Here is a 144,179-nt window from a genome sequence, read left to right on the forward strand (position 1 = left end):
CTCCATGGAGCCGCTGCAGAGCACAGGGAGGATTCCGGGGAGGAGGAACGGATCGCCTCCCCCCCGTCGAGGATTCTGGGGAGAGGGACAGAACGCCTCCCCCCCCCATGAACAGAATCCGCGGAAAGGTGAGTGACTTTCGTACATCCCTGAATTTTAGAGAAGCTCTTGGGAGCCGCATTCCAGTGGGGGGGGGGTCAAAAGCAAAAAGCCCCCCCCCAAATACAAAGAATACCAGCATATTTTAGCTTTCAATTTGTTGTATATGTAGAGGGAATGACTGTAAGACTCCACAGGCCTCAAACACAACTGTCCTTTATTTATTACACACAGAACCGGAGAACTTAGCAGAAGCTCGCACCCACAGCTGCTACTCCCAACTCTACAGGCGCTGCCAAGGTTCAAAGCAATAACTAACCCACAGTACCCACCCCCCACCCCACAATACATAACAAAAGTCTTACTGCCAGTAACTCAGTTGTAGGAGAGGCGTTTCAACCTTTTTAGAATGGGGGAGAAGAATTGCATAAAAGCCAGGAAATCATCAACCAACCCATGGTTGGGGGAAAGCAGGTGGGGCCAGGGAAGGATGTGTGGCCATCTGAGGAACCCCAGAGGGCTAGACTGGGGCTGCGGGAAGGCTGGACTTAGCCTGTGGGCCTCAGAGTAAGGTCTGGATTTGTCCCTGGACCTCATCGGGATAGACTGCTGCCTTGCACCAAGCAATCCAGTGCGTGGTCAATCACCAAAACATGGTGGGGGTGGCACAGCTGTCTTCCCCTCCCCTGCTGTTTCCCCACTGCCTGCCTAGGGCTTGCTTACCATGGCTGTGGGAAAGGGACCCTTATATATCTAGCAGTCCCTAGAAAATGCACAGGGCATGGTGATGTTATTTCCTGCACAGTATCCGTGAGGGGGTAGATTCTGAAAGGCAAAGACAGCTGTCTGGGGGTTGCCAACTGGTTGCTCCTGCAGTTGCCTTTGCCCTGTGGTATGTGAATGAAAGAGAGAAGATGAGAAGGAGCACTGTCGCTTCTGGCTCTAGTTTCATGTTAGGAGATCTGGGCACAGGTGTTAGCATCCTGGCTACTGCTTGTGGAGATAGCGTGACCTCCCTCGTGGTCTGCATGGAATGCATTGGTCCCCTCAGCCATACCTGTTGGAGAGCAGCCTGTTGAGAGTAAAGGAAGGGGGGAGAAGACAGAGAAGAAAAACCCTAATGATCAGTAGCTAGAGCACATATTCCTGGTACCATGAGGTAGGGCCTTCTGATGTCATGAGGCTCTTAGAGACAAAAATCAGTTGCTGGACAGAGTTCAGGGATATGGCCAAGAATAAAGGCGCAGAACCAAAGATGTAAAAGCCCAGGAAAAGGGCCAAGGAGATAAAAAAAAAACCTCAGTTTGTTTTGTTTTTTTTCATTGTGGGACTGGGTTTCTGTCAAACATGTCCACTGGAAAATTTCAAAATTTGAGGAAAGACTGAGAACAAAAACTCTCTTATCCAATATTTTCCTAGGTGATGGCTCTGAGATTTAAATTTGTTGCTCTGAGGTTCTGAAAATGGACCCCTAAACCTGAGTTTCAGGGCTGAAATCTTTCACACTCTTGATAAGGCTATCAATGGCTACTAGTTATGACGGTGATATGCCATGTCCAGTATCAGAGCTGGTATGCCTATGTACAACAGTTGCAGTAGAACACAAGTGGGAAGGTTCTATTGCACTCATGTCTTTCTTTTTGGGCAACTGGTTGGCCACTGTGTGAACAGAATGCTGGACTCGATGGACCCTTGGTCTGATCCAGCATGGCTCTTCTTATGTTCCTATGGTCTTAAAGCCATTATTTGCAGATGAGATCTTTGTTGTGGAACTGGCAGTGTCCAATTACTTTGAGCACAATTATTTCTCCCTCCTCTGCCTTTCACTTTCACACACAGTTCAACTTACTCTGTAATGGCAGTTGCTGTTGGTCCAAAGGACAAGAGCCATATACTAGGATCTTCATATGGCCAAGTACCACTAGATATGCACACCAGCCATGCCAGTATCTAAATTGATTTGCCCTCTCCAACATTCCTTCCTCAGTGGTCTCTGCGTCTTCTTTCTTTCCAGGAGCAACCACCAAAGCCCCTTCTCTCTTCATTCTTTTCCACCCCGGGTGCGACTACATCTTCCTTCCAGCATGCACCAGCAAAATGGTTGCTTCTTCCTGCTCCTAGCTCTGCTGCAACTGCAGTCACCACCACCTCTTTTGTTCTCTCCCATTTCTGCAGTCTCAGCATAAGACCAAGAGAGGGAAGTTGCAAGAATCTACTGAGCCTGTGGTCATACATGTATGCCAGGGGCTTTATTTCCATGTTATTTCTCATTTTCTTAAATTACTATGGAGCCTCAATTGATCAGAGATTGCCACCCCTTCTTCTTAACATTTACATCTTCCCAGAAAACAATGGCTACTGCTTGCATCACAATCCTCTCTGGTTCAATAGCTGCTCGCTGCCCAGCCCCCTTAACTTTCACTGGGCAACTCTATCTCACCCAGACTACTTAAAAGTGGAAACAGACTATCTCTCTTTTTTGTATGTTGCCTCCCTCCAGGGAACCCAAATTGCTTTCAGAAGATGAGAAATCAATAATTTCCATTTTGCCCGAAGAAGATCTGACTGCTTAAGTGAATTGGGCAAGTTATTCCAGCTAGACAAAGACCAAAACAAAGATAAAGCCTCCATCGTTCATCTGTCCAAAATCCTAGTTAGAACTTATAGCATGTGTACAATATAGAAAATGTTATGGTGGGTGGGACACTGTTTTTGGCTCAGCATGACATCCTCCTTTGTAGATTTTCAGTCTCTTTTGAAACCGCAAGAAAGATGCATTTCAGTCATATGATTAAATATTTCTTCCCTCCATTTATGTCCCTCCAGTAGAGTCGGCTGAGATTTCCAAACTTTGTTACTGTCCTCCTGAAAAGAGAGAGAGAGAGAGAGAGAGAGAATAAATAAATAAGCATTGACTGTGACCTCACACTGACTTTTGCTTCCCTTTCAGAAAGGGAAAACATTGTACAGACCCCTTTTGGAAATCTTTCTGTTTCTCTGGGGTTGTCACCTCAAGCCTGAGGGGTTAGCTAAAGAATTTGAGTGCACTGTCTATATCCATTTGTGCATACTGCATTGTTGTTGGAATAGCTCTGCTTGGTTTTACCCAATATCTATAAATGTAGTGCTGTCCACCAATAGAATGGGCAGATGGCCCTGCATGTAATTTTTCTCCCATTCCCCCGCCCCCCATTCACATTTCAGATTTCATCAAAGGCCTATAGACATAGACACATCGCTAGCGGTACTTCAGGAGATGACAACCACTGTTGATTGATTTTTGTTACCTCATAATGAGATTTGTAAGGCATGTATGCCTGGATATTTTCCCAAACTAAATATAACCACACATTCCTTCCTGCATTGATTGGCTACTGTCCATGTGGCAATAATGGGTTTTGTACCAAAGAATACTTAAGCCATCTCCAGCCCTCCGTTCCACAATGAGCATTAAGATCAATGGCAACACTCTAAGATTTAGAGTCTTAAGTACAACGCCATGTGCCAAATCAAGTCCACAGGGGTGTGAAGAAAGGCATTCTTGGTGGCTGTCCCTCAAGTTTGGAATTCTCTTCTGCTAGAAAATCACCAAAGCCTGATCCTCTATGTCTTGCAAGAGCAATCTAAGATGTTTTTCTTCAGACTGGCTCTTGGGTGGCAGGTTTAGGAAGGGATAGTACAAAATAATTAACATACCATTACCTGCTTCAACCCCTTGGGATGGGGCAGCTTATGCTTTGTGGTTTTAATTTTGTGGTTTTAATTTTTGTGAACTGCCCAGAGAACTTTGGCTATTGGGCGGTATAGAAGTAAAATGAAATAAATAAAGAGTCCAATAGGGAAAGATTTATTGATAACAACTGTACATTTACAAAATCTTCTTGGAAAAAAATATTTATTGCCTCCTCCTCATTCTAAATTGGTCAACAGTTAATTAAATATGCATGTGGGAATGTGACTTACAGGACAGTCAGTCTTTCCTTGGAACAGTGGAAATGGATTTTGAACAATAGATACAGAAACATAATACTCATTTGAGCGGCAACCATGGTATAGTTCAGAATTATTTTTAATACCATATAAATTGCAATAGATATATAACAACGTTTTAATTCAGTTAAACTATTGATTAAAAAGTATTAGTGGTTTTAGCTCTATGTGATTACTCTCATGCTTGTGGTGTTGTATACATTGATATGAATATTAGGAATGAGTATTGGATTTGGATAAAGCCCGAAGCCCAGGCAGAATCAGGCCACTTTGGTCCAGTTCTGTTGCTTCCCAAGGTGAAGTGGGCTTCCCTCCAAAGCCAACAGAACCAAAGCTGCTCCAGAATGAGGCTTTGCCATGTTTTGGAGATGTGCAGACTTCTGATTTCTGATACTTTGATTTTGTTTCTTTGTTGTTGTTGTTCAGTCGTTCAGTCGTGTCCGACTCTTCGTGACCCCATGGACCATAGCACGCCAGGCCTTCCTGTCCTGCGCTCTCTCCCGGAGCGTGCTCAAGTTCATATTCATTGCATCCGTGATGCTATCTAGCCATCTCATCCTCTGCCGTCCCCTTCTCCTTTTGCCTTCAGTCTTCCCAGCATCAGGGTCTTTTCCAGGGAGTTTTCTCTTCGCAATGATCTGGGGGAACAGGGAAAGTGTGTGTATGAGTGACTAACAGGTCCACCTTCTAATCATAGGGCATGTTTCACCATGGACTCTAATCACTGTCCTTTGGGGGAGGGATTGAGTTCTATTGAGCGTTTCATAAAAATTCTTGCTGTCTTCCATTTCTCAGTACATTGTAGCAGCAGAAAGTGTTGTGATAGTTTTTTTTCTTACTTAGTCCTTCTGTCAGACTGTTCCCAGCAAAATATTTTTGAGACACCCTACTTTGATTTCTCAGTCGTTCTGTGTTGTGCGTTCTCTCTCTCTCTCTCCCTCTCTCTTTCTGTCTTTGTGTAGAATTAAGTAGTGAATCTATTTTCTCCTCCCCCAGTTAGAAAAAGAAATTATATAATTTGAATTTATTCCTTCAGTTTTTCATGTGTGTGTGTGTTTTATTAATCATCGTATTATAATTGTATCATTCCCCTATTTTAAAAAGCCTTTAACTGGTTTTCAAGCATCTTAAATCCGTAGCGCCTGCACCTGTTCTTTTGAAACTTTTCAGATTTCTTACCTGAGGACACCTCTATGATGTGTGGCATTTTCATACAAATTGCCCCCAAAACTAAAGGGGCAGGAAAGGGACCCTTCTCTCAAATTTGAGAGCTCCTCTTCCATATCAACCTGTGCACATATCCTTCTGAAACTTTGCAGGTTTCTTACTTAGGGGAACCTCTAGGCAGTCTGTCATTTTTGGAACAAGGGTTCACAAGGAACATAGGGGGATAAGGAGGTCTCTTTTGGATACCCTCAAAATGTCAAAGATGCTTCTGCACATGTACACACATCCTGCAGCTATTGTTCAGAAGTTTGGCAGGCTTGATTCCTTTAGAACGAGCAACTATATCAGCAATTATAATTCAGTTCTGCCAAGGAATAGCAACATTTTGATAGTTTGCTTAAAAAATTAAAATAAAAAGGCATGTAGCACAAAACAACAACCTACACAATGTGTAATCCCTTCCTAAGGGCCTACTATGCCTGCAGCTATCATTCAGTTCTGACAAAGAGAAAAAAGTTATAGTCATTTAAAAAATTTCCCATGATAGCCAACGGGAAGCATGAACCCTGGGATTTCTGACCCTCAACTCAGGTTCGGTACTGAGTCAAAGTGGATAGATTCCAAATCAGTCCAAGCTGAATTGTGCCATTTTCTGAAACACTGAATCAGGGTCTGAGTTGAACCTGGGGATTGGTGCACACCTCTAATGAATATGATTGTTTATGCTGCTTTTTATTTGTTGATTTTAGTGTTTCGTGTGTATGTACATACATATATATATATATATATATATATATATATACACATACATACATACACATATATATGTATATGTATATCTGTACTAGCATGGCTGTCTGGGGAATGCTGGAAGTTGTAGGACTTTTTTTTCTGTCTAAACATGCATAGGATTACAACCTTACTTATTTTGTAGTTTTAGTAGAAGCATGTCTTTTATCCTTTAAAAAAGAAAAATCGTAGTGAGGTTGCAAATCATATACTTAGTTCCCTGATTGAACTCAATGGGAATTCATGAAGATGGTTCAGTAATGTCTATGGAATGTATTTGGGTTGCTGTGGGACAGAGATATGTCCCTAATGACCTGATAAGGTCCATGCCTTTACATTCAACACACATGGTTTAGAGTTCTCTTTTGAAAAGTAAAGTGGGTAATATATCACATGCCATTTCATTGCAGACAACTTTTAAATTGAGAATTATACCATATCCTGTATACTAGTGGGGGGGGGGCAGGGTGGCGGGGGGGGGGGAATGGAATTCAGCTTCAATAGAAAACAGGTATGTATGTTATTTCCCTTGAGATATTGAAATTATCTCCCTACCAAAATAATGGCTCCATTTTATGTTATAAAACATTACGTTACCATATTCCAAATTCAGTAAGTTCTCTAGCACTAGGATAAAAATTGGAAAGGGGCAACTTCTCTCCCTCTCTCTCTCTCTCTCTCATATATCAGAACAAAAAGGTTACATGTTTATTCATTTTGGATGCTTTGGGACTTAAAACAGAGTTTGGCCAAAATATTTTGGCAGGCTGACTGTACATATTGTTTAACATTTTACTATTTTGGAAAATGAAAGCTTCTAAGGAACTTGGGCTTCTCAAACTGGCTACAGTATTCGTATAGTAACTTTATAGGAATGTTTTTACAATGGATTGTAGATACTTTACATATGTAATGATGTGAGCAATGTGTCCCAATATTACAAGAGAAGACTCTTGAATAAAGGAAGGGCGGTGGCTCAGGTAAGCTGTTTTACTAAGTAAGTGGATGGGGGCAAGTTGCTGGTACCCCTGGATGGTTAGGTTTGACCATAGAACTGAATGTGTGTGGAGGAGCTAGGGAAAAGATGGCTGGGCTTGTTGTACTTGTTGCTTTTTATTTTGGAACTTGAATCCAAAGTTTTAAAGACTACTACATGTAAAAGGGTAGTAGTTTTTTTGTGTAGCTCAAAAAAAGGTTCTGCATCCGGCATCTGGATTCCATGTGTATTGCTTCATACTTCATCAGGTCCATGAAAACCAAACATATGCTCAGCATAGTCAGCTCAGAAAGGACCAATCACCTGTTTTAGCACAGGGAGTGGGTGGAAAGTAGATCTCCGGATGTTTTGAATTTCAGTTGCTGGCATTTCTGGCCATTGGTTATGCTAGCAGAGACTTCTGGGAGTTGAAGTCCAAACCATCTGGAGAACTACCTGCTGTCCACCTCTGTTTTAGAAGGACCGAGTCCAGTTGCAGCTTCCCTTAAGCAGGTGATTCATCTGAACACCACCATCCATGTTTTCCTTGATCATAACCAGAGATCCTTGCACTTGGCTTGTTGCTGTGCACAAGTATTTTTTTTAATTGTAAAAATCAGGTCAAGAGTTAACCTGTTGTCAAAGTTTGTTTTCAAATAATAAAACCTGGTTTGCTAAATCCACATTTAAAAATAAAAACAGAGCTCAAGAGTAGTTTGCCCATTTAATGGGTTCTTCTGGATCAGCCTCCCCCAACCAGGTGCTCTCCAGATGTTTTGGATCACAACTCCCATCTGCCCCAAACAACATAGCCTATGGTCAGGAATGATGGGAATAACAGTCCCAAACATCAGGAGGGCACCAGGTTGGGGAAGGCTATTCTACATCTTATGTGAACTGGAAGTATTTTATTCCTAACCAACACATATTTTTTTCCCCTTGTGGCAACAGCAGAATATTATCTTCCTTTTACCAGCTAGCATATTTGAAAAGGTTTTGTATCCATGCCAAGAAAGGGTAGGGAGGCTTGACAGATCAAGAGTTTCTAGTGTGGAGTGTTTATTAAGTTCCTTTCAAACCAATCCCTGAAGGAATCTTTCCCCAGTCCCCCTGCTTTGTATAACAAAGTGAAACTCGCGCAGTAGGAGGTTGTCACTAAAATTATGAAAGCATTTCCTCTGGCATGCTATTTATTAGTACAGACAGATGCCACTCATTCAGTCTGTTTGGTAGCTACACTACTGAAGTGGGAACAGAGTTAGGCAGAGAATTAAACGGCCTGTCATTCATCATAGCTATCATTTTACTAGCGTATGGAGAAAACAACTGGCAACAGGGAACGCTCAGTCACAGTGCATCTAATAGAAAACAATGGGTTTATGTATGACAAGAGAGGGAGTCTCCTGCAGGGTAGCAATTTACCATGCACCAGTTAGAAGTGACATGGTGATCAAACAACTTTCTGTCCTGCTGACACTTCTTCTGGCGTGGCTTGTGGTAAGCAAGAAAGTTGTAACAGCACCCTGATTGGAAAGGGTCTTTTCTCCTTGTGTATCTGAGTATGACTGGATCGTCCACAGGCTAGGTGAGGGGATATGCATCCCTTCATCTGCATAGCTTTAACTCAGCTCTGCCAAGGCTGGCGGTTAGCAAAAGCTTGTGAAAATCCTTGGCTAAAAAAATAAAATGAAAATCCTTTCATGTCCACTCAGCTAAGTGAAAACAGTCATGCCTAGACCATGTAATTAGATAAATTCTCCTTGCATCAGCACTCCCTGTTTTGCCACTCTTAGAAAAGTGGCCAATTGTTGTGTAAACACGGAGAGGCTTTTATCTCTTGCCTTGAAAAATGGAGGCTTCGTGTTCACACCATCTGTGGCAGGGGTGCAGAACCTCAGGCTGGGGTCCCTATCTGGCCCCCTTGGGGTTCCCCAGGTGGCCACTCCCTTCTCCTGCCCCCCATCTTTCCCCGGCTAGTGCTCCTGTGGTGGTTTCCTGGCTTTTGTGCAGGTTCCCCGCTCCACCCACCACTTGGGAATGCTTCTCCTAATGTTTACTTACTGGCAGTAAGGGCTTTAAGCTAAAACATGCTGGTATTGTAGGTTTGGGGGCCTTCATACCCACCACTGGAATGCACCCCCACCCCAAGAGCTTCTCCAAACTGGACTTTGCCCCTTGGGATGAAAGATTCATGACCAATAATCTATGGCCTATGAGCACCATCTGGCACTGAGGGGCTAGTGCTTTAACGCAAGAGTGGAAGCACAGGGGGGAATGGTCTCCTTTGCAGCCATTGGCTTTGCAGATCTTCTGTCAGTGAAGGGATAAGCAGTCCATTGCCATGGGAGACCTTGTAAATTAGGCACTAGGCATTCCTCTTTAGGGAGGGAATTCCAAAGCTGGGCCACTACCAAAGGGAAAGCCCTCACCTTATAATTAGGGCTGTGCACAGCTTTGGCCCAAAGCCTGAACTCCAAGATGAAGCGGAACACTTCGTGCTGCCTCTGAAGCAAGGCAGAGGGGGCACAGAATGGCACAGAGCAGGTCAGGTCACTCTGAAGCTCTTTGACGTGCTTTGGCATGATACGGAAGCCCAGCCACTCCACTCCAGCCCAGCCCCCAGCTCCTTACCTGGGCCCTTGGGATGCATGCAAATGGCATGGGATCTATTTCTGAAAATACAGGGAGTTGCCATTTTAAAAATGGCAACTCCCTGGAACAAGAAGATGGCTGCTGGCATGCATCTTGAGGGCTCAGGAGTTGGTGGCAGTGGCAGCGGCAGCAAGAACAACTCCCCTCTGGGCTGTTGGTGTGTGTCCTGAGAGGGCCCAGGTAAGGAGCTGGGGGCTCACGCAGTGCATTGTGAGGTCAAAGTGGGTCACCCCCCCCGAATCAGCCCGAAGTGAATTGGCATCCACCTTGGAAGCCCCAAAGTGGCCTCTGAGGGGGATCGGGGGGGGGGGAGTCCCTGCACAGCCATGCTTATAATCATATAACACAGATGCAGAAAGCACTTGGAGTAGGGTCTTAGAGGAAGTTATTCAGTCATGGGAAGACTGGCATGGGAAGAGACACTCTTTAATGCTGTAAACACTTTGGGACCCAAATACTTTTTAAAAAATCCTTCACGCAGGAGTGGAACTACTGTATTACCTGCAGGAACTAATGCAGCAGGATACCATCGTATCAAATGCTGCTGAGAGGTCAAAGAGAACCAGTAAGGTTGCAGGCCCCTGCTTTCCTTTTGACAAAAATCATCCGTTAGGATGATGAAGGCTGTTTCAGTGCCACAACCAGGTCAGAGCCCAGATGGAAATGGATACAGATAATTAATTTCAACCCAAAGTGTCTGGAATTGGTTTGCCACCACCCCCTTGAGTACTTTGTCCCAAGGGCAGTAGTTGTTGAAATCAAAAGTTGTTGAAATCTTCTGAGTCCACAAAAGGTTTCTTAAGGAGTGCTGCTTACACAACCATTTCCTTCAGAGTTGCTGGTGCCATCTCCTCTTGCAAAGAGGCATTAATCACCTCTTGGACCCACCCAAACAATCTCCCCAGCTAGATGTGAGTAGCCAAGACTGGTCAGGACTGAGAAGAACACAGACGGTCAGCCAGACTCTTCCAAGCCCCTTGTCTACATCCTCAGGCCATGTCAACTGAATCATACGATACAACCAGATTAGATGATGCTCTGGATGCCTCCATAGGAACTACTTTAACAATGGCATCAAGGTCAAAGCGGACATCTACTATTTTATTCTCCAAGTGCCTTGCAAACTTGTCACAGCAGGCCTCTGAGGGTTCTAATAATCCCTTTTGGGGTTTAGATGTAATAACCCTTTTACCATCCAGAAAAACTCTGCTGGATGTAACGGTGGCAGAGAAGTAACCATATTTTGCCACCATCACTGCCACAAATTAGGCTCAATAAGGAGCTCTCACTATTGTTCACTGTGAGACCTGAAGCATCTCTAGACCAAAATCCCACATTTAAAATGGGGCTTTCTGCTTCTGTTTGAAATGCAGGATCACGACTGACCCCCTTTACACACATTCCTTTCCCCCACTTTTCCTCCCCCTTTTCCCCCTTATCTGAGTCTTCTATATGTTTCATTTTACAGCCACTAGATGGCGCTGTGGTCTAGTGCCTCTTATTGTGGGTTTTCCTCTTTTCACAGGGGAAGTCAAATGGAACTCAAGTGCTGTTATTTGATAGCTCATTATCTCCAATCTTTTTACAAATGGAATAAAGGTCATTTAGTGTGGGAGATGCCCTGGAGGTTGACGATGTCATCTAAAGGATCCGCAAACCTCTGTGAGTAACCAATCTCAACAGCAGGATAAAAGCTCCATGTGAAGAAGACCTTTAACTAGCTTTCTAGCAATTTCCCAGACTGTTTTGTTGCACCTCCCTCCATGGTAAATTGGGGAGCCAGCTGTGTTATATGGTGCAGGAGAGGATGGTAGGGAGAAATCATGTCGACAGCTGATTCCATCTCAGTATACCAGAGTGAGACAAGGGTCTCAACAAGGATGCCAGCCATGTCAGCTAGAACAGTGCTGGCTCCAAGTTTTTGAGGGCCTTTGGGCAATGGTCCCCTCAGTGAGTCTATTTCTGATTGCCATTGTCAACAGCTGCTATTGCTCCTCATCCTCTTTCCCATAATTGCTATTGCTTACTTGCTTGACAGACGGAGAAATAGGGTGCAGGTAAACAGTGGCATCTACTGTTCCTTTTTCTCACCACCACTGTTATCTGAGCCAGAGTGCGAGGCAGGTGAATAAACAGGTTACAATGTGAAGAGGAGGAGCATTTACAGGGGGCTCTTGTCAATGGGCCCCTGCTGGGGTGTGGGACCCAAGCAGATGCCAGCCATACCTACCTTTGACACTGGCCCTGAACTGGAAACTTGCCAAAAGCATTCAGGAATTCATCAGATTCCATCAGTCTCTAGGTATGGACCAACTTAATGTATCCCCCACCTCTGCAGAGGGGATTGGCAGCTGCCAATCTAAATTCACCAGGAGGTGGTCTGACCATGACAATGGGATCACAGAGAGGCTCCCCAACCACATTTCAAAACCTTCACCCTGACCAGTTGAGCATACCAGGTCCAGCATATGAAGACCAAGTGATGTATTGAGACAGCACCATAGCTGTCATGGTAGCCATAGTCTTTTTGAAAGCTCCTTCATGGAAAAGCATCCTTACATGTAGTCAGTTAACTACAGCAAAGCCTTCTCTGCAATATACTACAGGTTGGATCCAGGATCTGCTTTCCTTGAGAAGAAAGGCTCCACTTGCAGAAGGTGCCACTGCCCAATTTTTGGAGATATCTCCTCCACACCACAGCTCACCCCATTCAACAAGGTCTCCTGACTCTCTGTGTAGCATTTTCAGCAGGCTGGAGGGGCTGCTGCAGGAAGGAGGGGCAGGGAAGTTCACTTCTGCCAGTGCAGTTGATCCAAGGTAAATCTGGATCCAACGTTAATTTAATACATGCAGGAAGACCTTTTGGGGGTTTTGTTACACATGAAGGAGGACTCACAAGCACAGTTCCCTGCCTGCGGTCAGAATTCCTCCACCTCACTCTACCAGCCTCATCCTGCATATAGTATTGAAGAACTCTCTCAACTGTGTTTTGGAACCCTGTGATGCACAGTCACCGGCTGCAGAGAGTTGTTGATACTTTTCCTTTATGTTTGTGAGAGGGCTATAAAGTAAGCTTGTCTTAATGACCTTTTCAAAGATTTTCCCTTTGTATGCCCACACTCAATAGTCACATATTCTTCCCCCATTTACGCCCTGCTCCCATTCCCCTCTTTCTAACCCACTGTCTTCATTGTGTGTTTCTAGATTGTAACCCCTTGGTCCTGTGTTCTCATTCTTTGTATGAACATATGCATGATGAAGCAAAGGTTGGACAGCAATCTGTTGGGAATGCTTTAGCTCTTGATGTCCTGCTGGCACAATCTCTCTGAGGTGGGAATCATCACATGTGCTACCTTGCCAATGCTGCCCCTTCCTCCCCTCCCTCCCCTCCTTTCACTCTCCCTCTCCCCACTCACTGCATGTTTCCCTCTTTCCCCCATCCACTTCATCAGTCTCCTCTCTGCCTGCCCTCCGCATCTCTCTCTCCCCCTCCACATCTTTCTTCTTCTTCCCCCCACTCTGTCTCCCCCCTTGTCTGCTCACTCTCTTGCCTGGTATGTCTCCCTTCTCCCCCTACTCTCTACCCTCCTGTCTACCCACCACCTCTGCCCATTCTGCAAGGCAGCCAAGCTCTCTGAAGAGCTGTGTCTCAGTTGGAAAAGTGGCTCTTCAGACAAGTGGCCATGCCCAAATGCCTGGCTCTGAAGTGTCCTTCCTTAGAGCCAGGCACTGTGGGAGAAGGGGTGGCGCTGGAGATCACCTGTATGCAGCAGTGGCAGCCGCAGGGAAGGAGCGTGCTGGCAGCAGCACACAATTCACCACTCCTCCCACTCTGCTGCCTGAGCCCAATCCCCTGCTTGACGCAGGGCCAGACCTCCCATGAGGTGGGGTGAAGCAGGGGATTGGGCTAGATGGCCCAGAACATGGATGCACAGGAAGTAGATCGCCAGAAGTTTTGTACTTCAACTCCCAGCATTCCGGACTAATGGCCATGCTGCCGGGGCTTCTGAGAGTTCCAAACATCTGGAGATCTATCTTCTGCTCACCCTGGTCCCCTTCAACTCTGCGATTCTAAGACTGATCTACAATCAGAAACTCGTTGAAGACAAAACGTTTCACGAAAAATATTAGGAGTGAGGGACATAGGCTATAATGAATGCTGCAGTCTAGGCATCTGCTTCATTGCTCTCTGTGCATGCAGAGAATAAATAAAAAGAATAAATCAAAGTTTTTTTAAAAAGAGTAGACTCTGAGGCAAGCAGGGAAAATGAAGATGACACACAATAAAGATGCTATTTACATCACCCTGAGCACAAATTCCATCACGAGCTTTGCAGACTCTGTTTTGGCTGCAGTGTTTTGGGAGAATTCATTTGTTTGCGTTGTCTCTGTGTGTAATGGTAGTCTAAGGTTACATGTTTATTAAAAGCAAAGCTATAGAGCTTAGCCAAAATATGATCATCTCAGATAAAAGCTGATTCATTTTGGCCCAAGGGCAGAATCACTGAAATAAATCCCACTAAGCGCTAAAAATCAGGGAGAATCAAAGCTACAAATCTGGCAGGCAAGAGCATTAATCTAGAAGCTCTATATATGTTGTACTATAGTGAGGATTTTAATGTGCTCATTCCTTGGGAGAAAGACACACACTCACACACATATGCTTCACATTACAGTTGCAGAGAAGACTTAAGCTAATTTCAACCACACTGTAGGCACAGAAAACCAATAAATGGTTTCTGGGCCTCTCTCAAAATAACTGATGAGAGTATATCATTATCAGCAGCTATTCTTGAACTGCTAGTTTAAAACTGTAAATATAACAAAAGAAATAAGCATAAAAGCACATTTTCAAAAGCATTTTGGTCATGTTTAGTAATGGAGGAACTGACCCAAACATAATTCATAATATGCTTGTTGGGTTACAAAACTACCTTTATAAATCTGGACAAAAGTTCTCTGTTACAACTCTGTTCTGTGTTTGTACGCTTTTTGAATTTTTGTGCATGTGCATCACCAAAGTGCATCATGGGAGTGTGGCATGTGTAACATGGTGCTCTTCTCCTCCCTGAGTAGAAAATGTTCAGAGTTAACTGTGGACATTTGGATGAAAATCTGAGTCTGCCTAGAGGAGTTATCTGGCACAGACACCAAGGTTGATCAGACATCTGAACTCTAAAACTGCTCTAAGCATCAATATACTTCTAAGACATGGACAACCTGCAGCCATAGGCCTCAGCCTAAATTTCATGCTACTCTTGGTCTAATTTCAGGAGCCCTCTGAAAATGATCAGCTCTGACCTCTGGTAAGAATAATCTGTCCCTCTCTCAACAGTCTCCTGGGTAAGCAGGAAGGAAGAAAGGGAGAGAGAGATAGGAACAGAGAAGTGTGTGTGTGTGTGTGTGTGTGTGTGTGTTTCTCCCTCTCTCAAAATACTAGAACCCGGGGTCAGCCTATGAAGCTGATTAGTGGGACATTCAGGACATATAAAAGGAAGTACCTCTTCACATAGCACATAGTTAAACTATGGGATTTGCTACCACAGGATGTCATGATGGCCACCAATGTGGATGGCTTTAAAAGGGGGTTGGACAAATTCCTGGAGAAGGCTACCAATGGCTATTGATCCTGATGGCTGTGTGCTACCTCCAGTACCAGAGGCAGTGAGCCTATGTACACCAGTTGTTGGGGAACATGGGTGGGAGAGTGCTGTTGTGTTCATGCCCTGCTTGTGGGTTCTTGGTTGACAGCTGGTTGGCCACTGTGTGAAGAGAATGCTGGACTAGATGGACCCTTGGTCTGATCCAGCATGGCTCTTATGTTTGTTCGTGTGTGTGTGTGTGTGTGTGTGTGTGTGTATGTGTATAACAGAGAGAAAGGGGGTGGTAGAGGAAGGATGTCCCATCCACTTTTGGCTCTGGCCTTTCCCACTGTTGGCTTTGGCCTCACCCACCGCCAGCATGTGATCCCTGACACATTATTTCTGAGAGAATGAGACCCTTGACAGAAAACAGGTTCCCCACTCCTGATTTAAGATATGGGCTACAGTCAGGCAACATATCTCCTTCCAGATCAAGCTTAGGATCCTTGCATTCTTCTTTGAGGCACTTTCCAGCTACCCTGTTCAGAGTGCCTGCCAAATATATTTATTAGATGTATGTTTAATATCCCACCCCTCAATTTGAAAACAACCACTTCCACATTAACAATTAAAACAAATTATACATCAGCAGTGCTAAATAGATCTAAAAAACTTGAATAAATAATAATATTGTTGTCTGGTGCCTAAAAGACCTTAGAGTTAGTGCCAGGCAAGTTTCTCTGGGGAAAGCATTCCAAAAGTGGGTCACCACCACCACTGAGAAGGCCTTTGTATGGCCACCACCTACCTCTCCTCCTCAATCTCAGCATTTGGGCAGGTTGTTGCAGGAGTAGTGACCCTATAGCAGCCTTCCACAACCTGGTGTCCTCCCTGGCTTGAATTGATGGGAGCTGCAGACCAACACATTTGGAAGGCACCAGGTTGGGAAAGGCTGCCCTATAGATTAGGCCAATCTGGATGTTCCTACTTGAGCAAAACATCTGAAGAACACTGAGGGCAGCAAAAGGAGTTTAGATAAAACTAGCAACATACTTCAGAGAAGTTCCATATATTCCCCACCCTACCTCTCTCTTCATTGAAGACTGGTGGTATCAAATTGGCTTATGAAACATTTTGGTTCACTCATCTTTCTTCAGTTGCTACAGCTGCAAACCAATTTTTAGTCTTCATGGGCTTTTGAGCCTGAGAGGGTTTCCAGGTGCAACAGTACAGGGGCTTCAGACAGTCCCTGATGCTTTTTCATGGGCATCCTGTTGATCAAGCCCATTACAGACATTCTTGGTAATTGGGTCAATGATATCTATATATGGTCATTATTCAGGGCAAAACAGAAATGCAGCTCATAATTCCTTCTGTCATTTTTGTCTTTGAAAAAGAGCTCTCTCAACAAGGCCTTTAAAAAGAAATTAAAAAAACAGCTTTTGTCACACAGAGAAAAATAACATTGGAATTTTAATGGAGAGAGACAGTTGAAAATAATGATCCTTTGATTCTACAGATTATGCATAACTAAAGCAAACTATCTTTTAAGTAGCGAACCACATACCCATTAGGACACTTCATTACATTTTTTCATATGATGACAGTTTGTATCATTTAGTTTGGGAAATAGTTTCAACTAGAACCCTCCTCATTCACATATAGTTCATGGAAACAACCTCCTTTGGACCTGGAAACATCTTTGCTTTGTACTTTAAAGAATCTTAATGAAATACCCCATATATATCATATCATAACTATTAAACATTTCACTAATGCACTCTGTTTCCCTTCAAAATAGCCTGTTGTACAACAGTATGACAAGAACCAATGTGGTGCATTGGTTAGATTGTTAGACTAGAATTGGCAAATGGAAAATCATTTGAGGTAGATGTTGCCAAAACATTTGTTTGATGCTGTCATTAAGGGCATACCTTTAAAAACTTTGGGGGGACAAGATCCAATACAGCTGTTTTGTATTGTTTCACAGTACATAGTTCACATTCCAAGAACAACTGAGGTTTTTACACAATGTACACTGGGTGGAAAAAACCTTTCTAAAAATGAAGGGTTCATAGCTGAAATGCAAAGTGGAGACATGAAACTGTTTATTTTGGGTTTACTTAAACCAGGTTTAGGATCTAAATCAATGGCAATTATACAAGGACTAACAACCGCAGAAGCTTGACAAGAACTGTTAGTGCAGACTGCAATCTCTGAGGATGGGAGACACCATGGCTCACATGTTATTTCTATGTCTTTTAAATGAAATGAGTCATGGCAACACTCAAGCTCTTGGCATTCATTTTACAATAGACTGGTTGGCAGAGCTATTGAGTTAAAAAACAACCTCTAGCAGGCATCATAAATGTTAGTCCCATTGTAAACCTTTGGTTTACAAGGAAATCATGGGCTGTGTCTTTGCATATATAAAATAAAATCATGGTTAATGCTAAGGAGGGGTGGGGGAAGAGCACAAGTTCTTGAGACTTGCCCTTTGTTTCAAACCATGGTTTCCAGGGAATCAGCATTTTGAGGGATGTTTGCACCAGGCCGCAGAAGTTGTAGTTCTGAGGGATGACAGTCACCTGTAGGCACCATCAACATGGTGAACTCAGTGTGACCACACTTTTTCTTTCTCTCTGGATCCAAGGCTGAGGATAAATGCTGGATGTACCATGCAATGCAATAGATATCTGTTATCCCTTGTAACTAAGATTTGAAATGACTGCTGCCACCATTTTTTTCTGTCTTTAATCAAGAATAATGGTGCCATCAGATTGGGATGTTGGTACAGATGACCACGGCCCCAATTAGAGCAGAATGAGCTGGAGGCCAAATTCAGCAAGGCCGGCTTATCATTTTTTGAAGTCAATGACAGAACGCTTCACCTGCAAAAAATCTACCTAGACACTAAGATCAACATCTGGGACCTTCCTCTGAGTGCCTCCTCTGAGGGAGCCTCAGAAGATGGCAACAAGAGAGAGCCTTCACATTAGTGGCCCCTGAGGCCCACTTGGTGCCAACACTGTCATCTTTCTAGTGCCAGGTTAAGACTTCCCTCTACTCCCAGGCATATGGCATATGTGGGGGCACTTATGTCAGCTGCCTTGAACAGGTCTAGCACTGAAATTGTTTTTAGATGTTTAATTTTTTAAAAAGTTTTATGCGTTAAAATTTTTTGTTGTTCAGTCGTTAAGTCGTGTCCGACTCTTTGTGACCCCATGGACCATAGCACGCCAGGCCTTCCTGTCCTCCGCTCTCTTCCGGAGCGTGCTCAAGTTCATATTCATTGCATCGGTGATGCTATCTAGCCATCTCATCCTCTGCTGTCCCCTTCTCCTTTTGCCTTCAATCTTTCCCAGCATCAGGGTCCTATCTAGTGACTTTTCTCTTCGCATTAGGTGGCCAAAATATTGGAGCTTCAGCTTCAGTATCTGTCCTTCCAATAAAATGTTTTAGCCTGCTTTTATTATAATGTTGTATCATGTAATGCTGTTTAATGTTGTATAATGTTGTGGTTTGTATTTTTTGTGAACTGTTGTGAACCGCCCAGGCATCTTTGACTATTAGGTGGTATAGAAATGAAATATATCAATATAATAAAAAATAATATAATATAATATAATATAATATAATGAAGTAATACACTGCCATCTGAGGGGGGTAGGGCATAAGTCCCTGATGCTGTTTAGGCACATACTGAAGACTTTATTTGCTTTGGTGTTTGATAATGCCTGTCATTCTGATTTTTAGCAGATGGCCATTGGTCGCTTTAGTTATTTTTGTTAATTAATTAATTACATTTACATCCCGCCTTTTTTCCTCCTTAAGGAACCCAAGGCAGCGTACATAATTCTCCTCCTCCTCCATTTTATCCTCACAACAACAACCCTGTGAGGTGGGTTGGGCTGAGAGTTTGTGACTGGCCCAAAGTCACCCAGTGAGCTTACATGGCCAAGTGGGGACTAGAACCTGGATCTCCCGACTCCCAGTCAGAACGCTTTAGCCACCACACCACACTGGCTCTCAGATATCTTATCAAAAATATATTTTTTGTATATTTATGATGGGTTGGATCCAGAACAATGGTGCCATCAGATCGGGATGGTGGTGCAGCTGACCATGGCCCCAATTAGAGCAGAATGAGCTGGAGGCCAAGTTCAGCAAGGCCGGCTTATCACTTTTTGAAGTCAATGATGGAACGCTTCACCTGCAAAGAATCCACCTGGACACTATGATCAACATCTGGGACCTTCCTCTGAGTGCCTTCTCCGAGGGAGCCTCAGAAGATGGCAACAAGAGAGAGCCTTCACAGTGGTGGCCCCCTGACTGTGGAATCACTGAGGCCTGCTTGGTGCCAACGCTGTCATCTTTTCAGTGCCAGGTTAAGACTGCCATATAAGTCATATGACATATGTGGGGGCACTTATTTCTTCTTTCCTCAAGAAGAAGAGCTCTACTCGTGGAAGGTCCTTCTGCCTGATTTGGGGGGATGCCTCCTCCCCTGCACAGCACAGCTCACCCCCTTCAGCAGGGTCTCCTGACTCTCCGTGTAGCATTTTCAGGGGACTGGAGGAGCTGCCGTGGAAACCAGCTGGTAGGGAAGTCCACCTCCATCAGTGCAATTGATCCAGCATAAATCTGGATCCATGGTGTATTTGTATATTTTAAAATTATGGGTTTTATTGTTATACACCAACTGAATATGCTTTTACATGAAAGGTGATATAATTCTTTTTATTTTTGTTAGCAAAACAATATAATTACAATTTGAACCAAGGCAATAAATAAAGTTCAAAGATCAAATCTCACAATAGATAATTAAATAATAGAAAAATACACATGGTAAAATTCTATGATACTTATTATTTGAAAAGTTTATTCAGAAAGATACATTTTTCTATAACTTTTTGAGGATCTTCCTGACTCCTTAAGAAATATGTCAGCTTAACTGACAGAGCTGTTTCCCAGATTTTCCTTACTCAATCAGATAGCTGTGGGGTTCAAGAGGACTTCCAATAACAGGGAATGCAAATGTTTGCTATAGTGAATAGAGTTGCTATTAACTGAATATCCTCCAGTTCAATGTGTTCTTTTAAATATCTCTGGAAGTGACCAATCCTATACCCACTGGCTAGAGGCCCATAGGATTTTTTGGTTCCTGGGAACCGAGGTTGGAGTCAGGGTTCCAACTTTGGTTCCCAGAAACTGCACTCCCCACCCACTCTGCTGCCCCCTCAAAGCTGGCATGGTTCTCTCCACACCAGCTACGTCTCCACACTCAGAAATGTAGTGCAGAGACAGCAAAAAGGGGGAGGTCCTGGGGGCAGGGAGGAGACCACGGAAGCCGTGTTACACAGCTTCCTGGGTGCTGCGCAGCCTCCTTCTCTCCTTCTCCCTGAAGCCGTGGCTAGACAGGCAAAATCGCCCATCTAGCCAAGAATGAAAGGTGGCTGATGCATGGATCGCCTCTGTGCTCTGGCTGCCCTGTGCTGGATACTCAGCAGCCTCTGGCTTTGGAAGCTGGCTGCTGACTATCTCAATAGGACTGCGCCCTAAAATTATTTTGGGATCTGGTATGTAGATACCAGAGGACAGGAAGGCCTGGCGTGCTATGGTCCATGGGGTCACGAAGAGTCGGACACGACTTAACGACTGAACAACAACAATGTAGATACCAGATATGTAGATAGTCAGCATTTGAAGTTTGGCATCTCCAACTTTCTTCTAACAAGATTAGGATATGTTATTTTTAAATTTATATGGTATATAGTCCCATTGTTAAATTGTTCTTTAAAAAATCTCTGTTAATTCTGCACTAATTAAACTGCTCAAAATGTTACTAAATACCCAACTCCCCGTCCTGTATTTTTTGGTTCAAATCTCTATTCCACTTTATTTCAAATGAGATTGATGATGATGATAAACAGTTCTAATAATAAACTAAATTTTACTTACAGGGTTACAGGTTGGATAAGTTATAATCCAAGTTTTAAATTTTGCTTTTTCTCAAATATATGTTTACTTATTTATACATTATATCCTATTATGACAAATTTGAAAATACTGGAAAATAGGAAGCTTACAATTGTCCATTTGAGCAATCAGTTATTCATCCTGTCTCCATGTTGATATATCTCCTATATTTTGTTCTAAATGTGTTGTTCGTTCATTAATATAATGAACTTGTTCTATAGAAATTAAGAAAATTACAAAAAATTAATGCAAAACTGGCAAAGAAAAGCATGTGTAAGAGGTAAATTCTGAGGTTCTTCTAGCGCATTTGCTATTTGCTGAAGTTCTTGTATAGTCTTCTTATGACCTATTTATTTTTCACAAGTATATTAAGTTTAAAAGGAACTACCCAGGTATAATGTAATTATATAATAATGGATTTTTTTCAATCAAGAATTTAAAATATCTCCTTTTGTTTAACACCATTTCCTCATGTCCATCTGTTATTTTTGTCTTGGTCCATACATTTCTAAGTATTGTTTCTTTAACCCTTAAAGAAGTCACATAAATGTCTCTTAGGGCGCAATCCTATGGATTGCATAGGATAGGCGGCTGCCTCCAAACTCAGAGGTGATCACCTATCCAATGCAGGGCAGGAGAAGCACAGAGGGGATCGTTCCCTCTGCGCTTCTTCTGCCTGGCATTTGTGGCTAGACAGCCTATTTTGGCTGTCTAGCCACGGGAAGGCAGAGCGGGGGAGGAGGCTGCCGGACAACACATAGGAGGTGGCCCAGTGGCATTTCTGCCCGCCCCGCCCCGGAACACCCCATTTTTGCCGCTCCATGCTCCTCTTTGGAGTGCGGGGCTGTTCCGTGCTGCCTCCAAGGCAGTGTGGAAGTGGGAGGCAGTCGGTTCTCCGGGAACCAACTTCAGAGCGCGGGCTCTGAGGTCGGTTCCCGGAAAATCAGATATCCTATGGCCATCTAGCCACTGACTAGCGGCCATAGGATTGCTCTCCCCCCCCCCCGATTTATTCTATGGACCATTCTTGCCCCTATTTGAAATCCAGTTCTCTATCCCCACATCTGAAGGACATTCTAGTTCTAAATATGCCTGTAAACTAGTAGAAAGGGTTTCAACTAGATCTCTAGATTCTGTGTTCTGTCGGATCCATCTTAATTTCAAATTATGTTTCCATGCTTCATACTGTACCTCCTAAAATTTTAAACCAAATCAGTCTATGTCTACTTTACATTGTTGCTCTTTAGTTACTAACTCCCACAATTCTTTTGATATCATCTCTGCACCTTCATCTAGTTGTTACTGATGTTTCTTTGTAAGGTCATTTTGTTGTTGTTTTAATCATTAATTTTTCATCCCTAAGAGGTTATTTTAGTCGATTTCATTTAATTTATTATCCAACAATTTATCTCTCTCTAATCAGTACTTCTCATATTATTTGGTATCTATCTATCTATCTATCTATCTATCTATCTATCTATCTATCTATCTATTTATTTATTTAAAAATATTTTATAAGACAATTAAGCCCAGTCTAAAATTATGAGGTGCAGTACTGATCAAGAATAACTTTGTGTGTCAGAATGTGGGGAACATTTTTAGCAACATCAGAGGATTAAAGGAGGGATTTTCCTTGGTTTGGGGGATTGTTCTTACATATATTATTAGATCTTCCATATCTATTCACAAAGGTAGGTGACTGCTAAATTCATATTGTGCTCTAAAAAAACTAACCTGAACACTTAATATACAGAAAGCTTAGGTAAACATGTGGTTAAAGGAAACACACAAGAGCCAATCACATCATGGTTACTTAATTTCAACGTCATGGTTACTTAATCTCTCTGTATGTATGCTTGCTTTTCTTTTACTAAATAGCAGCTGATGGGGGGGTGGGCGTGGGGAGAATCCAGGTCAGGACGGTGGGATATAGGGGCTTAAAAACCCTTTTCCCCAGCATTCCCCTCTACTCTCATTTGTACAGGGAAGAAACCTCCCATTGGCACAGTCTCAAAGACAAAACAAAAAGCCAACATTTGCCCAGCTTCCTTGCTCATCATCTTGCCATGTCTTTCACTGGCACCATTTTCACGCTAGATTCAGAGGTGGGCCTGTGGTGGAATGCTGAGATGTCCCCCTCAGTTCTCCAGGCTGATGAAGCTGAAATGCACAAGCACACACAGGCTTAAAAGTGGTCTGAGAATCACCTTTGACATTTTAGGCTGAAACTGACAAAAGGATCTAGCCTTCTCCTTCAATGGTTAAAAGCAACATGGCAAGATGACAATAGCACTCCACATATGGATAGTAAGGAGCCACTTTCAGGATCTTTTTGAATCCAGGCTGATGACAAAAGAATGGATGTGTCATCATGATACCTTTTTTTCCCTTCACTTTCATCTGCTTTTAACCTGGCGATAGAAATAGATGTGCCTCAGTTATGAAAAAATAATGGATGTTTGCTTTGTCTTCAATCAAGGCAGTTGTCAGCACAAAAGACCAGTTTAGTGTAAAAAGCTTGGTAGAAGTGGGGTGATTTTACTGTCTAGGTTCACGCATGTATGTACAAAGCTCATACATCACTCAAGTTCTCATCACTTAAATGACTTGTTGCTGAAAGTGTGAACAGATGGTTCCAACAATCACTGCATTTGAGTTGACATTATGGATGCAATACAGATATTCTGTCTGTGATGGCTCATTCACACATGAAATCCATAATGTGATACAACACTGACCAAGGATGCATGCGTGAACAGGTCCTCATTCGTTATTACATCCAAAGACTGTAGTACACAATTCATAGAATAAAACAAAAATAATGGCATTTATCAGCTTAAGGTAACTTTTAACATTTCATGTTTCAGTTTTACAGTCTAGGCTACCCCTAGAGAGTTAGGTCAGACAACCTTACCACAGAGATAATGGAATAGAAGACAACAAATGGTCCCTGTCTTTTAGGATGCAAATTAACAGTGTAATCCTATACACATCTAATAAGTAGTAAGAGGCATTGAGTTCAACGGGGTTTACTCCTGAGTAATTGGGTATAGCATGGCAGCCTAAATTACATTGAAGGGCTCTCAGAGACAGGTGAGGACACAATGGGAATAGCAACACAAGATCCATAAACGTAAACTATAGAGATGCGGGTAACAGTGTGTTTTGTATAGATTATAAACGTGTGTGTGTGTGTGTGTGTGTGTGAGGGAGGGAGGGAGGGAGACAAGTGTGGGAAGAGACCATTTTGCCTGGGAAAAGACTTGATTCCCATGTTCCAATGCAGCATTTTACATACAGTCAGGGCCAGAAATATTTGAAAAAGGATAACTGTTTTGGCAGTTGGCCTCTGTACACCACCACATTAAAGTTGAAAGGAAACACACCCAGATGGGAACGAAGTCAGGACTTTCAGCTGTAATTCAAGGGGTTTGACAAAAGTGGGGCTCTAACCATTCAGAAAGGACAGCCAATGGCATACCCCCCCTCCATCATTGGTGGCTCAGAAGTAATGGAACGAATGGCTGACAAGCAGCTGCATAGCCAGGTGTGGCCTGTTTCCTGGGTACCCCATGGCCAATCAAGCAGATAAAAGGCCTGGAGGTGGTTCTGAGTGTTACATTTGCATTTGGTAGCTGTTCACTGGAACTCCCAACATGAGGTCCAAAGAGGTGTCCATGCGAGTGAAGGAGGCCATCATTGGGCTGAGGAAACAAAATAAACCCATCAGAGACAGCAAAAACAGTGGGAGTGGCCAATACAACAGTTTGGAACATCCTGAAAAAGAAGCAATTAACTGGCCAGCTCAGCAACAGCAAAAGGCCTGGAAGACACGGAAGACAACTAAAGTGGATGACCACAGAATTTTGCTCATGGTGAAGAGGAACCCTTTCACAACATCTAGCTAGGTCAAGAACGCTCTTGAGGAGGTAGGCATGTCATTGTCAACATCTACAGTCAAGAGATGGCTTTATTAATGTAAATACAGAGGCTTCACAACAAGGTGAAAACCACTGGTAACACTCAAGAACAGAAAGGCCAGATTAGCCTTTGCCAGCAAACACCTAAAAATGCCTGCCCAGTTCTGGAATAAGATTCTTTGGACTGATGAAACCAAGATTAACTTGTACCAGAATGATGGGAAGAGAAAAGTATGGAGAAGGAAAGGAACAGCTCATGAGCCAAAGTATACCACAGCATCTGTCAAACATGGTGGAGGCAGTGTTATGGTATGGGCATGTATGGCTGCCAATGGAACCGGGTCACTGGTGTTTATTGATGACCTGACTGCTGATAAAAGCAGCAGAATTCATTCTGAAGTGTATAGGGCTATACTTTCTGCCCAGATTTAGCCAAATGCTGCCAAACTGATAGGACACCACTTCATCTTGCAGATGGATAATGACCCAAAACATACAGCAAAAGCTACCCAAGAGTTTCTCAAGGCAAATAAGTGGGATGTTCTTCAATGGCCAAGTCAGTCACCTGATTTCAACCCAATAGAGCATGCTTTTCACTACTGAAGACAAGACTGAAGGCAGAAAGACCCACAAACAAGCAGCAGCTGAAGGCAGCTGCAGTGAAGGCCTGGCAAAGCATCTCAAGGGAGGAAACTCAGCATTTGGTCATGTCCATGGGTTCCAGATTTCAGGCAGTCATTGACTGCAAAGGATTTTCATCCAGGTATTAAAGGCGATCCTTAAGTTTGAAATGATGATGGTTTGTTCCATTACTTATGAGCCACCAGTGATGGGTGTGTATGTATGCCACTGGCTGTACTTTCTAAATGGTTAGTGCCCCACTTTTGTCAAACCCCTTGAATTACAGCTGAAAGTCCTGACTTCGCTCCCATCTGGGTGTGTTTCCTTTCAACTTCAATGTGGTGGTTTACAGAGGCCAACTGCCAAAACAGTTATCCTTGTTCCAATATTTCTGGGCCCGACTGTACATAAATTTAGTATGAGTCACTCACAAAAGCATCCCTTTATCTGCTCATCCATCTTTTGTCGTGTTCCCTTAGCTGCTCACCTAAGGCTCAAAGTTCAGCTAGTCAGGTTTCAGCATAGCATCAGAGCTGCACTCAGAAAGATATTTAGGTTCAGTACCACTTCTAGCCCACTCTCTTCCTATCCTTCACTTCTGATTTGGTACTGTGTCTCAGTAAGGCACTAGGAAGACTACCTGTGCCACAAAACCTAAGTTCATCTTAGGCCGTGGTGGCAGACAGCAGTATTTGTCACCTTGTGGGTATCATTCTGATGTTCCCTCCATTATTTTCTTAGGTCAGCAGTCACAAAGAGTAATTGCGGTTCTTTTGTAAAGAGCTGAAAAGGGTTGTCCTCCCTCCCTGCTGCAGGCCTGGAGAGGAAGCTTATTTTACACAATCAGAAATGAATATAAGAAAATACTTTGTAGTTCACCATCGCTGCTACAGAAATTGATAGTGCATGTGTTAATAACAGGTACTTAAGGCGGGGCTGCCAGAGGCTGCTCGGGAAGGAGCCTGGGAAAGGAGGACCAGCCAATAGCTGCACCGGGTGATCCCGAGCCTGCTTCTGCCCCCGCCCACAGGTACTTAAGGCGGGGCTGCCAGAGGCTGCTCGGGAAGGAGCCTGGGAAAGGAGGACCAGACAGCAGCTGCACCGGGTGATCCTGAGCCTGCTTCTGCCCCCGCCCACAGGTACTTAAGGCGGGGCTGCCAGAGGCAGCGCCTCGGCGTCGCGCCAAGTGCGACGCTAAGTGCGACGCTAAGTGCGCACTTAGCGTCGCACTTGGAGTCGCGTAGGACCTGAAGACCTACCCACCTGCTTCTCCAGAGACACCAGCAGCCACAATACCAGCAGCAAATAGCGGCAGCAGAGGACAGCAGCTTTAAAGACAAGGGGAAAGGGGCAAATGTGGACTGTATCTGATCCTTCTTAGGTGCTGTTCTCTTTTATCTTTTATATTCTTTTAAACTGTTGTGCATTTTATATCTTAACATTTTAATATGTGCCTGGGAGGACTACTGGGCAACTCAGGGAGTAAGAGAGGTGCCACCATAACTGTGGTCACGGGCAATGGGAGGTATGGCATTGGGGGATTAACAGGCCAGATGAGGAGAAGAGGGGCTAGACACCTTACAGCTGTCCCCTCTTCTGGTTCTTTCCCCAACCTGATGGTTCCTGGCAGCCTTACCTGTCTGCCCTTGGGTCTGGTGCTGCTGCTGCTGAATGCCAGGTCGGCCCAAAATAAAATCTCCCTCATCCATGACTTGATTGTGGATGAGGGGGCTGACCTGGCATGTATTACTGAGACCTGGGTGGGAGAACTGGGAGGGGTCACTCTCTCCCAGCTGTGCCGTCCTGGGTACTCGGTGCAGCACCAACACCGACTTGAGGGTCAGGGAGGGGGGGTTGCCGTGGTCTATAGGAATTCAATCTCCCTCTCCAGGCTTCCTGCTCATTCGAGTGCAGATCTTGAGTGTTTGTACCTTGTGTTGGGTACCCGGGACAGATTGGGGATTCTGTTGGTGTACCGCCCACCCCGCTGCCCATCAGACTCCCTGCCTGAGCTGACGGAGGTGGTCTCGGACTTGGTGTTGAGGACCCTAGGATGATGGTCCTGGGGGATCTCAACTTCCATGCCGAGGCCACTGTATCCAGGGCAGCTCAGGACTTCATGGCCGCCATGACAACCATGGGGCTGTCCCAACATGTCATCGGCCCAACGCATACAAAAGGACACACGCTTGATCTGGTTTTCTCAACTGGGCAGGAGGATGGTGATCTGAAAGTGGAGGAATTAACATCTGTCCCTTTGTCACGGTCAGATCACTTCCTGCTGAGGTTTAGACTCCTGGCAGCCTTTCCCCTCTGCAAGGGTGGGGGACCTATTAAAATGGTCCGCCCCCAGAGATTAATGGATTCCGATGGATTCCAGAGGGCTCTTGGGGATTTTCCTGCTGGTATGGCTGGTGCTGCTGTCGAAGCCCAGGTCGCTCTGTGGAATGCAGAGATGACTCAGGCGGTTGACATGATCGCGCCCAAGCGCCCTCTCCCTCTGAGCAGAGCCCGGCCAGCTCCTTGGTATACACCTGAGCTGAGGGCAATGAAGCAAGAGGGGAGACGGCTAGAACGCAGGTGGAGGAAAACTCGTGCTGAGTCTGACCGAACACAGGTAAGAGTCCACTATCGAGCCTATTCTGTGGTGGTGAGGGTGGCAAAGAGACAGTTCTTTTCCACCAGCATTGCATCTTCTCAGTGTCATCCAGCGGAGCTTTTCCGAGTGGTTCGCGGCCTGTTACATTCTGGGCCAGGGAGAGAAATGGTGGAATCCTCGGTAGCACGCTGTGATAAGTTTGCACAGCACTTTGAGGATAAAGTCGCTCAGATTCGTCATGAATTGGACACCACCATTAATGCAGTTCCATTGGTAGAGGCGTTCAGAGCACCATCTGGTCCAGTTTTATTGGATGAGTTTCAGTTACTGAGGCCTGAGGATGCGGACAAGGTGCTTGGCCAAGTCCGATCGACCACTTGTGTGCTTGACCCTTGCCCTTCAAGGCTTATTAAATCAAACAAGGAGGGGTTGTCCGGCTGGGTCCAGGAGGTTGTAAATTCCTCCTTGAGAGAGAGAGTGGTGCCTGCTGCTTTAAAAAAGGCAGTAATTAGACCACTCCTGAAATAGCCTAACCTGGACCCAGAGGATGTTAACAATTATAGGCCAGTGGCCAACATCCCCTTCCTGTGGCACCCTGGCTCTGGAATGAGCTCCCTAGTGAGGTTCGCCTGGCACCTACATTTTATTCCTTTTGGCACCAGGTGAAGACCTTTTTATTTTCCCAGGCATTTTAGCTTTCTAGAATTTTAGCTTTGCTGTTTTAAATCTGCATTTTAAACTCTTGCACTGCTGCTAGGTTTTATTGTGGTTGTATTGTTATATTGTGGTTTTAATGTTCTATATATTTTAAATTGTTTTATTGTGTGTTGTTTGGATTTAATTTTTGTGAACTGCCCAGAGAGCTTTGGCTATTTGGCGGTATAGAAATAAATAAATAAATAAATAAATATAAAATAAAATAACCATTATCATGAGAACTAATAAATCCAGATGACAGGTTATTTCTAAGACCCTTGCAAGGTCCTAGTATCTTTGTGTGAAATGCAAGCAGCAAGCACCTAGTCCCAAAATTTGAATTAAACCTATGTTTGGGATCCTTCCAACATGGTTCTTAGTAATCAAATAAGCACAGCTGAAGCTGCACTTCTATTTAGGGGACTCTAGGTACCAAATTTGCTTTAGCATGCAACTGACTCTATCTGCAAAGCATCTTGCCTGCTATGTGGTTCTTTGTGGGGATTTTTTTTTTTTTACTTCACAAAAGCAGGTCCTAGGAAATTATTGAAATAAACTCTTATGTTTATTTTTAAAAGCACCTCCCAAATTTTGGAACTTTGCATTTCTCATTATGAACAGAGATGCTGCTCATTCTTAACACCGTTTCATCCTTTTTCTTCTGTGCCCTCATAGTAACATAATTTGATTGGCTGTGGCAACTCATCTGATCTTGTTTAGGAGCATCCATGATATCAGTAAAACTGCATGAGGTGCCACAACCAATCATATTAAAATGCAGCCTAGTTAAATGAGGCAGAGAGCGAAGAAGGCAAAAAGTGCCAAGTAGCAGTAGAAAGGGAGACAAATAATTGAAATGCAAACATGGAAGTCTCTTCACAAAGCAAGTATCATACCTATTAGCAGTTGGGCAAGGGAACTGGATTTAAGCTCATTGTTGTTGTTCAGTCGTTCAGTCGTGTCCGACTCTTCGTGACCCCATGGACCATAGCACGCCAGGCCTTCCTGTCCTGCGCTGTCTCCCGGAGCGTGCTCAAGTTCATATTCATTGCATCCGTGATTCTATCTAGCCATCTCATCCTCTGCCGTCCCCTTCTCCTTTTGCCTTCAGTCTTTCCCAGCATCAGGGTCTTTTCCAGGGAGTTTTCTCTTCGCATTAGGTGGCCAAAATATTGGAGCTTCAGCTTCAGTATCTGTCCTTCCAATGAGCACTCAGGGTTGATTTCCTTTAGGATGGACTGATTTGACCTCCTTGCAGTCCAGGGGACTCGTAAGAGTCTTCTCCAGCACCACAGTTCGAAAGCATCAATTCTTCGGCGCTCAGCCTTCCTTATAGTCCAGCTCTCACAGCCATACATTACTACTGGGAAAACCATAGCTTTGATTAGACGGACCTTTGTCGGCAAGGTGATGTCTCTGCTTCTTACTATGCTGTCTAGGTTTGCCATAGCTTTCCTCCCAAGGAGCAAGCGTCTTTTAATTTCATGGCTACAGTCACCGTCTGCGGTGATCTTGGAGCCCAAGAAAGTAAAATCTGTCACTGCTTCCATTTCTTCCCCTTCTATATGCCAGGAAGTGATAGGGCCAGATGACATGATCTTAGTTTTTTTAATGTTGAGTTTCAAACCAGCTTTTGCACTCTCCTCTTTCACCCTCAACAAGAGGCTCTTGAGATCCTCTTCACTTTCTGCTATTAGGGTGGTATCGTCTGCATATCGGAGGTTGTTGATAATTCTCCCGGCAATCTTAATTCCGACCTGTGATTCATCCAACCCGGCATTTCTCATGATGTACTCTGCATATAAGTTAAATAAGCAGGGTGACAATATGCAGCCTTGTCGTACTCCTTTCCCAATTTTGAACCAATCGGTTGTTCCATGTCTGGTTCTTACTGTTGCTTCTTGACCCTCGTACAGGTTTCTCAGGAGACGGGTAAGGTGGTCTGGTATTCCCATCACTTTCAGAATTTGCCACAGTTTGTTGTGATCCACACAATCAAAGGCTTTAGCGTAGTCAATGAAGCAGAAATAGACGTTTTTCTGGAATTCTCTTGCTTTCTCCATGATGCAGCGAATGTTGGCGATTTGATCTCTCGTTCCTCTGCCTCTTCGAAACCCAGCTTGTACTTCCGGTAGTTCTCGGTTCGCATACTGCTGAAGCCTAGCTTGTAGGATTTTGAGCATCACCTTGCTGGCATGTGAAATGAGCGCAATTGTGCGGTAGTTTGAACACTCTTTGGCGTTGCCCTTCTTTGGAATTGGAATGTAAACTGACCTTTTCCAGTCTTGTGGCCACTGTTGAGTGTTCCAGATTTGTTGGCATATTGAATGCAGCACTTTAACAGCATCATCTTTTAGGATTTTAAATAGCTCAGCTGGAATACTGTCATCTCCGCTAGCTTTGTTGTTACTAATGCTTCCTAAGGCCCACTTGACTTCACTCTCTAGGATGTCCGGCTCAAGTTCAGTGACCGCACTATCATGGCTATCAGGGACATTCAGATCTTTCCTGTATAGTTCTTCTGTGTATTCTTGCCACCTCTTCTTAATCTCATCTGCTTCTGTTAGGTCCTTGCCTTCTTTGTCCTTTATCATGCCCGTCTTTGCACAAAACGTTCCCTTGAGATCTCCAATTTTCTTGAAGAGATCTCTAGTCTTCCCCATTCTGTTGTTTTCCTCGATTTCTTTGCATTGTTCATTTAAGAAGGCCTTCTTGTCTCTCCTTGCTATTCTCTGGAACTCTGCATTCAGTTGGGTATATCTTCCCCTTTCTCCCTTGCTTTTCGCTTCCCTTCTTTTGTGAGCTACTTGTAAAGCCTCATCAGACAGCCACTTGGCTTTCTTGCATTTCTTTTTCTTTGGGACGGATTTCGTTGCTGCCTCCTGAACAATGTTACGGACCTCCGTCCATAGTTCCTCAGGCACTCTGTCTATCAGGTCTAATCCCTGAAATCTATTCCTCACCTCCACTGTATATTCAGAAGGGATATGACTGAGGTCATACCTGAACGGTTTAGTGGTTTTCCCGACGTTCTTCAATTTAAGCCGAAATTTTGCAAGAAGCAGCTCATGATCTGAGCCACAGTCAGCTCCAGGTCTTGTTTTTACTGACTGTATGGAGCTTTCTCCATCTTTAGGCTCATTACTACTTGCCAAAACAGCTAATTACTACTTTTGCTTTTGTTTTGAAAGATGACCTTGTATGTGCACAGCTAGATCATAGCCAAATATGGGGTTTAGTTCTAACAGTATCTGGAACATAGCAAGCAACTATTATTTCAGTTCCAGAATTATTTAACAACTCTAACTAGCCTACCATCCAATAGGAAATAAGGGCATTGTTGCAAAATGGTTTCAGATGGCTGTTATGTTGAAGACTGTCCTTTTAAGGCAATTTCAGCCTGAAGGCCAAATTCCATTTCAGTAAATCTCTCTGGGGCTGCATTCCAGTAGGGTCTGGGGCTGAAGGCAAAAGGGGCAGGGTCAAAAACACCAAATATACCAACGTTTTTTAGCTTAAAGCTCTGACTGCCAGTAACTAAGCCTTGGGAGAGGCATTTTGACCTTTTAGAATGGGGAAAAAACTGCACAAAGGCCAAACCCCAAATGATCAGTGGTTGGGAGAAAGGGGGTGTTTATCTGGGAACCCTGGAGGGCCAGACTGGGACCCCAAGGGGGCCAGATTTAGCCCACAGGCTTGAGGTTCTGCATGCCTGCTTTAAGGGGCAATGCAAATGGAAAACTATTAGGAATAGCTCCTTTGCATACTAGGGTTCCCCCAAATAGTTATAGTATACCATGAATCAAAAGTAAAATAAAGTGTCAGAGGTTAAGGGCCTATGCAAAATTTAGGTTTTTCAGAGCTGATTCCTCAAAACTCCAGACAGGTCTGCTTCTTTTGCTTAATAGCCTCTTGTATTAATGTGAAATAACTCCAGTGTCAACACTTCTAAATACTTCATTGAGGACATGAGCGAATAGAATTGAAGGGTGAAACAGTGCTACAGGCATTCTTTCTGAGATACCAGAAAAAAGGGCTGGGTCTAATGCCTAAGAAGAGAAGAGGTGCCCCTGCTCTTGTATATACTGAGGGGGAAAGCAAGTTATTTTCTAAAGAATGTCCCTAGGTAGGCCAATTTAAAATTCACCCACCACCTTTTGACAGCCAGTTTTTGTTTTGCTTTGTGTGTGTTTTTTAAACTGCAGATTGAACTAAATGCATTGTGATCGGGCCTTTAGGGCAAGGAACCAAAGCAATGAAAGTAGAACTAGATGAAAGGGCAGAAAGCCAGAGGGAAAATAAACTACCTACACACTTCTGAAACAAATTTCGCTGCTATTCCTAAAAGTGCCTAGAAGAGGAGAGGCAGACTGAGGTTTATCTTTTTATAGATAAAACTCTGTTCTATTCTTGCTGTCTGACACTTCAATTTGCATCGTGAAATTAGCAGGTTTCCCCAGGTTACTGTGGTAAAAGCCCATTTCCCTTTACCTGGAATACTTTGGGCAATCAAGATGTGTTCTGAATCTGAATGGACTCTCCCCACTGAGATAACCTAAGAATCATGATGAGCAAGCAGACCAAAAAGTACAGGCAAAGAAATGAAATTGTGAATCCCGCCACTTTAAGCTGAAAACACTATTCACTGCTCTTGGAATGATATGACTAGAGGAAATTACACATGGTTCTAGTCATAAGAGATCTCTTAGCTTTGAGCATGGCCAAGAAGGTGGCACTGAGCCATTAAGGAAAAAGGGGCACACAAACAGTTAACACACAACACAGTTTATCTTGTCATAGAAAAAAACGAAGGAGGGAACTGCTAACAGATTGATATGTGCTTACTAGTCATTGATCACAGAAATGTGCATGTGGGTACATTGAACAAAAATGTACACGCACACAGCACATTCCAGAGCTCAGAGCTTTTTGGCAGTTAACAGCTGCTTATCAGCTCCTTTTTATTTGCACCAATACAGCTAATGGAAAACTCAAGAGCTGGGGGAGCCCATTTACATTTTTTATTCCTACATGAAACATTTAATATCAAACCTGTCCAGCACACATGGTCCTTGGATTGATTTTTTGACACAGGAAAGCAACTGCCTTTTATAAATACTGCATTGCTGCTCACATTTGCAGATGATTGCTTGCAAAACCAACTCATGGAACTGCAATACTCAGCTGAATGCATGATATATTAGCATATCCCTTGATAAATGGAAAACTGCAACAGATCAATGCGTAATTGTATACAAAAGTATGTTACAGGTTGCGAATTCCAATAAGCCTGGGTTGCTGAAATGAGTGTGCAGTGATATTTTATGCATGGCCGAAGAATGGAAACTAAATGCCAAGTTTAGCTTCCATTCAACTTGATAGTAGTAAACGAAAATGCAGCATTAAGAGACAAAATGATCTGGCAACTAAGGAATTTTTGTTCCTGGGATTTTAAGTCCAAGGAATGCAGAACTAGCAGCGGCTAAATTCTGTGGGATAAAGATGAATATTATAGGTTCAATCCAATATTGGTCCTACTTAAGAGTAGACCCACTGAAATGAAACAGACTTAAGTTAGTCATGATTACCTTAAGTCTCATTTATTTCAATGAGTCTACTTTAAGTAGGTCTAACACTGGATTTAACTCAGCGAGAGCGCTCTTTTTATCAGCAGCCCCAAACACTGATTCACACAAATAAGTAGGAAGCGAAGGAGTACTGCATCTGATTTTTCTTCATTTTTCTTATACACTAATGGGAAGTCAAAGCTTGGGTCACTATATTGCACAACAGGATGCTTCTGTTCTAGAGGCCTCATGTGAAGTGTTCCAAAACAGCAGGAATAAGGGTGTCTGTCCCATTATGTATTACATACTCAAAATACTCAGCAGAAATTAGTGTTCATAACAGTAGTTTCAGAAAAAAGCAGTATGTTGGGCTCAGACGTTAGTTCTAGAGTACAAAATAGCATTTGCACTGTCATTACACTGAGGACCATTTCTTCATAACTCAAGAAGATTGAAACAATAGTCTCAGCCCAAAGATACCCATGCACAGCAAGTTATACAAGCACCTTGTCAGCCATCTTTAGTGTGTGGTTCCAACCTACAAACCAGAATTCCACATCACTGTGCTATGTACTGATGATTCAAGAACCTAGTACTCATCATCCTCGGGTGCAGTTTTCAGTTCAGAATGAGACCACAGCACAAAAACTGTTTCTGTGCATGAAATCCATCTTGCTGAAACAAAAGTAAGCTTTTACCAATATTCGAATATTAGAAATTATAATTAGGCTTAGAAAAAATCTGCATTCAAGAACTGTCACTTTATACTTCCCGCCTCCCAAAACATGGTGGTCTTAAACAAGTAAAAAGTAAGGCACATTTCATAGAGTCATAGAATAGTAGGGTTGGAAGGGGCCTATACAACCATCGAGTCCAAGTTATATTATGCTTTCTAGTCCTATTTGGTACTCTGGTAGCTTTATCAGTAGGGAGATATTGGCACCAAAAGCATTTGGGTGGATTTTGAAACAATTACTGGAAAGCAACGCATACTCCATTGGCAATTTTGCTACAGATGAGGTGATCTGAAGGAATACGCAACAGATGGCAGGCGGGCGGCAGGATTTAGCATTTAGCAATGTTGAATCTTGTGAAGGAAAGCGGTATGTCCACACTCCCAAGTTCTGAAGTAGAGTGCATTTCAGGAAACAAAAGTTATGTGATATAGTACCATGTATCTGTATTTTCCTTTAATAATAATAAGTCAGGTACGGTGTGCTGTGAAATAAATTACGTTATCATCTCTATTCAGGTGATATTTTATTACCATATATTATGCTTTACAAGTTTTACTGAAGCTCATTAAATGCACTATAAAATTATACCCTAACACACAAGAAATTAATTGCATGAAATAAAACACAAATGACAAAAAGGGGGATGGGGGACAGGAAGAGACAGAAAAGCTAAGACAATCTACAAAAATGGGTAGTAATACTGATTAAAACTATGCAGTAATTTGCTTGGATTTGGGATGGTGTGGGGTAAGTGGAGGGTGAGGGGTATAATAAAGTCAGAAATCCATCACTTTTGAGGAGAACAGTTTGGTGTAGATCAACAGTGCACCACCAAATACACAGGTTTGTTGTATATAGGCACAGCTAATGTAGAAAACAAACTGATATTATGCATAACAGAATTAACTAGCTTACAATAAGGCAGTACACCAGTTGCAAAGCATCCTTGGCACTTAGTGATGGGACAATATTTGGTTTAGCAGAAGTGATATGATACACAAGTCTTTATTTGTTGTGGGGTTGTGTTTTTCTTCTTTTCTTTGTCTAAAAAAAGTTACACTATCCCTTTGAACCTTTACGTTCAATCAGTACAGCTATTGATTGTCAACATCACTCTTATAAAAATAATAATCAGATACTGGTTTAAAACAGAATACTACAGGAACAGTTTGGAAACAAGATCACATGAAAGATTCAGAATCGAGTTATTACAAACCAAATACATTTAGTGATGGCCAATATAAAGTCCCCAATACTTTAAAGGACATTATGGCTCAAACAATTACACTTCTTTACAACTATTATTGAAACATACTATGTAATCAAAAGGTATTTCCTTTGTAATGCTTTTTAAAAGCACTGCTAGAACCGAAATTCAAAATTCTAGAAACTGCTCACCATCTTTTCCAGAGGACAAAATTACACAATTTGGGGAAGAAATTCTTTATTATACTTCAAATTTTTATTTTAAAAACTTAGCTTTCAATAGCCATTTCCCACTACTTATAGAACCATGCCCACCAAACATTCCTTGTTGTTTTTAAGTTATTAAAAAAAACTTGACTGAAACTGCACTTTCATCAAAAATCTGAACACCATCCTGGAGGGAGTTGGTTTATTTATTTTCTTTTTTAAAAAAGAGTCTATACTGATATTTACATTATATGTATGTATGTATGTACGTAATACACATTTGAATAATATGTTATAACACTTTAAAATTAAATTGCTTAAAATATTTTACGAAGACATTAAATGGTGCTTATTACATATTTATACAGCATATAATGGGAATTCAGTTGTTTGAACATGTACATATCCCCTCCCTCCCCCATTTAAACTACTATGATACACCAAACATCGGTGTCTACAGTTCTAAAAATCTTAAGATAAAAATCCAGTACAATGTTTTCCATTTTTAAAAACAAAGTTTAAAATATCCTTTTTATTACAAGGATAATTTACCTGTATTTGAACTAAAATAAATTTTCAGTTTCATCTCTTGAACAAAGACATTTAAAGTGAACTTACATACATAGAAAGATAGCTTTTTCCTTCAGAGTGCAATCATCAGGGATATTCAATATCAGCAGATCCTCTCCCTACTGAAACAGTTGAAAAACAGCAGCCAATCAAATTTGACCCTCAGCAGAGAAATTTTTAAAAAGTAAACTTTAGTATTATCTACTACTGAGACAATGCTTTCTACTAGCTTTTAAAATTAACCTCTCTCCGGAACCATTTTAAATGGAAGTATTTGCATAGAGCAGCCTTGTACTTTTCAAAAAGACCATTCAACAAGTGTTGTAACACAAGATAAGGCACATGTTTTTTTCTTCAGTACTTGAAACTCAGAATTAATCACGAGACGACAAATGTATCCTGCAATATGCCTGTTTTTACCCTGCTCTGTCTGAAATATGCAGAAAATCAACAGAACACAAAGCCAAAAATCTTAGTCTTCAACAAAGTAAAAACTCAGGACATGCAGAACCATCTGAAATATTAAAGAAAAACTGTATTACATTTAATAGAGAAGGAATATACAAGTTATAGGTCTCTAGCTTTTAAAAACAAATCAAAGCAACTATTGAATAGTCACAGAGTAGGGATATCTAGTTTTTATAGTGAATGTTTCTTTTTCATACCAGCTCCTTTCAGAATTAAGGTAGTTATGTTGTGAGGCACTTAAGGCTAACTGTAAAGGAGAAATGCAGAGGATTTGCTTGTACAAAACCTAGAATTGCATATCAAATCCTTGTATCAAACCTTCTACTAAAGTGCCACAACCTTAAATGTAAAGCAAAAGGACAAATTGAAAAATACTAAATAAAGCAACTGAAGGAGAGATGCAAGTATGCAATAAAACTGAGTGCTTCACTTGCTCCTATGCTTAGAACACTGGCTTAAAGAAAGCCTAAAATAATCTAAGAAAAACTTTCTTATGCCATTCCAAAAAATATTGTCAAAGTGCCCATTTTATTTTCTAAACAATAAAACCATTTGCCTTATCTTATGTTCTACAATGTGATGCAGTAATAATTGCAACAGTGCAAATTTTCACTGACTGAAAATTACACATGCACACTTTTAGGCCATGATAACAGCTCCAACTTCCACCTATACATATCAGGTTTTGGAGGAAAAATCCTATATGCATGCATATTAGGTGCAACCACATCTGGTTTTCAATCTCCATTTAATAATACCAGTCCTGATCCAATTCTCCACAGGACATTAGTGTTGAATTACATAAAACCACTGGATGCCAAATCAGAGAAAGATCTGGATTCTGTTGGATGATGAAGGGGCTGAAGATGTGTTCCAGGTTGGGTGTTGACAACATCTAATTGTGGTGGATATGCATCATTCAGGTTTCCTCCATTAAAATTATTCTGGAACTGGAAACAAAATGTAAATGCTTATTAAACAGGAACTGCTTCCTTCTTAACACTAAACCAAATCCATGTATAAAGTAAACAATTGATTTTACATGCAGCAAAGTTCATTTCACTACTTAAGCAGAAAGTTAGTTGCAATTAGGACCCACTGAAGTCAATGTGAAGTTAATCACTAATCACAGTCCCACTGATTTCATTGTGAACTAAATGAAAATAACTTAGTCCACACCAATTACCGGTTATTCCAGGGGAACATATAACAGAATCTAGAAAAATAGAGTGAGAAGTATGCATGAAAGAGCAATAGAGTTAGGCATTAGATTGATGGGCTAGAACCAAAGCAGCCCATGCCAATTCACTTGGTGTCTGCCAGTTTTGCCTTTTACCAACAGCTCTTTCCATCTCCTGGAAAACCATTCTAGAGGGATTTCACAGCATCAGACCTCAAAGGTTTTCCAGTCCAAACCCCTGTTGATATATATATAGCGCCACAGAATCCATGATGTGTGCCTACCCGGCCTCTGCTTAAAAGCCTCTAACCACCTTCATTTTGGGGGAAGCTCAGAGAACTGCCACTTAAGAGGGGAGGCTGAAAAACTCCAGCCACACGGAGATCATGAATGGGCATTCTGAACCTAGCCCTAATATATAAATCTCTCCCTAGTGACGCTATTCAGAAAACTCCACAGCCTATGCGGTATGTATGCTTCAAGAGACAGAATCTCTAACTACCAAGGACAGACTTTTTCTGGTATTATAGGCTTAGGCCTATAATACCAGATTATAGTATCCACAGTGCTGCTTGGGCTCACACAAGGGTCTTGCTTGGAATTCTGACTTATTCTTCTTTGAATCGCTAGGCCTCCATGGCATTTCACAAAGTTCAGTTGAAACACCATTCACTTTCAAAAGCAATTTGCCATGTGTTTGCTGTTTGAGAAAAAGTTTTTAAAAATAAATGTCTCTTGGGTTCACAGAACTACTTGTAAGACTGAAATTCAATGAACCTTGCATTGTATTGGCCGATATTTGCAAATACAGTTTTGGAATGGAAGACAGAATACCCTCCTTATCATACTGAAATCATCCAGCTATATACATTGTATATTTGTCAAGTTATATTTGAACTTTATCTGTCTTCAAGGGTTTTATAAGCAGTTGTCTTTTATTTTTATTTTTTAATCTAACCCTAATGTAAAAATCCAGGATGTTTATTTTTCTGTAGAAATGATAAATGGCCTATAACACCTTATGACAAAAATAAATAATCTGGCTCTTACATAAACTTTTAAAATTTGTTCTACACTGAAAGCGTCATACCATCTTTCACAGATTTATATAGTTCTTCTATGGATGCATATTTTGTTAACTTTATGAAAGCAACCTGTACTTCGTCTGACTTTAGGGAAATCACTCATCCAGAAGCGATACTACATCACATAGACAAAGTCAAATAAGAGTTCTGGAAGGGTTTCATTAGTCTTGACAGTATGCATTTCAGCAATTCTCAAATATGTTTTCTAGAGCAAAATGTATCCTGTCATACTGTAATATAATATAATCAAAATTAATACCTTTGAGGAAAATACTAATATTTTACATATATTCTTTACAATCTGATAAGTGAAACATGCTGTTGCTGTTCAGTCGTTCAGTCGTGTCCGACTCTTCGTGACCCCATGGACCATAGCACGCCAGGCCTTCCTGTCCTGCGCTCTCTCCCGGAGCGTAAGTGTAAGTGAAACATACACAAACATATATGCAGCCTGAAATTTTTTTTACTTTGGCAGTGGATGATACCCTTCTCATTTGTGGGAAACTATGTCCCAAAACATCTACTCTTCAAACAGCTTACAACCAGCAATGCTGTTATCTGGCTTTCACACTTAACCCATTCTTCCTCCTGCACCCCATCCCCATTTAGCTGAAATACCTGCATCATTCTTGACCTCTGTAAGAGCCATACCTAGAGATGTGAAGGCCTGGAAAACCCCCAGAAAAATTTGAAAAAAAACACCCCAGTTTCCCCCCCTTTTTCCAAGGATCATTTTTGTCTGTCCCCCTGCAAAAAATCAGCAAAACTGAACAGCTTTAGATTACGAAATATTTTTTTTAGAATTTAAGATAGTAATAATAATAATAATTTGTTTTGTTACAAAGTGCTATATATTGTTACCAAGCCTTTACTCCCCACCAAATCATTTCTAAAAACTATGTAATAAGAACACTTTTACAGAAAGTCTTACTAGAGATCTAAAATATCTGGAAATAATGAAGCCATGGGGGAAAATATTTATAAATCCTCTATGTGAGATTCTCAGCTTAGTTATTTCTTCCATTTCTTATTAAAGTTCATTCAATATATCCTTTACTTAAAGACATTTTGGGATGCTCCAAGTCATGCTCAGTTTCCCAACATGTGAATAGAGTCACCATATCATAATATGGAAGAAAATGTACATTCTTGACAGTTTGGGTTTTGTTCTTCAGAGCCCCGTGTTTCTAAATTTGTCTTCTTCTGCCTCCAGTTCTTCTTGCTTCCTCTGACTTCTAGGATGATTCAGATGTTTCAGGGACTACTTGCTGAATGGTCAGACATAAACTAGGAACCTAAAATATATTATGTATAACCTAAAACATATTATGTATACTTGGTTATATTATACATAATATATTATGTATAAGTTGGATTAATCATAAAATTTATCATGTTTGGTATATTAAATTTTAAAAGTATAGTTTATTTAAAAGTATAGTTTATATTTTTAAATTTTAAAAGTATAGTTCATAGCTCTCCCTGCCAGTGCTTGAGCACCAGCTATCTCAATAGCAGGGAGGAAGCAACACCTGGGACTACGGGAGGATGTATCCTGACACTGGCAGGATGACGGGCAGGAAGACTGCCTTTTCTCCTCCTTCTCCCCTGCATCCCAAACCTCCCTGTCCGACCTGGGTGGGAGGGAAAGTGGAATCAGGGAAGCACCTGCCTTGTGCTTCCCCCACAAAAACTTGTATTTAGGACTTGGAAAGGTGGTGCCAATGAGGAAAAGCACCTTCCTTTGGCCTTTCCCAAGCCTTGCTACCATCCCCCCTCCAGGCTGAGCTTGGAGAGGCAGCAGTGAGAGAAAGCAGGAACTGCACCTCATGCCTTCCTTCTCCCCCCACCCCACCCAACAAGCCTTGCTAAACCCCCCAGGCTGGGGCTTGGAGAGGCTGCAAGGGAAATGGGAACCAGGGCTTGGAGAAGTGGTGGTGAGGGAAAGTGGGAACTGTGCCTCATGCTTTCTTTCACCCTCCCCACCAACTTCACTACACACCCAGGGCTTGGAGAGGCTTTATGCCTTCTTTTATCCCCCAAAACCTCTATATACCCTTGGGGCTTGGAGAGGTGCTGCATAGCCTGGGTGGCTACACTGCAGCTGCCTGCTGCTCTCCCTCTCTTGTGTACACACACAAGCACAAGACAATCTGAGCAAGATGGAAGTCCCAAATAAACCACCTTTTTAAACAAACGTCACCAGGGACTAACCTGCTCCTGTTGTAATCTGTGCAGGAACTGTTCTGTTGCACATGCTTTGCAATATTTAAAATATCATTCTGTAGTGGTGGTAGCCATTGATTGGCCAGATGGCAGCCAATCAGAGAGCCCCAATTAATACATTAATCAGTTTCAAACACCTTGAGGACTCTTTTCTCCAACCCCTGCCCCAGCCTCTCCAGCTCCGTGAAAGGAAAAACAAAACAAAACACAAACTGAGGAAAACGCAACTCCACGGAGGAGGTAGTAAGTCACCGTCACTTATCTGTGGCACCTAGCCCAAGAGATCCGGGTCACCACAGGAACCATCCAGGCCCCGGGCCCTAGTAGGCTTTCTCTCCCAATGCCACTGGTCAGAGCCCTTAAAAGCTCATAGTGTACTGCAACTGGAAGGGAGTTAGGGCTGGGGCATGCAAGCCTCAAATTCATCCCCCCTTTCCAAGATACAATAAGCTGTTTTTCCCCACTTAACTAACACCTTCAATATTCCATGGCTCATACAGGCCACTGACCACGTTCACCATTTTTTAAGTGGGCTGCTTTTTGGATTAACTTTTTTAAAAATAACAACTATACTTTGTGTACCTGAGGATTCACCTGAGTATGCAGAAACCACTCATTTCATTCAAGAGTGTTCCTGAAAAACTGATAGAGGTACAAGATCCCCAAAGTCCTTTATTAGAAGGAATACGTGGGATCCTGCAACAAAATGTTGTAGTGTGGGATAGTTCTATTCAGGTTTTCAGCTACTCCATTCCATTCCTAATGATGAATTTGCTCTTTAAAATGTCTTCTCAAATTATCATTTATGGATTTTGGCTTTGAATCTTCGGCAAAAATACAGCTAAATAGTCTCAAAGTATTTTCCATTTGATCCCAAATAGTAGCAGACACTCACTGGTATTTAGTACACCTTGGCTTTTGCTCTAATTCCACCTCACTGGCTCAGGAAAACATCTTTTAAAGATGTAGCAATTATCACTTTTTCAAATTTTGAATCTAAAATCCAAATTTTATAATATTGATTTTCTAATCAATATTTTCTAGTATCAAGCTCTACCATATGCAACATCAGCAAAAATGATGTTCCTGAAACTATTACGCCTTCTGATTTCAGGAGTGCTTCAGCAACAAAACTATACTGAAAGATCACATAATAGAACGTACGTTTTTAATGTAATCCAGGCTTAGTTATATTTATTTATTATTGCATTTATAGGCCATCTTTTTTCCTCTTGCAAGGAACAGAAATGGCTTATATAGTCTTCCTCCTCTCTATTTTATCCTCACAACAACCCTGTGAGGTAAGTTAGGCTGAAAGTCTGTGACTGGCCCAGAGTCACCCAGTGAGCTTCATGGCTGAGTGGGGACTAGAACATGAATTTTCTGAGCTCCAGTCTAAAACTCTAACCACTGTACCTCACTGGCTCTCTATATAACATGATGAACGGCTGCAACCTCCTTATAGCCTAGCATTTTGGAGAGCAAACTGCTTTTTTCCCGTTTTGACAACTGGTGTCAGTAATAGAGAAAATTTATAATAACCAAACCAAGGTCTTTGGAAAATAGAGCACATCTTCCACTATCTATCCTGGCTATACATGTAAAATTTCCTTTTGCACTGCACCTTATCAGGTCAAGAATGAAATTTTATATTTGACTTCACAACAAGTCTAACTTTTAAAAATCTTTCTACTGTTTATATAACTGAATTTCCACCAGCTCTTGCCTGAATCGTTCATTTCACTCGTTTCATTGGACTCCTACTCTAAAGGCTTTTTCCAAGTTCATTTCAGGCCAAAAAGGGAAAGTCTCCAAGGCCTGAGAAGATCTCTGCTTAAAATGAACATCAGTAAATATACTTTAGTGTCCTCAAAACAGTTATAAATGTCCATATCCTAACAAATACATAGAACAAACTCTATTAAATATGTTCTGCAATGCAATTTTAGGCGAGATATGAATCATCTCAAGAATTTTACTAAAAGGATGTATAATACTAGATGCAGGCATCAGAGGCAGATGAACAATGACAAACACCTTCAAGTATTTACAAGTAGTGCAGCATTTTAATATATTCTTAGACTTAAAGAATTGACTTGGATAGCCCAGAGGGCCTTTCCAACCCTATTATCTAAAGAATCCGTAGCACACACTAGAGCCAAGAAGAGTGCAGCCAACTGATGTACAATTATACTCTCTAAAGTATGCCAAAGCATTTCCATTGTATTCTAAGTCATTAACCTTTTCAGCAAGATATATAAATCCTACAACCATACAGTAAGTTTTAATAAAGGCTTGCATGATCTATTGCAGTGTTTGAAATACAGGCCTCCTAAGTGGAAAGACAATGCAATACTAGAATTCTGTTCAATATCAAAATATAGAAAACACACACCTGAAGCAATTACCATAAAGATACAATACATCGCCTAAGTATAGGTTACAAGCATAGTTACCAAATGTATGTAACCCCGAGAGAATAAGAAACAATTCTCTACATATTTAGAACACAGCATTTTAGGAAAAGGAAAACTAAACTTCTCTCAATTGGCTTCTAGATAAAACGTATGTGACATCTACTCAGTTTATGCTGGTATATTTAGGCTACAATCTTATACCCACTTACCTGGTATTAAGCCCCACTGAACACACTGTATTGTAATATTAAGGTTACGTTTTATATTAACAGTGCTATACTAGAAATGTATTTTGTGCAAACCTGGCCATTGTTACGATGGCTATATTCAGTGATAGGGCTGGGTCGCATGTGGAGATGACTGGCAGCTCAGATTTGGAATCACAGCTCAGATATGGAATGGGAAAAGCAAGAACAGAGGGAGGCACCCTCCCTAGTGAGCCCAGATACGCTGAGATTTTCTTCCCAAGAACGCACAGATGGCCCAGGCTGAACTGCTCCCCCATTCCTCCACCATGAGAACTAGAGCTTGGGAGGAGGAGAGCAAGGGGTGTGACTTGAGGTTCGTCGCAGAGAGAAGCGGGAAAAGTTAGGGACAGGGCTCAGACACTCCGCCAGGTTGGCCACCTGTGGAAGCCAATGTAGGAAGGAGCCCTCATAAGGGAGGGGCATCCCTGTGAAGCTAGTCTGGCCGTGAAGGTCATGCCCAGACTGCTGGCAACCTCTCTAACTTCCACTTCATATCCTCTATTGATATTCGTAGATGTGTGGATTAGCTGGTTCTATGCAGTCTGAGAGTTTCCTAGAATCTGCATTTGTAAAGAAGCTAGTCATTTACTAATAAAGTAGTGTTGGCCTGAAGTCTTGTTTCTTGGAGTGTCTTGACTGCAAAGGGAGAGGTTGAAGGAACGTGACAGGATCAGAGGTAATCAGAGGACTGCCCTGTTTTCTGCCTTCCCTATGCTGTGTGTACAGACTGAGCTCTCCCACATCTCTATCCAGCCCTCTCTATCCAGCCCTCTCTCTTGCCTAGATACATGTTACTCATGTTCCAGGTAAATGGAAGAGGAAAATATTTTGAGCCCATGAGAATCTCCATTAACTGGACAGTGCTTATAATGTTTACTACATCCATTATACATGCACATCCACCATAGCTTTTAAAGAGATGTTCCTTTTCAGAGCTCAATACTTTTTGTTTCCTAGGGTAAAGGAACAGCAAGGAGAGTATGCTCAACAGAGAGGTCTTAGTGGAGAGTCATGGAATTCTGACAAGGAGTTGTATGCAGTGATGGATACTGTGTTTGAGAAACTGATCTAGATGGCATAGCTACAGGATATGAAATGATATCAACTATAAAAAGTAAACTAGCAGGATGATTGTGACAAGTCCAAGAATATGACACGGAACACTAAGATAATTTGGATGCAAGGGACTGGGCAGAGAACAACAAACTGAGCAAAGAACCTATGAGATTTGTAGATCAACTCAAGCAGATCAGTACATTATATACTACATTCTATGAAAAATATCTCCTCCCACACTCAATTTTTCCTAGCTTACTCCAACCTTCCAAAATATCCAACAATACTTCAGAGATTCTAGGAGTCTGGCAAGTGTCTAAAGGAAGGGAAGTATCTATACTTATTATGAAGTCTGTTTGGATTACTAAACCAACCTGGAATGAAGGTTTTTGTTAAGAACTATTCTTCTATGATACCACTGAGGATAACTATCAACTTATGGAACAGAGTGCAGATGAAAAAAAGTTGTGGGTTCTTTACAGGATCTCAGAATACAGGCTACCTGATGTGAAAAACTGCATTCATGTTAACACAGCAATGCATAGTTAAGTCGGGTTTCAAGCTGGCTGACTTAGAGCTACTGAAATTGAGAAATATCATAGCTTAAAGGCAACCTCAGTTGCATTTCAAACAATGACAAAAAACTGTCAAACATTACCAAAATGGACTACAGTTCTAACCATGCAAAACTGCACTAAAAGTTAAACATGCAGTTTTAAAGACAGTGAGCTGCTAATATTTCAGTATTCTGCTTTTTCTCATGCATCTACAGCATATAATAAACCTTCTTCAAAACCATATAAAATATGGTTCATTTCTTTTGTGTGCTGAATAGAAATTTTATTGGAATTATGGAGACTAAAATGGTCTAAAGGTCATAAGATCCAAGCCCAGTCTTCAGGCAAGATTAACTCTTACAAATAAACCAATATGGCAGAGTGCCATAAGCAGAGAGCAGCTGCCATATGGGAAACTGATAACTGGACGAAGGTTGTCCTTCTGCACACAAATGTATTCTTGAACACATTGTTCGGCATGACTTTGAAACTAATTTGACAGCATTAAGGAAGTTGATAATGCGAATACTTAAATGATCTATTGTACATAGCATTTCAACTTCTCACTTGCCAATGCATTCTTCACTACTTTTAAAATTAATATTAAGCAATATAAAGCAATTTATCAAAATTAAGTTTGTTCTTAAGAAGCGTAAGAATATCAGAACCACACTGGACCAGACCACAGGCATATCAGATAAACAGGCCCTATCTCGTCCGGCATTTTGTTCATACTGTGGACAACCAGCTACCTGTAGGAGGCCCACAAGTAGAACATGAGTGCGAAAGCACCCACCTGCTCATTTTCCCCAGCAACTGGTATACAGAGGTACACCCCCTCTGTTAATGGTGGCAATATATAGCTATTATGACTAGTAGCCACTGATACCCTTATCCTGCATAAGCAAATAATTCAATACTTGTATTTCTTATCATGCCATAAATTTATTTTCTGTTCATAGTTAAATGTTAGGTCACAATCTGTATAAAAAAAATCACTGTATACCAATTGATAATGTCTATACAAGCCTGTTCCTAGCACCTACAACTTCCATCAGTCTTGGAACTTGAGAAGTGTCTCTCAGAATGTTGAATTTCAGTTTCCCCAAAACAAAAAATAATGTCAGTCGTACCAAGTATAACTAAGGGATGCCATAGCCTCGAAGACGGATTCCAAGGAGGTCAAAACTAAATAATAAAATAAAATCCTCAAGTACTATGGAATTGCTCAGCCACCAGAACCATCAGCTGCCTAAGTGGGGAGGTATAGAGATATCACACATAGATGTAGGAGAACCCTGTATCTAACAAGGATATAAACAAAGACCATGACATCAGAGGAAGAGAATTCCATGAGAAAGAATGAACTTCATGTTCCCCATTTAACTACATTTTTTCAGAACGGTCCACCAAATAACCCCAGAAGTAGAGGAACTTACAATTGTATAAGGGGAAGTAAAATCTCCAAGTACAGATTAGCCTGAACCAGTTACATGGACGGTTTATCTGTACAACACAGATTAAGATTTTAAATGGTTAGCTAGAGACCCTTGGAGCATTGACACAACAGCCTTGTTCACATGTTACTTGGCGCATGCTGTCCAATCGCTTCTGCTTGGCTCCTCCTGCCAGAGAAGTGGCTAAACTAATAAAAAACTAACCAGGAAGCAAAAGCTTAGGATGACATCCAAACTGGGACTCCTGGCTTATTACTCCCAAACAAGCCAGAAATTGGAAACCAAGAACAAATCCTGACTTGTTAGGGGATTAGAAAACCAGGAATCCTGGTTTGGATATCATGCTAAGATTTTGCTTCCTGGTGAGTCTCTGGTTAGTTTATTAGAGACTCACCACAAACCAAGGGTGAGCAATTAGGCAGCATGTGCTAGCACATTGCTTGTGAACAATAAACTAGAATTCTGGTTTATTGTTACAGGAAAACACAGCCAGTGGGTATTCCCAAGTCAAAACGGTCAAAATATTATTTCAAGTTTAAGTTCCATACCTTGTTTAGCAATGCTTGTTGTCCCGATACCACAGGATTATATTGTACTGGCTCCGTACAGTTTGGTTGAGTTTCAGATACACACTGGTACATTGATACAGCACCGGCATAACACGTCTGAGGTGTTACTATAACTTGCTGAGAGTTTATTCCACAAGTCTGACTTTCGGGAACCTGCTGCAAACAACTGAGAAGATCCTCCAAGCCAGAAGAACCCGAATAGGCTGATTGTTCAAAACTTCCTACTGGAAAGTCTATCTGTGTAAAATCTGAAAGCTGTGACACTATGCTGGTGGGCTGCGTGTAAGGAATGAACTCCGGCCTACATGCATATGTTGCTGTATTGGCTTCAGATTTGTAAGGGAACTCCTGAGTTATTTCTTGCATGCCGGAAAAGACGTACGGCTGCGTCTGTTGCTGTGCAGGGTTAAGGGGTATGCTGCTGACAGAGTTCCAGTTTGTGAACATCCCATTGACCTGCATGTGCCTCATCTTCTGACACAGCTGTTGGTGATGCTGATGCTGTTCAACCACTGTTTGTTTCTGCTGTTGGTCAAGTTGCTGCTGCTCCAAGTGCTGCTGCATTGAACAGGTAGAATTCTGAACCACGGGTTGCTGCTGCTGGCAACCCGAATACAAGAGATCAGTCTTATTTAAGGATTCCTGGACATAGGTCAAGATTTCATCAGTTATGTCAATGTCTCTAATGTCATCCACACCAGAAAGTTCGTTTTTAAAAAACTCTTCATCCTGCTGAAAACATTTTATGTCTTCAAAGTCAACACCTAGAGTTTTCATGATGTTGTACAGTTCACTGTTTTTGTTATCCTGAAAAAGCCCCACACTGTCTTCAGGAAGCATCAGGTTACTTTCCTGGGGACACTCTGTCTGCTCTTGTTTGAGGATGCTGTTATTCCCCACTGGTAAAATATTATCCTGCCAATCATTGGCCATTACATTGCCCAATTCATCCCTGTTGTCCGCAAAAAGGTTCCTTTCAAAGGAGATTTTATCTGAAGCAGGTGGGCAGAGATACACAGATTCGTCCTGCTGTAACATTGCACCCAAAAGCGAACTGGGATCAACGGATTCTTTGCGCAGTGTAGCCTTAGAAGCAGCTCCTTTTCCAATGCCACTTTTAACCTTTGCCTGAGAAGAATCCATTAAGCCAGGCAGAAGAAATGCCACTTCATATAAGACAGCCTCACCCGTAGCAAACATGAAGGGCAGCTTCATGTTTCGCTTCCGTAAGTGCTCTGCCCCTTCTTCATCTCTGAATTGAAAAATACGAAAAGCATAAAGTTAACTGTAGTAACTGCAGTGCAGAAAAACAGCCATGTTTGATTTTAATGCTGTAATGGACTACTGCAAGTACCTGAACAAACATGGAAAGCAGTAATGGGGAAAACCAGCTAGGGCTTTCAAAGTAACAGATTTAGCTGTATCTAGATTGTGTGGGACGGGGCATCATAGTGCAATACAACAAAGCACTACAACTGTGCAGATATAAGAAGCAAACACTAGTTAAATAGTAGGTTGGAAGGATAAAGCATATGTAGTTCACATATTAGCCTCGATCCAAATAAACTGTATGACAGTTTACATATGCCCAAGAGAAGTCTGAATTTGCTTTTTCTTTTAATGGCAGCCCCTCTTCCTCTAATGCCACATGGTGAAGCTCTTTTGAAATCACGACCAAGTTCATAACCAGTGTGCTTTATGGCAAGGAAGGTTTGCCATACAAAAGGGGGGGAAATGGACAGGGCACATTCACCACTTGGGAGTACCAAAAATAGCTCTTTGGATTCTGACCAGAGTTAACTTAAGATCTAAATACATAATTTTATATTCCAACTATAAGCTACTAGGGGATCGATCTATCTATCTATCTATCTATCTATCTATCTATCTATCTATCTGTCTCCTGTATTTTTGTGACTGATGTTCAGAAACCTGTTTTCACCTCACTTTAGAGATAGTAAATATGCAGCATAATCCTATGCACGTTTACTCAGAAATATGTTCCACTGTGTTCAACAGGCTTATCCCAGGTGAGTGCGCATAATATTGCAATTATAACTGGCGTTCAAATCATGCAACATGAAAATGAAAAGATCCCAGCCATGCATTAAAACTTTTAATTAATATACATGAATGTATAACCAGATACAAAATAAATTTGGATAACTGCGAGCATGCATTTTAATGCAGGTAAAGAAGATATTCTGTAAACAATTGGCTATATGAAATCAAATGGACTAAGATATTTAGAATTATGCTGAATCAGGACAAGGAACTATTTAAGAATAACCCTCAACCATTTATTTAAAAAAAGTACAAGAAGATATGGAAACATGGAAAATTTGAAGCAATCATTTTTTGGAAGGATTAACACAATTCAGGGTGTAATCCAATGGTCCCTAGGAGATCACTGCAGGGGCCATAAGATACTGAGACCTCCCCCCTGAGAGAAAGAGAGCAAGAGCGAGAGAAAGAGAGAGAGATCTACATGTGGAGAGGGAGGCCCGCCGTGGAAGTCTTTCCTGGATTGGTGGTAGAAGGTTCTGCCACTGTGGCTGCCCTGATAATGGTAAGAGCCAAAAGGGGGCATTCTGGGGTCATGTCAGGGAAAGACTGGAGAGACTTTAAATCTGCCCTTGTTCCCAGATAAGGGAACAGCCCTCAAGTTGCTGTAATTTGCCCCCCATCCCCAGCCGCAACTCCACTGGAATCAATGGGGGAGAAAAGACAACGACAGACCAGTGAGGGGGAAAGCAAAACTCAAGAAACCCCCCACCCCACTTTTTGCACTGGCCAGTGGAAGCCCAGCAATCTGCCACAGATTCTCCCCTTGTCCATATGAGTGTTTTGCCAATACTGAATTCAGCCCATTTTCCTTGGAGGAAAGGCAGGGTAAAGATTAAATACATACTAAATAAATTTCAAAAATACATTTCAGAAAAAATAAATTTCAGAAAAATAAAAAATAAATTTCAGAAAAAAAAAACCCTGTAAATGAATGGCAGGAAAGTATATTTGCATTCATTTGGAAGAGGAAAAAAACTTTTAAAAGATTGCAGCCATGATGAGATGCATATGCAAAATTTACACGTCTGCAAGTTGCATGCTTGATGTGATGAATCTTCTACGATGTGATTAGTAGTCAAGAGTAAGGACTACTAAAGCATGAGTACTTTCAGTAATGGAAACATGTTACAGAATATTTATATTTATTGTATTTACTTTAGTTTAGGCCAGGATCCAAGAAATGTGAAGATAGTTCTACGCACCCTGAGGGGCTTCAAATGTTTTGGTTCAGCAGCAACTTTCCATACTACATGGCAAACAGCTTTTCGAATCGAGCAGTGCTGAAGGCATTTATATTTCCAAGACTAAAGTAAACAATTCCACTGGGCTAGCACAAGCTTCATATATGCACCTAAGAAGGTCTTTGCCTCTTTCATTGGGATGGGAGATGGGAAGAGGGAGTACACAGGAGTTTTCACCTCACGATAAATTTGCTAGTAAGTGTTGTTTGCTATATATTCATTTCTTTTCCAGTAAGATAATGCTACTGGGATGATCTATGGCTATATCACTATTTTCCTGGCTAATCGTACTTGGAACGTTTGAATCTGCAAGACTTATCTTGCTGGCTACTTACGTAATAGGTCTCTGTGTAGCAATGATATAATCTGGTCTTCCATTTTTGTAAACCAGGCGTGCATTTGCTTGAACCCAGGCCCATCGATTTTCCTTGGTGAGAAGTCTAAACACAGTCATACCACTCTCTCCAGTCTTTATCACTAAAATAAAATGGGGGCAGTGGTGGAAGAAGAGACAGAACAGGCTTCATTTTTCCCAATTAAGTTTGGCATTCATATTTACTTAGAACATCTTATCAATTGTATTTGCTATATTACATAGGGTCTAATCCACAAACAGTGAGGTTGAAATTATTGGCCTTCAAAACTTACGCCCTGCTAATTTCCAGAATCACAGGCATTGTTGTGTTATATTAGCAGCAACACAATATTTCTTAAGAAAAGAGACACAAGAGTTTTGGAACCCAACAGGCCAATAACTTTGACCCCCCCCCCCCCAATATAGTTTAGTTACAATCACCTTTTTCAGTATTTATTTTTGGGGGCAGTATTTAAAAGGGATAAGAATACAGAATATTTACTTCTGTGTTTTGAAATAGACAGCTATTTCCAATAACACAGGACACTGCAAGTTGCAAAAACAACACTTTTACTAAGCAAAGGCAAGGCACAGAATATCTCTGATAAAACGTTGTATAGCTCAAGGAAAACACCCTTCCAGCAGAAGGTATACAGAGCAACAAAGGTTCTGATAAAAAACGAACCAAATACATCTAGGTCAGAAAACATTCTAAATTTAGACCCCCCAAAAATCTCTTAAAAGTAGCCAGTCTGCCTGAGAAAACTGCTGACCTAGCAGCAAGGGAGACAGAGAAGAGGAAGTGCAAAGAGCAGGATGTGACAGGAACACAGAGACTCAAGCTAAAGGAATCCTCATGGGAATACTAAAATATAGCTTATTCCAACATAAGCTCACATGTTTAATTGAAGGATATCTAGAGGAAAGCTCTTATTAGACAAAAAAGGGCAGATTAATTTAGGATACATTTCAGAATTTATTTTGGCACACATTTTTCTGCGTAGTAGCTCAGCACAAGACTGCTCTTACTTCGGACATGATTGTCAGCACAATAAAGCATATCAGCTGCGTGGATAAACTGGTATCCTGTTCCTCTCATGCAGAGTTCTGCTTCGGTGTAACCCAGTACAATTCGTCCTCTGCAAGATATATTTGTTATGCCACCATTCCACAACTTAAGTCAGCAAAACAAAGGAAAACAATAAAATCCAATAATCATATCCTAAAACAGGAAAATTTACAAGAAAAACTAGGCAAGCAGAAAACAGTTAAAACTATCCAGTAAATCACTACAGCCAAATAAATGCTCTTCAAAAAAAAAATTAATTTCCAGAAAGATTATGGAAACTGAACTGATACACTACATTATAATATTTAACTCATAACTTCAGAGCATTTAGAAGGCACAGTACCATATGCTAACTACACTGATACAATAGTAAGAAAGCACCTCTATCCAAATACATCTGGATGTATCTGGATAGGGCATACACTATTGTATGATAACAACCCTGATACAAGAATAAGAAAGCATCTCTATCCAAATACATCTGGCTTCCTAAAAATGGGACCTAGGGTTTTTATCAACCATCAGTTCTTTGAAGTGTGCACATGTATCAGGAAAGATGAAGGTAGATCATGAATTAAGCTATGATTATTCACAGGGGTAATTAACTGGACTTCAATAGGAAGTCCAGTGCTACAGAGACATATTTTTCCAAGATATACTATGCAATTTCAGCTTTTACACACACACACACACACACACACACACACACAGAGGCAACCATCATCTGTGAATCCTGCGCTTACTTTGCATCACATCCTGTAGGTGTGAAGTCCAACTTGTGCTTAGTTCTGAAGATAAAGTTTTTGGTACGTATTTCAAGAATGGATGGGGGCTGAAGTGGAGTAGCCACTGCAAACAAACCCAGCTGAGGAGATATAGCAGCTCCATCCTTCCCTTTCTTGTTCTGTCCGTGGAGAAACTTTAATCTCCCTTGAAAATTCATGGCCTTCAGAGGAAGAAAACTAGTTTTAACCACATTCTGCATTTTAAACATACACAATCATTTTATTGTTAGTTTACAAGTAGTTAATTTCCTCAGGTATCAAATATGCAAATTATGCATTTAAATTATGGTTGTTTTGTATGCAAGAGAAAGTTAAGTACAAAGCAACAATGTTGAAAGGATGATAACCCCAACACCGGAGCAGGCTCTTGTGTGGCAGGCAAACTGTCTGAAGGAGAGGCTGGCGTTCCTGCCATACCTTTCTGCTCCTCAACAGCTTCCAACACACATCTCCAGAGCACAGCTTTCAGGCAGTCAGAACAATTTTGCCTCACCTGCTTCGAAAAGGCTTGGCAGTGAGGACAAACCTCAACAACATGGCCTTCTCCAAGGCAGAAAAGACAATGAGAATGCCCGTTGGATGGCAGTAACTTGGCTCCACAACAGACACGCTTTCTAAATTGAGTCTTAAGGGCCATATACCCCTAAGGGTGATCGCGAAAAACAAATAAAATAAAAACAACGTGAAGAGTAAAGACAGACAAAACTCTGATAGAAAAAAGATAGAAAGAATAAAACCTCCAGTGAAGAAACACTTTCAGACCGAACTGGACTCAAGAGAATCCCCTCACGAAGCTACCACAGTGGTGGTCGAAAGAGAACCAAGGGAATAATCAGGTACTCCTTAGGGACATGCACACTGGAATGGTGGGAGAAGGGTTCCCACCCAAACTCCTCAGCTATAGAAGTTTTCCGAATCGAGGCTCCGCACAGCCACAGAGCCCATATGTGTGATGCACAGAGACCACGAAGAAGAACCATGGTTTACCGGGATGAGAATGAACTATAGACTCACATGCTCCCTACCCCTTTTTTCCTCCATGCCCTTGCATGGTATGAAAATTTCAGTTTTGTGTTCACTGTTTGGAAAAAACTGCAGTTTCCTGTTTCATAATATGAATACACGAAACTATGGTTTGTTTAAACCAATTATATAAAAACCAAGCTCAAACCATGTTTTCAGATGGTAGTTTATTATAAGGCAAACATGGTTTGAACAGACTACATCTTCCTGTAGTTTATTCCAAATAGCAAAAGGAAGCTTTAAAAACTTCCTCCCTTCACGTGTAAAGGAAGAGGCAGGTATGGGGGGGGGTGGCAGGGGGAGTGTATAAGCCCAAGGCTCACCACAGACCACTCTGATAATGGGTCAGGTTAACTTTTTTTTGTTAGGTCTGAACTGGACCTTGATGTAACTCTGCACTCACCAAGAACCCAGATGAATTATCTAGGAGGCAGCGTAATCTACAGATGAAGTTTCGTTCCATAAATGAAGAATTCTCTGGAGGTAGCTGTTCTGGATTATAATATGTAGCTGACTGTGAAAAGCCATTATCTCCTGTAGAAAAAGTTAAGACCTCTTTTAGGAGAAACATCTACTCTTACTACAACAATTTCTTTCATAACTAAGTCCTCAAATCTGTTTTCACTCTTGTTTAGGATAAGAAAATGTAATTAAGCCATACAGTGTAAATATTGTTTATACAGAAAACGTTTAGATGTGAAACAAGTTCCAAGACATCATTTTATTGTTTAATCTGAAGAGGCACAAGTGATTATGTTGTGAGCAGTAATAAACATTAAATTTTTCTATTAAAACCATGCTTCTGTGTCAAAATGGATTTCATAAGAAATTCTACATACGTAGAATTCCACAGTTCTCTTCATCTTTCAATGCTATTCATACTGAAATATAATTTCCTAAACGTAGGGATAAGCCAAAATTGGAATCCATTTACAAAACAGTTTGCGCCCTTCAAAAAACCCTCCTCTATTTCAGCAGTCTTCTGGAGGGCAATTGAATGTAGCAAAACAGTTCACCTGCTTTGCAGTACAATCTTTTCACTCTGCCAATCACTTCCTTTTAAGTGGCTGCTTCAGCCAGTGCCTGGAAGTGCAATGCCCAGCAAGATCCTTCTTCCACTCTTGACAAGTATTTTACGAAGATAAGCAGCAGTATTCCCAATTTCTTTGTAAAAGGCATTTTTCCTAGGAAAGCATTATTCCTTCATAGTCAACTTTCTGCTTCCCAAAAATGTCACTACAAAAAATGAACCCCATGAAAATTTGCTTTAGCCAACAAGCAAGTCAACAAAGAGCCAGGATTTGAATATATTCTAATGCTGACTTAACAAACACACACGGGAAGATCTTCTTGTGGGAAACAAATGCGGCAACACTTTTCACATATTATTTTATTCATGCTCCCCTCCCAGTACTCTCTAAGAAACTACAGCTTGAAAGCTGCGATATTAAACAAGATTAAATCCATTTAAAATTTGTAGCACAGGTGTACCCATATGTCCCAGCCTAGCAAAGCTTCTTTGTGGATCAGCAATTCAGATTAGGTCCATCACATAGGAAAGGGATCTATGTGGGGAAAACATCCTGCACACGGGCTATGTGTATAGTGCTCCTTGCCACATCATGGTGACATTGTGTCAGGAGCACCGCTGCTGCCTTCGGAAATCCTCAAGTTGCCAGAATCAACACGCAGACAAAAGTGCTCTTTTCCAAGGCTTTATTTCCATTCAACCTAATGACGCTTACAGATGCTAATTGCCTGGGACTAAGTGGAAAACTCAAAGCAGCAGCCTACCAGGGATTCTAAGCGTCAGGAAGATCAGTTGGTCTCCGTTTGGAGAAAGCGTGGCAACTCTCTGAACTTAAGGAGTAGGAGGGGAAACTCCCCCCTTTTCCGTGGGGCATTGGGGCGCAACTGTTGTCGTTGTGCCAAACGGGCTGAGTGCCTCCTCTCAGCGCCCACAACCTCTCGCTTGTCTCTATACCTGCGCCTCACATCTAGAAGCTCAAGATGTCCCTCCCTCTCCATGCCAGGGTCACTGTCGCTCCCAGGAATGTGAGCAGGAGGAGGCTCTCCTTCCAGCTGCACCTCTGAAAAACAAGCAGGTTCCTCTCCCACAGATTATGTCTCTTCCTCAGAATCAGAGCTGCTTTGGGACTCTATGGGCTCAGATCCAACACTGACACATTGCACAGTCAGATTATCAGCACTGTTAGACCTAAGCACATTGGAAGGTAGAAGCAAAAACGATAGTGTGCCCCCCCGATACCTGTAATGTATGAAGTGTTTAAACATTTAGTGATAGGCATGTCTTATCAACAGAGATATGCCATAACTTGCTACTAGTAGATTCTCACCTTGTATTATCTGTCCAGAATCTGCCGACTGTATAGGATTTAGAGCCCAGTGAAGCTGACGCTGGAATTCTGGTCTGTCCTCCGTATGAATTAATTCAAACACACTCTGGTGTATAATGTCAGACTACATCCAAGAAATAATGATAGCAAATAAAATTCCTGGTAATATTTGATTGCTACAATGGATACTACAATTCATCTCAATATAATTAAGATAGCTCAGTAGAATTTATGAACTTATTTGCAATTACTGAGGAAGCAAAGTTAATCTTACTAAAAGTTTCAGATTATTTTTATGGCAAGTTACAATTTATAACAATTTATAAATTTGAGAGCCAGTGTAGTGTAGTGGTGAGAGTGACGGACTGGGAGCCGGGAGATCCGGGTTCTAGTCCCCACTTGGCCATGGAAGCTCACTGGGTGACTTTGGGCCAGTCACAGACTCTCAGCCCAACCTACCTCACAGGGTTGTTGTTGTGAGGATACAACGGTGAGGAGGAGGATAATGTAAGCCGCCTTGAGTTCCTTGCGAGAGGGAGAAAGGCGGGGTATAAATGCAATAAATAAAATAAATAAATAAATTATACTTAAGATTGTTGTTCCAACTGGGAGTGAAAGCAAGGACAGAATATCTCGCAATACCCCCCTCCCAAAAGATGTCACATGTATCTAGAACAGATCTGAAACTGATTTGTATATTTCAAGCCTAACTAGAAAATGCCCCCACTGATCCAATGCCAGCTCTTTCACCCACTGAATAGAAATGTGTGTTTTGCATTCATACTGCTCAATTTAGAATAAAAATAATAAAATATGTCATCTTTTTTTGCAAAACAAGGGGACCAGACTACCATTCAAAATCACATTGACAGTAGGAATTTCGATAATTTTAAAACCACCTTTGTTTTACCTTTTCACAATGAGAACTCTAACTTTTCAGGTTTCTGATATTTATTTTAAGAATCCCTAATTCCTTAACAGAACTTCAGTTTATTTATTTTCAACATTTTTATCCACTCCTTCTATAAAAAGAAAGGAAACTTTTCTTTGCTAGAAAACTATAAAATGGCAGCAAACAATTTAATAGCAAGTTAATACATTATTATAAAATCCATACAATTTAGTTATAACAGTAAAATCAAAGTCAGTTATAAAAACAGCAGCATTCAGAAAACTTGATTTCAAAAAGCAACCCGGAAAAGCTAATTGAAAGAGGCATATCTTAGCTGCTCATCAGAACGGCAAGCAGCAATGGGGCCAGGCAGACTTCCTTTGGCAGGGTGTTCCTCTTGGTGCCATCATCGACAAGGACTTGTCCCTCATGCTTATTTGCACTGATGGGAGAACACTGTACTGGGCCTCAATAGATGATTTCAAGAACCAATCAGGCTGATTCAAATGGGCGGGGTCAATCCTTAAGATACACTGGTCCCAGGGAGGTGGTGATTTCCAGGATTCCACCACAACAGCCATGACAGTTAAACTTCCTTTCATTACATGAAACAGAATAAAGACTTTCAAATTTTTCACTTTTTTTTGAAAGAGGAAAAAGTGCTTACCTGCTGGAAACCCAAATAATCCTGGATAGTAGAAGACACATAAAATATGAGAGCATCTGAGGTGACCACCAGTACAAAGCCATTTAATGCCTGAAGAAAGAACAGCAACAGGTTTAACTTAAAAAACAAATTTCTGCTGCATATTTTAGGGAGTATTTCAGGATGTATTATGTAAAGCAAGTACAGAGAAAAGATACTTATTTGAAATATTAACTACTGGGTCTTAAACAGCGCCTTGGAAAATTAATATAGTGAGCATATTCAAGAACAATGCTGCACTGCACCGTTTGTTATGCCAATGGTATCAAACAACTCAGTTATACAAACTGAATCCTAATGCATCACAGAATATAAGTACTAATAGTTCTTAGTATTATATTAATATTAAGGTTAGGATCCATACAAAACCCTTACACATGCTAAGGTGCTTTCACAATGTGCAGATGGGTTAATTTCCTTCCCATGTGCAGCCTGTTGCACCATACTGAATGGCACTCTGCGAAGTCTTCTGGATCTCATAAGCAGCTTTTTGAGGGGGTCTGAGGGGCTGCAGTAGAAAAGGGGATCTGAAAAATCTTGATGTACATGTAGGACATGCAATCCTTTGCATCCTGGCCTGAGACCTAGTCTACATATGCAGCAGAACAAAGTGATAGGAGCCCAGAAGTGGTAGAATAAATTGTACCACTTCAGTGTGCTGGTGTGGGATCTCACGTAAAAACAAAACAAGAAACAATTAATTGCAAACTGAAAAATAGCACAGCAGGGAGGTTAGGCTAGAATCTTTATTCCTTCTATGCTATTTAAAAAAAATTGGGGGAGAATTCAAAAGTGGCATCCCCCACCATGGATTTGGTACAATCCCTTCCATCATCTCAAAAATTCTACCACTTCCTTCTTCTGTATGTGTAGTCCAAGGACGTAATGGTGGTGGAAAGTATAGCTTCTTCATCATCACCACAGAGCAGACTTAATAATGAGCCCTAACTTATATACAATTGAATTTGTATTGAGTCTTTCTTTCACCACTTGTCCTTTAGTTGTCTCCCAACCTGTTTCATTGTCCTCAGCTCCCTAGTAAACCAAAAAGACCAAGAGGCTCTACAGCCTGGGAAGGAACTCTTAGAAGCAGGCTTAAACTTCGCTATGTAGTAGACTGACCATGATAAGGGAGTTAATGAGAAGTCCCTCACATTTTACTGCCTAGTCAAGAACATCAGATCTAGATATCTGCCACATGGATTGGGCTGACGACATTTTGAAACAGACCTACGCCTGACAAGGTGGCCCATGAAGTCTGAGCAGCTCCTGACAATGCTGCATCTGCATGGATCTTGAGGTCCTGCAAGATATTATTCTGGTGGTCATTAGCACCAAAATCAAGACAACCCTGTCAGCACAGAGAAGGAGACTGTTGGGGAATTGGGTGGACAGTAGACCAACAGATGTTCCACCTTGTCCCTAGTGCCCATCAACAGGGACAAACACTCAAAACTAGCACTTGACTTGATAGGAAGTCTGGAGAGGGTCCTGGAGACCACAGCAACACCTCTTCCCTGTCCTTCAAGTCCATGTTGGTATTCAATTAGATACCCTGGAAAAGCTGGGAGACCACCTTCTTCATTCTCTAAGTCTTGGGGTCACAAATGAGGTCAGCCTCATCTATGATCAAATCATGAATTATTAATGTCTTGTTAACTGACCAGCAGCACGTTAAGACCTGAGGGTAGACTGGCATGACTACTCCAAATACTGCTGTTGAAGTAGGCACTGGAAGGTGGAACAGGTTTTAAATGCCAGATCTGCTTCTCTTCAACTGGCATGTTCTGACCCCTCCACCTTATCTCCATCTGCTTACAACCACTGGTATGGTGGATACTCCCCCTCCCCCTCAGATTGCTCTGTCTCTCTTCTGCCAGGTTATTTAATCTTTGTGTTCAACATAAAGAAAGAGGTTTCCTCCCTCTGTCAGGGAAATGCAGCAATCTAGTCCTTCCCTTGATTTCCATGTTAGACACTGAGGAATGGGACAGGTTGGCACATGAAGGACTGGTCTTTCCTCCCCTCTTCCGCCAGGCAGAAGGTATATTTGCTGGCCAACTTCTTTCCATAATGGCCAATTTGGCATCCTATTTAAATTCTCTCAGAGTAGTAACTTGTGGGCTTATTTAAAAGGATGAGCTAACAAACAACAGAACAATGACCTTCTGGCTCAGCCCATGGTACAGAAAAAAAACAAAACAAAACCCCAAGCACCAATCATAAGGAAAAGAAGACAGGAAACATCCAGGTCCATGAGAAAAAAAGTGTATTTAGGACCAATGCACTTTGACATAAATCCCAGATGTGAAATTTCTGCTCATACTGCCACATTTAATTTGCTCTTTTCCCTATAAATACAATCAGCATAATAATGACAAGTACCTGTAGTAAAAGTTCTCCTTCTAGCAACGGAATGCCCTCTTTAGGCTTTGTAGTTCTACTGCTGTCCTGGATGCCATTTCTGTTAGGCTTTGCAGAACACGATGATTTTAGTGCAACTACAGAAACAAATGAAATAAAGCTTTAATACTTATTTTAATAAATAGTTGTTCAGTTGCTTAAAACACACACCATATTGTTTAAGTACTCAGGTAATAGTATTACTGCACAGTTTGATTAAAAAAACCTCAAAAAGCATTATTTCTACAACTACGTATTCTGGAAGTACTTCCCTAAATATAAGCAAGTCTTCCAAAATAAATTGAGTAGCAGTATCTGAGAATCATCCAATGCTGTAACATTGTTAAGATGGCAGCTGTTTCACATAATACTGGTATGTTTATGTCAGTGTTCCTATTTTTTGTTGCTACCAATTCTTATGTACCATTTACTCATCAATCTTTGTATGTAAAATACAAAACTGTATTTTCCAACTTTCCTCTAGTACTGTCCAGGTGCGATGGACTACAACTCCCACCATCCCCAGGAAGCATCTGGACAGCACCAGGTTGGGGAAGACTGGCATATAATATATACATTTTTTAAAAAAAATGAAAGAGCCCTGCCAGTATTTGAAAAAGCAAGCATACATTTTTGCATAATTTATTTCACATTTATTAGGAAAAAATTAAATGAAATGTTATCCATTTAAAATCGCATAACTTTGAGGATACTGCAAAACTAGTTTCATACAATTAAACATTTACATTCATTTCCTTATTTGAAGCTATTAACTATAGGAAGACTGAAGCCAATTAAGACACTGATTAAGTACATTGATCATAACCCCAAGGGCTTGTGCTTACATGGAAGAATGTGACCAGGGGTTGGTGGGTGGAGGAGAGAAGGCAGGTTGTAGGAAACCAAAGTGCCCATGTATTTTGAGGACAGCATGCTAAGCAGTACGTGAGTCTGCTGCTAGAGGAATGTGAAAAAAAAGTCCTTCTGGGTGCCTGGAACTAGTAATGTGGTGCTCCCAACTGTGCCCTTGTAAAGCTACCAGTTTCAATAATAACAGCTATTTCTGTATTCTCATTGACTCCCAACTTTGGCAAGGCAGAAATTATAATAACGTTAAAAACACAATGTCAGGATTGAGTTGGCCCAACTAAAGAACACTGTTGTATGTAGGTTCAGTTCCCCAGCTTTTGTTAGTTGGCAGTGTCTTCTGGGGCAGTGTGCTCTCCTGTCCTCAGCCTAGGATGTGCACATTGTGCTAGAATGGCCACTGGGAGCAACATACTGTTGAAACATTGAGTGCAGGCTTGCAAAATAACCTATCTGATTCTTCCCAGCCGCCTTCCATGTACGTAAGGTGGTTGGAAAACAAGAGGTCATGAAGTAGGAAAGAAAGGAAGAGATATCCACTTCCTTGTGCAGATCTTGCTCAAACTGTGCATTTAGTGAAGTTCCAAAGTGGAACAAAGAATGAAACTCCACTTAACATAGAATCTGAGCCTCAGGCTCAGCCAGAGACTGAAATGCCATCTCTGGGAAGGCCATTCCCCTGCCTTGGCTTCCCATACTGCAGTCCTAGAAAGAGAGTCAAAGGTTAGAATGAAGTATATGCCCTTCTGTGAACAATATGAGGGCACTACAGTGATGTATGGTGAAGGTGGTCACCCCCAAATTTTAACAAAGTAAATATCAAAAACAGACATTTCACCAGTGACATGCTGGAAACACTGAGGTTTGAATGAACTCTTGAACTCTTCCTCCCCATCATTTTTTAGGAGAAACCCCAAGTCAACTAGTAAATGGAGAAATCATATTCATGTATCTTAGAAAAACGGTAAGAAATTTTACTTAAATGTCATTCCAAGCTCTTCTCCATAAACTTATAGTCCCTAATACTACCACATTCCTCAATGCCAATACATCATGTTCCAGAGCTGCAAATGAAAGATTTATTTAACTTCTGAACACACAGAAAGCATCAGAATTACAAAATGGAAATAAAAGTACAGTCACAAGACATTGCAGGATCCTACAGTGCTCACACAAGTTTTATGCACACTGATGGCTACAATGAAATCAAACTGTCTACTCAAACATATGCACATTCTCCTTAGACAATTTATCAGTGAAGGATATGGGCAGTTTTGTAATCAGAGCTCTGCTCATGAAACAGGATATTCCTAGTTTCTCCTTCCCACTGCAACCCCATGAGCCCACAAAACAGACAATGCTCCAATGGGATGGGGTTTGGCACAAGGGGCAGTAGCTGGATAGCAAAGATCAGCAGAAATTGCAATCCTCTCATGCAAAGGTTTCTCTGGATCCCACCCTATGGCTCTACATAGAAAAATTATATATTAGTCTTTGAATACAGACATATTGTTCTATAAAATTAAAATATATACAGTTCCCAAGCTAATAGTTCACATTGCCACCTATGATTTGGGAAAGGCCGAAAATTTTCTGCACGTATCCCATTTCTTTACAAATAAAAATAAAACGCAAGAGCATTAAAGCCAATCAAGTACAGCATTCTGTTCACACAGTGGATCAACCAGCTGTCGACCAGGAACCCACACGCAGCACCCTCCCACCCATGCTCCCCAGCAACTAGTTCACCACCTCTGGTACTGGAGGCAGCACATAGCCATCAGGACTAGTAGTCACTGATAGCCTTTTCCTCAAGGAATTTGTCCAGCCCCCTTTTAAAGCCATCCAAATTGGTGGCCACCACTACATCCTGTGGTAGCGAATTCTATAGTTTAACTATGTGTTGTGTGAAGTAGTACTTCTTTTCATCTGTCCTGAATCTCCCACCAATCAGCTTCTTAGGATGACCCCGGGTTCTAGTATTTTGAGATAGGCAGAAAAATGTCTCCCTATCCACAATCTCCACACCATGCATAATTTTGTAGATGTCTATCATGTCCCCCCTTACTCTCCTTTTTTCCAAGCTAAACAATCTCAGCTGTTTTAACCTTCTCTCATAGGCGAGACGCTCCTGCCCCTTGATCATTTTAGTTGCCCTTTTCTGCACTTTTCCCAGCTCTACAATTTCTTTTGTATTTTTTTTAGGTGTGGTGGCCAGAACTGTACATGGTATTCCAAGTGTGGCCGCACCATAGATTTGTATAGGGGCAGTATGATATTGGCAGTTTTATTCTCAGATCCTTTTCTAATTATGCCTATCACGGAGTTTGCCTTTTTTACATCTTTATTGAGCTGTCCACCACAACTGTGAGAAAGAAATATAATCGGAACAGAATGATGACCCAAGATCTCTCTCCTAGTCGGTCACCACTAGCTCAGATCCCATCAGGCTATACTTGAAGTTGGGATTTTTTGTCCCAGTGTGAATCACTCTACCCTTGCTTACGTTGAACCACATTTGCCATTTCGATTCCCATTCTCCCAGTTTGGAGAGATCCTTTTGGAGCTCTTCACAATCCCTTTTTGTTTTAACCACCCTAAATAATTTGGTGTCATCCGCAAACTCGGCCACTTCACTGCTCACTCCTAATTCCAGATCATTTATGAACAGGTTGAAAAGCATTGGTCCAAATACAGATCCCTGTGAGACCCCACTATTTACTTCCCTCCTCTGCCTTTAGATGATGGTTTATTTTTAATCTACTGGTTTGCTTGTTTTTACCACCCTACTCATGGCACCACATCTAGATGGTAGTATTTTAAAAGCAGTGCTTTTCTAACAATAAAAGACAAACAAGTGTACACAAAATCTTTACGTTAGGGAAGGTAAACACTTGTTTGTCTTTTGTTAGTAAATCACACATTTTATTATCACTGCTTCTAAAATACCACTAACCTAGATGTACTTCCATGAGTAGGATGGTAAAAAACCAGTCAACTGAAAATAAATAACAGACTCACAGTAAGGCTAAAACAAAAGAATCAAGGTAGGACCAAACAAAAAGAAATAGATCTGTGAAATGCTAATCAGCTCTCTGCTTTAGTATGAGCAATATTGTGAATGTACACTACTGAAATAGGCACACAACAATAATAAAATAAGTATGCACTATGTGCTTATAAGTGAATGGTATATATTAAGCAGACTAAGAACTGAAAATCTATTATTCTACTTGAGAAAGAAATAGAATCAGAACAGAATGATCACCTCATATTTTCTTAACATGGACTGGCATAATTATTTATATTTATTATGAAGAACATGAAAAGCAATTTGTACTCCTAGTAAATCAATGAAAAGTTGCTTATTAGATTATCTATTAGCTTTTAGCAACCAATTTATTTATTTATTTATTTCAAACACAAATTGTCTATTGTTGAACTTGAATAATACTTGCCAGTGATATTATAGTGTGTCCTTAATTTATAGAACATATTGACTTTATCTACACCTGATTCTAATACTGCCTGCATACCACAAGCTGCTTTTAAACTCAGGGAACCTTGGAAAGCAATCTGCAATGCTTTTACAGTGAAGGTGGCACCTGAGTCCATAGGTAAGTCCTTTCATAGGGTTCAAAATAAAGCTAACTCACTGTAGCTTGTTTCTTCTGTCCTTGAGCACAGAAAGAAACTGATCTATTCTTTGGTTCTCTCACTCAATTTGTTTATATTATAATCAAATGGAATACTTATATTTTACTATGATTAAATGATGCAATTCCAGAAAGACTGCAAAAGGTATCTAATTTTTTTTAAAAAAATCATCTTAAAGATTACAAAGCTCTTTGCAGTACATGCGAGATTATGTGGATTGTATTCATATGCTCTTTCTATGGATAAAATCCAATGTAAGTCCAATTTAGAACAGACCAGTTGAAATGAATGGGACTGAAATTAGTAATTATTAACTTTTTTTATATACTTCCTTTTTTGGCCAGGTAGAGAGGGTATCTTCTGTGTAATGATGACACTAAAGCACGGCTGGGCAACTTGTGGCATGATTCCTCACCACTGGCTGCTGGGTGTTGCAGGCCAAAACATCTGGAGGGCCCAAAGTTGCCTACCCCCTTGTAGTGAAGGCAAATGAAGCTAACCATTATGTGTCATATATTGGCTTTATTACTGTTAGTAAGAAGAAGGAAGACTGTTTCCAAAATAAAATGTGCACTGACTTCAACTGCAAACAGCAGTGAATCCATATGTAAGCAATGCCGAAGACCAGCCTACTCCCAGCTTGCTGTTTTGATCCCTGCCAAAAAAATCCTGTTTCAACTGCCAGTTGCCCTGTGACAGCAGTAGCTTGGTCTCCACCAGAGAAAAAGGTTGTGTATACATGTTTGGTATTGTTTTAAATGTGTTGTAAGCCACCATGGAGATCATTTGATTTAAACATTATAGTTCTGTAAAATAAATAAGCAAGCTTTATGCTTTTAGGGACTTCTCTTTCAATGCAAACCCCTTTTTGCACTGAACATATTGCCTCACAAACTTGAGGCTTAGCCCCAGTAAATGCAATACACTAGAAACAAACACAGCATTATGTAGGAGTCGTATGGCATGACACAGCAAGTTTTGGACCTGCTCCCAACTAATCCTGTCTCAAAGGCCATACTGGTCTACAAAGATACAGACGGAAGTTGGCACTAAAAGTAAGCAGTACAAAATTGTTGTTTTTGTTCCTGGTAAGCTCCCACACCTACTTGGCTTTGCAACATTTTTTTTAACCAGCTCTAATAGAAAACTGAGCAAAACACTGACCTGGCCTAAAGATGGAAGTGGGAAATTTTCTTCAATATGCAATTAAAAACAAAATTTAGTTAATAATCATGGTAGCGTTGAACAATAGATGCATTACACACTGACTAACCACCACATAGCTAGTCACTTGTGGTATACATATGCAGCAAATTGTATGCCATTGAATTAAATTAAAAAATAAACACTTACTAGTTGTATTGAACAGTGACCATAATTTTGAAGACTCATTAACATGATTCTTACTTTAAACTGTGTCTCTAAAAGAGTACAATAAATTTCAGAGCAAGACTATTTCCAGCTAAGGAATCTTTAAGTATTTCCATTACTTAACGGAAATACTTAGATTCCATAGCTCAGTGGTAGCGCAGAACCTTTTCAGGCAAAAGCTCCCAAGTTCAATTCCTAGCATCTCCAGGTACAGCTCAAAAACACTCCTGACTGAAAACTTGGAAAGCCACAGCCAATCTGTGTAGACAACACTAAGCTAGATGAACTAATTGTCAGATTCAGTATAAGGCAGCTTTTATGTTCCTATTCTGGAACAATATCAATCAATAGTATGAAAGTGTACTAGTTAAGTATGATCTTTTAAAAAAGGAATTATTGTGTTGTATCACTCTGGAAGAATGGAATTTGAGGGATGATTTGCCCACCCACTTCATCTTCTGGCAGAACCCCCTGAAAAGCCTCTCCTGAATGTTAAGGTCCCTTGAATGGGGCGCTCCTGAATGGGGTATGCTGTAGCTCAGGGTACTGATGAGGAAGGGAGCATCTCTCAAAATTGGGCAGAGGCATCAACAGGGAATATATAGGTTCCAAACCATATTGGCAACAGCAGATAGAAAAAGTAATGGGGGAAAAATGCGGTCCTCGAAAAGGAAGGTATAGTTCCAAGAAGCATTGGTGCAGTGTATTTCACAGACCGATGGCTAAGACTAAACCTTGCATATATTATCTGCCATTCTGAAGCTGACTTCTTTTGATGGAGATAACATTAAGAACTATAACAAGATTACAATACAAAGTAGAACTGGCTACAAGAACAGATGAAGATTAGATACATCAAAAGCAGCAGAAATGTTGATCACAATCCTGAGCTCACTAGCCAACCCAGTGCAACATACTTCCACGGCATCACTTGCAGGAATGTTGGTTTTGTGTTGGATCCTAGAACAAAGGTCACAAATCTCAGAAATGCCTGACATTTAGGTCAGCAGGATGCAGCTCTATCCCATGCTTTCTTAGAAGTCCTACAATGGTCAATGAGGCTTATTCTCAAGAGTTAACATAACGCTAAAGATGTTGCAATAGTTCCACATATTGCAAAATGAAGAACTATGAAAGTCAATTAGTAATGAATTCACAAAAGTTAGTAAAAAAAGATTTGACAATGCTAAATATCAAGCTGGTTGTTTACCAAGTTATGTCTTTTTTTATTTTAGGAGACTAATTGATTTATCTTTTAGTTTAGATGATTGAAAACAACAACACTGAACTGTCAGAATCAGCATATACCTAAACAAACTGAAAAGTGACCCTTTTGTAAAAATACAGATATGAAGACTAGAAAAAAAAAAGTCTGCTCTTTTCCTCAGCTAAATAGTAACAGTAACCAATAAATCTTTGTTTTAAGAAATTTGATAGAAAAGAACTATGTGAAGACTGTAGGAAATAAAGATTAACCTTAACAATAGGAAGAATGTAAGCCCCTGACCTCTTCCATCTGCTGCTCTTGAAGGAATAGTTTTTGAAAGCAGTTAACAGCCAACGTTCTGCATATTCAGCACCAAGAAAGCAGTGATGTGAAGTGCAAAGAAAGCAAAGTAGCCTATAATGCAAATCCTGACCTCCCCATTCAGACACAGTAATTGAGAAGAGAGTGTGTGTTAAATCTAATTATTTGAGCTTCAAATAAGCAGTCAGGATTTCAACAGGCTTGTTTAAAAAAAGCAATTTTAAAAAGGACAAATGTGTGGGTTGGAATACTTTTGTTTAGAAAATACAGACTGTAATTAAATCAGCATGTTTCAAGTTTTCAAGTTTTATTTTTTATCTCTTAACAGAGTAGATATAAAATATCTGAATTAGGAATGTGCGGATTTTGTTAAATCCATTCTATTTCTGCTTTGTGGACTGTCAGGTGTCTTTCATTCCGCCAGCCGCTCATTGACTGAATCGGATTTTTGGGGGGGAAGATGTACGAGAATTTTGTTCCTTCACACTTGCGGTAATTCTCCCCCCCCCCCCCAGTAAAACACTGGCCTGCAAATCTGAAAAATTCGTGCAACTGGGAAAAAGCCAGTATGCTGCGGAATCTGCAGGTCCGATTTGTAGAAATCCAAACTCATTTGAATCCGTTGAGGATTTCTCTGACATCCTTAGTCTAAATAGCATGCTCCTTTAAAAAACATTTAAAAGGTGCGGATGCATGACTAACATATAGTTGTAATTATTTCCATAATCACCACCATTCATTGAACTGAACAGGCACCCAATATTATGGCACAGAATACTGGCTGAGAAAGGCAGCCTGGAAACAGAGTTTAAGAGTCATCATCTAAAAAATTAATAAGCCATCAACAATATGACTGACACTGTTTGAAACTCATCAATCTCATAACCTTAGCGACTGGCAGCCTGAAGGACAGTCTCATCACACAAAAGATGCTTGGAGAAATGTTACAGTTAATTTTGGATCCCCTCTGCTATTTAATACCACCACATAAATGTTTTCCAGAGGAGCAGCTCTATTAGTCTGTTGCAGTAAAAAAATAATGAAGTGTCTTGTGGCACCTTAAAAACTAACACATTAGGACAGGAAGGCCTGGCGTGCTATGGTCCATGGGGTCATGAAGAGTCGGACACGATTTAACAACTGAACAACAAGAGTCATGGACCATCAGATCCATGGAAGATCCAGATTTACAGGCCTGGAGAAATAAGGCATTTACAAACAGTTTAAACAGAGGTGCAAAACGCAAGGATCTTAAGAAGTTCTACATTGATACAGTAACTGATCATTCAAAATATTATATGGTCTTTTGAAGAATTTATACTGAATGGGTAAATGTACCAATTTAAGCATTGCTGCAAACATATTTGATGTTTTAAACCTAAGAAAATGTTCTAGAAGTGCCACTCCAATGGTAAAAAAATGCAGGTGGCAGAGCTAACTGGACTGTACATTACCTTAAAAAAAGCCAAGAAAATATCTTAAGCTTAAGTCTTATTTTTGATTGCACCTAAGATGCCATGTATTGGATATTATTCTATACAAATTTTTAAATATCTATTAATAGCTTCATTTTGGAATGGGAAAGCTAGTCTCCTGAAAATCTTACTGAACATTTGTTGGACAGACACTTTTGACCATTTTTGTGTGGTTGCAGATGTCCTTGAAAAGCTATAATTATGTAGCATCTTTCAAGTTAGCAGGTGTTCCTTTACTAAAAGACAATAAATTATTAATGCGTAGTGGTATGAGAAAGTATACATTTTGTTTTGTTCTGTTAAGGTCACCATTTTCAAACCTCACCCTGAAATGCAAACACTAGAGCAAAATTAAGATCTCTCACAAGTCACAGCACAATACACTGGTCCCCCAAAACCTGGAGAAATAAAGAGCTTTTTAAATTTAAATTTTGAACCAGAACATAAAGTCAAGTATACATTCAGGGAAAAGGAGCTAATGTTTTTTAAACCAGCAAATCACTCTCCTCACCGAAAGTTGCAGTCTAGATCAAGCCTCTATTTAGCTCAGGTACTTCCTGAGAGATGTAACAACCAAACTAGAATCTGCTTGATCCTGTGAGGCTCTTTAAACAGGATTCAATCTCCCACGGCCAGGAAGAGCCCAAATACCTCTTGGATCTCCTGGTTTGGTTGTTCATATCTGTGCATGGTGATAGGGAGCAGAAGAAGGGTTGAAACCTGCTCTCTCTCTCTTGCAATAGCCTATGAGGACAAAACAGTGGTGTAAACACCAGCCCTTCACTGCCCCCAGGGGCGTAGCTAGGCTTGGGCCCATGGGACTCCAGCTCCAAATCTATTTCTCAGGGCCCAGGATCTATTTCCCAGAGCCCTGAATGTCCATTGGTACTAATGGATGATTTCTTGCTTAGCTTAATTGCCATGGAGGGGACAATTTTCAAGGGGAATTTCAGCTGCAGAGAGAAGGGTTACCCTTCACCTCCCCACATGCTGGAACAACCACCACCCCAATCCCCCTCCTCGCATGGCAATTAAGCTTAGAAAAAAACCCCTTCCACTGGTGTTAGTGGAAGCTTTTCTTTTAAGATTAATTGCAAGAGATACAGGAAAAAAAATTTCAGGAGAGAAAGTTGGGGGGGGGAGAAGTGGGGGAAGGGACAGCAAGATAAATTTCAAATTTCTAATTTGCACGTCTGATCTCGTCTGATCTTGGAAGCTAAGCAGGGTCAACCCTGGTTAGTACTTGGATGGCATTCTGCCTGGGAATCAGGTTTCCTGCATTGAGCAGGGGGTTGGACTCGATCGTCTTGTAGGACCCTTCCAACCCCATGATTCTATGAGATGAGATCTATGAGAAACAACGGGCCTGGGTCCAGAATATTTTAAGTACCTAGCAGTGCCCCTGACTGCTCCTGTGCCCTCCTTGGCTGTGTTCCCCCAAAGGTAGTGCCTAATTGGATCAGCTTGCTGCTACTCAAAGTTAAGAAAGAAAAAACACTTTCATTTTAAAAGGTGCACCACAAAGCTGCAACCTTAACCGGCAGACGGCTGCAACACTTCCTTTTACAAATGAGTTGTCTAGGAGGTAGAGGAGCTGTCGCTACCTCACCTAGGTTTTAAAAAAATAGGACTGGCAGGGCAGCAAAGAGAAGGAGCCACCAACCACCCAGTTTTTTAAAAAAAAATCTGACGGGGGGAAGCAGTGGCTGGGGGCTCTGGAAATAAAACAACTAGTTCGGGTGGGGGCTCAAATCTTGTTTCCACTAATTTTCTTCAGGGACAAGCAATTCTTGCACAATCTTATCCCACTAGTTTACAGTTATACTCCCTGACATCTCCACTGGGTCAGTGTACCTCTGTGAAAAGACATACACTGTGTACCCAAAGGGACCCATCAATACACAGATTTTTTCTCCTGCCTGTTTCTAAATGTATACATTTCTAAATGTATCAGTTTAACTTGACCACACACTAAAAGATACCATTTTCATACATGTAAGAAGATCAAAGGTTTTAAAATTGCCTTCAGAATATACCATGAGATTATAAGTGTTCAGGAAATGGGATCTGACTACCAGAACTATTCACTACCATCTGTAAATGCATCTTTAGGAAGATCTTCTATGATTATTTCCAGATCTAAAATGTGGTCTTCAGAAAAGCATGGTGCACTGGTATGTGGAAGTTTCTCTAACAGCAGAAGCTTTTACAACAAAACTTTCAGAAGATTTAAACAAAAGTGAATCATCCTTACATCATAGGCCATTAGAAAAGCATTTTAGTAATAAAAACCATCCTTAAAATGTTTTCCACATACCACATTAGGCAGAAGCCATCACTGCTTAGCTCTTATTTTTGAGACAGCAATTACTGTACAGAAAATACTTAAGAACTCAGGAATTACTAGTATTTCAAATAAAACTCAGTCCATCACTAGAGACGTATTATGAATACTTTTCTGTATTTTGTCTTTACATATTTTTGTTAAGTCCTACAGGAAGTTGTATTTCATTCCACTAGTGTGTTTTGGTAATCTACAAAAGGATAACAGATCAATATTAATCAATTTCTTGTGCTAAAGTTATATCATGCATTTTGGAGATTAGGGCAATCTCATACAACATATTAAAATAAGGAAACTAGTCCTTACATTTTATATATTAGGGAACATCTACCAAGACTCTCAGCTCAAAAGCAAAAACATTGTGTGACGAACAGAAGTCTTCAAAGCTTTCATCACTGTTTATTAACACGTACTACATTACAAGACATGCACATATTAAGTTAAGGGTCTCTATGCAGTTGATTAAAATTTCCATTACAATGCAGCCCCTGCATTTTATTAATTTTTACATTATTTTTTGACATGGAAATCAATTTGAATTTGAGATCCTTCACTGGTATCCAATGAGGCTACCTCCATCTCTGTTGGTTCCATTGTGCAAGTGAGACCCACTGCTTGACCAATAGGGAAGTAGCACTTTTGGAAGTAACGTGAAAATGCTCATTTCTGGAACTGGGCTGGTCATCATAGCTTCCTTCTGTGACCCTCCAGTGATCCACACTTTGGAAAGGAGGATTTCAGCTCATTTCTGATCGCTTTGGGAACCATTAGGTTCCCATTGTGCAAATGGGAAGTCCTACTAGTGAGTAGGCAGTATTGGATACTGACCAATGTCTCACATCTCACCTCTTTTTATGACCATATTCAATAAAAGTTGCAGACAGGTAAGATCCTTATGATTTGGCACAAGAAAGAACGTTTACAGTGGCAAAGACTGATCTCTTTTATCATTACATATTTCATTTAATCCAGATGTTTACAGCATCTGAGATTTGGCAAAAGGGGAAAACATACACCATAGTATTCTGGATAGTATAGCAGTTTCTCATAAAATATATATCAAATTACATTTAGGCTCATGAAAAACTTAAACATTTATGCCAAATATCTGATTAGCCTGTACAAATTCAGAAAAAAGTAAAATGAAGAAAATCTGGAGATTCACCTATTATCCAACTCAAATTTAGAACATACATCACAATTCACACATGTCTATTTAAAAGTTCAATTGAGTTCAATGGTGCTTACTCCCTGGTAAGTGGGTAAGGATGGTAGCCTTAGTTCTTGGAATAACACATTCAGTTGGATCCAGATTTAGCCATACTTCTTGTTGTTGTTCAGTCCTTACGTCGTGTCTGACTCTTCATGACCCCATGGACCATAGCACGCCAGGCCTTCCTGTCCTCTGCTCTCTCCCGGAGTGTGCTCAAGATCATATTCATTGCATCGGTCATGCTATCTAGCCATCTCATCCTCTGCCGTCCCCTTCTCCTTTTGCCTTCAGTCTTTCCCAGCATCAGGGTCTTTTCCAGGGAGTTTTCTCTTCGCATTAGGTGGCCAAAATATTGGAGCTTCAGCTTCAGTACCTGTCCTTCCAATGAGCACTCAGGGTTGATTTCCTTTAGGATGGACTGATTTGACCTCCTTGCAGTCCAGGGAACTCCTAAGAGTCTTCTCCAGCACCACAGTTCGAAAGCATCAATTCTTTGGTGCTCAGCCTTCCTTATAGTCCAGCTCTCACAGCCATACATTACTACTGGGAAAACCATAGCTTTGATTAGACAGACCTTTGTCAGCAAGGTGATGTCTCTGCTTCTTACTATGCTATCTAGGTTTGCCATAGCTTTCCTCCCAAGGAGCAAACGTCTTTTTAATTTCATGGCTACAGTCACTGTCTGCGGTGATCTTGGAGCCCAAAAAAGTAAAATCTGTCACTGCTTCTATTTCTTCCCCTTCTATATGCCAGGAAGTGATAGGGCCAGATGACATGATCTTCGTTTTTTTAATGTGGAGTTTCAAACCAGCTTTTGCACTCTCCTCTTTCACCCTCAACAAGAGGCTCTTGAGATCCTCTTCGCTTTCTGCTATTAGGGTGGTATCGTCTGCATATCGGAGGTTGTTGATAATTCTCCCAGCAATCTTAATTCCGACCTCTGATTCATCCAACCCGGCGTTTCTCATGATGTATTCTGCATATAAGTTAAATAAGCAGGGTGACAATATGCAGCCTTGTCGTACTCCTTTCCCAATTTTGAACCACTCGGTTGTTCCATGTCTGGTTCTTACTGTTGCTTCTTGACCCTCGTACAGGTTTCTCAGGAGACAGGTAAGGTGGTCTGGTACTCCCTTCACTTTAAGAATTTGCCACAGTTTGTTGTGATCCACACAATCGAAGGCTTTAGCGTAGTCAATGAAGCAGAAATAGACATTTTTTGGAATTCTCTTGCTTTCTCCATGATGCAGCGAATGTTGGCGATTTGATCTCTAGTTCCTCTGCCTCTTCGAAACCCAGCTTGTACTTCCGGTAGTTCTCGGTTCGCATACTGCTGAAGCCTAGCTTGTAGGATTTTGAGCATCACCTTGCTGGCATGTGAAATGAGCGCAATTGTGCGGTAGTTTGAACACTCTTTGGCGTTGCCATTCTTTGGAATTGGAATGTAAACTGACCTTTTCCAGTCTTGTGGCCATTGTTGAGTGTTCCAAATTTGTTGGCATATTGAATGCAGCACTTTAACAGCATCATCTTTTAGGATTTTAAATAGCTCAGCTGGAATACTGTCATCTCCGCTAGCTTTGTTGTTAGTAATGCTTCCTAAGGCTCACTTGACTTCACTCTCTAGGATGTCCGGCTCAAGTTCAGTGACCGCACTATCATGGCTATCAGGGACATTCAGATCTTTCCTGTATAGTTCTTCTGTGTATTCTTTCCACCGCTTCTTAATCTCAGCTGCTTCTGTTACGACCCTGCCTTCTTTGTCCTTTATCATGCCCGTCTTTGCACAAAACGTTCCCTTGAGATCTCCAATTTTCTTGAAGAGATCTCTAGTCTTTCCCATTCTGTTGTTTTCCTCGATTTCTGTGCATTGTTCATTTAAGAAGGCCTTCTTGTCTCTCCTTGCTATACTCTGGAACTCTGCATTCAGTTGGATTTATCTTCCCCTTTCTCCTTTGCTTTTCGCTTCCCTTCTTTCCTCAGCTACTTGTAAAGCCTCATCAGACAGCCACTTGGCTTTCCTGCGTTTATTTTTCTTGGGGATGGATTTCGTTGCTGCCTCCTGAACAATGTTACGGACCTCCGTCCATAGTTCCTCAGGCACTCTGTCTATCAGGTCTAATCCCTTAAATCTATTCCTCACCTCCACTGTATATTCATAAGGGATATGATTTAGGTCATACCTGAATGGTTTAGTGGTTTTCGCTATGTTCCTCAATTTAAGCCGGAATTTTGCAACAAGAACCTCATGATCTGAGCCACAGTCAGCTCCAGGTCTTGTTTTTTACTGACTGTATAGAGCTTCTCCATCTTTGGCTGCAAAGGACATAATCAATCTGATTTCGATATTGACCATCTGGTGATGTCCATGTGTAGAGTTGCCTCTTGTGCTGTTGGAAAAGAGTGTTTGCTATGATCAGCATGTTCTCTTGGCAAAACTCTATTAGCTTTTGTCCTGCTTCATTTTGTACACCAAGGCCATGCCTGCCTGTTATCCCGGTGATTTCTTGACTTCCTACTTTAGCATTCCAATCCCCTATGATGAAAAGGACATCTTTTTTTGGTGTTAGTTCTAGAAGGTGTTGTAGGTCTTCATAGAACCGATCAACCTCAGCTTCTTCGGCACCAGTGGTTGGGGCATAGACTTGAATTACTGTGATGTTGAATGGTTTGCCTTGGATTCGTACTGAGATCACTCCATCGTTTTTGAGATTGTACCCCAGTACTGCTTTTCCCACCCTTTTATTGACTATGAGTGCTACTCCATTTCTTCTAAGGGATTCTTGCCCACAGTAGTAGATGTAATGGTCACCTGAATTAAATTCGCCCATGCCTGTCCATTTTAGCTCGCTGATTCCCAAGATGTCGATGTTCAATCTTGCCATCTCATGTTTGACCACCTCCAGCTTACCTTGATTCATTGATCTGACATTCCAGGTTCCTAAACAATAGTGTTCTTTACAGCATCGGACTTTCTTTTCACCACCAGACACATCCAAGCTGAGTGTCCTTTCGGCTCTGGCCCAGCCGCTTCACTCTTTCTGGCGCTACTTGGAAATTCCCTCTGCTCTTCCCCAGTAGTATATTGGACACCTTCCGACCTGAGGGGCTCATCTTCTGGCGTCATATCTTTTAGCCTTGTGATATGTTCCATGGGGTTTTCTTGGCAAGAATCCTGGAGTGGGTTGCCATTTCCTTCTCCAGTGGACCACATTTTGTCAGAACTCTCCGCCATGACCTGTCCGTCTTGGGTGGCCCTGCACAGCATAGCTTATGGCTTCACTGAGTTACGCAACCCCTTCGCCACAACAAGGCAGTGATCCATGAAGGGGTTAGCCATAGTTAGAGAAGACCTACTGAAACTAATGGGACTTAGACATGACTAACGTAGACCCATGGGTTTCAACGGGTTTTTACATATGACCAAATCTATCTATCTACCTACCTACCTACATCTCCTTACATAAATTGTTTAAAGATAATTTAGGATTTTTTGTGAATGGGCAACTGGTGGGTAAGAAACAGTAATGTTTCCTGATGTTCTGGAATCTTTCTCTAGCTACAGGATGAGGACAGAGTAGCACTGGGAGAGGAGGTTTCGGACCCGTGGCCACTTACTTGTGGGGTGCCACAGGGTTCCATCCTCTCCCCGATGCTAGTTAACATCTATGTGAAGCCGCTGGGGGCTATCATCAGGAGGTTTGGGGTGCACTGTCATCAATATGCGGATGACACGCAGCTCTACCTCTCATTCAAATCTTCACCAAGGTTGGCCGTAGAATCCCTGTCCAAATGTCTGGAGATGGTGAGTGGCTGGATGGGGAGGAATAAGCTGAAGCTCAACCCTGACAAGACTGAGGTACTTTTGGTGGGAGACAAGAGGAGGCTGGGGGATGTTGACCTGGTGTTGAATGGGGTACGGCTACCCTTGAAAGACCAGGTCTGCAGCCTGGGGGTCATTTTGGACTCCCAGCTGTCCATGGAGGCTCAGGTGTCAGCTGTGAGCCGGACAGCACTGTATCAACTCCATCTGATACGGCGGCTGCGCCCCTTCCTTCCCGACCATCTGCTCCCATCGGTAGTACATGCCCTGGTCTCCTCTCGTTTAGACTACTGTAACGCGCTCTACGTGGGGTTACCCTTGAAGACGGTTCGGAAGCTGCAGCTGGTACAGAACGCGGCGGCTCGCATGATTAAAGGCAGCCACCGGCGAGATCACATCACTCCAGTGCTGAAGGAGTTGCACTGGTTACCAGCTGTTTTCCTGGCCAAATTGAAGGTGTTGGTTTTGACCTTTAAAACCCTATATGGTTCCGGCCCAGCCTATCTTAAGGAGCACCTCCAGCAACACCAGACAGGCCGCTTAACAAGATCAGCCTCGGATGGCCTTCTCTCTGTCCCATCAGCCAGGACAGCTAGACTGGTGGGGACAAGGGAGAGGGCCTTTTCTGTGGTGGCCCCCACTCTGTGGAACTCCCTCCCTAGGGAACTCCGTCATGCCCCCTCTTTAATGAGCTTCCGTCGTGCATTAAAAACGTGGTTGTTCAGGCAGGCATTTGGGGTGGGTTAGGGTATTTTTAAAAAAAAATTATGGTAGAATTTTATTGTTTTAAATTGTTTTATGGTGTGTTGTACATCGCCCAGAGTGGCTGGGTGACCAGCCAGATGGGCGATTAATAAATTTAATAAATAAATAAATAAACAGTCTGGAGACAATTTTGCAGTTTGAATTCAATGAGAGAGGAGTTTTGGCTTGAACCGGAGTTGGGCAGTTGGGAGTGTACAGCCTTTGAGTTATCTGAATCAGCACTCTCCAGGAACCTAGTACAGAATCAGGATTTTAGCTGCCTCTATTTATGAAGCTATTTGCTTCCACTATGCTCTTCCTATGTACCTGTAAATAAAGCAAATACTACAGAACACTTTAGTCTCAAATATTCTCTTATTCAAAAGGAGACAAAACCAACGTAGTACTGCTTTCTGACTTCTTCACATTGTTTGGGCAAGTGGGAAGCACAAAACATTTTTATTTATCATCATATATCAAGAGATTTTTAGAGTATGGTAGACAAAAAAAACTGAATCAGAGAGCACAGTTTTACATTGTGATGCCTTTTGAAAAAATGCACTAGAAGCCTAATGCATAATGCCTTGGACTGCCATCAATGGAAACCAATCCCATGTTAAATATCATGTGATCATCATTGCATACTGAAGTGAAGAATGTAATCCAGATGCTAACCGTAAACCAAACCGTACAAAGTAACGAAATCCACAAGATCATGGGACATTACAAGGAAAAAAAGTATATTCTTATCCTCCAAAGATATGCGTACTCTCAAAAATATACATGAATTGCTCATGTCTGTAATTTGGTCAAGAGATTGAGGAAGTCATTGGGAGAAAAAGGGAAATTATGCTATTTTTCTGAATTACCAAAAGGAAGTAAATGTTCCTTACTGTTTGAAAAGACGTCTTCAAATCTTTTAGTGCTGAGAAGGCATCCAAACCCTGTTTATCTACCTGATTTAAACTAGATTTGGAAGTTGCCTCCAAGGTATTTGCTGATGTGTCACCATATTAGTGAACCAAAAACATGTGTGAAACTAGTCGCCTCTGAGAAAACTCCGCTTCTCAAGCAGCCATAGGGACATTATGAAATCTGAGCGACTGGCTTCAGTAAAAATGATTAACCACTGTCTGTGGAACAATTATGATGTAGGATACCAGTTCCCTATGCAGACGTCTACAGGGTTAGAACAACACAGTCCAGACAACACACAGGAGAGGTCATAGCTCAGCGGCGGAGCACATGTTTTGCATGCAACAGGTCCCAAGTTCAATCCTCAGCATCTCCAAGTAGGGCTGAAAAAACGTCTGCCTGAAAGCCTGGAGAGCCAGTGCCAGACAGTGTCGACAATACTGGGTTAGATGGACGAATGGTCTAATTCAGTTTAAGGCAGCTTCCTACATTCCCATGACTTGGTGAAGAACATGAACAAGCCTTGCAACTGGAATTCTTTTGACATATTTGAGAGACAGCATGCCCAGGAGTGGCTCATAGAAACTCTGTGGTAGATCCTCCCAAAGACACCCTGGGAATAGCGACTACTACAAGTCAGCCTCTAAAACTCAAAGTCAAAACTGTACATGATTGCACCAGACTCACTGGTTTAAACTGGGGTCAGGTCTGTTCCAATTTCATATAAGTGGAGTGTAAAACTATTTTAAGAGCAAAAGAGGTATACACATATCAGAGGGAAACTGAGCCTGACCCTCTGTCCCATGGCTTACCTCCCCACAGCTCTTCACCATCACGCACATCTCTTCAAGGTATCTGAGACCACACTTGCTTCAAAGTACAACATACTTGTGGTATCGGATCCTGGCTCGAGGAAAAGGAGTTCTGGCAACAAAGTGCAGGGAGGAGGAGGGGTTCAGCTATTCTTGCCCACATGTTCCTTGCTCTTAAATGCTTGCCCACAGTTTATACTTTATACCACATCACGTACAGATTGAGCCTCACATACCTTGAAGAAAAACACCAGGAATCTGGGGCAATAGAGTTATGGCAACTGCAATTCCATTGAATGGATGTCTGCTTTAGAGAGCAGTGTGCATCAAGCTACTTGAGCAATATCTTCCAGCTTTAAAGGACTGGGGACACCTGAAACGTAATAATTTCTATAGCAACTAAAACACATTATCTTCTTTCTTCTGTTAAGTGTCATGTGTTTTATTTCCCATAAAAGCAAACAATGGCATGACACTGAAAAACTTTTTTTTGGTTAACTTTTATAGCATATCATTTCAACATGAATTGAAATAGTAATTGAAACACTATTTCAATTACTATTGAAGGCTATTTCAATAGTAACTGAAATAGCCTTCAGTAAAAAGCCACAAGCAGAGCTGATGATACACTTCTGTCATAATGTTATGCTATAATTTTCAGAGGCAACATGCAAGTTGCTTGATATCTAAATGACAACATTCAAATTCTTGACATGTCTGATGTATTTACTTTAAATACAGATTGATGTACTAATATGTAAGAACATTTCCTTTGAACAGGGCAAGGCGACAGTGGCTGCACCTGGACATCATGATAACCCATTATGGCCTAATAAGTTATTAACAGTAGTTTATTTGTGAATTAGTCCACGATCCCCTACCACACGATCCGGCAAATAAGCTACTGTGAACAGCTTATTAAGCAACTGTGTGTAATCTGACTCGCCCCCTCCCCCTGACATGCTGCAGTCCTCCCACCCGAGCAGCGGTGCTGTTTCACATCTACAGTGGTGGCTGTTTGCAGTCCAGAGGCACCCGATCTGCCAGCCAAACCTGGCATGATCACTCACCCAGGAGCAGAGATCCCAAGTGCACCAAAAAGGGACTTGTGCCTTTAAATGCTGGGGACTTGCAGGATCGGGAGAAAACTTCACACCGCCTGTATTCTACAGGGGACACACATTTTCACTTGATTATTGAACTGTTTTAGCAATCTATAGCCCTCAGCCTATTTTTGCCCCAGAATCAGAGGCTGGGCTGAGGGCTATAGATTGCTAAAGTGCTTTAGCAATCAAGCAAAAATGTACCTCCCCCGCACCCGAATACAGGCTGTGTGTAGTTTTCTCCTGATCCTACAAACCCCCAGCCTTTAAAACCAGAAACCCCTTTTCTGTGCACTTGGGATCACCTAACAAGCCTGTATTCTAGGTGGGGGGTGGCGGCAGCACATTTTCACTTCATTGCTAAAGTGCTTCAGCGATCTATTGTCCTCAGCCCACCTTCTATTGCGGCAATGAGCAGAGCAGCAGCGGTTTGACTGCTCTTGCTGCACAGCTCTCTAACTGGCCAAAACAACCCACTGTGAACGCCAGACATCATGATAACCCACGGTGGGTTAAATAAACCCTATTGTAGACCATGGGTTATCAGCATAGGTTATTTTGGTCGATTAAGCCATTGTGGGTAAAATTTCCTGACAGACGATATGATAACCAACGATGGGTTAAATAAACCATTGTGGGTTAATTATCGAGTCATCTGAACCCAGTCAATATGCTATTTAAATAATGGATGACTGTCCACCTGATGAAGTAGCCCCTCAACTAAGCAGCTCATGTCACAATAAATCTTAATCTTTAAAGAACCACAAGATTTTGTTCTTTTTGCAAACACCCTATACGCTAACACTTTAATCCTATACATTCCTACTCAGAAGTAAGCCCCACTGAATTCAATGGGACTGACTCCCAGCTAAATATTATAGGATTGCAGCCTAAATAGTTAGAGACTTGAAGCAAGCCTGTCTCCTATCACAAGCAATGGCCTGCCCTCCTACAGTGATTTTTTTTCTATCCATCTACCTATTTCACCAGTTTCCAGGCTACAGCTACAGCAGACAGCTAGTGCAAGGGGAACATCTCCTTAAAAAAAAAAAGAAATTGTTTATACACAGTCCAAGCCACACTCTACAAAGAGAGACAACCTCCCATTCCAGTCTCTGACCATGAATGTGATCCAGTCAATGAACCTTCCCCAAATAATTTCTTGTTCAGCAAGAGACCACACTGTTACTGAGAAGCTCAGTCTCACGGCCATCTCCCCTTAGCACTTTGACTGCAGGAAATGTCACTCTGTATGCAAGATTATGCAAAGAAAAGCTTATACAGCCAGCACAGAGGAAGGGTGGTCCAATTTTGGCAGATAGATCATTTCACAATTAATTAATTAATTAATTAATTAATTAATTACACTCTATACTCCCCAAGTACATCATGAGAAACGCCGGGTTGGATGAATCACAGGTCGGAATTAAGATTGCCGGGAGAATTATCAACAACCTCCGATATGCAGACGATACCACCCTAATGGCAGAAAGCGAAGAGGATCTCAAGAGCCTCTTGTTGAGGGTGAAAGAGGAGAGTGCAAAAGCTGGTTTGAAACTCAAGATTAAAAAAACTAAGATCATGGCATCTGGCCCCATCACTTCCTGGCATATAGAAGGGGAAGAAATGGAAGCAGTGACAGATTTTACTTTCTTGGGCTCCAAGATCACCGCAGACGGTGACTGTAGCCATGAAATTAAAAGACGCTTGCTCCTTGGGAGGAAAGCTATGGCAAACCTAGAAAGCATAGTAAGAAGCAGAGACATCACCTTGCCGACAAAGGTCCGTCTAATCAAAGCTATGGTTTTCCCAGTAGTAATGTATGGCTGTGAGAGCTGGACTATAAGGAAGGCTGAGCGCCAAAGAATTGATGCTTTCGAACTGTGGTGCTGGAGAAGACTCTTACGAGTGCCCTGGACTGCAAGGAGGTCAAATCAGTCCATCCTAAAGGAAATCAACCCTGACTGCTCATTGGAAGGACAGATACTGAAGCTCAAATATTTTGGCCACCTAATGCGAAGAGAAAACTCTCTGGAAAAGACCCTGATGCTGGGAAAGACTGAAGGCAAAAGGAGAAGGGGACGACAGAGGATGAGATGGCTAGATAGCATCAGCGATGCAATGAATATGGACTTGAGCACGCCCCGGGAGAGAGCGCAGGACAGGAAGGCCTGGCGTGCTATGGTCCATGGGGTCACGAAGAGTCGGACATGACTGAAGGACAACAACAACATACTCCCCAATAGCCAAAGCTCTCTGGGCACAAAACATTAAAACTTAAAGAAGTGCTATAACTCTGGCAAATACCTTGCTCTATACCTGGTCCCCCTGCTCACAATCCATCCTAAAGGCATCCCTTTATTTGGCCAGTCATAGCCCTGGCAAGGGTAAAGCACCATGCCAGAACACACTCTCTCTATCAGTAAATTAACTGTTAGTTATCCATTAGCATTAGTATAAGTTAGAGATTGCCACCCAGGGTGATGAGCACACAACTTCATTTATACTACTTTGTATAAGGGTTTAGGAAATTCTTTTAAATTTTGTACACTGCCCCCCCCCCCCCAGTATAAAACAGCCTTCCCAAAGCGGTGCCTTCCAGTGTTTTGGAGCTTCCATCAGCTACAGCTTCCATCAGCTTGGTTAGGAATGGTTAGGAATGATGGGAATTTTAGTCCAAAACATCTGTAGGACACCACACTGGGGAAGGCTGGTATAGAACAAGCCTAATATAGACCCTTTTGTTAGCATGTTCTTGGGAAAACCCCTACCCAAAACCAAGGCTTCCTGAATTCTACGTTGTCCTGCTACCTGTAGTTCCATTTCATCCAGCTTTCCCCTCCTACCCCTTTTCCTCCCCGTTATTTGATTTTGATCTAATGGAATACACTGCAGGGCTCTGCTTGCCCCCAGGTCCACATCACAGACAACTCCTGACACCAAGGAAGGCCTCTTGATTTCACCAGCACTGCCCCCAACCCCCAGCAACCAGAAGAAACCCATTTTTTTCCTCACTCTTGGAAACAGAGTATCTGCACTCTGATTACTTGTCTCTGTTTTCTTCTCTCTCCAGCCTCTCCAACTTGCAGCTTTGTTTGCACATACTGCCTCAAGTCCCATGTCACCATATCTTGAGCTTGCCCCATTGCAATGAAGCCTCCTTATTTGGCATGAAAAGCCTCCTCTTTTGCTCCTATATGCTACTCTGCTAACATCTCTATTCTGTACCAAAGTAGAATATTAATACATCTACAATGTGTAATGAAATACATATTTTTTAATCTAAGTCTTGTTTGGTATAATGTTGGTAATTTCTCCCTGTTATAAGTAAGACAGCCTTACTGTGGTGTACTCCAGTAGCTATAGATTAGTATAAGGCTTTGAATTACTGCACTTTTTAAAAGAATAAAATACCTAGTGATAATTGATAGTTAAATTATAAATCAAATCCATCTCTCACGACATTGATATAATTTTGAATAAATATCAGAATCTTTCCTGATCATTTAATTGGCAAAATTTGGCTATGATGTTTCAATAAAATCAGGTGACAATCTATGTCTAGACTTGCAGGGAAAGATACCATGAAACAATATTTTTATTATGTTACTTTGGTTATATAACATTTGCAAGTAAAAAAATAATGTCAGAGAAAAGCCATGTTGGTTTTCTAGGCCAATGTCGATTTGTGAGTCATGCATAAAAATGAACAGTGACAACACTGCTTAACAAGCAAAAAGTTGGCCCAAATCAGGGTTTTAGTGATAAGTGAAAAGGAAGGAAGGAAAGACGGACAGACAGACAGAGACACTAGCACAAACATCTGAGAGTTTGGATCCTCCTCCCACCCCCATGGAAATTAAAGCCTTATGGCAGAATAGCTAATACTTCTACTGTAAGTAATAACAGTAGTTAAAGTTGCAGCTATTCTGAGGTGTACAAAATGTCTTAACACAGACATTTTAAACACAGGAGATAAACCTATGATATAAAGCGCACACACATTTGAAAGCACAATTTCAAAAACCATATCAACAAAAAAACTGAACCACTGCATTTTGGCAACCACTGCTTTCAATTCCTGACAAGTTTTTTGTTTTGCTGTGAATATTTAGACCAATTTTGTGGGACAAATCAAATTTTGATACTACACTCCTTGCTGTGGACTGCAACACAGAAAATGATCAAGCTCAAAACAGTTTGGACTCATGTATAGTATGAAGTCAGTAGGTTACATTTATAACAATACCTACAATAATTGATTTCTACATCGTCAATCTCAGACACATATTTGTTCTTCAGTTCTTTGTTGCAGCATCACTAAATGAAACCTATGAAAGTGCGTATCTTTCTGAGCTATTTAACAGTTTTTGCCGGTTCAGTCAGCATAATCTATTTATACAGAATACTGTGTTACTTTTTTAAAAGTGCAGCTTTTGCAGGATGTAAGCCAGTGAGCTAATTATAACTGCAATAGGATGTTAAATATATCCTAACATTAAATATATATTAAGGCAGTTTGCATTTTATTTGCCTCTGCATGCAGAACCTAGTTTTATAACTAACATTATAGCCAAGGAAGCAGCTTGATACACCTAAGAGTAAATAAACATTAAATTCCTTGTATATAACAAACATCAAAGTTATTTTGGTCAAGAATTGGTCCTCTTCAGTGGTCTAGTAATATCACTACACTCACAACTTCTCATATACACATATGGAAAATAGCATGGTGCCTTTCAGCCTAAGTTGCCAAATATGGTGAAATAACGATGCAACACTAGCATCGCCAGAAAAATAGAAAGAAATCGATTTTTAAAGATGATTAAAAATTGGCCTTAAAAACTAAAAGTTAAGAAAATATAGAAAATCTTTAAGTACTCAAACGCTAAAAAAATAAATTCACCACTTAAAAGCCACTATCATCCCTATAGCTAAGGTAAAGGAACAAATATCAACAATCCTGGAAATTAAGTATTAAAGAAAAATACATTCATATCAGAGTACACTGTGGTTCAAAAATCATCCATTCTACACCTACTAACTCACCTAAGCTGCAAAGGGAGGTATCAGAGTGCCCGGCTGCTATCAGTGTGCCACATATGACTTATTAAACCTGGAACTGACACTGCCAGACAATGGGATGAGTTACTCTAGTATTTATCATTTCTATAGGCTCAACTGCCATTAACTTTATCTAAGTCTTGGAATCTCAGAGGCTCTTGTCAGATCATTCTTCTCTCCCCACCCCCATTTACAAAAGCATATACGTCTGCATATTTGTAGGAAGAATCAACTGCCTTTTTTAATATACTTTTAAACATTTCCACTGTCCTATTTTTGAGTAACCTTGCTTCACTTCCAAACTGATAAGGAAACTTGGGTGGATAAATACCTACTAGAAAGAATGATTGCCATTTAATGCTTATTTACTAACTAATCATTCTTTCATTTACAAAGTAGCATTTGTTTTTACAGAGAGGGAGCATTTGTTTATATAGGGAAAAGAGATTATGTTATAAATGGCTGCAACTGTAAACATTTACAAAGTTCAGCTATACAAGCAAGTCTTACTTCCTTATCAGAATTCTGATAAAATCAAACAGGAAAACAGGCATTTCTGAAAGAAACAAAGTTAAGCAAAGATGCTGAGTCGTGAAGGAGATACTGATCTTGAAAATATGCTTTGCCTTGAATTCTCATTTAAGCTACACAAAGGGTGTTCTTAACTGTGTCATTTAAAATTAAACTCAAATTCTTTATGAATCTTGCATGGTTATCACAGGATGTCTACTATTTTGATGTGTGATGTTTTAAGCTATCGCAGAGTATTTTGGAGATTAGTAAGAGAATGTGTCTTGCAACAATTACTAGAACCATACGTTTTCCTTATGAGAATTTGTCTCAAGGGGTTTTGGTTGCAGAGTAGTCCATCACACATGCTGTATGTACATTTGAGCAATACAAGCACACTTATTAAAAACAAATCAAGCTCATCTTTAATATAAGTCGATTTAAGTGTTACATGCCATTCTGAAACTTCAGATAGATGTTGTAGAACATGCCAGTATCAAGCTGTGGTTTCAGATCTTGGCTTATTTTGAAACCACAGTTTAAAGAAACCACCATTCCGTGAGTTTGGAAGGAATGTGGAACTGTGATTAGCTTAAAACCGGAAGTGAATACATCTACTGTTCTCCTTGCAGTTTATGCACATCTTGGGAAGCAATGGTTTCTCCTTATGTCTGACGCACCCCCTTATATTTTAAAGAATGTTTGAAACACTAATATCTTCCTCCATGTATGAATTCTGCAGTATAATACTAACCTGTATCAGCTGTCATCTTCTGCTAAAGCGGGAACATCTCGAGAGACGAATTCAACTTGCTAATAGAAAAGGTAACAGGTTCAACCTGTCTTCACCAGGGTTGCATATCCCTTGAAGATTCAAGTTTGCAATGTGGGTGTCTACATGTCTAGATCTAGCTCTGAACCAGGATAGCCAGGTTTCACCAGTGTCCAGGAGCGCTTTTGCACAACTAAGGGCAATGTGTGAAGTGCAACCATTTCTGGAAATTTCAGATTGGGTCACAGTGAAACATGCCTTACTTTTATCTCATTTCAACTACTGTCATACACCCTGCACAGGGCTGCCTTTGAAGAGTGTTCAGAAACTTCAGCTGTTTGGAATGCTGCAGCCAGGGTATTGACCGAAGGCAGTTGTAGGGAACATGCGATTCCCATGCTACAACAGCTTCACTAGCTACCAGTTGGTTTCCAGGATCAATTCAAAGTGCTGGTTATGATGGATAAAGCCACAGACAACTTAGAACCAGGTTATCTGTAAGACTACATTCTGTCATAGGAACCTGCTGAGGCTCAATATCCTTAGGAGATCTTCTTTCTGTCCCACCAGCATCAAAGGCACATTTGGTGACAACTCATGAGAATGTCTCCTCAGTAGCTCTTCCCAAGCTCTGGAACTCCTTGCCAAGGGAGATCTGGCCACCCCTCTCTTCTAACCCTCTGCCAACAGGCAAAGACATTTTTATTTGGTTAGCCTATTGCCCATAAACTGACTTGTAAATATGATGTAATTGGTTTTAGCTGACTGTTATTGACTTTTGTTGTTTTATTGTATTTATATACTACTGTTAGTTTCCTTGAGCACAATATAAATGCAGGATAAAATGTAACAATTAATGAAATAAAAGCAGAACACAGGCTTTTTATTATTCCCTCACCACTTAAAATGCCAAGCTTGAAGTTCTTGTATGGGAAACTGAGAAACAGAGAAAAAACAGAAAAACTACAATCTTAGCATGCACATCATCCACTACTTGTTCGTTCTAGGAAATGCTTTCTCTAAATACTTTAAGCTAGGGATGTCCAGATTTTGTGAAATCCATCCTGTGTGTGTTTCATGGATTGTGCAGTGTCATTCATTCCGGCATCCATTTACAGATTTGATTCTTTTCTTATGCAGAAAAATACGCAAATAATTACATAAGAGGGTTCACAACAATTTACGTAATCTATGTCAGTAGGACATTTAGGGCCGATCTACATTGCGCCTGCCATCACAATGAATTCGGTGTCCCGTCGGGTTAAACGCTCTCACATTAAAACGTGATTATTCACACTCACCCATTTTCCCCGTTGCAGTGCTTCATCGAATGCGCAAGCTCGGTTCACACTCAAGCGCTGTGCTGTTTTCCTGTGCGTGCTTGTCTGATCTTGGAAGCTAAGCGGGGTCAGCCCTGGTCAGTAGTTGCATGGGAATCAGGCTTCCTGTTCAAATTAGACTAAGTTTTACCCCCTCCTATCCCCTGCTCTGGATGTTTAAAAAAAAAAAAATTAAGGCGTTACCCTCGCAGAATCGGGGCTTCTCCACAATTTTTTTTTCCCCAATTCAGGCATGATCTTGGAAGATTTGAAGTTGTGAAGCTTCAGAACTTCAAAGCTTCAAAGATCATGTCTCAATAAGAAAAAAAAAACATTGCAGAGAAGCCCCGATTCTGCGAGGATAATGCCTTAATTAAAAAAACACACATCTGGAGCAGGGGATAGGAAGGGGTAAAACTTAATCTCATTTGAAGGGACAGAATAACCCGCTGCTCAGTGCAGGAAGCCTGATTCCCAGGCGGTCTCTCATCCAAGCACTGACCGGGACCGACCCTGCTTAGCTTCCGAGATCAGACAAGCGTGCGCACATCCAGCCCTTTGCTTGTTGCTGAGGAAATGGGGGCCGCTGAGGAAGCTATGCGATCAGTATCAGAATTTCTCCAGCTTCCTTACTCTAAGGATGGCAGAGGTGTCAAGCAAACTGTCTTGTCTCAGTCAAGTGTTGACTGAAAAATTTCAGAAGTATTCTTACAGTATTTAGGAAAACCCTGTAATGTAGGTCCCTTTATAGTTGGGAACAGAAGGTGAGAGAAATTGAATTGCTCAAGAGTATCCGAAAATGCAATCCAGGTCGCACTATTCGGGCACGGTTTGTCATGTTGTCCAAATCTGGGCAACATGGCTTGTTGGAGGGGGGAACAACCCTCAAATAATCCATGGGCTATTATTGGGTTATTTGAGGGTTGCTTCCCCCTTTTACAAGCCATGCTGCCCAGGGTTGGATGACACAAAAGCTGTGCCAGGGCAAGTAATTAGGCAAATGATGCCCACATACGCCACAGCTTAAATAAGCCACCGTGGCTTGTTGAACGCATGGTGATCGCTCAGACTGAGTCAGTGCTTGAAACCCTAGCCCCCTAGGTGGAAAGACAACGCAATATTAGAAGTCCATTCTATATCAAAATAGAGAACATACACACCTGAAGCAGTTACTATAAAAGTACAATACACTGCCTACATTATAGGTTAAAAGCATAGTTACCAAATGTATGCAGCACAGAGAGAATAAGAAAGAAAACCCTTTATGTTCAGAACACAGGATTTTAGGAAAAGGAAAACAAACCTTCTCTCAATTGGCTTCTGGATAAAATTTTATATGAGGTCTACTCAGTCTCTGCTGGTATATGTAGGCTACAATCCTATAGACGCTTACCTGGGATTAAGCCCATTGAGCTCAGTGGGACTTACTTCAGAGTAGACATATATAGGATTGTTAATGTTATTCAGATTTTTAGAGTGGTTTTCTGTATCAGTGGATCTTGCGGCTTATTAAGGGTGTGATTGCAGGCATATTTAGGGAGAAAAAAAGTCCTACAACTCCCAGCATGCCCCATCCTGACACTGGCTGGTGCATTCTGGGAGTTATAGGACTTTTTTTCCTCTCTAAACATACATAGGATTGCATCTTAAATTGGGTTGTAAGATGTTTTAAGCTCATATGCTTAGGGGAAAAAAATCAGGGTAAACAGTTTTCTCTGAGGAGAACTTTGAAAGTACCCTTGAAACTCCAGAATCAATGAATCAGAGTTTTTAAAAGCTGACAATAGAATCTATCGTAATTTTATTGTTAAGTTTTGCATTAACAGTGCAATACCAGACATGCTTTCTGTGACCCTCAAACTTCCCTCCCAAAATGCAGGCTCTTGACTGTTCATTACTGAGCAGAATTAATACATAGCCACCAACAGAAAAACAGTATTCATTTTTGCAAAATTCAATACAAAGATGACTGAAGAACCCTGTTTTTGTCTCATCTTTAGCATTAGTTTAATATACCGACTGAACTAACATGACAGAACAGGTTTAAACCTCTATTTTAACAAGTTTTATGTACCTATCCTTCGCTTTAGAAAATCTGAGATCATTAAACATCAAGTTAAAAGTCAAGCACATGTTTAAAAAGTTCCAAAAAATGTCAACAAAGACCCACAAAAAAGTACATATGCAATTACCCAATATCCTTAAATCCAACTCATTTCCCAAAAGCTCAACACAGTCTGATATAAAATCTAATGCATATCATATATGATATTTTAACAGCGATAAAAGACCCATCACTTAACTCAAAAGTTTCTTAGTGAAGAGCACTAATAATGATAAAGTATCCTATGTTTCTATTTTTATCCCTCACAAGTTCTTGCCCTGTATCTTGCAGAGAAAAAAATAGAAACATAGACAAGTATGTAGCCTAGGGGTCCAAATCAAAAGAAATAAGATAAATTTATTATTTTTAGATGTCATATTTTGAGGCAGTTCTTAGCAGCTGTACTCATAAATGAATACTGAGGTCTAGATTACACATCAAACTAAGCTAAGGCCACAAGCCCCAGTTTTTATCACTGTTGTCAGGAAAGCAAAACTCTATCACCGTTTTTTGTGTTCTATATCACCTTGGCTCCCAAAAGGTTCCATTTCACCTGGAATTGCAGCCTGATTGCACAGGACAAATCAAGGGGTACTAAAATGTTTCCCACCAAAACAATCTGTACTTATATGGTCAAGGGAGTGACCACCACCTTCCGTTCAGCTAATGTGTGACCTCCCAAGACTGTAAACACCAAAACTCTTTCCTGTCCTAGTCTAATCAAATCTGTACTGCTATTGAATTGGCCACTGAGAGCCCTGAGTAGCAAGGGGCATTGTACAAGTACTGTAAATACCACTACTACGGTACACTCCATTCTTTTGTTGAATAAGCACGGGACAATTGTCTTTCTTCTGTGTGTCTAGAGACTGCCCTTGCAGGACCACCATCCTATTCTTCCGTAAGGTCTTCAACACCCAAGCTTATATCTGCCCTGGAACACCAGAGTTTACCTGGGTTTTAAAGTTCTTCCCTGGGTTTATGAGTTCCTGAGATCCCTCTGTTGAGCACCGGTTCCCCTTCCCAAAGCTGAAGAGAACCCAGTTGGTGACCCACCTACATCCTAGAACCATCACTGCCTCCTCCAGCTCCAGACAGAGCAATACAGAAGGACTGGTAATATCTTTCTCTTAACTTTTACTCTTTTTCCCTTCTTTCTTCAATACTATGGCAATTTCCTCTTCCCTCCCCCTTCCACCTCAAAAGACAAATACAATGCAACTGGGCCACTCACTACATAAACTCTCCCTTTCCTTTTGCTTTCTCCTCCTGGGAAGTATTAACCAGTTATTTGCTACTTTATTACATTTCTTTTCAATAAACCTCTTTTTCAGGAAAAGCTCCAATTTGTTACCATTGCCTCGCTAAAGATACCTTACAAGGGCATTCCACTTCCCAGAGTTCCTAGCTATACATGCTTGGTTCCCTATGTTTTGGTTAGAATCGTACTAGCTTGGGCTTTCCCTACCGGACAGATAGCAAATGAAAGAAAATCAGGGTTGCATTTGGAAACTGTTCCCCGAGCACAGACTTGAGCTGAATCCCCCCAGTCACTCATGTTCCACTAGGATTTATTCCGTCAACATGGTGAAGTAGTCTGCAAACATGTAGTAGTCTGCAAACATGTTTAGAGGAACATGTCAAGTGTGGTAGCATCACATACCTGTTTTTCTTCTGTGCATTAATCTTACATCTTTAATATTTGTCAAAACTGTACATTGAAGGCTTTAAAAAAAAAACTTATTTCTTTCTAAGGAAATGTTACCAAGTGTAGAAGATAGTATGGAACATACTATAGTAGTATAGGAAAAAATGTTCCATACTACAGCATATTACAGAATCTCCAGTATGTAAAATTGCTTAATTCATCTGTTTCATAAGGGTTGCTGAATTACTACAACAGCAGCTGATGACATTTTCCAAGTTACATTTGACCAGTTTATAAAATAGATTGCTTCAAATTTTACATGAAACATCTCTATAATGAGATGTTTCGAGTAAGTCTGTTGTTTTGTCTGACTAACCAACTTCCTAACTGGATTATTTAAACTTAGAAAAATGTGTTTTCTTTGGGGAAAAAAATCTATTGTTACAGCAAAAACTTGGGTTTCCTTTCAAATGTGATCATATGATTGCACGTTTATATTTTACTTTCCTCAGGAATGCACACACCCCTCATTTGTATCCTGTTATTCATTTAGCATTTCCCTTCACTTCAGCAAACTGTTAACAAGAACCTACTGACTAAATCCACAAAGTAAATCACAATATTCACTTCTACATTTCGCAGATATTTTAAGATTCAACACAATACATATACTTTCACTAGGTCATATGTAGAAGGACCTGCTTCATTGACAAAATTCTTTCCCCCCTTCCTTTCATTCATTCTATCCATCCCTCTCTTATGCAATATCATGATTAGCCAGAACAGGGAGGAAAACAAGCAAAAGAGGCAAGGACATGGCTCCCAGCCCAGTGCACACCTTCATAACCTCACTGGTTGCCTATTGAAAAAAAGCTGTCACTGCAATGCAGGCTACAGAAGCAGGGCATGCTGGAAGTGGTTAGTCCCATCTGCAAAGGGTGGGGATATGCTCAGAACAGAGGTGAGCAGCCAGCAATACACCATACAGTCATGACTTTGTTCTGATGCCCGAAGCGTGGGAAGTCAGTTCACAGGCATTCCTAAAAGCAGTTGATTTTTGTTTGTTCGCTGTAGCACTGCGGACTTTATACAGGAGGTATGCAAACTGCATGTTGAGACTTCTAGGCATGGCACATCACAAATTAAGAGAAGCAATATTCTAATACATCCCAATACCTGTGGATATTTTTTCCTTCTTCCAAATAAGGCTCTGTCTAGCCCACACAGACGTTTTTTCAGGATTTTATTACTAATTGCTTAGAGTCTGCTGATATGTCAGTTAGATCCCTCAAGCTCTAAATACTTTAGGTGCTATGGGCACCTGTGGGTGGGACTACAACTGCTATGATCCCTGGAGATGATGGTGGTTGTGGTCCAGCCTGGGGAGGGGGCAGGTTGGGAAAGGAAGGTCTATGTATAATCATACAGTAGACAGGAATGGGAGTCGTCTAAGAACGTAAGAACAACCTCCTAGATCAGACCAAAGATCCACCTAGTCCAACATCTATTTCCAACAGTGGCCAGACAGATGTCTCTGCCGAAATTACAGGCAGGGCATGAACAGCTTTCCACCATTGTACATCCCTGGCATTTAAAATTTGGACATGTTCTGTCCCTGAACCTAGAAGTTATATTTAACTATACTTCATTAATGTGTGTTTTTAAAAACCATCTAAGTTGGTGGCCACCACCAATTCCTGTAAAAGTTAATTCCATATGTTACCTATGGGTACATTTACATACAATATCAAACCATGGTTTGCCATTACAAGAGTTCCAGTCCTGAGGAGACTCAGGGTCATAGTCCCCTCCTCTTGCACTCCCAGGGTTTGATCCTGTATTGCAGTCAGCAGAAACCATTGTTTGTGTGTTTGGATGAAATGGTGAACCAGGATCAGAAGTTGCTAATCACCACACATGAGGAGAGGATGGAGAGATAGGAGGATGGAGGCTCGTTCTTGTGGCTTGGAATTATATCTAAGCTGCCCCTAAATGTTAAAACGCCCTCTGGCCTATTCTACAATCCATCTATGTCTATGTCTTTTGTTGTGTTTTTAATTGATTTGGTTTTTTTTTGTTATGTCTAACCAATAGTTTCTTTTAATCTGTATTTCATTATTGTTAGTCACACTGAACGCCATTTTCAGTGGAAAGGTGGGATAGAAATTTAACAAAAAACAACTACACATTCTTCAAATTTTCAAAGTGCAGCAGCTCCTCCTTGTCTGCCAATCAGGGCTGGGCGGATTCAATTTGCAATACAGAAGTGGAGGTCACTGATCCTCTCTCCCCAAAACTAATTTCATTCCCTCTTGCAACACCTTCCCCCAACCTGTTTTTCTCCTACTGGGTCATGCCCCCACTGAAGGAATCTTCCTAGGAGGAGCTAGAGCTCCCAGAGACAGTCAACACCCAGGAGCCACCCATGGCAGGAGACCTGGGGGAGCCTGGGCTCTCAGGGGAGATGACCTTGTATTACTTCTGAGGCCCTTCTCCAGGTTCTTCACCTGGAAGTCTGGCAGGTGGACACCAGAAACAGGGCCTTTCTGACCATGCTGCCCCAAATCTAAAGCAGCATTCCAAGAAAAGAATGCCTGGCCCTGCTGCTGCTCACTTTTAGACAAGCAGTGAAAGTGGTTTTCTTTCAGCAGGCTTTCCTGGAATATTGCTTTTAAAATACACATCTGCTGCTGCAAGTGTTTTTCTTCTTCTTCTTCTGTTTTTAGGTTCAGTTAATCACTGTGTGGTGCTTTTTTTTACATTTTCCCTTGATCATCTTTAGAGAGATGTAATGGAAATGTTAAAAATAAATGAATACAACTGTGCTTTAGAATTACTTTCTCCCATAAAAAGGTTATCTATCCTTTAATCCGTAGTAATTCTAAACTATTATGTTTAATGCCGATTCTAATTTCCTTGACTTCTGCCCTCATATAACTGTGATAGGCTAACAGTTAATGAGACCACAATTGTACACCCACTTACCGGGGAATAAGTTCAACTGAAATCAATGGGATTTACTTCTGGGTAGGCATGCCTAGGATTGCACTGTTAACTACCTAAGATCTCAGGATCTGTATGATTAAATCCAGGCAGCCTAAACGGTGATTCAACGTGTGAAAACAGAGCAGCAATACTAAGAACTGAGTAGCATGGTGAACACAAGGCCTCATTACACTATCACGTGACTAACATAAGTATACTGTTTTTGCTGTCTTACAGAGCACACTATAAAGAGCTTCGGCTATTGGGCGGTATAGAAATGTAATAAATAAATAATAAGATCTCTTCCAAGGTGAAATAAAGATATTCACTTTGGCTACAAATTAAGCTCACAGACCAATGCATGTATTTAATTGTAACAGAGTTTATGTAGCAGTACGCTGGTCACTGCAAGCTCTTCAGGATAATACATTCTAGACTAGAGGCTAGCCTGAGCACTTAGAAATCCTCATGGCCATACAGGGACAACTAATATGGGATACAATATTTGAGCAAAATCGTATAAACTACAGCTTCCACCTTTTTGTGGGAGTTAATTTTACTTAGAACAGGAAACACTCCACGCTCCTGAAAATGTGGTTATTGTTTTTGGCTTTTACAATACCTCAGAACATAAGAGGATAAGGTGTATCCTTTCCCTCACACTCTGCTGGACTTTCACCAAAGAAATTGTGGCCATTTGTACAGTTGAACACATTTAAGCTAGTTTACATGTTCAGTTGAAAATAAATTGGGCCTTACAGTTGGAAAAGTAAAGCCTATAGTGGTAATATTCCACAGAATGGCTTTGGTTGCTGCATGGCAGCTTAAGTAGGTGTCCTATGATGGTGGTACTTTCAGAAGACACACTGCTGCCTGTTGATAACAGCATATCCAGTGATAATGCTTCATAGGATATTTTCAATAACAGTGAAATTATTATCGATTCATGCACACCTTCATGTCCAAGCATCCACTCCTAACTACTTGTAGTCAGAAGTTAAGGGCTGTTTTTATTCCCCACATCATGCAAGTAGCCTCAGGAAATGATTCATATGAGAGGGAAAAAATTATGTGGAATGTTAGGACTCTAAAGGCCATTCAGATACAATTCTGAAGATTAATACCATTTCAAAATTTGAGTATCTTTCAGAAGGAATGCTACTCATTTTTATTCTTATAGCCATACTTGAGGTTTAACCTCCACCCCACTCATAATTATCATGTTAAGAGAACATTCATTTCATAGTCAGCAAGGAAAATAAACTCCAATTTCTTACCGTCAAAGAAACTTTTGGCTCTCAGGTAACTAACGCTGAGCCTAAGCACAGATAATTTATCCAGCTTGGCAATAATATCCTGAGGGAATGGCAGAAGACCAGCCAGGCGATCCAACTCTGCATTCAATCGATCTCTATGCCTTTTCGATGGATTAGACTTGGCTCCTTCAGGAGGGGAAGGTTTCACTCTGCCATAGTAATAGAACACAGTATAAGGTCACATTTTAAAATACTTATGCATTTAAATACAAAATAATTTGCACATTGCCTTAGTAGTTCTGTCACTTGTATTGAGGTGATGCATCTCCCAAACACATATTTCCTTTCAAAGAAATTTCTTCCTTTCAAATGTAAGCTGTAGAAAAGGGGGTGGGGGAGTTGAGGCTGTTCTGATCCACTCCTCTGTGTCTGGGGTTTTAATAACTTCCAAGTAACTAATAAGAATAATTTCAAAGTTCAAGAGAAATAAAATGAAATATGCTGAGGCTTTAAACTGATTCACAAAAATGACATACTCTATATTTTTAATTTATTTTATAAGTTTGAATGCCACCGTTCAAGAAATAATCAAGGTGGGTAACAAGATAAAAAGCAGAAAAATAAAAATACACTAAGAACAATAATCAATCAACGAAACAGAAGAAGAAGCGGCCATGAACCCATAAAGTGTTAAAAGTTCATCAGATATTAAAAGCCTAGGCTGTAGGAAAATAAAAATGTATTCACCTGGAACGGGAGAAAACATTAACATAGATACCAGGCAAGCTTCCCTGAGGAGGAGATGGAAATGTGGTGCTACAACCAAAAAGGACTTTTTCTCAGTTGCCTCCCACCTCAGCTCATATGACAGATACTGTTGGAAACTCAATCACAGAGGCTGCTACAAGTGATAATTTTTATTATTATAGATCCATGTGCAGTTCTGATACTTTACATCACAAGACTTAATCTTTTTCCCATTTGCAACTGCACATAGTTGGAGCCCCAGAACAATACGGTGAGCTAACTGCATAAACAGTTTGTGAAATGGAGAAACTGCCTATACATAGTTAGATTTTAAAGCAGCCACCTACACAGCAAGGTTAATGTGTGAACTGGGTCACAGGACTAGTAGTTTGAATAGTTCCCAGCTTACTGGGAACTTACTTTCTTGGAAATCAATAATGTTCTTTAAGCAAAGGTACCATGTGACCATTGCAAAAAGTCCCAGTCAACCTTGCCACTGAGTTCTAGATCAGATACTCCAGTTTCAGATAACATTTTATTAGCTTGCCAAGAATGCCCTCTGAAATAACCACACAAAAACTCACAAAAGTCAGAGCCATGCAAACTTGCATTAGCAGGACATTCTATAGAGTGAATAGTATCATGAAGAAGACCCACCCAATAAATCCCACAATACTAGGAGCAATTGCATCAAGATTAGTTGCTCAGTAACTGTCCAAAACTGAAATTAAAACTTGTTAACAGTGCTAGTCTGAGCGCAATGCTGAAATGATATAACTTTCTTTCAGTAGTCTCTATGTTACAGACAGCATATTTAGGTTTTCAATCTAGTTTCCATTAGCATTCATTCCTTTAACTCTTCACAAGATTTTAGACAAGGAAATCTAGCAATAATGCAAATATATACAAAGCCATATTTGCAATTCTTTGTTTATTATCAATAAACAATGCAAAAAAAAATCTACAATTGTTCCCGACCATGGGTTAACTATTAACCAAAAAAGTCGGACAACCTGGAAATGGTTTGAAATCTGATCTATCAGTCCTCAATGTATTTATTTACTAACATCTAGGCAAAATACCTAAATTACAAACAAATTTAAGTTAACTAAAGTAACTTAAACTTTAAGTTTAACTTAAATCAGAGGATTTAAAGCAGTGGGATTCAACAAACTTCATTCCAAGTACCTTGCCTTCAAGTGGACTTGCATGTAGCAAAGAAATACTACAAGAAGTGTACCTTGTACAAGTTGAGAATACTATTTTTATTATAGGATTGTATGTAAATGTATGGTTTCCTTGCTGTCTTGAAATGCTTTGAATGCTTTTTCACAACACCTTTGGGATAATCACTTCCTTATTTGGCTTAATAGTGCAGCCTTCTTCCTGCCTGCCTCTCCCACCTTTTTAAACAAAGAGTACTAATTCTGGCAGAAGTTGGCAATCCTTTCTCTCCAATACTGGATCGGCCCAGCTTAAATATATACAATTTTGTGCAATTCAAAAGAAACTACTGGCAGTCACCTATTACAAATAAGTAGCTGAATGGTGGATTATGAAAAGTGGATCTTTTAGTTTGTATATGAGCAGGCAATAGACATTACTGATAGAGAGAAAAATGTTTATCAGACAGAAACCATAACAGGAACTAGCCAAAACAGAGAAAATCTGACCTTAACTGCAGAAGCCTTACTCTATCAATGAACGCGAAATTGTTTGCCTCTCATTCAGCTCCAGTTAGGTTTTCTGGTTTACCACTCTGACAGCAAAACATAATTAATGCTTAAAATTTAAATCTAAACTTTCCTAGATTATGAATTCAACTAGCTTCTTGTTGCATTATTCTCACTTTACTACAGAAGCAGTAGAAAAACAACCCAAAACCGACCCCACCAAAAGTCTTTAAGCTATTCATATGCAATTCTGATTTTGCAATCTATGCTGCAAGGAGCAACTTCCCTCTCCTTTTAAAATCCAGTTTGCATTCCAACAGGGTATCATGGTACAAAACAATCCTATGCATGTCTACTCAGGCATATCTCCCATTAAGTTCTATATGACTTATTCTGAGGGAAGTGTATATAGGATTGCAACCTTAGAATGTCATCACTCCTCTTTAGGTGTTTCAGGATTTAATGCTAGCTTTCTACTCTTCTCACCAAGAATAAACAAAGGTGAACGAAGAGTGAACAATGCAAACAAGAGCCACAGAGCTGCACTGGGGGGGGGGGGGGAGTGACGGTGAGTGGAACAATAAATGGAACAGTGTTGGATGGCAAACTGTGGGCATTTGAATAACTAAAATAGTCTGTACCTAATATCTAGCTAAACAAAAAATAAGAACAAAGGCCAGGATTATGAGCCTTGAGCCTCACGGGACTAAACCCAGGAATGCACCTCTTCTCTAGGAAAACTGCCTATCACGTTAAACCTATTGGAACATCACATCTTTTTAAAAGAAAACACTGAAATCACATATACTTGTCCAGGTAAAACTATATTTAAAATGTACTCTTCCACTGTGGCACTTTATATGAGATGCATGAACATTACACAATCCCTAAGCATTCCAGGAACATCCCTAACTACACACATAACTTAAAAGCTTCCCAAATCTGAACTGTTCACTCTTATAGATTGCTTGGCATAATAGCAGCATTTTGTTTAATTTAAATACAACAGTGTTAGATAGGTACTAGCCTAGCTACAGTTATCCATGCTCTGATAACTTCTCGTCTGGATTACTGCAATGCGTTTTACGTGGGGCTGCCTTTGAAAACGGTCCGGAAACTTCAGCTGGTCCAAAATAGGGCAGCAAGATTGTTAACAGGGACTGGCCTGCGAGCTCATATTACGCCAGTACTTTTCCAGCTGCACTGGCTGCCAGTCCATTTCCGGGCCCGATTCAAAGTGCTGGTGTTAACATTCAAAGCCCTTAACGGCTTGGGGTCAGGTTACCTGAAGGATCGCCTCCTCCCATATGTGCCTTCCCGGACCTTAAGATCATCATCAGCAGCCCTTCTCCGTGAGCCCCTACCAAAGGAAGTGAGGCGGGTGGCTACTAGGAGGAGGGCTTTTTCTGTTGTGGCACCCCGGCTCTGGAATGAGCTCCCTAGTGAGGTTCGCCTGGCGCCTACATTGTATTCCTTTCGGTGCCAGGTGAAGACCTTTTTGTTTTCCCAGGCATTTTAGCATTTTAGCTTTCTAAATTTTTATCTTTGCTGTTTTAAATCTGTATTTTAAACTCCTGTACTGCTGCTAGGTTTTTATTGTGGTTGTATTGTTATATTGTGGTTTTAATGTTCTATATATTTTAAATTGTTTTATTGTGTGTTGTTTGGTTTTAATTTTTGTGAACCGCCCAGAGAGGTTCGGCTATTGGGCGGTATAGAAATGAAATAAATAAATAAATATTTAAGTATCTTTTTTGTTATCCTGGAATGCCTAAAACATTTGCAATCCTAAATACATGTATGAACATCAATACTAAAATGAAAAAGTAACCACCACGTAACACTTTCAATTCTTAGCCAAGGAAGGGTGCCAAAAATGACAGCCTGGGAAAAAACAAAAACATGTTAGGACACGAATTTCCAGAAGCTGCAGTGACGTTCATCAAGTCAGAGAAGGAGAAACAACCATCAACCTTTCTGCCTCACAGATTCTAATGAACTGTATAACCCACTGTCAGCTCAGATGCCAAGATCCTGTAGCCAGCACAAGCAGTTTCAAGTCACTGAAATATTGTACCCGCTATAGTGCTGTGGTTCTAGCGTGTCAGCAAGTCAATAGTGGAGACAAAAAAGTGACTAATTTTGTCCCCTAAACAACATTCGGCCCATCAGAGCCTAATGGGGAGGTTGGCACATTCCTCATACCAGGCTTAGGTAAGGAAAAATTAAAAGAGCTTATTTGCCAGGCAGAAGAACCAAATAGTTCTGCCTCCTTTGGTACTACACTTATTAGTTTACAGGGGAAAAAATGGTGGGTATCACCCAGTATCATCATGGGTCTGAAGATGACAGATCCCCGAAAAAGGTACAAAGCAAAGCCATTATGAACCCAAGTTCTATTTTACAACCCTAATGGAAGAAAAGCCACAAACCAAAGCACCACACACGTACTATATGAATTACAGTGAAGGCAGGATTCTCTAGCACATATCCATGAAATACCTCCTTAGTAAGAAATGCTGGACAGACAGGATAAAACCAGACAAGAATGCATAAATCATCCTTATCCAAATATAATTTCATCACTCCTATCGCCTACCACAATAGGAAAAAAAAACCCAAGCAACCCCCAAGATCACATAACAGTTTAGCTGTTATTTACGTTACATTAATGGGCACCATAATCCAAAATGCTTACTTTTAAGAAGATACATTTATAACGCGAGTTACTTCCAAACAGACATGTTTAGGATTCTAGCCTACACCCAATCCTATGTACTCAGGATAACTAGAAATGGGTTCAATAATGGAATTTTGCTTCCAGGCAAGTGCTCATACAGTTGCAGCCTACAAAGTCTGCCAGCGTAGTATGGTACACTCTACAAAAATCTTGTTTACCAACATCCAAATGTTTGCTGAATCTCAACTCATAGCAGTAATGACAGAAGTTATTTAATCTGAGGGGGGGGGTGTCTATTGTTATCACTATTTCTTTACATCAGAATGTTGCTATCTTTTTAAAGTGTCTTCATAATAAAGCACAACCTTATTTTTATATTTTATGCCACTTAAGAGATAAGTTATAACATTTGAGATTGCATAAAGCTTGCACTGAGAGCATGAACCAATAACAGGAGCAAAATTTAAATAGGTATAAGCATTCAAAAGGGGGGGGGGCGTCCCCAAGGAAATGTTTTGTCTATATGCCCGCAACACTGGTCTCAAACTTTTTCCTTCTACAGAACAACCCTAAATATAAAACAGTATTTCTACATTTCAACTGGCTACAGTACTTCTCCTTCAGAGTGCTTATGACTGGTACATATAGCTGTATACCATAATATAGACACAGGAAGAAACTGCTTCTTAAATTTAATCTTGCATTCAGGTAAGATTGTTTGTCCTTCATGAATCAGCTTCATGTGACAAAATGAGATGTCTATTAATTAAAATGTCTACTAGCTTGACTTGGCTGTGAATATATTTCTTCATTTTAGAAGTGTATTACACAGCAAACAAACTCTATTCAACATGAAGCTTTGAAGGAGACAAGGAAGCTAAAATGAAAGTTTTCAAAGATTTCACATTCCTCACATGAAATACTGAAGTATGCTGGTAGCTGCATTTCATAATGCCAGCAGTCATTTCAGACCACTTGAACAGAATTTGTGCGTTTTCTAGAAGAAAAGAGGAACTCTTCAGTGACCATCTTAAGACTGTCCTGTATATGCTAGGAATTATTTTTACAAGATAACAACATTTTAACCCTGTTTGAGCATCTACTAGTAGTCCACTTCTGTTTACAAGAGAAACAACGGCATTACTTAATAGTCAGCATTACATAACCAAGAATTGTCACCTTTAAAGTAAACTTTGGGAACATGGCTATTTCTATGGGTGTGTGCTGCTCTTCTACAGAGCCTAGAAACCAGCACATAATACACTTCCTAAGGCTGCTTAATAAGCACAGATGACTTTCATGTAATGCAAAGTCAGATATGTAACTAAACTGATCCAAAAGAATATTGAGCAATTCTTGATAATGCATAGCATCAAACAGGATAAGCATCCAGCATTTTCATGTTGACAAGAAAAAAACTATGATAAGAAAAACCTGTGTCTCAAGGTTATAACACTACCACTTTGACAATAGTAATTCTGCCACAGATTATACAATTCAATTTGTACTAACTGGTCTAATGGACTTTCTCCTGTATTTGTATGCTCCCAATTTTAACAGGAACACTTTTAATTAAAAACAACAACAGATTACAGTCCACAACCTACAACTGTTGTGCAGTAAGTACGCTTTGAAACTGCCAACTCAGCATAGACCCCAAACCTTTCCACTTAATCTTTCTTGAAATCCTTTGGGAAATACCACCAAGCTGAATACAGTTCCTTTATGTTAAGGGATAAATATTTCATCAGCAGTGCTACTTGAATGGTAAACATAGATTGTGTGAGTACCACTTTTCACTAAACTATAGAAAAAATGTTAAGATTAATCTTCTTTTATAATTTTCTCTTAAAGATGCAACATAAATGTATTTGAAAGCACATAGCTTTGGTAACATGGAAATGCTATAAAGTGTACAATGTTTTATAAAAACAAAGAACATTTTTAAAGCCTCATCTGAAGAATTACAAGTGTTAAAACAGTAAGAAAAGCGAGGAGAAATGCTTTAAATTTAACACCTTGGCTTCTAAAAAAGTTAATTCGATTCTGATTTCAACACTCGTGCACTCTGCAAATGTAAAATGCCCCTCAGAGACTTTTGCACTCTATGGCATGTTGGCCTACAATGCTTTAAAGCGGGAGAGAAAAGAATCACAATGGTGTACATCATAAAACCAAGCCTTCCAACACTCCGATGCAGAGTGAGTATTAATCCTAAAACCAGGGACAAACCCACTGTAGTGGCAGAAGCACAGCCAGCACACCGTGGCTTTCTGCACATACACGCACCATGCACTACCAGCAATCCCTGTTAGTCAACACAAGCCAGGGCCCACAGCCAAAATAAGCCAGAAGTGACATCAATTGTCGCATTTTTAATAGTGGTTTTAAACTTGTTCTGTATAGACTGCTAGGGAACTGTCACCTTAAATGCCTTCCATTCTTGGTCAGGGAACCCAGCCACACTGATTTAAAGACTGAAGACATTCTTTCATCCCCTCCCACCTCACAGCCTTTGTTCTGACTTTAATCAGCTGCTTGACTTTAACTGGGTCATCAGAGCCTGATATAAATTAGGGCCCAAAATCAAGGCTTAATTTGTAGTACATTTCAGCCCAGGAATCAGTTTTCAATAGCAAGAATGAGTCCTGGAATATATACAGTTTTAAGATGCTTCTGTGCATGTACAGAATGCCTTTCCTGCACCATTCAGGAATCACAGCCTGTCATGACATTTTTAGAAGGTGCTACAGGACAGAGGTGCTAAGGCAAATGGAAAACCTTAAGAAGGTGCTAAGGCAAATGGAAAACCTTAAGCCAGTACGCTTGAACCCCAGACCTCTTTTTCTTAAAAAATGCAATCAAGGATTAAGCACTGCCCTGAACCAAGTCTTAAAAACAGAAACCTTTTTATATTCAAGCTTAAGTAGAAATTCTTTTAGACCCTTACAAATTACTTACAAACATGCAGGGAGTCCGAATGAAAGGAAGGGGCGACACGGATTACGCAAACGGCCAACTCAGGCCACCAAAAATCTTTGCACACGCAGAATTGTTAGCTCGGGATTTCTTGTTTGGAAAGAGTGCGACTTTTTTCCCCTTCCAAGGTGGAGAGCATGAGCCCACAAGAGGCCTGCGGTCCTTACCTCTCCCCGCCCCCACCAAATCACAAAACAAAACCTTCAAAGTGTGTGTTGGGGGGGGGGGGGAGAGGAAAAAAAACCTGCAGTGCGGCCAACACCGAGGTGTAAAGAGGAGAAGCAATCCGGGCACTGCAATCAGGTTGAAGGGAGAAGGAAAGCGGGATCAACACAGGGAGGGGAGGCAGGGGAAGAGGCGAGAAGTATGCAGAGTAAAAGGGGTGTGTGTGTCCAGATCGTACAAGGAGGAGGAAGTGCAACACCCTGATATCTCCCCCCCCCCCAAGTCTCAGTTACCCCATTGCCCACTTACATTTTCTGCACGGGTTTCCGCCGCTTGCGGCTAGCGTAGGTGACATTGGGGTTCATCCTGCCGCCCACGCCGCGGGTCCAGCTCCTCTTCGCGCCACCGGCTCCTACTGCCGAGATTTGAATTTTTCCACCCGCAGCAGCAACTTGAAAAGGTCGCGGGTGGGGTCGGGTGAGGGGGGTGCGTGGAAGGGCGCTGAGAGGAGAAGACGGCTCCCGGCGACTGCGCCAGCGGCGGCTCAGAAAGGGGCTCCTCTCGCGCGCGTGTAAGGTCGCTGGCTCCCGCTCAGGTCGCGGCTCCGCCCGCAGCCTCCTCGGCCCCGCGCGCTGCTCTTCCTCCTCCTCCCCGCGCCGATCCCGCGACGGCCGCGGCGCGGGCTCCCCGGAGAGGCGGCCGGCTGAGGAAGGGAGAGACGACGGAAGGAGGCGCGGGAGGGGCAGAGCCAGGTGCTTGGCGCCGGCAGCGCCCGCCCGCCGCCGCCGCCCGCCTTCTCCCTCTGTCTCTGGCCGGCCACGGGGCGGGGGCTCCGGGACAGGTGCGGAGGCGGCTGTGGCTTCCCAAGCAGCCGCCGCTCCCGCAACCCTCTCCGTTCCCCTCCTCGCGAGGGGCGGACTGCGACGGCTGGGAGCGAAGCCTCCCCTCCCCTCAGCAAACGCCGCCCGCCGCGCCGCCCCGTGCTCGTCAGCCGCCGCGTTCTCGGTGGCCAACGGGCCTCGTTGCTCTCTTTTGCCTCCCTCCTTCCCTCCCTGCCGCGGCTCTTTCTGCCGCTGCGGTCTCAAAGTCACTCAGCGAGCCGCCCAGCCAAGCCTTCGCTCTCCCCCGGCGCCGGCCCCGCCCCGCCGCCCACTGAGGAGGCCCCTGTGGGGCTCGGGCGGCGGCTACGGCCCGGCGTAATGGGGCGGCGCACCGCCATGTTGGGAAGGTCGGCGGGCGGACGGGCAACGGAATGAATGTGCTGTCTGAGGTGGAAAAGCGGAGGCGGGCGGCAGACTCTCCTCGAGAGGTCGCGCTGCCCTGGCTTCCTTCGCGGAGTTGTTGTTCGAGGGGTTTTCCCACACGACGAGCTACCTTGCCGTAGTTTGTACCCCGCAAGAAGCGTGCTTGCGTGTGCGCAAGTCAGCCATAACGAATCACAGATGCAATCGGAAGGTTAAAATCTTGGCTCGCTCTTGCACGCCGTTGCCGAATATACACGTGCGAACGATTATTGTTATTAAACAGTCTGTGCTTGTCAGCTCAAGAATTAAGTTCCTTTGCGTTCATTGGGACATACTTCCTGGTAAGCGTGTAGAGGATTGCAGCCTCAACCGTTCATCTAAATCCCAGGGGGCTTGAGAGTTGTTGAATTAAAGTGTCCCTTATTCCAACCCCAGCGAGTGCTGTATGGGCCGTCATACACTGGCGTATGTACACCATACTCTGTGGCGTTAAACCTCGATTTGGTCAGCTCAATTAAAAACAAAACCAGACCTGAGGTGTATGTATTGTGCGACAGTTCTGAAATGAGGGACGTCTATTATTGTTTAGGATGTTGACATGTTCTGAAAAGACATAACAGACAAGCCATATAAGGAATGTCCCATAAAAAATGTATTTTTATTATAAAACGTATATCCTGCTTTTTAAAAAGTTTTTTTTTTCCCCAGGGCAGTTTACAACATATTAAACGTAAAGTATGATCCATTAAACTACAAAACAAATAGAAACACCATAAAAATAAAACAAGAGGCATCAGTTCACTATGAGAAACCAGTGTCTCTTTCCATGTCATATCTGTATAATGGAAAGCTGGAGCTGTCCCTTAACCACAAAATTGTCACCCCCACCCCCACCTTTCCTTAGTAGTTCATCTAATAAGAATGTCTGTAGAGATTATTGCCTATGTGAACACTAATAAAAGGGATACCATTAATTGTAAAGGACTGCCTTTTCCATAGCATTGCAAACGTGACAGATTATGGTCATGTCAAATAAGTGACAACACAGCTCCAATAAAATCAGTGGATCTTGTGGTGCCTTTAAGACTCCAACACATTTTATGTGGTATGACCTGTCCTAGGCAAGAGCCTGTTTCATCAGATGCTTGTAGTCTACAATCCGAAACATACATATCTCAGAGTAAAGATGGAGAGGGTTGGGCTGGAGATGATTGTAAATGCAGGGACATAATTGCTTTCTAGATAAAAAGTGATTTAAGTGCTGCAGTCTTCTAGTGTAAGCATGGTGTAGTTCAAATAATAACAACATAAGGGCACAATCCTATACATGTTTAGACAGAAAAAAAAGTCCATGCTGGCTGGGGAATGCTAGGAGTTGTAGGATTTTTTCTGTCTAAAGACGCGTCCTAAATGAATCAAAGAGCTTTGAACACATTTTCCTCTTCAGCAGTTAAGAAATCAGATGTCTTTGCCCCCTTTAACCTCTAAAAGTGCAAGTATATTTTGGGGCTGTTTGCTTAAGCTCTAAGGAGAAAAATCTGAGCTAATGAACAATGTGTGATGGGGCAATGGTTAAAATTTGACCACAGACCCAGCAACATAATATGAAGTAGAAACCTATAGGGATCTATAACCCTGTGTTTACAAAACAGTATAATAAAATGCCTGTATAGGCCTTGCTGTTATAGAATCATAGAATAGTAGGGTTGGAAGGGGCCTACAAGGCCATCAAGTCCAACCCCCTGCTCGGTGCAGGAATCCAAGTCAGAGCATCCCTGACAGATGGATGTCCAGCCTCGTCTTGAATGCCTCCAGTGTGGATGCATTTATAACTGCTCTTACTAAGGAATGCAGGTATTCACAAGCTTCAGAGAAATAACAATATGATGGTCATACAAGTCCAGTAGCAAGCTTCTATGTAATGTAACTCATAATTATCTACAAAGGCAATCCATATTTATATAGGAGAGAGCTAATGATAAGGCTGCTTCTTGGTGACCAGTCCAGGCTTTTCCTAGCTGGAAGAGTGGGGAGGACAGTAGGCCTATAATCCTATCTATGCAATGTATGCAAAACACTAATGCTGTTATTTGTACAACATCATATATTAACATTTTCTTCCAGCATTGTTGTATTATTTAGGACTCTGGGTATTTATTTCACAAACTCTACCGAAGCTTCAGTGTAGACTTAAGTCTGTCTCAATAATTCACTTTACAATAGCCACTTTCACGTATTAATCTCAGAAAGGGTACATCACACCATTACAAGGGAGCAGGGTCATGCTGCTGGTTTTGTGCCTGGCATCAAACATTACATGGGCCTCATCTCCAGATGTCTATGCATTGGCATGGACATCTGCACTGACAAAGCCTATGCCTGAACAGCTGCTCATATTTAAGTTTTCACACAGTTGGGACTCCAGGGAGATCAGGAGCCCTGATCACATGGAAGACTAATATGGACAGCTGCTCATGCATAGACTTTGTCAGTGCTGACATCCAGGAGGCATTGGCCCCTGCTGCCTGATAATCCCATGAAGCACCCTTCATGCAATTAAAGCATGAAAGAGGCTAATAAATCCTCACCATTCAGTGGAATAAATACACCAAAGGTGCAATCCTAAACAAGTCTACTGGGGAGTAAATCCCATTGAACTTAGTGAAATTTACTTCTGAGTGAACTTGCATAGGATTGCTCTGAGAGGCAAGTAAGATCACCAAGGATACTGTCCAACTCCCACTGAAACTAACAGTGATTAAAAACAACAGCAAAGGCTTGATTGAAACTCCAATTTTTTGCTGTTATGGAATATATTTCTAGATCATGTGCCAGGTGATGATAAATAGTGAGAGTTGGAATCCAATCCTTTAAGAAAGAAAAATAAAGGTAGCATTATATCTTTCTCAGTTCAAAGGTATTTAGTGAAATAAACTGAAATGTTTCTGGCTGCAATCCAGACTTTGAAACTTTTGATTGTCAAGCCAATTTGTGGGGGAATGGTCCTATTAATTTCAGTACAACTACTACATAATAAATGGCTTCAAGATTATACACTTATATCTGAGTGCTTTCATATGTGAAGCTTAAATCCCTCCCTCTCCTTCTCTCATTTTTATGTTATGTCTGATCCCTGTATTTATGTTGTGAATGAGTCGGGTCAATTTAGGTTTTACATTTGCATCACAAAGTTATTGAAGTGAGTACCTCTTTTAAATGTCATACGTGAAAATGCATTGAAAGAATACCAGTCCTTTTTTTCAATAGAGTTTCCTTGGAGAAGCATGCCAAAATGATTTGGTTTAGCAACATTCTCTAAAGGTGGAAAGATTTCTAAATTTCACAGCCAGAAGTTCTACTTCTAAGAATACTCTGGCTCTGGTCTTGACAAGTTGGAATCTGGGTTCTATCACTTTCAGTATCCCAGCAGCACAGCTTCTGTGGAAAGGGATGAAGCTAGATAGTCTTTCAGATACACTAGCTCATCTCTTGTTCATTTACTACTTTGACAATAATGATAAAGATCTTGAAGTGGAAATGGTATTGAAAAGGCTGGACAATATAGTAATGTATGGGATACTTGCCTTATATAGTCATCAGAAAGCTGTGGCTTGAACTAATTGAATATTCCAGCTCACCGGGGTCATTTTGAAGTAGAGCGTGTTGCAACAATCTAGTGTTTCACTTAATACGAACATGCAAAAACAAGAGTTTCTGTGTCTTTCCATTAAGCTCCAGCGTGACCTAACTAGGCTAGGTAAATTTCTGGCCACAGTTATTCTTTAGATCTCTGTAAAGAATGCCAAGATAGATAAAGGTACAAAGTAACAGCTTCACCTTTGGGCCCAAGCCAGCTTTAGGAGAACGATTGTGTACATGTCATTGTATTTGCATGCAGGCTTTAAAATCCCATCAGATCCCACTGCAGTGAAGCTGCATTTCACCCCTAACATCACCAAATTGTCTTAGCTCTGTCAGGAGCTCTGTGATATATTTATTTATTTGCAACATTTGTACACTGCTCCATTATCTAAAACAGAGTCTGGAGTGGTGAACTTAAAAGCTAAACCAGTAAAAAAGATTAAAACACAATTTAAATTATTATTAAAAAACAAAACAAAACAGAATGCCAAGAAAAGACATGGCTGGTCAGTTAAGGAATGCTTCCTGGAATAGAGCTGTTTCCAGGAGGTATGGTATGTTGACTTCTCCCTTTACACATCTGTTGATTTTGTGAATGAAACTGTAAGTCTTATAACAATTTAAGTAAGCACAAATGTGACTTGAAAGGTAATGCTATGGTTCTGCCATGGGGGGGGGGGCAGCTCTTTTGCCAGTGGTATAACTGGTGTAACATAGTTGTGACTGTATGCAGTCCAAGCAGTAAAATCAACAGCACATTAGAAACAAAAGCTAATGCAGCACCATCAATGGCCACTCTCACAGCATCCCCAACAATTCTTCAATAACCCACCCATCATAATGTCACTTGTCATCAGAGCCTGTATTACCCATGTATAAAAGGCACCAATGATCAGTTTGTGGCAACAGGAAAGCTGGCACCCATACAACTCTAATCATCACACTCCAAGGAATAGATGCTATCACCTCCCCATCAGAGCCTTCCATGGCCCTGTCAGGAGGCCAGGTACAAGTCAGGAGGCTTGTAGGTAGAACCCAGAGACTTCCCAGGACAATGAGAAGACAAACGTATTCATCTGCCTTTTATTTTTGTGCTCCCAGGATGCTGGGTGGTATTGGTGAAAAGTGCCACATCTCCAAATGTCCCATAATCAAGTTCCTAATTATGTGTTTCTAGCTTTCTGTATGGGGCAGAATGATGTGGCCCATGCCACTCATCTTGATATAAATTATATGTTACCTGACTGAATCTTAAAATTGGCATGATGCTGTGACTGGCTACAGAGTTAATCAGAATTCTGTTGTTTGTTGTGTCTAAGGTGGGGAGGACTGGAGGTAGGAGGAATAGTTGTTTTATACGATCTCTATTGACTTCACTGACTATTGTCAAGTAGCATAAAAGCAGCCTTCCCCAACTGGTGCTCTCCAGATGTGTTGGCCTACAACTCACACCATACTGGCCATGATGGATGGGGATGATGGAAGTTGTAGCCCAGCACATCTGGAGGGCACCAGGTTGGAGAAGCCTGGTGCAAATATGGAGATTATGCTGTTGTTTGAAGAAGAATGTTGGTGCCCAAGACTAGGTTCACATGTTGGCATTTCTCACATAAGAACTGCAGCTATCACTTGAAGATGTGGCTCTGCTGTCATAGATAATCATATATTAACATCTCATAGAAATTCCTGTCATATGATCTATATGGACGGTCCATGTTTAAATCCCAGCCTAATCATTATGCTCATTAGGTAATTATTCTTTTTGTGCAATCAGAATTTTGCTAAAGATGTGTGATCTGCTTTGGCTTTGCCCTAACAGATGCCCAGCTAGGTAATATAATAGTCTTCCCATTTTATAGACAGGGAGCAGAAGGCTGAGAGCATGGTTTTATTAAGGCCACGTTGTTTCTCAGCCCAACTGACCTCTTAGCAGAAGAGTGAAAGGCAGCAGTATTAGATAAGGATATATTATAAGTCACTCTGAGCCCTTGAGAAAGGTTAGAAAGAAATCTAAATATTGAACTCGTAAGCCGGAACATGATATGCCTGTCACAATGTTTATTGTTGTACACCAGTTGTGCAAAGCTAGGAGGTAGGTTTCTCACCCCCGCATCATAGCCTTTCCAAGTTTATTTCAATTGCTGCCCATAAACAATATTAGCCACATTTTGCTGATTAATACTGTATGTGTTGACATACCTATGGAAAAGCACAAAATAATAATAATCCGACCTCTTTTTAATGTCGACCTGTATTTATTGGATGTAGAAATGGGTTTTTTTCATAACAAATATGAATTCTGTCAAGGTATATAATTATATTGGTATACTTGGAGTATATCAGACCCTTTCAGAAAAGACAGACATCTACATCTCAGTACAACATTATTAAAAACATACCTGGGAGCATTTAATAAAATTGAACATTAGTCAAATCCACCTTTATATGGAATTTCATTGTAATTTAACTTTTTGCCTAGCTGATGAACCCTGATCAATGAAACTTGACCTTAAACAGTCTGGTCTGTTTCCATTTGGTCTCATTTACTATGCACCATGCACAAAAACATCTTAAATAATATTTTATGTAAGATGGATGCCTGATAACCAAGATCAATGGATACACTGAACCTGCTAAGGTTTGCTAAAAATATATTAAGGCTATAGTCCTAATGCATATTTAGACTATATGAAATGGGATGGGAGTCCCATTGCATTTGGGAGTACCATTACATAATTGGATGGTACTCATTCTGCTGAGTTGAGCCCTACACCCCTTTCCCGAAGTCTTGTCCTAACAGCACCACTGCTTTCTACAGCCTGGATTTTGTACCCAATACTGTACACCTGATTTTAATCATGTTGGTTTTGAACTTAGTGACTCTTACATCTAAATACATTGAACTTAGTGGCTCTTACATCTAAATAAAAATACAAGTGTGGAAGATTTCCCATACAAACGTTGACAACTCAGAAATTTAAGAAATGTCTCAAAATTTCATTTTCTAGAGAGTCCTCAAACTCTGTCCCTTGTTACTCATCATTTCCCCATTGCACAGCCTAATCACTCTACCTTGCCCCTTGTAATATTTGCCTCCACAAAACAAAACTTTCTAAGAAAAGAAGAGCATCTAGGCCCTTAGTAACCTCCTGTTTCATATTGGAAAAAATGCATTTCTCCAAGTCAGTGTGGAAAACAATGAATAGAACAGGAAATTTCACTGGGCTTTGTATATTTGCCCCAATTTGAAGTTTTACAGGTTTTATGGATTTATTTATTTTTGGAATTTATACCACACCCTTCAATTAAAATTCCCAGGGTATTTCTAAGTACTGAATGAGAACAAGAAATAAATTGACTGAAAATTAGAAACAGAATACATTTGAAATGATTCTGATGTTAGCCAAGAACTCTTTAATCTAATATGTCTATCTTTAATGCTTTCGAAGTATACAAAATAGGCATAAACCCAACCTCTGGCAGGGGCTCGATTGAAAGACAGATGAAAAGCTGAAGGACTACTTAAAAGTCACTACAAAACCAACATGATTAAAATCAGGTGTACAGTATTGGGTACAAAATCCAGGCTGTAGAAAGCAGTGGTGCTGTTAGGACAGGACTTCGGGAAAGGGGTGTAGGGCTCAACTCAGCAGAATGAGCAGGGAGGCCCCCAAATGCAGCAGGGCTGGTTTGCCACATTTTGGAATAAGTGCTCTAATAATACACATTACCATCTAAGGGTGCAGTCCTATGCATGTTTAGGCATAAAAAGTCCTACAATTCACAGCATGCCCCAACCTCCCACGGGGCTCACATGCTCCCCCTCCACACACCTCAGCTGTTGTCATGAGGAGGAGTTATGTCTGAACCCTAAACTGTGGTTAATCACAACTATAGTTTGATGAAACAAGCTAGTTTCCTAAACTGTGGTTTGAAATTGGTTTGTTTCAAACAAACCATAGCTAAGCTTGACCGCAGTTGGTTAGGTTCGGACAATACAATGAGCCACTATTCATCAAAACTGGTAGCAAAACCTCATGACTACGCAGGAAGATAAGGGAAGTGAGGAGAGGACACAAGCCCAGGGGAAGGCTAGGCTCATTCCCAGCACAATAAATCCTGGTTTATCATGCTGTCCAAATGCAGTCAGGTTGTGAAGTCCAGGTTCAGTCTTTGGCATCTCCTCTTGAAGCAACAAGTTATTTATTTCTTATTCTGTCTAGCATTTATATCTTGCTTGGTTAACCGGCAACAGGCTCTCACAGTCAGTTGCATATCAACAGATAATAAAATAATACCGAAAACAAATACAATGAGATTAAAAATACAAAGCTATGAAAGGATTGCTTCTTGGGGTCTTGGAGAGCTACTGCAAGTCAGGGTGGACAGTACTGGGCTAGATGGATCTGACTCAGCTTTAGGAAGTTCCTTATATCACAATGAATAGATGAGATCCTGGGCCAATTAAAGGTTAGGGTGGTGCAGTGCTTTCCCATACCATTAGAAATCTGTATTTCAGATCAGGATCCTGCCAGGTTGTAGTATCAGTCATATTCATTGACCTATTGCTACTTCCATAACTTTCTTTTCAGGATTTAATTTTCACTGCACCCATGGAATTTATTTGATCAAGTCAAATAGGTAGCAGCACCCAAGAATCTTATTCTCCATACCACTGTGATATTGCATAGGCAAAAAAAGTTTGCCTGATCCTTGGTCCTCTACAACGCCACCCTGATAATGGCTGGGCAGTGCACTGCAGCTTGTCAGCCCAGCCTGATGACCTGGGGAGTCAAAAGGCCCGTCCTGGCCTTACATAACTGATGCCTCTAGCTTGTCTCCCAGTCTAAGCAACTTACTAGTCAAAGTAGTTGCTCAGTCTGGAGACTCCTTGACCTTCAGCTGCTGCCTCCAGAACTTGACTCATACCTACCTTGGGCCACACCATTCACCTCTGTCCCCAAATGGACAACCAATATCCCTGCAGACCCTGGAACCTAACCACATAAGGTTCTAACTCTGCTGAGCCCCAACAGACAGACAGAGAAATATTCAGTCACACAGATTAGAATCCCTACTTCATCTATAAGCATGCAATGAAAAATGCTTTATTTGAAGTACAAGAGTAGTTAAAGATGTTAAATGCTAACAAACCTATGTCACATGATCATGTGTGCACACACCCCCTTAGTTGTTCTGAAGAAATCTGTCCTGGGGCAGGAAATACAAGATTTAGCTTGCAATAGAGTCTTGTTTGGTGGTCAAGTTTGCATTTACATTCTTTCCTCATCGTATGCAACTATCTTGTCGGTGCTACCTCGTTTCTGAACATTCCTTGCCAGAAAGCTGTCACTCTAGAAGATGATTGATTCTTGCAGTGTATAGTTGGGACAAGTTTCATGCCTTCCTATCCATATGTTACCTGCAGAGGGAGCAAAGTCTCCATCTTATGGAAAAAATAAAGGCTGGTCATGCCTACAGAGGTCAAAATTTTTACAGATTAACAGATCCTTTTGGCCCATACCATTGTCACATATGCTCATTTATAAGTCCATTCTGTCCCTTTTCTGCATTAATCTGCAATTAAAAAAAGGATGAAGATTCATATTTAAAAGTGTATTTAAATACACCCCCTTTCTCAAAATATGCATTTCTAAATATGTTTTATCCTAAAATATACATTTTAAAAAACAGTTTCAAGGATTTGATCCAGACTTTATTGTACTTTGAGTAGACCTATTGAAATCAATGGGTCCTAAATTAGTCATGCCTAACTTAAGTCTCATTTATTGCAATAGGTCTTCTGTAGGTGCAACTATGCTGGGATCCAACCCAATATGCTTTTGATTCAAAAACTGCATCACAAAATTTAGAGAAGTGTGAAATCCAAAGGATAACTATATTCTAATTTGCACATTAGTCCATGAGGCATGGATGGGGTCAGTTCATTTTGGAATTCAGAAAGACTGAATTTTTAAAGAATCCTTCAAACTAGTTTGGATTCTCATTTGTACTGAAAATTTGCTTAATTATATATGAACTCTATATATTATTCTGCTTGCAAATAACAATCTTTAATAAATATCATTACAATGTAGTTTTTATAAATATTTAATTGCACTTCAAGATTGATAGATTATTTAATTTTTTAACATTACATTCTGAATGTCCCTTACATTATTTGGTCAACACTGCTCACATAATATCTTCAAGGCCAGTGTATTGTTTGGGATTGTTTTGTTGTTGCTGCTGCTGTTGTTCATTAAATTTTAGAATTGGAAGTTACCTTAGAGGTCATCTAGTCCAACCGCCTGCCCAGTGCAGGAATCTACAGTATCTCTGACAGGTGGCTGTCCAGTATCTGCTTAAATACCTCCAGTGAAGAGAAGAAATCACTTCCCAAGGACGTTTCTCCTAATGTTTAAGGAGAATCTACCTCCTTGCCAATTTCTGACCATAAGTTCTAGTCCCGTCCTCTGGAGCAACAGAAAACAAAACTTTTTAAGATTCTGTATCACAACAACCCTTCAGACATTTGAAGACATGTCTCCCCTTAATATTCTCTTCTCCAAGCTAAATATACCCAATTCCTTCAACAGTTTCTGATAGCCTTGATTTCCGGACTCTTCACCATCCTGTTGCCTCCTCTGCAATGTGTCTACACCCTTCTTAAAATGTGGTGCCCAGAACTGCCAAGCCAGGTCTCTTGAATTCTATACTTGTGCCTTTCCTTTTTTGTACTTAAATGCTGGACTTTACATTTATCTCTGTTGTATTTCATCCTGTTGATTTTGGCCCAGCTTTCCAGCCTGTCAAGTTTGTTTGTTTGATCTCTCTTCTATGGTGTTAATATCACCCACTAAATTTGTGTCAACTGCAGATGTGATAGCATTCCCTCTATGTCCTGATCCACATAATTTATAAAGTTGTTAAAGTGTGACCCTCCACTTGAGACCTCTCTCCAGATTGGTGCATAGCCATTGGTGCATAAGGTATGCTTGTTCAATCATCTCTGGATCTAGCTAATGATAGCATCCTCCTCCCCATATATTTTACTATCTTGTCAACAAGGTTAGCATGGGAGATGTTTGTCAGATGCTTTGCTGAAATCAAGATACATTATGCCCATGGCATTCCCATAATCTACTAAAGTAGTAATTCAAACAAGAGATAAAGTTGATCTAGCATTACTTATTCTTCATAAACTATGCTGCCTCATAATAATTAATGCATTCTTTCTAGATGCTCACAGATCAAGTGCTTAATAATCTGTTATAGATTTTACCATGTATCCACATCATGCTGACGAGTCTGTAGTTTCCTGGATCATCTTTCTCCCCAGGTTGAAGATTTTTCTCTCTCCAGTCTTCCGGCACCATTTATAGTAAACCCATCAATAATAATTGCATCAGTCACAGAATATTAAGAGCTGTAGCTCGGAGGTATAGCACATGCTTTGCTTGCAAAAGATCCCATGTTCAGTACCTGCCATCTCCTGGTAGAGCTGGAAATACTGTCTGAAAATCTGGATTGGCAGTCAGTGCAGACAGTGCTGAGCTGGATGGACCAATGGCCTCTTGGTGTAAAGTAGCTTCCTAGTATAGATATGTATCTTTGAAGTGATTATCAGACAAAACCTCATTATGCAGGAATTTTAACCTGGAGAACAATCAGTTAAGGATAACAACTCTTCATCAATATCTTATTCTGTCTCATAATCATACCTGAAAATATGTTACCTGAAGCAACTTAAGAAATTGATATAGGTAAAATACTTACACGTTTCAGACTTACTGAGATTGTTTAATGATGAAATGGATTATTTAAGACAGAGAGTGTGAGAGAAAATCAAATGGAATTTTAAAATAAATCCAAAATAAGAGTAAGCCAGGAGGCTAAAACCAAGAATTCACAAAATATTAAACAAAAATCTGAACATCCTATGATGTCCTATGTATGAACATTTTGGTTACTGATTGGGTATAGTTACTAAGGTCCCGTCAACATCTTTCTCCTATCAATTATTCCTATCTGCTAGACCAGGGATAGGGAGCCAGAATGTTCAGTGTTCATGGGTGATTGGCATTGTTGGACTTCAGTGCCATTACCCATGATAAATGGCCATGCTGGCTGGGACTGATAGAAGTTGGAGTCCAACAATTTCTGGATGGCCAAGTTTCTCACCCTGACATTAAACCTTTGATGTTACCTTATTCTGCCTGCTTCTACAAGTAGGGATGCCCGTTGCCTAGAAATCCAGCCCTTTGGGGGCTCGCTGGACTCTGCAGCATGCCTGACTCATCTTGCTCTTCTGAGCCAAGCCATATGGTTTCCCAAGTTCAGGGGCTTTTAACACTTTTTTTTTTTGGTCTTGGCCACAATTTGCACAAATAGAGATTTGTGCAAATTATGACCAGAAATTGTGCACATTTGCTTAATTTGTGCAAATTTCAGCTGTAAATTGCACAAACCTGCATAATTTGCACAAATGATGGCTGTAATTTGCACAGATTACTCAAATTTGTGCAATTTACAGTTATGAATTACGCAAATATTTTTGATGCATTTTTAAAAATGGAAATTCTGCCGGCTGGCCTGAGTCGTTGTGCACTGAGTTGGGCAAGCTGGCGGAAGACAGAACAGAGTCTGGTGGGCCGAGCTGATGAAAACTCGTCAAGCTCCATCCCCCAACTGGATTCCTCCGACATCCCTAGCCATGAGTCACTACTACTACATTTTGCTTGGCCTGAGACAACTGTGACTTCAGTTGCCCCACATGACCTCCAGTTGGTAATTTGTACTACTGCTGCTTCCTGGCCTGTCAAAATGGCTGGGCCACTGGAAGATAATTTCTCTGGAGATGGTCCAGCATAGGGAGCAACTGGCATACAGTTGCTGGGCCCCCACATCTTAGGATGGTATATCTGCTTCAGTGGAATTCATGTTCTAGCCACTCATACTTAAAAGACCACAATAACTGTAGGTCTAAAGACCTCTAAAATGTGACAAGGTTTTAGAAGAAGAAAAAATGAAATGTGTGTTAGGTCAGTAATTTCTCTATTTAACAGAGGAACCAAGCAAGGCTGTCCCCTTGTCCCCTTTTTTGTTTGTGTTCGAAATCAAACCTTTAGGATGCAGACCTATGCATGTTTAGATGGAAAAAAGTCCTACAGCTTCCAGCATTCTCCAGCCAGCCATGGACATTTTTCTGTCTATGCATAGGATTGCATCCTTAGCTAACCTACTTAAACTCTCCTTGGATATCACAGGCATAACAATAAATTCTCAAATTAATAAAAATGTATATGCTGATGATGTTGCTCTCACAGTCACAAGCTCTTTTTATAGCCTGCATTCCCCACTACAGATAATTTCATGATATGGCAAGGCTGCTTGAATGCAAATAAGGCCAAATCTAACATATGTATAAATATGATAAGGAAGCACACACATAATTAGAGGAAATGAATGAGATATCAACCTGTGACTCAGCATTGAAGTACGTGGGGGTAAAAGTGCTGCCTAACCTAAAACATAATAAAATTAAATTATACACCAATAACAAAATGTATTAAACACAAGATCAAAGATGGTCCAGAATTGTGGCAGTCAAGATATTTTTGCTGCCCAAGCTATTCTTATTTCAAACCCTACTGATAGCACTGGCAGACTCTGAATTGGAAATATGGCAGTCTTTATTCCTGAACTTCATACATGAAAACAAAAAGCCTAGATTACAAATGTTCTTTATGAAAGCAGCAAAGAAGGTAGACTGGGGATACCCAACATGCAGAGTTGATACAAAGCATTCCAAATTAAACAGCTCCTACATACAATGTCTAAAAATAGTACCAAAACATGGGTCAAGATGGAAACTCCAAAAACACAGGAGGAGGTGATCAGAGGAAGCAAACAAGCTCTGTGGATCACAAATCCCTTCTTGAACAACACTCTCTCCTTGTGGAAAAGGTGAGTCGGAGGGCAGCTGAGTCCCTCCCCCTCCCCACTGGCACCTTTTGTGACACCTGCTGTTTTATCATAGGGATAAACATGAACAGTTTAAGGACTGGGAGGGCAAAGGATTATACAGAGCTAGAGATTTTTATGATTGCCCTAGACCAGAAAGGGTAACAAATTTGTACGCAGCTTCAAAACATTAATGCCAGGTGGCTACAGATATGCCAAATAATACATTTCATAGTGCTCCCTGTATCAAATCCCAAGCTGGAAGACCCCTAATTTGAGGAACTGTTATCGTTTGAGTCCAAATCAAAGGGCATTGCATCACAATTTTACAAAATTGTAAATGGCCCAGCAGTGGGGGGAGCAGAGGGAATTGATGCCATTATTTATTAATGGTGCCTCCTGTTAGACAGGCAATTAGCAGAGAAAAACAAAAGGCAAAACAGAATGAGCAGTTTACTGGTCCCACAGGCATACAGGCTATCATAGCACAATAAAGGAGACCACACCCTTTGGTGAAGAAAAGGTTAAATGGTTTTACTCAGAAATGTTCTTGCATTTAAAATGCAGGTAAAGCATAGAGTCGTCCCCCCCACCCCAAGCTTGTTCAGTCCATTGCTGTGTTCCATTACACAGACAGGAGAGAGAGAGCAAAACATATGTTCCCAGCCATGGAGGAGGTCAGGAGTGGGGCAGGGAGCAAAGGGAGGAGCAAAAGGAAGAAATCACAGGAAACCACATTGTAGTCTATAGAGATTCTAAGGCTATCTGTGGTCAAAATTCCAAGGAACTAAGTACAACACTGCCCCCTTCCAGTAACTTGCACACGAGGTTTTAATCTTCCCAAGAGGAATAAGGCTGGCATGGGAAACTGCTCTAAAAATTGACATTTCGAAAGGGTTGTGGAGGGCCTTGTGGTCCTTGGCACCATTAAAAACAACCACAGCATGAACATGATAGAATATCCTAAAATTGTTAAACAGAGGTTTCCCCAGAACTTGGTTTGCTCAGAATTTATGAAGGAAGGGACACAGGTCTCAGGCATAGGGAATTGCTAGCTTTTATGTTGGTAGCTGCATACATAGAACTGGCGGTGAAATGAATGGCTGAGCAAGAACTATCCTTCTGAAGCTGAATGTTGAAACTTTGGGACATTGCTTTAATGGAAGGCTTACAGAGCAAATTCAGGCTCAATGTACAGCACACAAATACCTTTTATACAGTCTAGTTTCCATTCACTAAACATGCAGCACAAAATAAACTGGACCTAATTCCTCTATCCATTCATGGCAGCTTTAGGTTACATTACAACCAAAACATTCATTTCAGACTTGATTTCATTACGTTTCTGGTTCCAGCTAATCAAATTGTTTTGGCATAACGTGTAATTCCTTTCGTCCTAATGAACCACCTCCATCAATTGCAGTTTGGGTTGTGTGAGACACCTATATAGGACCCACAGAACTGAAAACAGATTGTGCAGTAAGTACAGTGCCTGGTAGTTGTGCCTGTGATCAATTTAAAATGTGTCATCCCTAAATCCTGAAGCCTGCACACTCATCAAAGAAGTTATTTCAAAAGCATATTTCTTAGGCCAACATCATTTTAAACTAAACAACTTCCTGGGGTCATTTTATACATTTTGCTATCCCCCCCCCCATGCAGTTGTCCTCTGGGTTGTGTGTGTATGTGCACACGCACCATTGTGTGAAGAAAGCACTGAGTGAACTGACAATGCTGTAAATTCTGTGATCACAACAGTAGGGATGTCAGAGAATTTCGCCATGAATCTCGGGGAGGCCGAATGCCAGCGCATTCGGCCCCCCGAAATCAGTGGCGAAACGGTCTGCCCTCCCGCCCCCCTGGGACGGGACTTACCTTGGGCGAATCTCCCTGGCGGCGGCGGCTCCGGCGGCGGTTCGGCAGCAGGTCAGCGGCGGCCAGTCTTCCGACCGGCTGCCGCTGCCGCCATTTCCAAGTTAAAAAAAATGTGATAGGCTACATAAAGATTTACGTAGCCTATCACATCTAGATTTTTAAAAAATAGCGTGATAGGCTATGTAAATCTTTACGTAGCCTATCACGGCTGAGTTTAAAAAAAACAAAACCACGCATATGCAAATGGTGGCGCCCATGTGAATTGCAGACACGCCCATGGGCACCGCCATTTGCGTTCCTTATTTTGGCACGTCTAGTCTACATAAACATTTATGTAGACTATGGCGAAAATAAGGGGAACGCAAATAGCGTAGACGCTACGCTATTTGCGTTCCCCTTATTTTTGCCGTAGTATACGTAAATGTTTACGTAGACGAGACGTGTCAAAATAAGGAACGCAAATGGCGGCGCCCATGGGCACCGCCATTTGCATACGCGCGGGGTTTTTTTTAACTCAGCCGTGATAGGCTACGTAAACATTTATGTAGCCTATCACGGCTGACTGCAGGGACGCAAATGGCGGTGGCTACGGCCGCCGCCATTTGCAGTCCCGGCCGGCCACGATTCGCGGCAGGAGGGACAGGGCGCCTCCTCCCCGGCCAGAATTTCGGGGGGGAGGGACAGGATGCCTCCCCCCCAGCCAGAATTTCAGGGGGAGGGACGGAGCGCCTCCCCCCCACCGCGAATCAACTTTCGTAAAAGGTAAGTGACTTTCGTACATCCCTACACAACAGTACTTTTTTTCTTTTCTGTTTTGGAGACACCATGATTGCAGAAATCAATCACTGCATTCTGTCCTGCCAGTTCACTTACTACATTTCTCTACATCATCAAGTACCTCAGGATGGTATGTATGGAGAAAGAACAACTAAAATTGCTGTGTGAATCAGCCATATATTTAAGCTCTTACTGAAAATGAATTACGTCTAATAAGACAAAAATTATATAGTCCAGGGGAAAGGTAAGATTAGACTAATCCAATTTATTCAAACTAAGATCCCCGAAGGGAAGGTTTGATATAGATGGCTGCGGTATACTGATTAAAGTATGAATGTATTACTTGGGCATTAAAAGAAATGGGCACAGCTTTCAAAAGGGTACAGAATAAAACATAAAGATGGATTTTAAAAAAGTTTACTCAAGAATGCAGCTGGTTGTGCAAATCACAGTAATGCATCTCAGTCCTACTACTTCTTCTAAGAACATGCGTTGCAATACACCAATCTTAAATACGTGGGTTGCAATCCAAAGATGCACAGCCAGATCCTATCGTCCGCTATGGCAGGCAAAGAACCACAAAGCAAGAGCTGTTCCCTAGCCAGCAGAGGAAAAGTCCTTGCTGGATCATGACCGTTCCTTGGAAGCAAATTCTATTTAAACCAATGGCATTTACTTCCAAGAGATATGCTCAGGAGAATTGCAGTCTAAATGCACCATGTCAATGCAAGATGTTTGTGGTGCAGCCATGTAACTTACGGTAATGCATCAGCTGCCATTCAGACCCTAGCCATTTTTATAAAGTCAAATTTAAGCCATGCTGGAATGTTAAAGAGGTTCCTTTGGAATAATTTATTTTGGAAAATTCTAAGCAGAACTGGTGGAGAAAGAATACAAAAATTGAAAACAGACAGGACAATAGTTACGTTTAATAGCTGTCTGTGCTCTTCCCTTCATTCCTGACATTGAGAGTGTGATCTCTGCAGTTTTAACAAGATGGAGATGTGTGCATGTAAATAAACATCTGGTAGTGTGGCCCTCTATATGTTGTAGTGCCAGAAGCATAATTCTGTCCTCTTTTTTCCCTTCTCCATTCTGGGTTACTGGAAAGGGGGATTTCTTCCTTTCTCCCATCCCCCCGCCCACTCTCCTCCAAGTTCACATAGGGACAAGGCGTCTATCTTTCCAGCCTTATAATCAGCACTTGATTTGCCTAAAACACATGTGCCAGAAGGCCATAGCTACAAATCAGAAGCAGGCCCTCCATGTGGGCACTGTATTAACAGCATTCCCGTGACACCTCATCAAACAAACATAAATCCTCTAGAGGAAAAGTTTAGATTAAAATTTCAAAAACAGCCATTTTTCATGTGAATTCCCTTCCTTCCTTTCACCCTCTCTCTCTCCCTCTGCCTCCCTCTCATAAAATAAGCAGTTAAAACCCACAGCAAAAACTCTTGTCCACAACAGAAATAGTTCATATCCTCTGTACTGAAGAATTTCTTTCACTCTGACATCTTGGCACACAATCAGGGTTGTTGTTTTGTGTAAGTGTTTTGCACATGTTAGTTTTGTTTAATTGTAGTGGATGTTTTATAGGTCTTACTGCAAGGTAATGCTACTGTTTCAAAGACATCTTCTTCCCAGTGCCTGGGAAAATGTAATACTGGCCACAAATAACACATCCATAGGAACATAGGAAGCTGCCTTATACTGAATCAGACCCTGGGTCCATCAAGCCCAAAATTGTTGACACTGACTGGCTTTCCAGGGTTTCAGGCAGGATTATTTCCTAGCCTAATGCAGAGATGCTGGGGATTGAACCTGGGATCTTCCGCATGCAAAGCCACCTTAGTTCTACCATTGAGCTATGGCTTCACCGTTGAATGCAATCATCCCACCATAGTGGACAAGACAGACTAGGGGCACATCTAGACATGCATTTTACTCCAGGGCCGGTGCGAGTGGAGGTCCTTTTGATTAGACGACGCAGTCACCACCTCACAGTCTTCCATGGTTTCTGCCCGGAAAATGCAGATTTCCAAGGTGTAGTTTCCCCCCAATTTTTTCAGCTGCTGGAGCTTCACCACAGCAGGGTGCGCTGCCTGGCCATCCCTCAGGGCGACAGTGTGGTTTGCGGTGGGTGTGGAGTGGGCGGTGAGTGACAGTGTGATGCCTTTTTCCTCCTTCCCTCTCTCTCTTCCCAGTCACTTCCCATCCTGCAATGGGAGAGGGGATGGGAGAGGAAAGGGCACTTTGTGCCGCCGCAAACAACTGCGTCCCTCTCTGCTGGTGCTAACTGCTGATGGGCAAGTTCCAACTCTCCATCCTTATGGCTCTTTTACGTTAAACCAGAGTTGGACTGGCCAGCCCATTAAATAGAGGACATCTTCAAATAGAGGACTGTCCTCTGACAGCTCTCCAAAACAGTGGACTGTAAATTCCTCTGTAAATTAGGAGACCCGGCTGCCTCGTACTCAGCTCAGTCATCCAGTTGCTGGGAACTAAAATGCAATGACATGAGATAGATCTTTACTGATCTGCATTCTTGTAATTTTTTCTTTATTAGTGTTCAGTATTCACTAAAGACAAAGGTGCTTGACATCTTCATAAGATCTTACCGGAGATCTTACCTTGATATCACAGGAAATGGCAATAATAATGGGAAAAACATGCAAAAGAACAGGAGACTCCACTAAACATTCTTCATAACATTGTGACTCTAGTTGCTTGACATCTGGGACCATTTCCAGGAAACAACAGCCTGAAGAAATAGTGCAATTGGTGACTATGAAGCCCACAAAATTAGGAATGAATCTGGCAGAGGAGTTAGTCATTTTAAGGGGAAAAGCCAACTGGGAACTGGTCTGTAGACCTGGCAGCTGATGAATAGCCCCTATGTGCAGGAAGGAATGATACCTTTGGCAAAGAGATGAAACAAACTGCATTAGAAACTTCTAAATTAAATGTTTTCAGAGCAGAGCATGATCATGTAGCGGGTAATAGAAATGGATCTATGGAAAATGTATAACATGTGATAGTTGGACTCTGCTGACACAGCAGAGTGAATCCTACATAGGAAACTGAAGAAAACAGAAACCTGGAATGCCAGTTTGAAGGGCCATTAAAAATCCCCAAAGACAACTTCGCAAAATCAGCACAGACGTAAAGACAAAAATGGGCTTAAATACAGGCCATCCTCACTTAGTGATACAGTGGAGGCACTTTGTGCTGTAATGGGACACTGACCACAGCCTCTGTCTTCTAGTCTTTCCCTTGAACCCAAGCAAGAAAGGCAGGCAACAACACACTCTATATAGGAAGGCATAATTCCTTGTTTGCTTATTGTACATGTGGGTTTTACATGTGCATTGCAGACACTGGAAGTCTGGAATAGATTTATTTCAGAAATGGCACATAACTTGCTTTGCAAAAAAGAAGAAGCAAAACCAACTATACATCAGGGGTGAGGAACCTATGCCCTCCAGATATTTTTGGACTCCAACACCCATCAGCCCATGTCAACATGACCATTGGTCAGGGATGATAGGAGTTGTAGTCAAACAATATCTGGAGGACCACAGGTTCCCCACCTGTTATACTTACATGGCTTGGGAGTATGGCCCATTGAAAAACCATGAAACTTGCATCTGAGTAGCACTGTTAATTACATCTGTCAAGTGTGAAAACTTGCATCCATATGGCACCACAATTATTTTCATCAAAATGGCACATGTGGACATTTAATCACAAGAGCTGTACACCTTCAAGAAGGGCTGGGAAAGACTCTGGACAGCAGCTATCAGACAGTGGTGACAATATTGGGCTAGATGAACCGATGTTCTGGCTCAGTGTAAGGCAATTTCCTGTGTTCCCACTCATTTTCTACAAAGTACCAAATTGCTAGATTTTTGTCTGTGAAACAAAATGAGTGGGAAGCAGAGGATGTGGATGACTGTTTTAATGGAAGCTATAAGAAGAGGTAGGGGAAAACTGTCATCTTATTTGCATATTATACTTCGACGTAGTTCATATCCTGTGCTAGTGTACAGGGTCAGGACAAAAGTTCAAATTTGGGGCCTGAAGACTCAGGAATTTGGGTTAATTCAGGTGGGGGAAAGGATTTCTGGCCCATGCCTCCATCTGCTGTCCTAGCCTCTGCCTATTCCAGTCACTATGTACATGTCAGTACTCCTGCTGCCTCTGCCATCATCACAGGGCTCTTTGGGCTGCCGCCGCCCTCTTCCTAGATAGTTCGCTTTGATGCATGATCTTCCAGGTTTATTCCAAGCCATACAAAGGGCCATGGTTCTGAATAAACCTGGAAGCATTATTCAGCGTACACTGCAGGAGAAAGCAGCTGGCAGCTGCCAGAAGCATCCTGCCCTATCTCCAAGTATAACATATATGCACTTTTTTAATATATAAAAGCACTATGTTTCTGCCATTTGTGGACTAATAATACATAGTGATAATGTTCGGATACTGGGGCATGTGGTATTGCACATGTGTGTCCATGGCAGCCAATTGAATAAGGGGTTGTGGTATTATATATGTGTGCACGTGCACGTGCACATCTCCAGATAGGGCTGGGAAAAATCCCTGTCTGGCAGTCTGGAGAGGTACTGCCAGTCTAGCTCAACAATTTTGGGCAAGATGGACCAATAATCTGATTCGATAAAAGACAGCTTCCCATGCTCCTTGTTATGTTGCTCTCATTCATATCTCATTTGGCTTTTATACCCCCAAACCACCTGGTTTTCTTAGATTGTCAACCCCATGGGGACAGATAATCTTGAAAAACTGCTATAAGTCACTGTAAACCTATAGGACCAGGCAGGATATGAAAGAAAGAATGTACAGCTATATCCACTTCCTAGGAAGTGAGCCCCAATGAACACAGTGGGACTTCCTTCTGTGGGACTTACAGAGGATTGTGCTGCACCTTGTCTTAGATAATGGTGCAGCGTTTAGGGAGTTGAATGAAATCTGCATAAATGTATATAAGAATGCATTCAGATGCAGCTTAAAATAAACAAGAACAGTTTAAAGTACATTTGTTGTTGTTGTTCTGTCGTTAAGTCGTGTCCGACTCTTCATGACCCCATGGACCATAGCACGCCAGGCCTTCCTGTACTCCACTCTTTCCCGGAGTGTGCTCAAGTTCATATTCATTACATTGGTGATGCTATCTAGCCATCTCATCCTCTGCCATCCCCTTCTCCTTTTGCCTTCAATCTTTCCCAGCATCAGGGTCTTTTCCAAGGAGTTTCCTCTTCGCATTAGGTGGCCAAAATATTTGAGCTTCAGCTTCAGTATCTGTCCTTCCAATGAGCACTCAGGGTTGATTTTCTTTAGGATGGACTGATTTGACCTCCTTGCAGTCCAGGGAACTCGTAAGAGTCTTCTCCAGCACCACAGTTCGAAAGCATCAATTCTTCGGCGCTCAGCCTTCCTTATAGTCCAGCTCTCACAGCCATACGTTGCTACAGGGAAAACCATAGCTTTGATGATACGGACCTTTGTTGGCAAGGTGATGTCCCTGCTTCTTACTATGCTGTCTAGGTTTGCCATAGCTTTCCTCCCAAGGAGCAAGCGTCTTTTAATTTCATGGCTACAGTCACCGTCTGCAGTGATCTTGGAGCCCAAGAAAATAAAATCTGTCACTGCTTCCATTTCTTCCCCTTCTATATGCCAGGAAGTGATGGGGCCAGATGCCATGATCTTCGTTTTTTTAATCTTGAGTTTCAAACCAGCTTTTGCACTCTCCTCTTTCACCCTCAACAAGAGGCTCTTGAGATCCTCTTCGCTTTCTGCCATTAGGGTGGTATCGTCTGCATATCGGAGGTTGTTGATAATTCTCCCAGCAATCTTAATTCCGACCTGTGATTCATCCAACCCGGAGTTTCTCATGATGTCCTCTGCATATAAGTTAAATAAGCAGGGTGACAATATGCAGCCTTGTTGTACTCCTTTCCCAATTTTGAACCACTCGGTTGTTCCATGTCTGGTTCTTACTGTTGCTTTTTGACCCTCGTACAGGTTTCTCAGGAGACAGGTAAGGTGGTCTGGTACTCCCATCTCTTTAAGAATTTGCCAGGGTTTGTTGTGATCCACACAATTAAAGGCTTTAGCATAGTAAATGAAGCAGAAATAGACGTTTTTCTGGAATTCTCTTGCTGTCTCCATGATCCAGCGAATGTTGGTGATTTGATCTCTAGTTCCTCTGCCTCTTCGAAACCCAGCTTGTACTTCCAGTAGTTCTCAGTTCACATACTGCTGAAGCCTAGCTTGTAGGATTTTGACCATAACCCCGCTGGCATTTGAAATGAGCACAATTGTACAGTAGTTTGAACACTCTTTGGCATTGCCCTTCTTTGGAACTGGAATGGCCACTGTTGAGTGTTCCAAATTTGTTGGCATATTGAGTGCAGCACTTCAACAGCATCATCTTTTAGGATTTTAAATAGCTCAGCTGGAATACTGTCATCTCCGCTAGCTTTGTTGTTAGTAATGCTTCCTAAGGCCCACTTGACTTCACTCTACAGGATGTCCTGCTCAAGTTCAGTGACCGCACTCTCCTGGCTATCAGGGACATTCAGATCTTTCCTGTATAGTTCTTCTGTGTATTCTTTCCACCTCTTCTTAATCTCAGCTGCTTCTAGGTCCCTGCCTTCCTTGTCCTTTATCATGCCCGTCTTTGCACAAAACGTTCCATTGAGATCTCTGATTTCCTTGAAAAGATCTCTAGTCTTTCCCATTCTGTTGTTTTCCTCGATTTCTTTGCATTGTTCATTTAAGAAGGCCTTCTTGTCTCTCCTTGCTATTCTCTGGAACTCTGCATTCAGTTGGATATATCTTCCCCTTTCTCCCTTGCTTTTCGCTTCCCTTCTTTCCTCAGCTACTTGTAAAGCCTCATCAGACAGCCACTTGGCTTTCTTGCATTTCTTTTTCTTTGGGATGGATTGAGTTGCTGCCTCCTGAACAATGTTACGGACCTTCGTCCATAGTTCCTCAGGCACTCTGTCTATCAGGTCTAATCCCTGAAATCTATTCCTCACCTCCACTGTATATTCATAAGGGATATGATTTAGGTCATACCTGAATGGTTTAGTGGTTTTCCCTACGTTCTTCAATTTAAGCCGAAATTTTGCAACAAGAAGCTCATAATCTGAGCCACAGTCAGCTCCAGGTCTTGTCTTTACTGACTGTATAGAGCTTCTCCATCTTTGGCTGCAAAGGACATAATCAATCTGATTTCGATATTGACCATCTGGTGATGTCCATGTGTAGAGTCGCCTCTTGTGCTGTTGGAAAAGAGTGTTTGCTATGATCAGCGTGTTCTCTTGGCAAAATTCTATTAACCTTTATCCTGCTTCATTTTTTATACCAAGGCCATGCTTGTCTGTTATCCCAGTTATTTCTTGACTTCCTACTTTGGCATTCTAATCCCCTATGATGAAAAGGACATCTTTTTTTGGTGTTAGTTCTAGAAGGTGTTGTAGGTCTTCATAGAACCGATCAACCTCAGCTTTTTCAGCATCAGTGGTTGGGGCATGGACTTGAATTACTGTGATGTTGAATGGTTTGCCTTGGATTCGTACTGAGATCATTCTCTTGTTTTTGAGATTGTACCCCAGTACTGCTTTTTTCTCACTCTTTTATTGACTATGAGTACTACTCCATTTCTTCTAAGGGATTCTTGCCCACAGTAGTAGATATAATGGTCACCTGAATTAAATTTGGCCGTGCTTGTCCATTTTAGTTCGCTGATTCCCAAGATGTCAATGTTCAACGTTGCCATCTCATGTTTGACCACCTCCAGCTTACCTTGATTCATTGATCTTACATTCCAGGTTCCTAAACAATCATAGAATCATAGAATAGTAAGGTTGGAAGGGGCCTACAAGGCCACTGAGTCCAACCACCTGCTCAATGCAGGAATCCTGAGCCAGTGTAGTGTAGTGGTGAGAGTGACGGACTGGGAGCCGGGAGATCCGGGTTCTAGTCCCCACTTGGCCATGGAAGCTCACTGGGTGACTTTGGGCCAGTCACAGACTCTCAGCCCAACCTACCTCACAGGGTTGTTGTTGTGAGGATACAACGGTGAGGAGGAGGATAATGTAAGCCGCCTTGAGTTCCTTGCGAGAGGGAGAAAGGCGGGGTATAAATGCAATAAATAAATAAATAAATAAATAAAAATCCAAGTCAGAGCATCCCTGACAAATGGCTGTCCAGCCTCGTCTTGAAGGCCTCCAGTGTGGGAGAGCCCACCACCTCCCCAGGTAATTGGTTCCATTGTCGTATTGCTCTTACAGTCAGGAAGTTTTTCCTGATGTTCAGCTGGAATCTGGCTTCCTGTAACTTGAGCCCATTATTCCGTGTCCTGCACTCTGGGATGATCAAGAAGATATCCTGACCTTCTTCTCTGTGACAACCTTTCAAGTACTTGAAGAGTGCTATCATATCTCCCCTCAGTCTTCTCTTCTCAAAGCTAAACATGCCCAGTTCTTTCAGTCTCTCTTCATAGGGCTTTGTTTCCAGTCCCCTGATCATCTTTGTTGCCCTCTTCTGAACCCTCTCCAGTTTGTCTGCATCCTTCTTCAAGTGTGGTGCCCAGACCTGGACACAGTACTCCAGATGAGGCCTAACCAGTGCTGAGTAGAGGGGAACTAGTACTTCTTGGGATTTGGAAGCTATGCTTCTATTAATGCAGCCCAAAAGAGCATTTGCCTTTTTTGCAGCCACATCACATTGTTGGCTCATATTCAGCTTGTGATTGACAACAATTCCAAGATCCTTCTCGCTTGTAGTGTGGTTGAGCCACATATCCCCCATCTTGTAACTGTGCATTTGGTTTCTTTTTCCTAGGTGCAGAACTTGGCATTTCTCCCTATTAAATGTCATTCTGTTGTTTTCTGCCCAGCACTCCAGTCTATCCAGGTCACTTTGAATTTTGTTTCTGTCTTCCAAAGTATTAGCTATCCCGCCCAATTTGGTGTCATCTGCAAATTTGATCAGCATTCCCTGCTCCTCCTCCTCCAAGTCATTAATAAAAATGTTGTCGAGCACTGGGCCCAGGACTGAGCCCTGCGGTACCCCACTCATTACCTCTCCCCAGTTTGAGAAGATCCCATTGATAAGCAGTCTTTGAGTCCAATTCTGTAGCCAACTGTGGATCCACCGGATCATTGTTTCATCTAGCCCACTTTGAGCTAGTTTGCTCATCAGGATATCATGGGGCACTTTGTCGAAAGCTTTGCTGAAGTCGAGGTATATGATGTCTACAGCATTCCCACGGTCTACAAGGGAGGTGACTTGATCAAAAAATGAGATCAAATTTGTCTGGCAGGACTTGTTTTTGACAAATCCATGTTGGCTTCGAGTAATCACGGCATTGTTGTCAAGGTGCTTCCAGATGGATTGCTTTATCATCTGCTCCAGAATTTTCCCAGGGATTGAGGTCAGACTGACTGGTCTGTAGTTCCCAGGTTCCTCCTTTTTACCCTTTTTGAAGATAGGGACAACGTTAGCCCTCCTCCAGTCATCTGGCACTTTACCTGTCCTCCATGATTTCTCAAAGAGAATAGACAGCGGTTCTGAGAGTTCTTCTGCCAGTTCCTTTATGACTTTAGGATGCAGTTCATCTGGCCCTGGAGATTTGAACTCATTCAAAGTAATTAGGTGTTCCTTGACCATATGCCTATTGATCTCAAGCTGCAATCCTGCCCCTTCAGCCTGTACTTCGCCTTTGCCAGGGGGCTCATAGACCCTCTTTTGGGAGAAGACTGAGCCAAAGTAGGAATTGAGCACCTCTGCCTTTTTTTTGTCATCTGTTATCGTTTTGCCATCCTTATTTAATAGCTGAACCACCATTTCTTTCCTCTGCCTTTTACTATGCATGCAGCTGAAGAAAGCCTTTTTGTTGTTTTTAGCATCCCTTGATAACCTCAGCTCATTCTCAGCTTTAGTCTTCCTGACGCCATCCCTGCAATTCTGTGCTATCTGCCTGTACTCTTCCTTTGTTACTTGGCCTTCTTTCAATATTGTTCTTTACAGCATCGGACTTTCTTTTCACCACCAGACACATCCACAGCTGAATGTCCTTTCAGCTTTGGCCCAACCGCTTCACTCTTTCTGGCGCTACTTGGAAATTCCCTCTGCTCTTCCCCAGTAGTATATTGGACACCTTCTGACCTGAGGGGCTCATCTTCTGGCGTCATATCTTTTAGCCTTGTGATACGTTCCATGGAGTTTTCTTGGCAAGAATCCTGGAGTGGGTTGCCATTTCCTTCTCCAGTGGACCACATTTTGTCAGAACTCTCTGCCATGACCTGTCCGTCTTGGGTGGCCCTGCACGGCATAGCTTATAGCTTCACTGAGTTACGCAAGCCCCTTCGCCACAACAAGGCAGTGATCCATGAAGGGGGTACATAGTGCTGACCAAAAGGATGCAAAAGCTGTCACTGCTTAGAAAAAGGTCTGATGTGCTAGAAAGACTACAGACAGCTACACTTCCAATCTTTCAGAACACAAGCTAATGGTAGCTTGCATTGCCCTTACATAATATGGTACTGATCACAACAAAATAATGAATTGTCAGTCACACAGAGAACGACATTTGAGAATGACGCATCAGCAGGGATAAGTCATCATATGAAGGCAATTTCCAGCTGTCTCTGTAATGTTTGCTCTGGATTTACATTAAAGGGGTGGGATTATGCGGATCTGTGAAATGGGTGGGGAACATTTTTTTCCTGGTGACCCATGGGAAAAGTCAATTGAAGGCTGCCCAATTGGTGAGTAGGGCCAGTTCCAATGGTGGATAGGATCAGAGCCAAAAGAGGGAGGAAACAGAAGAGGGAGCAATTCCCAGAGTAGTGGTCTGGAGACCTTCAGGCCCCAGGTTCTCTTCCCTAGGTCTAAGGTTTATCTAGTATGTGTCTTCCATTGCACGTTCACAGTCTGAGCAAATTCTTAATTCCTGTCTAACCTGATTTCAGTCCTTAGGAGCATCAACATACCATCTGAACAGCAGGGATCTATCATTATTATGTGCACGCACACATAATTAGAAGGAGGATTTCCTACATCAACATAACTGTTGTTCAAATATACACATTACCCATTGTGGTCATAAACCACATTGGTCCAGACATTTGCTTCAGTAAAATACATACCCATGGGCAATGAGCATGTACAACGATGATTCTGTACACAAAAGAATTGTCTTGCTAAATTAATGTGTACAGAATCATCATTGTACATACTCCTTGCCCATGGGTATGTAAGTATGGAAGACACATACTAGATGTGTCTTCCTCCTGTGCACACTGCAGAAGATAACTGGATTGTCTCATGCATAACCCTCTCAGTATCCAAACCAAAAGATGACAAGAATGTAAAGACTCACAATACAGTGCGAAATTCCAAGAATACATCATGCTTTGTGGGAGGTATCTCCTGGAAACTGATTCACATTAATCTTCTTTAGTCCGAGGGAGGTAGTCCCTCTTTATCTTTTCAAATAATTTACATTTTTACTTCAATCAATGTAAATTACATTTGTACAAAAATGCAAATGGGTTTTTCAGTATTACAAAAGAAACCTGACAAGTTCATCTACACAAATGTCTGCAGTGATATTCATCAAGAGGAATACTCATCTAGCTGTGCATGGACCACTTGACAATGTCATCTTTGACACTGCTGGTAACTTGTTTGGGAGGGATGGTGGCGGGGGGGAAACCTCTTCCCACTCCATAGGGAAAATTTGTCATACATGTAAAGTCCCTAGTCCTTCTGTGTACACAGTTCCAGTAGAGATGGTGGGAAAATTTGTTCGGGCCACATTTGAATGCGAACTTACTTAATTTTGTACTTTCGAAATGATACACGAACTGAAACTCAGTTATCCTTTGAAATTAGCATTTTTCTGAATTTTGCAAAGGAGTTCTACAATTTTAAAAAATGCATACAAAAATGCATATATTACTGGAAACTGCACACAAAAATGTGTACGCTAGTAATAATAATGTTTAAAAATGCATTAGATCAGGAAAATTGGTTACAAAAATGTGTACATTAGGCAAAATTTTATACCAAAAATGCATGTTTTCAGAGAAAGGTGCACAAAAATGCATACAAATGTTCATGCAAACTTTTTTTTTAAATCTCAACCTTCAGGATGAACAAATTTACAACTGGAAAACTGAGAAACTGAAATTGACAGATTCATCCATTCCTATCCAGCAGATGAAGTCTCCTTCCACTTGTGCATGATTTTCACTAGATATGAGCCTTTGTGAAACAACACAGATTATCTAGTACAGTTGAATACAACAACTTGCTTTGCTTCTGAGTTCACGGTAATTCTTCAGTGCTAACACCTGGAATGGTTGGAATGTGCTAGAAGAAACTGACTGTGAGTGTGTGGCAAGTAGGTGTGGGTCTGCTGATGTTTCCATGGCTGGTAATGGCCCACAATGGTGTGGCGTTAATGCCATAAGAGCCAGAGACCCAGATGTGTCCAGAAGTAACTGCCAGAAGCATGTACATGGTTTTGGCTGCGCTTGGACACATTTTCAAAGTTGACCTAAAAGGAACAGGAAAGCAACTGAATTGCAAGCTTGCCAAAGATCTCCTAGGCTTATCTCATATGCCATTTTGTTGTTGTTGTTGTTCAGTCGTTCAGTCGTGTCCGACTCTTCGTGACCCCATGGACCATAGCACGCCAGGCCTTCCTGTCCTGCGCTCTCTCCCGGAGCGTGCTCAAGTTCATATTCATTGCATCCGTGATGCTATCTAGCCATCTCATCCTCTGCCGTCCCCTTCTCCTTTTGCCTTCAGTCTTTCCCAGCATCAGGGTCTTTTCCAGGGAGTTTTCTCTTCGCATTAGGTGGCCAAAATATTGGAGCTTCAGCTTCATTATCTGTCCTTCCAATGAGCACTCAGGGTTGATTTCCTTTAGGATGGACTGATTTGACCTCCTTGCAGTCCAGGGGACTCGTAAGAGTCTTCTCCAGCACCACAGTTCGAAAGCATCAATTCTTCTGGCCTTCCTTATAGTCCAGCTCTCACAGCCATACATTACTACTGGGAAAACCATAGCTTTGATTAGACGGACCTTTGTCGGCAAGGTGATGTCTCTGCTTCTTACTATGCTGTCTAGGTTGGCCATAGCTTTCCTCCCAAGGAGCAAGCGTCTTTTAATTTCATGGCTACAGTCACCGTCTGCGGTGATCTTGGAGCCCAAGAAAGTAAAATCTGTCACTGCTTCCATTTCTTCCCCTTCTATATGCCAGGAAGTGATGGGGCCAGATGCCATGATCTTCGTTTTTTTAATGTTGAGTTTCAAACCAGCTTTTGCACTCTCCTCTTTCACCCTCAACAAGAGGCTCTTTAGATCCTCTTCGCTTTCTGCCATTAGGGTGGTATCATCTGCATATCGGAGGTTGTTGATAATTCTCCCAGCAATCTTAATTCCGACCTCTGATTCATCCAACCCGGCATTTCTCATGATGTACTCTGCATATAAGTTAAATAAGCAGGGTGACAATATGCAGCCTTGTCGTACTCCTTTCCCAATTTTGAACCAATCGGTTGTTCCATGTCTGGTTCTTACTGTTGCTTCTTGACCCTCGTACAGGTTTCTCAGGAGACAGGTAAGGTGGTCTGGTACTCCCATCACTTTAAGAATTTGCCACAGTTTGTTGTGATCCACACAATCAAAGGCTTTAGCGTAGTCAATGAAGCAGAAATAGACGTTTTTCTGGAATTCTCTTGCTTTCTCCATGATGCAGCGAATGTTGGCGATTTGATCTCTAGTTCCTCTGCCTCTTCGAAACCCAGCTTGTACTTCCGGTAGTTCTCGGTTCGCATACTGCTGAAGCCTAGCTTGTAGGATTTTGAGCATCACCTTGCTGGCATGTGAAATGAGCGCAATTGTGCGGTAGTTTGAACACTCTTTGGCATTGCCCTTCTTTGGAATTGGAATGTAAACTGACCTTTTCCAGTCTTGCGGCCATTGTTGAGTGTTCCAAATTTGTTGGCATATTGAATGCAGCACTTTAACAGCATCATCTTTTAGGATTTTAAATAGCTCGGCTGGAATACTGTCATCTCCGCTAGCTTTGTTGTTACTAATGCTTCCTAAGGCCCACTTGACTTCACTCTCGAGGATGTCTGGCTCAAGTTCAGTGACCGCACTCTCATGGCTATCAGGGACATTCAGATCTTTCCTGTAGAGTTCTTCTGTGTATTCTTGCCACCTCTTCTTAATCTCATCTGCTTCTGTTAGGTCCCTGCCTTCTTTGTCCTTGATCATGCCCGTCTTTGCACAAAACGTTCCCTTGAGATCTCCAATTTTCTTGAAGAGATCTCTAGTCTTTCCCATTCTGTTGTTTTCCTCGATTTCTTTGCATTGTTCATTTAAGAAGGCCTTCTTGTCTCTCCTTGCTATTCTCTGGAACTCTGCATTCAGTTGGGTATATCTTCCCCTTTCTCCCTTGCTTTTCACTTCCCTTCTTTCCTCAGCTACTTGTAAAGCCTCATCAGACAGCCACTTGGCTTTCTTGCATTTCTTTTTCTTTCTCATATGCCATGTATCTTGCTAATATGGAAGATTTTTTCCTAATATAGAATCATTTTCCATCTTACACAATAGATAATGCAGTACCTCCTGGTAAACTCCAGCATTTCCATTCTATACTTATGTACTGAACTCCTCAGTTTTAATTTATGATACAGATACTTACAAGATCAGGGCCTATCCTAAATTAGACGCATAGAGATACAATCCTGAAGGAATTCTATTCAAGGATATTTCACATTAAGGTGATGTAATTAATTACTTGAATGTTTTTGTTCTGCTGTTTTTTGTGATTGCTTTACATTATTTAGTGTACATTGTTTTATAAATGAAGAAGAATAATAAAAATAGAGTCATTCGAAGTTCAAAATTCAGGCTCTTTCTCTGTGACATTCAAGAAGCTTCTAAATCTATTTTTAACCACACAAATGCCAACCTGTTAACTCTTTCACTGTGGAACCACTTAACAGGTGCATCTAGGAAATGCACTTGTCTACTATGTGAAGAGTGGCTTGCCAGATTCCTGACCTTCTATGCCTTGGAGGAACATATCAGTCCAACACGTTCTCACTGCAGCTGTGGAAGAGAAACTTAAAAAAAGAAAATGGGACAGCTGGGTCCTGATTTAGATGCACTAAACAAAGAAGGAATAACATAACATGGACATGGGATTTTTTGTTCATGTCAAGCTGACATATTTGTTAAATCTAACCATTGTCAGAAATAAAATGAAAGGTATTAATAAAACTCCCTTAAGCCTGGGTGTTCTGTGTCCAATATCAGCATTAGCATTTGGTTATAAGACCATGTCTTTTATTAATAGCTCATCAAGCTCCTCCCCCACACTTTAGTTTTAGATCTCACAGCTTCTAAGACTGCTGTCAGTCAGGAGCTTTGATTTGGGATATGATATTTCAGATATGTCACACCATCCCAATAGCCACATTAGGCTTATGCAAAACAAAAACAACAACAAGAACACGATCAATCCTTCTGTTATTTAGAGATATGTGTGCAAAGTACTTTTCAATGCATAACGTCCCATACATCCTAATTAAGCAAAATTACACAACACTAGAACAGCAACACTGGAGCATGGAAGTTTGACACTTGTTCGCAGATTGTGGGAACCCTGTGCATGTCTCAGTAGGAAAGGGGGGTTCAGGGCCCATCTTAGGGATAGGAAATCTTGCCCTGGGTGCTAATCTGAGGGGGGGGGGGTGCCAAGCTGAGTTTGGTGACTTGGGCTGTGTTTCCACTAGCTATTTACTCCAACCCGGCTGCGCAGTGAGGTCTCTGTGTTTCCATGACATTGTGGCCATTCAGCACCAGCACCACATTTTATCATGGAAAAACTGCTTCTTCTGAGACTGGTTATAGTCCGACTTTTCCAGCTTATTTCAGCTCCATTACTGACCTGTTTCCACAACTGCATTGGGTTCAGTATCATAGTCCTGCCCATGGGGCATGTAGCCCAGGCCTTGTGGGTGTGTTGCTCATGACTTCAGTGACCCAACCCTTTTCCTCCCTGTTTTCCAGAAGTTTCATCGCTGTTTTGGAGCAGGATGCCGAGGGACCAACTTTTAAAACATCATTGAAAATAAGTGCCAGAACACTAGTGCATATAAGCCTGCTATTGCGGCCAGCAAGTACTCCCACTACAGGTTTATTTCAGGTTGCTTTCCCAGAACTACACGTCGGAAGGATCCACGGCTAATATTCCTTTGTGTCATTTGGACCAGGGAAATGATGCCACAAGCATCATAGTCTAGTTTTCATATTACACGCTTAGTTGTTATCTCATTAACACACTATTGTGCAGGACTCCAATCAATATGCACACCCTCTATGTCAGTATCTTCCTATGACTCTACCACTCAATTGCGGAATAGCACTAACACACATTTGTGCTATTGTGCAATAGTGCATTTTCCAAAACAAGTCCCCTTGACCTCAACAGGAGTTAGCAGGCACCCCTGGACTAATGTGCTATTGCGTAATAGCGCTATAGTGCAAATGTGTGTTAGTGCTATTCTGTGATTGAGTGATAGAGTCATAGCAACATACTGACATGGAGGTTATGTGTATTGATGGAGGACTTGCACAATAGCACAATAATGAGATAGCAACTTAGCATGTGCCTGCTAATGCGGTAGCCTTAGGGGTGCCTCCTAATGTGGTAGCCTGCTATTTAGAGGAAAAGGGGGGGAAAGGGTGGAATTGGTCATATTTCCAGGAAGCCTACTCGGAAGTAACTCCCCTTGTGGTCAATGAGGCTTGTTCCCGAGATTGCCATTAAGGGAGTAGGGCCTGGAAGGGGGAGCCTCTGTGATTGGTTCAGCAGCCCTTGCCAAGTCTGATGACGTTCCAATTCACTTCCAATAGGGATGCTGGAGAAATTCCAGATGGATTAAAATGAGCTCGGATTTCTAAGAATCCGACCTGCATAATCTACTGTGGAGCACCCCCCTCAGGCTGTGCAGAGTCTGTGGACTTTGGGATGACTTTTTTACTTCCCCAAAATTTACTCATATAAATCCATAGAAAAATATGTATGTTTCTGCTGAGGAAACTTTGAATGGAATGGTCGACAATACACTAAATGTTACATACTGAGGTAAATTATGTAAATAGTTACATAAATATTTACATAATTATTTCCGTATTTTTCCGCATGACGAAAAAAAAAAAATTCACATCCGTCTACAGGCAGATGATGGAATGAAAGGTGCCTGACAATCGTGAAACATAGACAGAGTGGATTTTACACAGTCCGTACATCCCTGACTTCCAATCCCCCACCCCACCTGGAAGTATGTTTCTGTCAGCAAAGGAGGAGAGGGAGGGGGGACTCAGCAAGAGGAGGAGGTGGGAGCCCAGATGAGGTAATCAGACCCAACCCAGACTCCACGCAGCCGTCAAGACAATAATTCGATTAGAGCTCAGTGGAAACAGCACGGAGCCCCAGGCTACAGTGACAATAAACTGGGACTTTAAGCACTGTGGAAACTGGAAAAGGAGCAGATGGGATTGAGGAAATATTGCAACAGAGTTGCAAGCCAGGTGAAGGTGATAGGGTGGAAACACACCCTTGGTGTCTCTTGAATACATTGTTTGCAGTAAGCCAGGTTGATAAAAAGCAGTAAGCATCTTAAACCTTCTTGTCACAGTTCTGCAGCTTGTTTGGGAAATAACTAAAGAAATGAGCTTCCACCAAATAGATTAAGGGTGCAATCCTCTGCATGCTTAGACAGAAAAAAAGGCCAATAACTCCCAGCATGCCCCTTTTTTCTGTCTAAACATGCATGGGATTGCATATGTCTCTTTTTCAACGTTCAGCTTGATATCATTCATTCTAGATTAGAACCTCTTTCAGCCCAAGGGCCAAATTCAATTTTGGAGAAGGTCTGGGGGGGCGGGTGCATTCCAGTGGTGGGTGGAGCTGAAGGCACAAGGGAGTGGGGTCAAAGGCAAAAAGGGTGGGGACAAGAAAACCAGAAAGGACCAGCATACTGAAGTTTACTTTCAGTCACTAAGTCTTAGGGGAGGCATTTCAACCATTTAGAATGCGGGGGGGGGGGGGGCTGCACAAAAGCCAGGAAACCACCAAACAATTGGTGGCCAGGGGGAAAGGAGTGTAGTCATCTGGGGAATTCTGGAGGGCTGGATTGGAACCCAAGGGAGCCAGATTGGGACCCTGGACCTGAGGTTCCCCACCCTAGTTCTAGATAAAATTAAGTGAAGCATGGCTTTACTTTGAGGCAACATTACCAGGCACTATAAGCACTCCAAACACTATAAACACTATTTTTAAGACAGCTATAAGCTGATGAGGGGTTGCTGAAAGTGCCTCTCACCCAGGGTACTATTTATCCTAGGGCCAGCCCTGAGGAGGGTGTAGCCATACATACAGTACATGTATATAACACATGCACAGGAAAGCAACTGTTGACCTCATCAGGGTCTAGCAAAGATTCTAAAGAAACTTTCTTGAAGGTATCTTTTGTATCACAAGGAAGCAGTTGGCTTTACTTTCATTCACTTCACCATCCCCACAATGCAGCTGCAGAGACTTGTAAAGAAAGACAGATTGCTAGTGGTTAACTGTACCACAAAGCAAGAATTTATTTATTACACTGTTAAGTTGTGGGATTTGACCATTGTTATCTACCTTCAGTCCCAAGCCCCAATCTCCCATTTATAAGGTGGGAAAATGGCAGAAATGTGTTGAAAATAATACAAAGATCAAGAGACAGGGAGATTATTTGATCCTTGGATGTATTTTATATAGGCAGAAACACAAGTTGCAATAATGTGACTTTTCCTGAACCAATACAGTATAATTCTGCCCGAACCCATATCATTGACTGGTTTAGAACCTGTACATTCTACACAACACAGCATACATTTCAGCATTGCTGTCATAGTGATCGAATTGCTATTTCATTGCTTGTAAAATGCAGTTTTCATTAGGGGAGAAAAATAATGGCTTATCTGTTCTCTCTCATCTGCAAAGAGACCTAATTTTTGTTGGAATCACAGCATATGATCACCACCCATAACAACGATAAGTGAAGACAAGAACATGCCAAGAAAAAAAAAGCAAAGGCCAATTCAAAACAGCTGGCTGAAAAGCAAAAATATTTCTAGAATAAGAATAGCACCATAAGCCTAGACCAGCCTTCCCTGATATGGTGTCCTCTAGATGTCTTGGACGGAAATTTCCCATCATTCCCAGACAGCATGGCCATGGAGAGCACTAGGTTGGGGAAGCCTGATTTAAACATTCTTATTTGGAAGTTAAAGGTAGAACTGGAGGTGAGTCTGCCAAAATCCTCAGTCCTGCATCCAATTCCCCCTCTTTCTTTCCCGATAATATTTTGTTTCTGAAATGCATGCTGTGATGTCATCATATGCTTCATACCTTCTCAGCAAAAGCCAATAATGCTAAACAGGGGTGGGAAAACACATACCTTGATGCCAGCAAATCATGTATCTCTGGAGCTAAATGTTACAGGAAGAGAGGGGAGCTTTTTTGCTGGCAAACTTGGTACTGCAATTTTTGGTGGCAAATCTAGTGCCAGTCAAATGGGAATTTGGGGGTGGGGGGTGGACACCCTCAATGGTCCCCCTCCCTCAGTGAATCTACCTTCTCACTGCCATCATCACCAGCTCCTATTGCTCCACATTCTCTGCCTCATCATTGATACCACATACTTGCTTGACAGGTAGAGAGCCAGTGAGAAAGCAGGCAGTGGCGTCTACTCCTCCTTCTTACCAACACTGTTGTCAGGGCCAGAATGAGAGGCAGGTGAAGAAGCAGGTTGCAATGGGGAAGAGGAGGAACAACTCCAGGGGGCTCTTGTCAGTGGGCCCCTGCTGGGGTGTGGGCTCTCAGCAGGTGCCCGCCTATGCCTACCCTTGATACTGGCCCTATCTAGTTCGACCCTCAGCCTCCTTCATTTCACTAGAACTTCTAAGTAAGCTTGTTTAGGATTGTATTCCCAGGGTGCTTTCAGATGGAGGGATCCTAGTGCTACCAATCAAAAGGCATCTTGCTGCAGTTCCATCTTTTACTCCTTAACATATTTGTTTCTAGTAAGAAAAAACACAGAAGAAGCAGTAGAAAAACTCAGGAGAGTTACAAATGGAAGACAATGTCATCTGGAGCCCCTGCAAATTTATCTGAATGAGGTAAAGCAATTGCACAACACACACACACACCCTCATCTGGAAGCACCTTAGTCTACATGAGAGCATGCAAAAGGAAAGCGTTCAGCAGATCTACCAGTTTTTAAAAAATCAACTAATGTGCCCACAGCCGCTTCCAGTAGTGCCCAGTGATGTCAACTGCTTAAAATAAACATGATGTATTTTTATCGGTTACAGGCATTTGTAAGAAAGAAGAAGTCCCTGTTCCTGAAGAAGTTTCTTTTCTCTATTCCAGCTTTCCCCAACCTGGTGCCCTCTAGATGTGTTAGACTGCAACTCCCATCACTCCCAACCAGCACAGCCATTGATGGGAGTTGCAGTCCAACACCTCTAGTGGGCACCAGGTTGGGGAAAGCTTGTCTGAACCATTCCCAATCTCCAGGTGGTTTTAAAAAATTATTGTGATTCTTGCTCAATAGCAAAATAAACAGAAGTACTGAAAGATGTTGAGAAATACCATAAAGGAACTTGTATGATATAGTATTTCATAAACTGATGGGAACCTTCTCTGTAAAAGAGGAACTTGGCATTTATGAAACTAAAGAACACATTAGATAATTCCACTATACTTCACCCTAAACTACCTCATAGGGATTTTGTGTGGATAAAATGAAATAGACCCACATATACTTCCCTGAGCTGCTTAGAAGAAGGATGGGGTAGAACTCTGGTTTTAAAAGCTTTGTATGCTTGACACTGATTTTGTATTATTATGCTATTTTAGTCCCCTTTCAGTGGATATTACTGTCATGACACTGGAGTCCAGCAGTCCCCTATGCCCCTGACCATAAAAAGAACAGTAATGCACTTATGAGAGAGCTCCGTTCTACTTATTCATACTGGGCTGCCATGGGTGGGATGGAGAAGGGACAGGGCCTTTTTCATTGACCAGCCAACCTGAGGGGAGTGGTGCTGAAGCAATGACTGGACTACCTCAGAGGAGTGGTGGCCAGGGAAGGGAGGATGCCTTGTGGTCACCTCATCAGATCACCAGTTCAGCACTGCCATGAGTGGTGCTGAAGAGGTGACTGGACTGCTGGGGGGGGGGGTGTCACCAGGGAAGGGAGGGGGCTCCAAGGCCTTCCCTTCTCCCACAGCCCC

The 144,179-nt window shown here is 41.5% G+C and overlaps 1 protein-coding gene across 1 annotated transcript; it reads right to left on the minus strand.

The window, feature by feature from the left end:
* Positions 1 to 35,886: 35,886 nt before the first annotated feature.
* On the minus strand, positions 35,887 to 106,350 carry AHR (aryl hydrocarbon receptor). Its single transcript, XM_084858636.1, has 12 exons — positions 105,582 to 106,350; positions 97,050 to 97,237; positions 61,501 to 61,616; positions 59,077 to 59,166; positions 57,518 to 57,641; positions 55,564 to 55,694; positions 54,096 to 54,298; positions 53,313 to 53,422; positions 52,264 to 52,405; positions 48,600 to 49,872; positions 38,584 to 38,775; positions 35,887 to 37,479 (listed from the first exon to the last, which is right to left on the minus strand). Exons 1-11 carry the CDS (start codon positions 105,635 to 105,637, stop codon positions 38,623 to 38,625), a joined length of 2,586 nt encoding a protein of 861 aa, XP_084714762.1. The 5' UTR covers positions 105,638 to 106,350; the 3' UTR covers positions 35,887 to 37,479; positions 38,584 to 38,622.
* Between the last annotated feature and the right edge of the window lie 37,829 nt (positions 106,351 to 144,179).

This window comes from Heloderma suspectum, chromosome 5 (assembly GCF_057233095.1).
Source record: "Heloderma suspectum isolate Gila_16-S chromosome 5, 16-S_ref, whole genome shotgun sequence".
Classification (NCBI taxonomy): domain Eukaryota; kingdom Metazoa; phylum Chordata; class Lepidosauria; order Squamata; family Helodermatidae; genus Heloderma; species Heloderma suspectum.

What these genes read in the sequence shown, in the direction of transcription:
- AHR (XM_084858636.1), bottom strand. Translation starts at nt 105,637, where the DNA reads ATGAACCCCAATGTCACCTACGCTAGCCGCAAGCGGCGGAAACCCGTG. An exon ending in AGCCAAAAGTTTCTTTGACG is followed by an intron (nt 61,617 to 97,049) that starts GTAAGAAATTGG and finishes TTGTTTCTGTAG; the next exon opens with TTGCACTAAAATCATCGTGT. An exon ending in TGCTGACAATCATGTCCGAA is followed by an intron (nt 52,406 to 53,312) that starts GTAAGAGCAGTC and finishes ATTTTATTTTAG; the next exon opens with TGATAAAGACTGGAGAGAGT.